The sequence below is a fragment of the Aphelocoma coerulescens genome, chromosome 5 (assembly GCF_041296385.1).
Source record: "Aphelocoma coerulescens isolate FSJ_1873_10779 chromosome 5, UR_Acoe_1.0, whole genome shotgun sequence".
NCBI classification, from domain to species: domain Eukaryota; kingdom Metazoa; phylum Chordata; class Aves; order Passeriformes; family Corvidae; genus Aphelocoma; species Aphelocoma coerulescens.
The window spans coordinates 8,882,043-9,016,757 of record NC_091019.1 but is presented as its reverse complement, the minus strand read 5'-3'; the positions used below and the strand labels follow the sequence as shown (position 1 = coordinate 9,016,757).

General features: G+C 39.3%; 2 protein-coding genes across 4 annotated transcripts; both read left to right on the top strand.

The window, feature by feature from the left end:
• Nucleotides 1-15,961: 15,961 nt before the first annotated feature.
• Nucleotides 15,962-91,195, top strand: LGR4 (leucine rich repeat containing G protein-coupled receptor 4). Of its 3 annotated transcripts, none has more exons than XM_069016492.1 (18): nt 15,962-16,549; nt 50,773-50,844; nt 64,780-64,851; nt 66,336-66,407; nt 75,659-75,874; nt 76,527-76,598; nt 78,011-78,079; nt 78,666-78,737; nt 78,824-78,895; nt 79,563-79,631; nt 80,058-80,129; nt 81,244-81,309; nt 81,942-82,013; nt 82,864-82,935; nt 83,233-83,358; nt 84,492-84,613; nt 85,169-85,243; nt 88,240-91,195. In XM_069016492.1, the coding sequence occupies exons 1-18, from the start codon at nt 16,365-16,367 to the stop codon at nt 89,514-89,516; spliced, it is 2,853 nt and encodes a 950-aa protein (XP_068872593.1). In that variant the 5' UTR covers nt 15,962-16,364; the 3' UTR covers nt 89,517-91,195. The 3 variants fall into 3 exon arrangements, with proteins under 3 accessions (XP_068872593.1, XP_068872592.1, XP_068872594.1); XM_069016491.1 differs by having other exon boundaries at nt 85,145-85,243; XM_069016493.1 differs by lacking the exon at nt 15,962-16,549 and adding an exon at nt 17,900-17,971 and having other exon boundaries at nt 85,145-85,243.
• A 6,858-nt stretch (nt 91,196-98,053) lies between these two features.
• On the top strand, nt 98,054-119,745 carry CCDC34 (coiled-coil domain containing 34). Its single transcript, XM_069016494.1, has 6 exons — nt 98,054-98,253; nt 102,013-102,145; nt 104,465-104,572; nt 117,249-117,407; nt 117,833-117,968; nt 119,266-119,745. Exons 1-6 carry the CDS (start codon nt 98,060-98,062, stop codon nt 119,478-119,480), a joined length of 945 nt encoding a protein of 314 aa, XP_068872595.1. The 5' UTR covers nt 98,054-98,059; the 3' UTR covers nt 119,481-119,745.
• The last annotated feature ends 14,970 nt before the right edge of the window (nt 119,746-134,715 follow it).

The window sequence follows — 134,715 nt, the reverse complement described above, 5'->3', positions numbered from 1 at the left end:
AGAAGTGGGCCTCAGGATAAAACTGATTGCTAGTTCTAATAATAAAAACAAACAAAGAATAAAACTGTCCTTTAAAATTAAGGTAGAATTAATTTGATGTTTTGATTTGTTACTGTTTCCTGTTGCTTTAGAGACACATCAGGTTTCGAGTGACAAAATGATGAAAAGTAAAACAAGCTCTGTATCCCTCACCTTTGTTGGCTTTTGTTGTGTGGTTCTTTGGGACTTTTGGGGGTAGGGGTGAGTAAATTGGGCATTTTATTGGTAACAAAAGGTTTAAAATAAGTCTGCACAGACACGTGCTAACAATTTCTTTCCCACTCCTCAAAAAAAAAAAAAAATCCTTGTCACACACTGAAAGGCTTAAGAAAGTGCATCTATTAATTCCAAACTGAGCAATCCTCAAATCTCTGTATGACTTTGATATCTGTTTAATTGTATCATTTGATGTATTGATAAATCTTGTCTAAAGAATGGCTTCTGTTAATACAAAAGCTGGAGTAAGATGTATATGTTCCAATATTGCTGGATGTCTGTGTTCAGTCTTTTAAAGCCTTATGTGGAAATTGTGCCCTGTGGAGAAACAGTGATATTGAAACAGTTTTTTTCTCCATCCAGAGTAAACTTCCATGCCATGTCCCCCTCCCTTCCCACACTTTTTAAAATAGAGTATTTTTATTTTCCTGTCTGGTTGATCTCATTTGGTAGTATAGAATGCAAACATGGTTTTAAGTGTTACTTAGGGTTTTGTGTGAAGTTACTGATTCTTTTTTCCATCATAACTTGTTTTAGACACTCAGACATACATTCTTTCATGTTTCTTTCTGATTTCTCCCTGGGTTTCTAGAAGATAGATCTGTAGAGGGGGGAAAATTAAAACAACCTAACACCTCTCTCCCAACCCCTTTAAAAAGTCATCTTCCTGAACAATGCACGACTGAGTCATGTAATTCCAAAAGTAATTAAAATCACCTGTACCTGGTTCTTATCTAATCATAGCTCTGCTTCTCTTCCTGAGCAGTACAGTAGCATTGTCTGAATAAAATCTAATCAGCGCTGGAGACTAGATGGCTAACAGCAGGGGAATAAGTCAATCAGGCCTTCCACCTACTTCAAGTGGCTGTAAGTAAAAGGCAAAGTCAGTAATTTATTGCATTCCTGGCATTACAGTAGCCTATAGAAGTCCTGGGTTTGAATTAGGGTTTGAAAATGCCACTGTTTACTGAGCATGTTGTACCTTCCATTCTTGTAAATGACAGTGAAATACAGTGGCCTACTTTGCCTTCCCCTGACATTACAAAAATATGGAAAATAAGGGTCAGAGCAGCCAAGCAGTGTCAGAAAGAGTAATTAAGATACACACATAAAGGACATTGAGAGCCATCTGAGGCTCAGGCATTTTTAGACTTTTTTCCTTTTTGCAGAATGCTAAATTGGATTGTTGTAGACCTGCACTGTGCACCTTAGGCATTGATCATCACGCATAATAGACATACAATGAAACTAAAGCAAGTATTAATTTTGATGAGTATTTGAGGATTTTTCTGCAAAATCCTCATGGAGGGTTTTTAGAGCAGTCCACAACCTCCCCTAATACTCTAAGAATTGGGATTTTATTGTATTTTGCAAAAACAGAACAAATAGTTTGTCTCTAGCAGGCCTCAATCTACTGCTAAATTGTAGTTTTTGTGGCTGGCATCAGAAAGATAAATGTTTCTGTAAAGTGGAAAAAAAATACAATAGAAGAAAATTAAATATGTGTTTTTGCAGTTTTCTGTGTGATTTTATTTGAGGAAATTAATTTTCTTTTTTTCTTTCAAGAAGTACAAAATTGAGCTGTCCCTCAGCATGAGCAAACAGCTTGAGATGCAAAACTCTTGGTATATTAAAATTTGTTATTTTTTTGGCAGGTGCCTGACTGTAACCTTACTAAAGCTGAGAGCCTACAGTAGCCATGTTTTTTTTCAGTCATCTCCATGATAAATATGGAGTACCTAAGAAGTTGTATTTGTCTTGCTGCTTCATGAAAGTATTACAGAATCACAGAAACAATTAGGTTCGAAAAGACTTCTGAGGTCTATGACCAAACACCACCTTCTCAACCAGACCATGGCACTGAGTGCCACATCCAGTCTTAAACACCTCCAGGCACGGTGACTCTACCATCTCTCTGGGCAGCCCATTCCAATGCTCAATCACCCCTTCTGTGAAGAAATTCTTCCTGATGTCCAACCTGAACCTCCCCATGTGCATCTTAAGACTGTGCCCTCTTGTTCTGTCACTGGTTGCCTGGGAGAAGAGACTGACACTCAGCTGGCTACAACCTCCTTTCAGGGAGTTGCCAAGAGCATTAAGGTCACCCCTGAGCCTCCTCCAGGCTAAACAACTGCAGCTCCCTCAGCCCCTCCTTGTAAATCATGCACTCCAGACCCTTCAGGAGCTTTGTTGTCCTTCTCTAGACCCGCTCCAGCACCTCCATGTTCCTGAATTAAGGGGCCCAGAACTGGACACAGGACTCGAGGTACAGGGGAAGAACCACTGTCCCGGTTCTGCTGGACACACTATTACTTGATAGACACCAAGATGCCATTGGCCTTCTTGGCCACCTGGACCCATGCTGGCTCATGTTCAGTCGCTGTTGACCAGCACCCTCAGATCCTTTTCTGCTGGGCCACTTGCCAGTCACTCTGCTCCCAGCCTGTAGCACTGCAGGGGGTTATTGTGGCCAAAGTACAGGACCCAGCACTTTGGTCTTGTTGAACCTCATGCCATTGACCTTGGCCCATTGATCCAGCCTGTCCAGGTCCCTCTGCAGGGCCTTCCTGCCCTCCAGCAGATCCACACTGACCCAACGTGGTGTCATCTGTGAGTTTGCTAATGGCAGACTCAATTCCATCACCCAGATCATCAATAAAGATATTAAACAGAACCATCCCCAACACTGATCCCTGGGGGACACCACTGGTGTCTGGCTGCCAGCTGGATGTGGCACCATTCACCACTACTCTCTGGGCCTGGCCATCCATCCAGTTCTGAACCCAGCAAAGAATGCACCTGCCCAAGCTGTGGGCTGCCAGCTTTTCCAGGAGAATCCCGTGGGAGAAGGTGTCAAAGGCTTTCCTGACATCCAGGTAGACAACATCCATGTGTACAACAGGTCTGAGCTGCTGGTGATGTTAGACTTGGATCACACTGCATTTCAATCATGTACAGCAAAAGCTTTAGATAAATGTGGGATGTTCTCAAATGACATAGTAAGAGTAATTCTAGTTAGACAAGAAGAATGCAACCAGGTAAGGAAAAAAAAAAGGATCATCATGATAAAAGATTGCAGTCACTTAAGGATTGAGATGGTTCTATCTTCTATTAAGCATTGCTAAATAGGTGTGTTGTCTTGTCCTAGGTGTCCCCCAAAGTTTTTACTTGCATTTTTATGCCCTGTAGTAATTTATCAGGTTCTGGTATGTTTTCTCCCCTCCCCAGTATCTTCCAAAGTGCCTGGTCCCCTTGGAGGGCATCAGTGCAAGAATGTGTCAGTTCTTGAATCAGCACTGTAAATATGTACTGTGTTTTACAGAACAAAAGTTGAACCTTTCTGCATTGCAAGCCAGAGAGAAATTATGGGAAATGACCTATAAGTAAGAAAAAAAGACAAGGATAAAAACCTGTCAGTGCTAAAATAGGATAAATTGGCCCCAAATTATTAGCTTATGCTTATGCTCCAAATTTTGAAGAGAGCTGGGTGTCTCAGTTTGAAAGACAGGTGTCTGCCGAGGAAGGCGGGAACCTCCCTTGGAATGGAAAATATGACCCCCTTCCTCCCAAATTACTATAACTTTGAAATTACAGGGCTTTCAGGCAAAGATATGGGAAAAGGAGTAACAGTTCTTTACTAGTGTATATATATATGTATAACAAGACAAACAAACAACACCACTGGCAGCAACAACAAACAAAACCAGAAGCCCAGTAACAACCTTCTGTTGGCTCTCAGGCCCTTTCCCCTTGGGTGCAGTTCTGCTCACAGCTGGCAGGGGCGCTGGTGGCTCCCAGCCGGGCAGGGCGGGAGCGATGATTCCCCCCACACCTGCAGGGGGCGCTGTGGCGCAAGCTCGGCCGCCTCTCTGTAAGTGGGTGATGGTGGGCAGGCTGGCGGGAGAGATAGGAAAGGGGCTTCGTCTACAAACCCACAGGGGCAGCTGGTCCCGGTGCCCCTTCAGATGGCAAAATGGTCTCTAGCAGGAACCTCAGAGCAGCAGCTGGAATGGCAGGGATGAGCAAAATCCCGGAGTGGTAAATGAGATGTATCAGAAACTCAGCAGCTGTAGCTGGAGCCTCAGGGTGTCTGGGCAGGCACCAGGTGCAGAGCTATAGTGTAGCAAAACACCCGGAGCAGTAGCAGAGACACTGTGGGGCAGGGCAGTGGCAGCCTGGCTCCAGGACACAGCAGAGAGAGGCTCCCTGGGAGGGGGAAGGGGCTCGGGGTCTTAGGGTTTCACCTGAGGCACCCCAGAAGATGGTGAAAGTCCCTTTTTTAGTGAGATAGGGTGTTAATAAGGTCCCAGTTCAGTGGCTGCTCTCACAAGCAAAGGCTCCAATGGCAGGGGAAGCAGGACTGGGCTGGGCTCTGGTGACAGCAGTGAATTCCCCCTCCAAGCAGCAGCTCGACTGTTCTTCTCCGAAGCCGACAACGAGAGAGCTATAAGCTGAGCCCAACCCCTTCCCCCAGCCCAAATCTCATGGTATCTCTGCCCCTCCAAGGCAAACCCCTCAGATAAGAGAAGTGCAGCCAGCTGCCCTCCTCCCCTGAGCGAGGCAACTTCTTTTGTTTCTCTTAAGCTTTGGTCATTATTGTTTCTTAGCCGCAGATGGGACAAAATTCAATGAGAGAAAGCAACAAAAGGAAAAATCCTAAATCCTAACACTTGGTATCTGATAGATCAACTTGATGATAAATCCTAATCAGTTAATGTGCTTCCCTTCTTCCTCCTTAGATACAAACTGGTTAAAATAAAGCTGGGATTACTCACTCCAGTAATAAGGAGTCTGCCAAAGCCTATTGAGTCAGTTGCCTTTTAATTATAAGAGCTTTTCAAAAGTACAATTTAAAGTCAGTCCTACTGAAACTATGACACCCATAGATTAGTAGTGTTTATACTCCTTCAAAATATGAATAAATATAAAAAATTTTGCTCCACTGCAGCATTTGAGAGACAAAGAACAACATAAAGTGTTAGACAGTGCTGAGGAATCATGTCCTAAAACAAAGCAAACACACTTTTGTTCATCTTTAAGGCTCCATGTACAGGAGAAATCAATTTCATGCAGTGACCTAGTGATTTCAAAAAATGTACCAAAGAAAGCTATCTGGCATATGTGCAACATGATTTAAATCAGCACATTTCATCCAGGATGTTAGTGTGCTAATTTATACTAATAGAAAACCATACTCAAAACTTAGGAGGTGTGCATCCCCATGGTCTTCATCATGATATTGAGGTAAAGAAATTCAGCCAAATTAAATTTAATAAAGAAACAGATTTTATTCTGCTGCCGAAAGATCGGTCACACAGAAAGCCACAATCGGAAAAAGGTCAGCCCCGAGCCCAGGATCAGTGCTGGGTGGACACAGATCTGACCTCTATCGCGTCAGATCCCCAAGTTCACGAATGTCGAATGTCGCTTCGGCTGGTTCCTTCCTATACAGTTCTTGGGCAGAGTCCGAATTAATTCTATTCTTCTCGCAAATAAGCAAATTCATGATGTTTTCTTGTCCCGAAGTTGGACTGCACAAAGCATTTCCTGGGTCTGATGAATTGTCCATCTTGGATGATGAATGCTCCATCTCCGATTCCTGGAACAGTTATTCTTAGTTCCTGGAATGGGATACTCCTTTAACGACTCCGAGACGTTAATCAGTTTCATCATCATCCAGATCATCGCCCAGGTGTGGTGTTAATGGCTCCAGATAAGGTCTACCTCTACCCGGAGATAGACTTTTTTGTATGCTGATTAGTTCCTGGCCATATTGTTTTCTCTGCTGCTGCCAAGGCTTGCAAAATTTTCTCTGTCCCCAGCCTGGGGTTTGGGCTTAGGCGTTTTTATTTGTACAATTAATATATGTCATACATGAAATCCCTATTTGTGCTTGGTCTTTGCATATTAAGTGCTTTAATTAATTCTGTGCTTAACATTTTTAAATTGAATGTTAAATTAACCCATCAGCCCAGGTACACTAATCAAGTTTTTATGGTCTTCCTGTGTTTACTGTATACCTTTACAAGTGTTTTAAGATGTGTTGGATGTATTTTTTTTTATGTTTTACTTGTATCTTGGTTTCAAGGCAGATTTTAAAAAAAACCCAGTTGCAACAAACAGCCCAGCCCCCATAACCATACCCCCGTAAGCTCCATGACCCTTATCTCAACTAATATCACCCCTCTGACCAGGAAGAGCCATTGGTGGACAGAGATGGTCTGTCAAGGGGAAAACACCAATCGCCTTGAACCAGGGGGGTGGGCTGTGGGCGGACTGTGGGCGGAGCAAAAGCTATAAAAGGGAGAAAAGGAGACACGCCTCTCTCAGTCTCCCTTCCTCTCCAGCTTGCTAAGGCAGTGCTGGAGAAACCTACCCCTTTCTAGAGGCTTTTAGAAATAGATTTCTTTTTGACCAGCTCAGACTGCAAGTTTTTTTTTTTTTTTCTCTACCTGAGGTTCAGAGCTGCCTTAAGCCTAAAGTTCCTGAATCCCTGCGCTCCTGGGGCATACCTCTTGAGCCACTAGGATCCCAAATTTTTATATTTTGTTAGTTTTTGCAATTTTTCAATTTTTCTGTTTTAATAAATTGTTTTAATTTCTACAAAGAGTTGTCTCATTCTTCACAATATATACATTTATGTACATAAGCATGAATTACCAATTTCATTTATAACAATATTAAAAAGAAACAATTTGTTATCACTACACTGAAAATTGGTCATCACCAAATTATTACATTATGATTGTTTCCTTAGTGGTCTTAGTGGCTCTGACTTCACTAAATTCCACACACTTCTTTGTAACTCCTTTCCTGTGAAATACTTGCTCAGCATATATAAACTGCCCCTGGTCATGATCCGATTTCGTTTTGGTTACCCTTTGATTTGTCTTAATTTTTTAAGTATTTCCCTCTAGAATGTCTGTAGAAAATCTTGATTGTTCTGTGCTTCTAATGAATATTCTATAGAAGAAAAATTATCTGCATTTTTAGCACCAATCATTCCAATTTTTTTCAAATGAGGGAGAGTTCATTAGCTCTGTCTAACTGAAAAATATGTTGAATTACTGCAAAGTGCCTACAAAGTGAAGCGATGCTCTAAACCCAGAGGCAAGTGGTCAGACAGAGGGGAGAGGTGCACAGTGTCTGCCCCATTGGGGTGTTCTGCCAAAGGCCTGCAGTTTGGGGTGGGTAGGGGTTTCCTCTCTAAGTGGGGGAAGCTCAGATTCTGACCAGGGGAGTGATGAGTCACTGTCACAGGTTGCCCAGAGAAGCTATGGCTGCCTCAACCCTGGAAGGGTTCAAGGCCAGGTTGGGTGGAGCTTGAAGAAACTGGGTCTAGTGGAAGGTGTCCCTGCCCATGGCAGGGAGTTGGAATGAGATGAGGACCCTTCCCACCCAAACCATTCTATGATCAGGCTGCTCATTGCTGCTCTGGGTTGGGTGGGTGTGGGAAGCAGGGGAAGATGCCCAAGAAACAGGTACTTGATGCTTTCTGCCTTATGCCTACTTTCACATAGTAAGACAGAGATGTTTTGTACTGTCTACTTACAGTGAAATGCCTCTAAAAGTTGCAAAATATTAACTAAAGCCTGTTCTTTTATTACAACAGCTTTCTAGCTAGAATACAAACTGACATGAATATTGGACTAAACCCTGAATTTAATTTCCAGTAATTTTATCCTAAATTGCTTTTTCATTCCTGTAGAGTCACCTATTTTCAGCTGATGACTGGGTTAGAGTGATAACATAAAATTAATTTGTTATGATGCTATTACGGTGTCCCTTTTTTTTCAAGGAAAACACATAGTACTGGAGAAACTCCAAATTAATTCTGGACGGCAGCATATCTGACACATCTAGGCTGAAAAAACCCAAACAAACAAACAAAAGAACAAAATAATAAAAATAACAACTCTCCACACACACTTTTGTGAGCTGTCCTCTTGTGATAAACGAGATAGCCCAATCAAAATTAATAAAGAAATAAAATTTATTATGTGGCTGAAATATCGGTCTCAAAAGCCAAGATCGAGAAAAGCAGTGCTGAGCCTGGGATCGCAGCTGGGTGAACATGCATAGATCTGACCTCTACTGCATCAGACCTCCCAAGTTCACACCAGCTGCCTTGTCCGGGTTATTTTTATACTATTTTTGGGGAGTGTTCAAGTCCAGTCCATTCTTCTCGTTCTTTAACATATTCATGAAGTTCTTCTTTCACAGTGCAAGGCTGGACAAAGGGTCTTCTAGATGTGATGAACTGCCCATCTTCGGTGATGAATTTGTCTGTCTTCAATTCTTGGAACCCTCTGTGAAGTTCCCAGAATGTCCAATTCCTTATCGGCTGAGATGTAGATATCAGAAGATAGTGATCAAGTCATCACAGTGCTAATGTCCTTGTGATAAGATCTAACCCCACCTGGGGTGGAATCCTCACCTATTGATTACTTCTGTGCTGAAAGAACTTCCTTTTCAACTTCCTTTACAACTCCAGTGTTGTAAAATTTTCCTCTCAGCCAGGCTGGTGGGGGGGTTTGAAACTCTGGCTCTGTATAGTTTTATTACAGTTCATTTTTATACATAACAGCATGAATTACAGACTTCATTTATAACACTCTCTTTTGTCTTTGCTCTATCCAATTTACAGAAGGTGTTGGAATAAACTGCCTGCAGTCATTCTCTTTTAGCTAGGGTACATCGCATTTCTACTTGCAGCCCAGCTCACTGCATTTCAGAGGCATCTTTTGGAATAATCAATCAAGGATATAATCACCAGACCAGACTGCAAAATAGGTTATGCGCTGGACCATCTAGGTAATGCATACACAGGAATGGTGGTAAAGACACTGTACCATTGGAAGTTAAGTATGGTTTACATAGAAAAGTAATATTTAACTATAAGCTATTTAAAAATTAATTTTCTCTCAGGTTTCCATTTAATAGTTAACTTGTATATTTTTTCCTTCACTCTCCATGTGTTGTTTCTAAACTATGGATCTTAGTGGTCTTGCTTGTCCTCATTAGTTTTTCTTGTTTTACAGAGGTATAAAGTAGATACTGAGAAAAAAATTTTCTGGGCGAACTTTTGACCCTACCAAACCAGGGGTTTTTTCCAATAATCTTTCTGAAGTTTTAAATTGTTTCTGTGTTTCTGCTATACCAAGGTTTGGATCTTTACCTTCATTTTTTTTAACAAAGTTTTGAGCTTGGCTGAGCCTTTCATTTGTCACTTATTTCCTGAAGTGACTTCCAGTTCTAGTTCAACTGAGTAAAAGTTTCAGACTTTTTTTGTGGGAAGAAGTATACTTCCATTTTAAAGATATACTAGTTTGAAAACAAACCAGTGGGAGGCACCGAGTCAGAATAACAATTTAATAGGGAAATCAAGAAGATAAAGGCAGAAAACACTGGGTTAAACTGACAGAGTCAGGATACAACCTGACACCCTGTTAGTCAGGGTGGTGGTGGCAGTCGGATAAAATGGTGGCTGGAGTCCTCCTGAAGTGATGGATGTGGTTCTGTCAAAGCAGTGATCCTGTAGAAAGGGCCTGCTCTTCCTCGGAAGGTCCAGTGGTGCCTATGTAGCTCCTTTCCCCTGGGAAACTAGTGAAAAGGGTGTCTGTGGTGTTCGGAAACTCAGATTATATCCAGGATAGAATGCTTGGTTTCTCCTTCTGGGTGGAGCATCTCACAAATGGGATGATGAGTCATGAGGCCAGGTGTTGATGGGCTCATTAACAGAAGATAGTCCGGAGGAAGGAGGCAAGGAAACACTGCCCCACCTGGTTTCAACATGAGGATGGCAATAGAATACACTGCAACCCAGGACAAAGAGAACTTGCTTTGGCAGTGCAGATATTCCAGACTGTTCTTTTTCCACACACAGCGGCTCTATGTCACATTCTCCAGCATAACTGTAATTTCCTTGTGTCGTGGTTTAACCCCAGCCAGCAACCAGCCAAACGCAGTACACCGTGTAACTGGAATTCAAGTGTTAATTGAATTTCCCAGCAGTATGGGGCTAAATAATAGCAGCAGCAACTCTTGCACGTGATGCTTCCTCACAGTAAGCTTTGGATGAATTCTTCAGGTCCATTCCTAGCCGACTGGAGTGCAAACCTTATTTTTATCACTAGACAGAGATAAAATTTAAAGCTGCTCTAAAGTGCATACATTTCTGTGTTTACATATGCATACTAAACTGGGTTTGGGCAATCCTCAGGGAGGGGAACAGCCCTTGGGGCACATCCTGCCACATTAGCATTTCTGATGGAGGATAATTTGGATGTGCAAAACCAGTAGTGATGGAAACCGGGGATGAAACAGCTCACCTTGCAGGACTAACACACTGACTGCATTTTTACCCCAATTTATAAATTAAAATCTCCATTTTTTCTGTAAAGTCTAATAAATTCTTAAAGCAAAACAAAGTTTTTATCATTACTATGATCTTTACATTCCCATTCACCTACCATCGTCTCATGGCACAGCTCAGAACTCATCAAGGAGTTCTGCTGCTCCAGTCAACCTTCACATTGTATTTATTTTTGTGTCTGGGCTTCACATCTTAATCTGCATACTCTTCCACATCAAACTCCCATTAAATCCAAGTGAATTCATGTCTCTGAAGTGGGATTTTTGTCAGAAGCGGTTATGTTGCTGGACATGTTGTGGCAGTAGAAGAAAAAATCCAATGTCCGTACTTTTGTATTTTTCCCCTGTATCTCTCAAGCTTTCCTAATGCCTTTTCACCAAATGTCTGACACAAGTTTCAAAACCATGTGCCTATACATTAGGCACTAAATCCTGAAGGTCTTATGCAGTGATAGATCAGTTTATGGTGCTTTCCGTTTTCCCTGAAGAAGAAAAGAGAATAGTTGTGTTAGTTTAACACAGCCTGGTTTTTTGTGGGGGTGGGAGAAAAGCTGCTTGAAACTTCTGTGTCCAGCAAAGAGCCAATCGCTGAAGGCTCTGACTATGGGCAGGTTAGTAGCCCAATTAGAGAAGTTGGTAACGCCTTTGTGATGACAGTATTTAAGAAAGGAAAACGGTAGGAAGTTCTCTTTCTTCTCCCGAGGGGTGCTGAAGTGGATACTGAGGCCCATCCTGCCAGGGGCCGCGCGGCCAGGGCCCTTCCCGAGGGCGGGACCACACAGCCGGGCCCCTCCCAAGGCTGGAGCCGCCCATGCGGTGCTGGTGAGGACCATGCAGCCGGGGCTGGCCATGCGGTGCTGACAGGGACCATGTGGCCAGCAGCGAGAGATATGGCAAGCAATTCCCCGATGTGGAGCCCAAACGAGATCAACCTCTCAATTGCAACTTATAGACACTGACTTTCTTCCAAGTCAAAGAAAAAGGGAAAATGAGGACACGTGAGGAGAACCAACATGCTGGCACCGAGGTCAGTGAGAAGAAGGAGAGGGAGGAGGTGCTCCAAGCACTGGAGCTGAGATTCTCCTGCGAGCCGTGGTGAGGACTATGATACAATAAACTGTTTCCCTGTAACTCATAAGTGCATGGGGGGATGCAGAGATCCATGTGCAGCCTGTGAAGACGAGTACTCACTCTGGAGCGTGTGGATGCTGAAAAGCTGTAATCTAGTGAGGAACTCGAACAGAGAGAGATGACCCTTGCTTTTAGAGATAAAAGAAGAGAGCCTTCGCTTCCAGACTAGAACAGCTCATCCGTAAAAGACTGAACCCCATGAACTAAAATGACCCACGCTAGGCAGTTGTGGGAAGACTGCTTGACCCATGGGAGGGACTCACATTGCACCAGGTTCGGGCCGGACTGCTGCTTGTGGAAGTTAAAACCACGCTAGAAAAGTTCACAGAGAACTATCTCCCCTGGGAAGGATCCCATGGCACAGCAGAAGAAACTCTTTTCCTTAAGCATACTGAAGATTTTTTTCAGAAGTGAAATACTGACCAATATCCCATGTTTTGTTTCCTTGCATGGTCAGTGGAAAGAGGGCGGGACTGGGAAAGAAAATTGTTCTGAAGGTTTGCTTTGGTTCTCATTACCCTTTTTACTTTTAATTCTGTCAATAATAAATCTTCTTTATACTGTTTAAGTTTTGAACTTGTTTTGCCTTAAAGTTTTTTTTTCAATAATCCTTAACTCATGAAAATAAAGTTTTCAATTCCCCCTCCTCTGCTCAGCTATAGCAGAGGAAAATAAGTACATGGGGTTTTTTGTGGATGCCTGGCACTTAGCCAAACCACAACAATAGTTTCTCCTCAGCTCAACCAAAATGAGCTATTTTTATCTATTTTTTTAATTGACTTGATTGTTTGACCCTCATCTTCTTCACCTGGTTTACAGCACACCTCAGGATTTTTCTCTCTTTTGCAGTTATTTTTTTTATTAAATAAGCTAATTGCTGCCTTATGCTGTATTTTGGAGGATGCTTCTTGGAATTTGTGATATTAAGGATTGCTTCAGACTAGATTTTTAAACTATGATAAATTCAAAGTCCATGGTATAATTTTTAGCTAAATAGATAATGTAGTAAAATATGGCCATATTTTTTCAGTTTAAAACATCTTAGCAGGTAGATCCTTGTTACATAAATAAGCCAGATTCACAGAAAATGTTAGGGTTTTATTTATCAAGGAAAATAAACCAAATAAATACCTGCTAATAGGTGTCTGCCCAAGAAGAAAGTGAGAGAAATGCGAGTTGCTGATGGAGAGGAGAGAACAGTGATCCATCAGTACGAGCAAGGGAGAGGCGAAGGTTGAAAAACTAAGGAAAGTATTAATTTGCCAGGATGAGTTACGGACTAACTGGAAGCAGCAAAGCAGTATTGACTGAATAAAAAGGGGAAGTGGATTGCTCCTAAGACAGGAGTTTCAAATATGGAGACTTCAGAGAGCTGCACTAAGGATAAAACATCTGAAGTAAAGCTGGTAAAAGAAACAGAAAGCTTGAAATCAGGCAAGGATTGAGAGGAAAAGCTAGACTATTCCAGTGTTTCAAAGCATGAAGAAAATAAAAGCTCTGCTATTCTGCTTTTACTAGGGATCTTTTGTCCTTTTGTCCAGAGAACTTCTGTGGGCATTATAGGGTGCCACTGCTGCTGTACAAAGTAACCTCCATGCTACTATTTGTCTTCCAAAATCCAAGCAGGCACTGAGGGCCATTTCTGCTCCCATTATCTTTGGTTAGCGAAGTGAGACTATTTGCAGAGTGAGTATAACTGCTTTGTTATTTTTCTTTGCCAGTAGTAGAAGAAAAAGGTCACTTTTTCTTATGGGGATCGGTTTGGACCTGTTTTGTTGAAGTAAGTTGAGAGAACTCCTTTAAATATTTTCCCCTTCTATTCTGGTTGCTGGTCCTCCACTGCTATCCTTGAGCACAGGCACAGAGAATGACATGAATGCATGGTGTCTTTGACCCTGACATTTCTTAGAACAATATGGCTTTGACAACAGCATTTCCCTGCCAAGATCAGCTGGGGAGGACAAAAGATAACCATATGTGTCTGTATTTATATGGCAAAGTTTTAGCATATGTTGGTAGATTCAACTTTGAGAACTTCATATGTCTCACAACAGGACAAGCACATAGCCTGTTATTAAAATGACCTTACTTTTGCACTGGTAAGTGATGATGTTAATATAAAATCAGTGCATCAGGAAACAAATTCCTAAATGCAAGAAAATAACATTTTTTGCAACTAGATAAAATAATGTTAACACATTTAGAAGGGAGTTAAAAGTTGAAAAATGATGAGGAGAAATGTAGGCGATAGAGATGGTGGTGGCTAGAGGATCTATATTTCTAGGGTCCTCACTGTGCACTGTACTTTCTTGGGCAGAGATGATTTTAAATCTTCAGGTCTCCACTATTTGCATGCCTGATTTTTAATTTTCACGAAATGACTATTTTTAAGCAAAGACTTTTGCTTTCCCCCCCCCACCTCTGTCAGCTCAAGAAAGGTGTGATTAGCACAGACCTCAGCCTGGCATGGGGTGCCCTCTGGGATGTCAGTGTTGTTACAGAGAGTCCTTGGAAGGTGAAGTGCAAGGTATGAGCTCCTCAACTTCTGACTGACCTGCACATGATCAGAGCACCAGTGCCAGGCCAGGGTTGCTATGAACACTGTCTCTTCACTGTGTGTCTGCTGGAAGCAGGCCTGCCTCATCCCTGACCTGTTTGCCTTACCATATATTTGCAGGTATTTTGAATTTTTCATATGCAATTGCAGGAACTTGAAGTAATTGTCACCAGGCCATGTGACACCCTTGCACAGTTGCTTTTACTTTGGATTAAGGGCTCAGTTTCCACTGCAAATCTACTCCTGGCTTTAGGGAAGTCGGTGGAGCTCTGTGTATACATGTTGGTGTTGTTCATCCCATTTCCCTGCTGTGGCATAGGCAGGTTGTCAGCCACTGACCACTTTTTGTGCTTCTCTGTCATTTATCCACAGAATGGACAGAAGGGTACCTGCCTGCCTTTGTAGGTCTGTAGTGGGCTCTGCGGGTGTTTGTGCAGTTTAGGTTGGGCTGCAGAGACACCTGCCTGGGTGTGACTCAGGCTCTGCTGGCAGTGCAGCTGGGCAGGCAACTCCCCAGGCAAGTTCAGAGCATCCAAATGAGACATGTAAAATAGGTGGTGTGAGTGTGTACCAGGACAAGATTCGGTGCCTTTGCAGTGCTTTCTTCAGCCAGATCTGCTGGCTCAGAACATGTTATGGGGTCTGGACCAGAGCAGGCCAACAGTGACAGGTCCCAGCTGGTTATCCAAGTGCTGCTGTGACATCCCCAGTGAGATTTGGTGATTGCGTGGAGGAGCATGGTGCATGAGTGAGCTAAGATAATGCAGCAGGCTTATTCCTGGTGGTGGCTGCAGATTAGAAGCATCCAAAAGAAAGCACTAAAAAAACACTTGGGTGATGCAGGGAACTAATGACAAGGACAGAGAGGATTTCAGTTTTATTTAGTACTCTTTTTTAAGGTGGTTAGGAGAAGAGGACCCAGATGGGCACAGGTTTGGTTGAGATGTATGAGTTGTATAAAAGCCAGGTACCACGGCAGTGTTTTGTGTGGGAAGGAAACAGTTCTTTAAAAGCAAACCGGTTTTGAGAAGAGCTTGTGCTGCAGTCTCTGCTGCTTTGGGAACAGTAGTGTGAAACGCTTTTGTGTCCCTGAGGTAGAAGGACGGCATGGCCCCCTGTCCTTGTTACCAGAGGATGGATGTGCCATGCCAGCTGTAATCCTCTAGTACCGGACCGCGAACGGGGCTGCCTTTATCTCCTCCCGCTGCATTGTTGGGGCCTTGTTGGTACCGGTGCCTGCCGGCTGCTAGGGGATGCGGGCCCAGGCACTCGCACGCCCCTGCTGCGGCAATGCTGTAGCTGGAAATGCTGTCCTGAGGTCACGGGGCACGGCGCTGCCCTCATTTACAGGCCAGCCTAGCCCCGGCCCCGCGGCTGCTCGGCTCATTCCGTCACGTTTCCGTGGGTACCGAGACGAGGGGCCTGGGGTCCCGGAGGTCCAGGCGGCGTCCGGGGAGCGGCCCCGGCGGTGCGGCGGCAGCGCGGGGAAGGAGGGGCTGCCCCGCCATCGGCCCCGCCCCTCGCGTCCGTTGGTTGCGGCCGAGCTCTGTTTTGCATATTCACCACCCCGCGCCAGCTCTGCACCAATGGAAGCGCGGGTGCGGCTGCCTCATTAGCATACGCACCTCTGCCCTGGGCGCGGAACAGCCGCGGCTGTAGGACCGAGGTCTGGGAGGGGCGGGTGCGTCGAGCGCAGCCCCGGAGCCGGGCCGCCGAGGGACCGGGGCGCACGGCCCGGGACCGCTACGGCCTGCTCCTCGCGCTGCCTGCGGGGTTGAGATGAGCGGTGGCGAGCAGCGCTGCGGTCTGTGCACGGGGGAGGCGGGCGGCGGAGGGCTGACTTCCCGCTAAGGCAGCCCCAGAGCCACGCCGGACGGAGGAGTCTCTTTATTTTGATTTTTTTTTTGTCGTTGTTGTTTTTGGTGGGTTCTTATACGTTTTCCCGGCAGCCGGCGAGGCTCGGTGCGCGGAGAGCGCCAGCGGAGAGCCGCAGGCCGGGCCGAGCCGAGCCGGGCCGGGGGGGGCTGGGCGGCCAGCGGGGTCGGCGATGCGGTGCCTTGCTCTGTTTGGCCTCGTCGCCTGGGGCCTGGGGAGCTGGGCCGGACACAGCGGCGGAGCGTCCCCCCCGCCCTGCCCGGCCCCTTGCAGCTGCGACGGCGACCGCGGCGTGGACTGCTCCGGGCGGGGGCTTGTGGCCGTGCCTCCGGGACTCAGCGCCTTCACGCACGCCCTGTGAGTCGGGGCGTGGGCCGGGCTGGGGACGGGCGGGCAGGTAGCCGCGGCGGGGAGGTACGTGCGGCGGGTACCCCCGACAATTGAGTGTGTATGTGGTTGTTGTTGCTGCGGGGGCCGCCGCGCTCCCGCGGTGGGGCTTCCGGGCCGCACGCGGGGCCCGGCCCCGCTAGGGCAGGTGAGGTTGGCAGGGCCTGAGGCGGCACCCCGGGGTTCCGGCGGATGAACGTGAGCCGGCCGACCCCGAAGGAATCGGCGTCGGAGGTTTAAAAGGCCGGGAGGAAGCTGCTCGGGTCCTGTGGCAGCGAAAGGGGAGGTCTTGTGGGGGGTTTGGTGGGGCCCGAGTCAATCCCGGTGCCGTCCTGAGCCGGGGGGGAGCTGCTGCCCTCATATATGCGTGCCTCAGCGTGATGTCCTCGCCCTGAATCGCCTTTCTCCTAGTTTTTCCTCCAGCAACCAGTTGTCAGGCTAGCCAGTTTTCTCCCAAAAGTCAAGGCATTTTCAGTCCGAAATAAGTCTGTTTAAATAAGGTGCCTTCGCTTCTACAAAATCTCTCACTATGGTAAAGCTCAGGGCAACCTTGAAAAAAACCAGCATAAGTAAACATCAAAAGTTTCTCGAGTTTTGCTTGTGAATGAAGAAAAATATAAACTCTTAAAACATTTTTATCCCATATTCTATGATAGTGTTGTAAAGTAGGCAGAAGCTGGTAGATCTTGTGTGGCGTTTTGGTAACTTTATTATTAAGATTTTAATTGAGGAATGAGCCCTGTTCTGCAGAGACATGACCGAGGAGAGATTTGCAGCTTTCAATACGGTAGCTTTGCTAATCCACAAACCTGTTAAGTTTCGCAATAAAACTTGTCAGTCTTGCCCCACTTCTCAGCGCAGATTTCACAGGGTGGAGCAAGGTCTAGTATGGGCCAGTGGTCAAGTCTGGTATTACTAAAGCTTTGCCGTGTTTACAACATATAATACAGCACACTACGGCAAATGATGGTGCATGGTTTCAGATCGGTACTGAATTGCTGTTTTGTCAGAATACAACAGTGGTGTATGCCTTCGAAAATTGCACTTATTTTCTTTCTGTTTGTTTGCCTACACTTAATATGCAAAGGGAGTCTGATTCTTAGTTACTGGATATTTTGTTTAGTGAGGAGGTTTCCAATTTCTCCTACATATTTGGATTGTTTCTTTTAGTTGTTCAAACTGGGTGGAGAAAGATTACTGGGCCTTTTTTCTTGGGTAGTATTTGATGAATGGTAGGAGTTGCAGGTCTCAGTTGTTACCTGTGTTTTTCCTTTTCCTTTTTTTTTTTTTTTTTTGTGCTTATAAGGTGTTAGTGGGACCTCACTTTGTGGTGTTTTTCCTGTGGCGGAAATGGTGGTTTCTGAGTGCCGTCATGACCCCTTGGACTTACTGGTAAACAGGCTTCTCTTTTCTCCACAGATAAAACAGGGAAGTTACCCAAATTAATAAAATGCTTGAAGCCTCTCTGGTAAAAGCTGCATTTAAGCATAAGGTTTTATGGCTACTACATTGTCTGGCTGTCTTATAAAATGGGCTGGTACATCCCTGAGTGTCTGCAACACAACATTCGTTGTCTAATGGGCACAAGTTGCCATAGCCAACACCCATGAGAGATAAGGCTGCCAAAGAGTTTCAGTTTATAAGTTTCTCCTTACTGTGCAGGTAAATTTCACACAGCCAATGTGACATGGCGAAAGTGAGAGGAGACCTGCACACACTTCAGTGTGCTTTGGAATGAGTTTTTGTAGCTTTTGATTTTATGCTCTTTAAGCTTGATTAGAAACTTTGTTGAATTTGAGAAGAATCTATTTGATTCTGTAGCAGTGGAGGACACTCTTGATCCCCATTTGTGTATACTTCCTGCTTCCTTATTTACAGAAGGAGAAAAACTTGATGACTTCTTGGTACTTCTGAGCTTAACTAGTCTCTCTTGTAGTGAGGCCACTAGAAGTTTAGGATATGTAGAAGACAGTTTTGGAGGCAGTAAAGAACTCACTTCTGACCTGCTTGAACTGGGCAATGCATAGTTTTGCCAGAGATGCTGAGTTGGTTTGTGTGGAGGAAGAAGACATGAAAATAAAATCACACCCCTACCTGACATGTTTGTCTCATGGCAAAGCACCTTAGCCATGTGAAGAGAAGAAAGCTTTTCTGTGCTCTATGTCAGGCACCTTAATGATGTCAGGAAAGCCCCTTAGCATTACTACAGGGTTTTTTTTAATTATAGCCATGGCAGCAGAGAGCCTGTAGCATAGAGGTGGCTGAAAGTGTTAGAGGTGATGTTCTGTAATACTAAAGCAAAGCTATACCTAGTTTTTTGCTTTGGCCAGGAAGGAGCAACTGAAGAAAAATTGCTCACAATTAAAGTTGGTAGTGAATGAGTTCCAAGGCAGTTGAGAATTATGGAAGGAAGTTGGTATTTAATTTTTACTAGTTCTGTTTTCCTGGAATCTTAATTTCTTTGTATTAAGTCTAATTTAGCCTAACTTCCAAGGTGCTGCCATGAATGATCAGGCAGAAGTTTCTCTTAGAGCCTTAAAGGCATATCCTTACAGAATACCTTTCACATTCCTTATTTCTGTTTACTCAGCTTTTGACTAATCTTCTGCTCATTTCTTGCTTACTGTGGTGGTTTGAAAGCAGGGAGAGAGGGGCTGGAGTGGTAGTGGGGAGTTATATGATTACCAAAGTACGTTGAGGTCTTCTGAGGGTAATTGTATCAGACCGAGCAGCTTGAAAAGATGTAGTATCTGGTCACTACTTTTGAGTCATTGGTGAACTTTGAGAGGTGGAATTTGAATAAAGGTGAGTATTTTGTCCCAACTGCAGTCATCTCAGTGAAGAGATTATTGGGAGATGTATAAGTGCTCACAAAAGAGAGGTGACAGCACTAGATCCAAACTTTTTGGGGGGATGGGATGGATGGAGAGGAACTCAGAGGGAGTTGGGATGACACGGATAATTGCTTGATACTTTCACTGTAGGCAACCGTTTGTTCTGTATAATTTAGGTAGGTGTTTATGTAACTATTAATTACCGTCTGCCTGTTTTTCTGTTTATGAGGGTTCAGTTTGCTTGGTTGCAAAATAACTGTCATCTGTACAAGTGGTGCCTGTGCTAGAATACGAAAATGGTTTTTGTTTGGGTTTTTTTCAATGCTGTATGCTCCTGATTTTTGCTATGATGTTTCACTTGCCATGTTCTAGAAAATTTCATGCCAGTGAGAGGTAATTGTAATAGGGCATACATGTGCTTGTGCTTCTCATGGATGTCAGTTTGAGAACTCAAATTCCAGTTTGGAGGGTTTAATACTTGTATGACTCTTGTAAAGGAGATTAAAAGCAAGTAATTCTAGATAATTACTTTTGGAGAGATCTTCCATGGGCCTTGCTGGTTTAGGTCTTGCCTGACAACCATGAGGAATATAGCCCCTTCTCAGTGCCTACTATTATATTTTAGGCACTTGAAATAAGAAAACAGTACAGATAGTTTTCATTCTAGTACTTCTTGTATGTATTTTCAGAGAACAGTAGGGTCCCTTGCTTTAATTTTATTTTCTTTGAGTTGTGAAAGGCACAGGGGCTTGGGAGCTCTGGCTGCCCTAGACTAGGTGATAGACCTTCAGATGAAATTGTTATCTTGATCTTTTGGGTTTTATTGCTTATTTAACCTAATAGTGCTGTCTTTCTGTGTGCTGTTATGCACTAGCTTTATAAGGTCAAGATGTGGCAGTTGAGATACTTTTTTCACTTGTTTCATACTACAGGTTGCTTCAGCAACCACAGAGAATTGGCAATCTGTATTCGGGTATACATGCTATCTGCAAGTACCTACATGCTCTCACAATTGAGTGAGATACCTTGCTCCATTTATGTATAAATGGCAAAATGATATGGTTCTGTTTGGATTGAGCAGACCTTGCCCATTTTTTTTGTCTTTTCATCTATCACTGTTATTTTTTTGTAGAATGGTGATAAAATGTAGTAGGGAGGTGTGAGGTGTCTTTTTCTCATACATCTGGTACAAAGATAGAAATCTGACCATAGCAGTATGCTAAATATCTCTAAGTACAGTAAGGACCTGGCTGAGTTTTGTTAATGCTGTCTAGTAGAGTTGTTATGGTGAAAAGTGAAGATGTCCAGATGTGACCTTGAGTCTGCAAAATGTAGTGTAACTGCAATTCTCCTGAGATAGAAAAGCCTTTTCTAATTAGAGGTTTGAAGGTTTTACAGGTAAATAATTTAGTTTTTCACTTGCCTGTGCTACATACCAGTGATGTGATGGCAAGTAATAATTCCATGCTTCTTTTAGAAAGACACGATCATGTCGTTTCAATTTGAATATTCCTATAAGTCAGCAGTAATGTTGTTACATTTATACAGGCCCATGAAATCCCATGGACAGGAGGCAACATTCAGTGATTCCAGCAACAGTCTTTCCAGCATATATTACCCAAGGATTGGAGTCTTTATCTTCATTTTAAGCTGGCCAGTTTATCTGTCAGTCTTGTAAAAAAGTAGATGCTTTTAGGTAGTATACACGAAGTGAAGCTGTTGGTGTTCCAAAGTTTTATTAAATATTTTTGCCTTTTTATGTTTTTGTTGGTATCGAATTTGGTGATTTTCTCTTTACCTTTTATCCCTCCCCCCAAAAACCCCAACACTCTGCCATAGCATGTAATTCTCAGGTATTTGGAATTTATTTTGTACACTGAGCTCATTTGTATCAGCAATGTGTAATTTCTCATTTGATGCTTACTGGCAGAGGCTTGTAAGTGTGATTTTGGGGAATAAATACTAAGATAAGTCTGCAGCATGGAAAAAAGTTGGACTTTAGTGTAAGCAAGTTTATGCTAGTAAATAGTTACCTTTTCAGTTCTTGAGAGGAATTTGGTAGTAACTGTCTACTTGAGAGGGAAAATATGGAAGCTGTAATATAAGGACTGAAAAACAAAACAAAACCAAAAAAAACTCCTCTGCAAGGATCTTTGTTTGTTTTGTATTCTACATCTAAGCCAGCAATTTTTGCAGAACACAAACTCTTATTTACCCAGAGAAAATTACTGGCCTAGATTTCCAAAGGGCTGAGCACCCATATCACATTTTAGAGAGCTGCGTGGCTCTGTGAGTATCTCTGAATGTCAGAGATCTTCCTCTCAGCTGCCCTTGCGCTTTTCCTAAAAGCTCGTTCCTAAAGATGAGCCTCTTGTTGGGAATGGGTAGGAGCTGATGTTCTGTTTATGTTCTGGGGGATTTGCCAACAGCCTGGGTTTGCCCGCTCCTTGTTTTACAAACAAACAAGGGAGTGAAATGGATGGGACTGGTTCACTTCAGCATGGCTACATGGAACTTCATTGCCAGCAGTTACTCTATTAAGGGGTGAATGTGTTTCAGGCAGCAGGTCTGTGCTGCCAAGCTGTGGTTTTGGGTCTTTTTATGGAAGAAGCAGAAGGTCAAAAATAGCTTGAGGAAGAATTAGATTTGTATGATCCTGGAAATAGGAGACAAAGGTAGGAGAAGGTACATAAGAGCAGAAGCAGCCATTCCTATTTGAAGAAACCTGTAAATTGAAACAACAGAGTTTTAAATGTTACAAGACCTTTGCTTACAGAGGTATCAACAGTATGTCACAGATTAGAGGTCCCTGGCCATCCTCTCCACCTGGTAGATTCACCATCTGCTTCAACAGTGACCTAGGATTTTGCTACAGAGAAATACTCTTCTGTAGTTTTTCATATCTACCTTTCAGGTACTGTTGCAGTTTCTGATAAGATGTTGTCAAACTTTGGTCTGAAAAGAGATTTCTGGTCATGTGATCTTGGTTCTCACTGCAGTCCCACCACTAGCTTGCCCGGCAAAATGCTGCTGAAAAAGTGGAGGTAGCCGTCGGTGTTTCCTTTGCTGGTAGGTGGGCAACTGGTTTCATTGATGCAGAATTGCATGCAGTGATGGTTGTCACAGGAGTTCACACAGAGGAGACAAAGATCTTGGTGTTACTGTATAAATACTGTCCTCTCTATAAATATGTCTAAGAGCTTTTCTTTCAGAATCAGGCCCAGATTAATTCACTTCTGTTCCAAATAAAGCTGGTATGTTGTAGCAGGTTCGGTTTGTAACCGGGCAGAAACACCAATTTTGTGTAGTGGTTTGGTCCAAAATACTCATTGCTGTTTACCTTCTGTGAGATAAGAATTAGGAGAAATGCAAAGCAGGCACCAAACTTGAAAGAATATAAAGAAATTTATTAACAGACCTAAAAGAAAAAAAAAAAATCATACCACACCTTCAGAACACTTCTCCTCCCCCCCCCCCCCCCCCCACCTTTCTCCCTTCTCCCACTGACAATGTAAAAAGACAACCCTTAAGTTGTTCAGATTGTTTACCACTTCCATAATAACCTTGTTCAGTCCATTTAGGAAGAGGAGTCTCTCTTGTCCATGCTATGAAAACATTATCACAACGAGACAGCCGCCTGGGTTGGTTCTCTGCTCGCATGTGAGTCCCTTCCCCCGACTTGCAGCTTTTCCCACAACTGCTTTTGAGCAGTCTACTCTTGAATTACTGGGGTACAATTTTAAGGTTGAGCCGTTCAGAAACAAAAGTTCTCTTTACCCATCTCTGGGAGCATTTCATCTCTAAGAACAGAGGCCCTTCTCCTTCCCTGGGAGCAAAGGGTCCTCCTCATCTTCATCTCTAGGACTATCTCTGGGAGCATCTCCAGGAACTGAGGTCTTCTCCTTTTCCCGAGAGGAGCAAAAGTCCTCATCGCTTCCATCTCTCCCTGTTCAAACTTCTCATGAAATTACAGCTGCGGCAGCATCTGCCTATCTCAGCGCAGGTGCTTTTGCTCACAAGTTGAACACTCCACCCCCCCATGCCTTCATGAAATTACAACGGGTTACTCTGATACATCATAGCTTTACAACAGAATTTCAGCTTTAAGCATCTCCTCTTTCTTTTCCCTCAGGTTTTCAACTCTTCATAGCACTAAAAGGGTTAATCTCACCTGGGCCTTGCAGCTGGAATTTTGCTTATCACTGTTGGTCACATGATCTTTTGCCAGACAGCAGGGCAGCTTCAGCTGAATCTTGGCCTCAGTGGGGAGAGGGAGAGCTGGGCCACTCTGGCTGCACATAGCAGGGCTGTGGGGGGTTCCACGGGTGGAACAGGGCCCATTGGCCCCAGGCTGGCTGTGGCCCAGCCCGGCCTGGCCTGGCCCGGCCTGCCAGCCCCTGCACGGGGCCCACAGCCACCTGTCCCAGCACCGGAAACGAGAGAGAGCTCTGCCTGGGCTTTGTCTATTCTTAAGTGTGTATCACAGAGGCGATCACAACTTTAAGTGGCTTAAAGAATTGTCCATATTCAAACTGGCCAGCTGATAGGCTCTTATCAGCTCACAGAGGAAGCTGTAAACACCCCTTTGCAAGAACATCACTTCCGGGACTATGCTTGCTAACCCATGACATATGTCCAAATTGGAAACATGTAGCAGTAGATGTAAGGGTACCTGGAATGTGTAATTAAATAACGAAAAAATGGCCTGTGATGTACCTGCAAAACAGTTGACCTTTTGCCTTTTTTTTAAACGCTAAGTTACTGTTCCTGTCTGTGAGTTTCACTGAAGTTAGAAGTGTCCAATATTTTCAAATCTAATGTCATTTTTTAAAAATACATACCTGACATAGCAGAATCCATTTTATTTTACTGTTGAATTATTTAGCTGTTACAGGATTGTGACAAGGTCTAACTTTCCACTTCCCAGAAACATACTCCTGTTGCTGAAAGAGTAAGGGAAATCTGTATTTCAGGTTCACCACGAATTTGAAGGCACAATATTTTACATCTTTTACAAAATCATAGAGAGGACTGTAATGATCTCAAAAATAACAGTTTAAAGTTGATATCTGAAAACTGCTGTTGAATTTGAATGGGTAATAGCCAACTGATGGCATTGTGCATAATGTCAGCCAATATGATAACATGTTTTAAAAAAAACAGATTTGAACAGGTGATATCAATATATATTCCCTGGTGGACTGCGGTCTGACATCTGTGAGGGATATGTTTGATTTTGGGAAATAAGAATATCGCTTCAGGAATTTTTATCAGTCTATTTTTCCTCATGTGTTTTTCATATTTGCTATTACTGAGTTAGAAGGAAGTCATATTTTTCTTTGGTGGCCTGTTTCAGTCATACAGTATGTTTTGGAGTTAGTAAAACTTCAGTTAAGCTTTGAACATTAATTTTTTTGTTAACCTACTAGAAAGTATATTATTAAATATATTTTGTTTAATTTGGTGTCTTCTCAAAGGAAGAATGGTCTCCATAGCATGGCAGAAATAAAAATTAATTCCTTAGGTTTCCTTTGTGTGTTTTTTGCATTTATATCTGATGAGTGCAATTCATTAAGGATATATGTGAAGTAATGAGTGTGTGAAAGATAAGAATATCTTCTTCACAATTGAAAAAAGTTTCTTGTGTTTCTCAAGTCATAGCATTTTTAAATGTCTTCAGATGTTTGTTGGTATAATGTCAGATAACTGTAAAACAGCTAAGATTTGTTACTTAAATTTGATGTTCAGTGTGTATCAGTATTGGTTTTTTTTGTTGACGTTCAAATCTAATATTGGTAAATACACATGTAATTAAAAATCTTCATTTTTAACTTGGTCACCTGTAGGTCATTGACTCAGTAGTTAGTGACTTTTGACAACTCAGCCTCAAGATTTTGCACAGTAAAGATATACTTGAAGTAATTTCTGAGTCAGAATTTTTTTTGTTTTGTTTTTAATCAGAATTAAAGTTTAAAATTAGGAAAGTTAACTTTTTCCTTAGGACTAGGAAAACTATTACAAAAACTAAGAACACAGTCACTTTTTTTTCAAATGTAATAAATCTTGTAGGCTTTGCATTAAAAATGAAGGAGGAGCCTTAAATCGTTATGGTCTGGAAGACAGAATTAAAGTTGCACAGAAGGTTCTGTCTCCGGGGCAGAAAAAAGGATCTTCTTTCCAAAAGAGCAAGTGCTAATTATTTACCTTGAAAAAAAACCAAACCCAAATGAAGAAAAATACAAAGTCAGGTGAAGTTGTTGAGAGAACTCTGGAGAGCACCCTCAGAAGTCAGGCCCTTGGAGAGTAGTAAACAGCCATCTTTGCAGCTCTCATTTGAGCATTTTCGTACTAAAATAAAAAGGCTTTTTTTTTTTTTTTTAAGTGATGTGCCTCCTCCATTTCTCTCTCCAGCCAATTGTGGTGAAATGCTAGATCTTGCAAGGGCTTTTTTCATCCTAAAACTTCTAAGCAGATGTGCCTGGACTTTTAAATGGTTACACGATTAGTAGTGAATCATAAATGAATGTGCAATTTCAGAGGTATGCAGGGGAGGCCTAAACCTGTTTAATTTAGCTTAATAGTGCTGCAGATACAGCTGTATATTTTATAAGGTTGCTCTCCAAAAATGTGTTTTAATTTGGGAGTTTTGCCATTACCTTCTTGACATCTGCATAGTTACAGATTATTAGCCTGACCCAGTGCCCCAGTGAGGAGAGCAGCATGGCAGTGCTTTCAATATGCGTGTCACTGATGATGGAAACATATGGAATATTTCATTCCCATCTTTGAAAGCGACGTATAGGGCTGTAAGGGCAGAGAGCTAGGGGCTTCAAACTTCATGGTTGATTGGTAAGCTAACCATAAAGTTTGCTGTGAGCAATCAAAGTGCTCTTGCTGAAGCTGTTGTACTTTGCCTGGCACTGTTTTTTGTGGTACAAGAACCCCAGATGTAGAACAATGTTGTTTTGACATTTCAGTAATGCAATGTATTGCAAAAGTACTGCAAAGACCATGCAGTACAGTTCACTGTGGTTGCATTTCATTCATCTGTATGTGATACTATGCAGTGTTTTTTCTCAACCATTTAGGCACTCTGGTGGTTGGTATGTGGTATTCAGTAGATGCAAAAGACGTGAGCGCAGATACGGGGGTCCCGCTGGGATGTACCTGGGGGTCAGTTTCTCCTGTGCCCATTGCTTCCCCTTTCAGAGCAAAAAAGGGCACCCACTGTTCCCTGCTGTTCAAACAGAACATGGCAGTGTGTTAGCTTGTAAAGTGAGAATTTGTTTTTCCTGCAGTCAAGGCTTTAGGGTTGTGTCAAGAAAGCAGGACAGTTTGCTCCTATTACAGGAGTAGAGGATGGTGCAAGCCAGGAAAGGATGTTTGGGGAAGCTTGCTGCTCCTTGACTGTCAGAAGGAGTTGGTGGTGTATAGCTTCAGTCCTTTGTTACTAGAATTTGATGTATGGGGTATCCTAACTGTCCTTTTAAAATCTTTGTCTCATGTTATTTTAAAAATAACTCTTACTTGAGAATTTCCTAGCTGTTTTCTAAATGCTGATCCAGAATAGTAGCAGATGTAGTTGGTTGATCTGGAAAAGTGAAGACACTGTGAAACCTGTGACTTCAGAGTGCAGGCCTCTCCTGGTGTGGTGGGTTGTTCTGTCTGGAAACATGCCTGGTCTTCATGTGGCAGAACTGTGGATCTGACTTTCACTTCACTCATGCATGTAAAAGCTGTGAACAAGTTGTCATCTTTTTCAGGTGCTATGATTGGAAGCCCTAGAAATATGTGGGTTTTTTTAACTAGGGGAAACCTGTCCTAGACTGGGGTACATGCCTGTAGTAGTGCTCTCAGCAGTTCTGTGAGCTGCTCCTGCAAATTAGGAGCTCTTTAACCTATGGAAAGGAGCCTTGCACTGTTTGGAAGATAGTTGCCAGACTTACACATTCTTTAAGGGAATTTTGCAAAGCCATTGTCAGCAGCAACCTACATACTTCTTGTTCATCTCCTTTATTTACAGTTTCACTCAAGTCGTTGCTCTCTTGAGGCATTAAATGCTCACTGTGCTGGGTGTTGTCTTAGGGTCTTGGTGGCCTTCATGGAATTAGCTAGGGAGAGGAAAGGAAATGATCCATTGTAAAGAGTCCTGCTCTGAGAATATAGTTACTGATGATTTGGGCCTGCACAGGCTTCTGCCTTTAGGTAATTTTTTACTGGTGTTGGTTTTAACATTTGGGTTAAAAAAAACCAATGAAAGTGGATGGGCTAATATTGACCAAACTGTTAATATTTTACAGAACTGGTGTGTCTTGCTAGGTGTAGAAAATCCATGTCTTTTGCAAGGGCAAATCTGCTGGCTCTATGTTACTATGGCTAAATGTTTACTAGAGGCATTATATCTCTTCAATATCAGGTCAACCATTTATTTAGCATTTACTTGCTCTTGCTTGTCATTTTTTTCAAAAATTTCAACTAGTTTGTTTATATGTTGTTTTTCTTTAACCTGCTTACTGCAAAGGCAAATCTCTAGTTTTCAGACCAAAACTATACAATATCTCAATGTTCAAGAGCATTATGCGGGGATTTAATTTGGTTTTGGGATTATTAGGTGGCACTTGTTTACTTCTTCAGCAGAATCCTTTGCAATTTTGCAGCAAGACCGGTTTTTCCTCCTTAAAACTCTTCAACTTTCCTGAGTAATTACGCCAGTAAAATAAGTCTATGTATTCAAAAAAGACTGGCATGAAAACAATAATATATCTGAAATCCCACTTAAGAGTAGGACTGATTGCACTGTGATTGTATCTTCACTTACACAAAATAATTGGTTTTCCCCTAATAGCATGAATGGGAGAAATTCTGACAAACATCAGATAAATATGCAAATACCCTTGGTATTTGCCTCACCAGATATATTCCCTGTGTCCTTCAGGCAAAGTGCATCACCTGGTCTGGGTTGATTGAGTGCCATCAAGAATAGAGAATAGTGGAATAATAATGTAAACATTAAAAAATATTTGTCCCTCATGCCATTTTTCATTGAACTTGCCTCAGTGAATTTGGTGCCCAGTCTGATTTATTTTACTATAAAAGGGTCAAGATTTATATTGTTGGCCACTTTGCTGTGCAAATTGACTTTCATACCAGTTTGTCCTTTGGCATTTTCAATGGGAATAGGCAGCTTCTGTTTCATCTCTGGTCTGCAAGTTCCCATCAGGAGATGCACTTTAGAGGTACTGGGGAAACTGAGGATTCTACAGTGTTTATGATGAATGTACATATTTAAAAAACCCCACTTCTTTCAAGAGATGATACATTAGTTGCATTTTGCTGTTACTGAGAAAGTAACAAGAACTATGTAGTGCCTACTTTTCCATGTGCTAAGTAAGTTTTAATTGTTGGTGCCTTTCTTGAACTATCAAATTGAAAACTAGCTTTTTAAGAGAGCAGATGAATCTCAATGTGAATCAACAGGCAAAGTGTAGAGGTAGTTTTACATATTTTCAGTATTACATTTTCAGTATTACAAGTCTTTTGCATCTCTAATTTAAAGAAAGAAAAACCATTAAGTAGTAGCACCCTGCCTTGGGATTTGAGCCCTGCTCATGTTTATGTTAAAGTGGAAGCTGCTCATTATGTATGATAGCGGTGAGTTCTGCTTAGCTCTACTGTACATAATGTAAATCTGCAGGAACTTATGGATATCTATCTTAGCAACTTAATCTGAGTGCTTTGCTAAAAGAGTTGAGCGACTTATAAAATTCTAAAGTTTGGTAAAGGAGACAGAAAGGTTCTTGCAGCAGAACAGTGCTAGCAGATGCTTCTTTTTAGGCTGACAGCAGATATCTTAACAATTCATATCTGCAAAACTATTGGGAATGACTTGAGATCTGTCAGTGTTATAGATGTTGCTTATGTCCTTTGGGAGCGCAAACATATAAGCATAGCCTTAAATGGGATTACTTCTTAACCTGTCACTATGAAATAGTTGGTCTTTGGTTTAGGTCTCCCTGAAGTGCCTAGGATGTTATAAATACAGAATATTGCTCCATATTTGCTTTGTATTTTAAAAGCAGCTAACACATAGTGTAATTTCAGAGAATATATGCAGATCACCGAAGAAGCTTCAGCAAATAATCACTGCATGTGCAGTTAAAAACACAAACAGGCCCTATTGTGCTGCTGTCTTGTCAGCAGCAGCAGTCTTGGAAAGGCTCTTTCCTCCAGGTGTACAACTCGGAAGGAGGAGATACTGTTACAGCTTTTCTTCACCAGCTTTTCAGTGTAAATGGCTTTCATTAAGTTTTCACACAATGGCCCAAGGCTTTTGGGCAAGGACTAGACTGGAAACTCATCATACTTACTGCCATATATTGCATGCGTTTAGACAAGGTGGAGTGGTGAATGAAGCACAAGAAGCATTTTAAACATTGAAAATCTTGGTCATATTTTAAGCTTTTTTAGCTGTTAAAAAGATAACATCTGTGGAGAGATTAATGAGCAATAAGTAAACTGTGTTGAATCCAGGATTGCAGAATGCAGTTTAACTGCTTTAGATTTCAGGACACTCATTTAATTACTGGGTTACTGAAAGTTTTCTCTGCTGTGGGGGAGTGTGTGTGTGTGTGTGTGTATAGGGAAAATGTGAACATTTATACAAAGAACTGTGAATGAAGTTTGGGGATATTGCCTTCATGTTGCCTAAACAATCCCACTTGATATCATCCCTGCCTTAATTTCCTTTCAAGAAGATTGTAGATAGGTCTTGCTATCACACTCAATTATTTCAGTGTTCACTTCCCCATGTGATTTAACATGCACAAGCTTAATTATTCTTTTCTGGCCTAGGGAGAGATTGCCTTCCAATAATTACCTTCACTGCCCTTTACCCTCTGCACATTAGTTTGTTTGGAGAAACATAGCTGCTTGGTAAGCAACTCCAAACAAGGCAGTGCCTGGAGCTGTCTTGGAAACATAAATGATACCTTTTACATAGCATGTTAAGCTTCAGTTTGCAGAAACTAAACTACTAGATGTACTGAATAAGCACGCTCTAAACATTTCTCCCTTAACTAAAGGTCCTATGAGTTCAGCAGGAAAGCACCAGTTTACACTGCCCTTCAATACTGTATTGGGGGAATACAGGTACAAAGGAAAAGACATTCAAATTGCCTAGTAACATCCATTAATTCGACCATTTCTTTCTACTCGCAGCTGTTTAATCATACAGTATTTAAATGTATTTATAAGATGGATGTGATGCAATGCTGCCAAACTGATTGCTCCTATGGTAGCAAAGAAATACGTATTTAATCTTGTGGAAATTTCTCAGGTTTATATCCTTCTATTTGCCTTCCATGTTGTCCTTCCTAATACATAGTATGGATGAAAGAAAAGAAAATACAAATAGTAAAGACCAGCAGGGATAAAGTGCATACATTGTTTGTTAAAACAATTTTTATTTGAATTCAGTGGTAGTTAGGAGAGCGAATTCTTGAACTGGGTGGTACAAAATTACTTCCAAAAGCTGTTTCTTTTGCAACATTTATTAATCTATATGCTGTACAGAATACAGTTTAATATGTCAGAGGGATGGTTTGCTTCACTCTACCATGTTTACTATAAATAGTCCTTATATCTAACTATTTTGTGGAAAATACAGTGTAAAGAAGCAGAAGGTTCCATTTGTCTTGAACCTTTGAATATTTAGTGTTCTTAGTAAGATGGAATAATTATTTAATTCTACTGTTAATGACACAGTAAATATTTGTAAAGTTGACTGTCTTTGTATATGTGGAAAAAATAAACTGTTTTAACTTGACAAAGCTATGTATGTTTTTAAAAATTGCCTTCTTCATTATACCCTGGTGTTTGTTCAAAAACAGACAAAAAGTGATTATGTTTTGTGTGTTTCCTCACCTTTTCCGCTAAGGAAGTCTCTTAAACCTTTACTCTGATCACCTGTCCCTCAACTAAAATTTAAAATAAATCACTGCATCTGCTTTACACTTTTCAGATTTGGTATTGAATATAAGATACATTGTTATTTATTGTGGAATCTGATACTGTAATTGCAGAGCATTATTTCATTTATTGTATTAGAAATGGTTTGCCAGTTTCAATAGAAACCTTTACACCCTGTTAACTTTCAGGGTATTAATTTTTTTTTAATGTTATCTTCATAATTTTGCTGGTGGTAAATTGGAAAAATGGGTGTGTTAATGGAAGTAAATTATTAAATTGGTAATGAGGAAACAGGGTGTCAATAGCTTAAAGGAGCTATTAGGAGCAGGTTTCAAGCTGCATGGCAAGTTCTACTGGCCTTGGTTTACTGATCCAGTAAAATTCATAGTCTTTCAAGGTAGAAGGAACCAGACTTCTTCCAAACAAGCAAAAACAAGACAAACCAGATCATTTTATTAATGGAGCTTGGGAAGGATACGTTTTATCCACCTTGTATCCATTATAGTTGTCGTAATGTGAATTTACATTGGTCAGTGGCCTTTAGGTAAGAGCCAGAGTATACTTCCTTGTCGATAGAGTAGCTATGATGATGTAAAAATATGCCTGTGTTTGTCATGTAGAGATAACCAAGTCGACCAGTGTTCATAAGCCAATTTTTTTTCTTGGAGTTCGTCTGTAAAATGCATGTTGCTGGGAAGATGCATGTACTATATCTGTCTATAAGCAAGCTAGAAATACAGACAGATTACTTGATTGCCTTCTGTGGGTCACTTGCTTTTTGATCACACGTGAGTTAGATGTGTTTGTATAAAAATTGATTCTACATACGAGATTAATCTTGACAGTCCTTAATCTCTGTTGCAGACTGTGTACCAACAGTTACGTGATATGTCTTTGTTTTTCATGTGAATACTTGAAATGTTCTGTTTGCATTAAGTAAGCTGTTTTTTTCTTGACAGTTTAGTGATGAAAAACTGCTTGACTTTAAATAGGTGTATTTAAATACTGAGAACAAATTTAAACTGAAGAGATAACTAAATCTTTTCAAGAAAATCATTAGTAATATGTACTTTTTTGACCACTTTTTTTATAATTGCAAGTGATGGCTATCAGTTCTTTTTTTGTAGAGGGTTTCTGTGAAACATTTCATATGCTTGTATACATTTTCCTTAAAAATTAGAAAATATGCTAAGTTTTTATTGGGTTTTATTGTTGGGTCAGCAATAGTAAGTATTACTAATTTTATTCATGTTAGGCCAAAATCCAGAAGTCCAGAGCTGTCCTACTAACTTTGGTTAGCACAAGTACCCAGTTTGAGATGCAATTCCTAACCAACAGTGATCTTTGTGAGTGCCTCTGATGTCTGAATAGTTTTGGGGGGGTTGTTTGGTTTCATTTTTTTTCACAGAATTGTTAGGGTTGGAGGGACCTCTGGAGATCGTCCAGCCTAACCCCCCTGCCAAGGCAGGGTCACCTGGAGCAGGTGATACAGGAATGTGTCCAGGTAGGGTTTGAATGTCTCCAGAGGGAGACTCTATTACTTCCTGGGCAGCCTGTTCCTGTGCTCTGCCATCCTCAATGTAAAAAAGTACATGTTGCACAATGGGACTTTTTGCATTTTAGTTTATCGCCGTATTTGCTTGGTTTGGTTGGGTGTTTTTGTCTGGGCTTTTGTTTGTTTGTTTGAGAGTTTTTGTTGGGGTTTTGTTGTTGATGTTGTTTGGGGGGGGGGGGGGTGTTTGTTTTTTGACAACAGCAGTTTAGACACTGAGCCATGCAATTAGTGAGAGGCAAAGCCTCAACCTCGTGTGGGCCTTGGCTTGGACAGGATGGGCTGAGTCTTGTTTTGCTTTTTTATGTTATATTACAATGGCATATTCTCATGTTATATTGCAGTTTTATCAGATATTTTAGTGGTATTTTTGTCAGCTTGATACAAATTTGGATTGTAGCTGATGCATTGGATGCACTTAGGATGAGCTTTCATGCTTAGTTTTTTAGAATGTAAATTACTTTTCTTGCTCTTTACTGCTAGAGAAGAGTTCTTCCTGAACTGCTGTGGTAAATAATCAGAGAAATTGTCAATAATGTAACAGAACTTGGGTGCAAATTCTTCCTTTATCAATGTTGCACTCTGTTAAGGTCAATGACACGAGACATTCTGATAAAGGCTTGTGAGTAGGCTTTCTGAAAATATGTGGAGTTAGGCCTTCAAGTCTTGCAGTGTTTTTTTCCTCCTTTTGTATAGTTACATCACATTTTCTTGTAGGAGGAGGAAACAGGAACACCATGTAGGAGAGGTGGTCATCATGTGTTATTTGTCACAGCCTTAATTCAGTGGTCTAAGGTACGACTAGAAAGAGATTTTGGTGTATAATACCTAAATAGGCCAGCTAATCTTTGAAAAGCAAAATCACTGACTACCATTAGATTACCGTTCTTGGAAGGGAAGTTGCTTCTTTGATTATGTGAACAGAATTACAAGCAGCTGACTCTTTGGTGTATTTTAAAAAAATTATAAAAAGGGCTATGTTGATTTGTACCCAGTTGCATTTTCATAAAATTGTAGGATGGTTTAGGTTAGAAGGGACTAAATATCACCTAGTTCCAACCCCCCTGCCATGGGCAAGGACACCTTCCACTCAGACTCCCATCCAACTTGGCCTTGAACAAGGGATGTTCCAGGGATGGGGCAACCACAACTTCTCTGGGCAACTTATTCCAGTGTGTCACCACCCTTACAGTAATGAATGTCTTCCTAATATCTAATGTAAGCCTACTGTCTTTCAGTTTGATGCTATTCCATGTTGTTCTGTCACTACATGCTCTTGTAAATAGTCTTTCTCCATTTCTTTTTTAGCTACTGGGTGGCTGCAATTAGGTCACCCCAAAGCCTTCTCTTTTCCCAGCTGAACAATCCCAGTTTTTGCCTAGACACACAGTTTTCTTTATAGCATGTGGTGCTTTTAAACTGCCTGCTGGATACATAGGTGTTGTAAAGAGGATTTTAAACTGTTCCTTTTTGCATTTGCTCAGATTGGTGTTTGTAATAAAAATGTTTTGGTCTGTTCTTCAAAATGTTCTGGGGGTTTCTGTCAATTGCAAATAGGCTATTCCAGTTTTCTTTCGGGGAGAAAGAGTTTTAGAGATTACCAGAGCCTCAGCCTGTGATTCTTTGATGTGAAAACTATCCTCTGGTAATGACTTTGGTAGTTTTTGGCTGGACTGGCTGGGCCAGTCTCCCGTGGGGAAGCTGCTCGTATTCACAGGACAATGGCATTTACAAGATAATGGAGTGTCCCGGGTTTGGTTCTGTAACTGGGCAGAAACACCAATTTCTTGTAGTGGTTTGGTCCAAAATACTCATTACTGTTTACCTTCTGTGAGATAAGAATTAGGAGAAACGCAAAGCAGGCACCAAACTTGAAAGAATATAAAGAAGTTTATTAACAGACCTAAAAGGGGGAAAAAAAAATTATACCACACCTTCAGAACTCTCCTCCTCCCCCCACCTTCCTCCCTTCTCCCACTGACAATGTAAAAAGACAACTCTTAAGTTATTCAGTCTGTTTACCACTTCCATAATAACCTTGTTCAGTCCATTTAGAAAGAGAAGTCTCTTCTTGCTCATGCTATGAAAACATTATCACAAGGAGACAGCCGCCCACTTCCAAATATTGTTCAGTCCATTTAGGAAGAGGAGTCTCTCTGCTTGCGATGTGAGTCCCTTCCCCTGACTTGCTGCTTTTCCCGCAACTGCTTTCGAGGGTCCACTCTTGAAGTTTTTTGGGGTACAATTTTAAGGTTGAGCCGTTCAGAAACAAGAACAGAAGCCCTTCTCCTTCCCTTGGAGTAAAGGGTCTTCCTCATCTTCATCATTAGGACTATCTCTGGGAGCATCTCTAGGAACTGAGGTTTTCTCCTTTCCCATTTGGAGCAAAAGTCCTCATCACTTCCATCTCTCCCTGTCCAAACTTCTCATGAAATTACAGCTGCGTCAGCATCTGCCTATCTCAGCGCAGGTGCTTTTGCTTACGAGTTGAACACTCCACCCCCCGTATCTTCATGAAATTACAACGGGATACTCTGATACATCATAGCTTCACAACAGAATTTCAGCTTTAAGCATCTCCTCTTTCTTTTCTCTCAGGTTTTCAGCTCTTCACAGCACTAAAAGGGTTAATCTCACCTGGGCCTTGCAGCTGGAATGTTGCTTAACGCAGTTGGTCACCTGACCTCTGCCGGACAGAGGTGCCGCTTTTGCTGAAATCTTGGCCGCGGGGGGGGGTGTTCTGAGCCGCTCTGGCTGCCCACAGCCCTGCTGGGGGGGGTCATCCTGGAGCCGTGGCCCGGCCTGAGTAAGCCACCTGTCCCAGCGCGGAAAGGAGAGAGAGAGAGAGAGAGCTGTGGGGGGTTTGTCTATTCTTAAGTGTGTATCACAGAGGCGGTCACAACTTTAAGTGGCTTAAAGAATTGTCCATATTCAAACTGGCCAGCTGATAGGTTCTATCAGGTCCCAGAGGAAGCTGTAAGCACCCCTTAGCAAGGACATCACTTCCGGGACTATGCTTGCTAATCTATGACATGGAGTAAGGCAGCAGCACCCTGGAGGGCTTGGACCACTGTTGAGCATGTGATGGCTTTGTTAAGTGGTAGTTGTACCTGGTACTCCCTACCTACCCCCAAGCCCTTCACCACGTGCATTGGATGCCACCCAAAAAACAGTGACCACATTAGTCTGCTGCTTTGGCTGGTTTGGAGTGCGAAGGGATTAGATGACTAGGTTTCCTCCAATCAGCCTGCATTTATGAGGATGATATTTCCATGGTGTTTTCTTAAAACTGTTTTGTTTCCTGGTTGTGGCTCAAATATTACATGTTTCTGTAGCGTTTCTGTCAAACAGAATCTGCCTACACTGCCGAAAAGCTGATGTAATCCTCAAATGTCCTGTTTAATACACAAACATCAGTAATTCATCAGTTTGGTCCCAAATAGTGGAGTACAGATTACCTTCATTATATTAAATGCAAGTAGGTATCTAATTGTAGGAGAGGCCACTTACATAGCAGGGTTTATACTTTAGCCTTCACCAGTTCTATTTTCAGACAATGCTGATGCATCATGTGCAGCCTCAGTGTTACCCGGTCCTTTCTCAGCTGTCTGCTTCAGGGTGACCAGGGATGTTTGATCAACATGCGTTGTTCCACTTGCTTTCATTTTGGGAGCTGCTGTCTTGTGATGGATTTGAGCGAACTGTTGCAGATAGGCCAGTTTTATGACTGCCTGTATTTAGTGAGGGATGTACAGCAAAGAGTGAGCATAGTAAGCTTGAACTTCTTATTAATGATGATAATATTTAAAAGGTAAAATGTAACAGTATTTCAGTTGTGAATAAGTGGAAATTGTGTGTAGTGCTTAATGTGTTTCAGAATTCCCTGTTACTTTTCTTCTGTAAATACAAGAAAACAGGCGTGTAATGCCTCATTGAAAGAAGCCTGTAGGGGTGCTTTGTGAGGGCTTAATTAAGGGCTTTGAAAGACTAAACAAAAGGAAAAAGAAAATGCTACAGGGTTATTGTTATTCCAGCCCACTGGCTCAGAGAGCTGACCGTCCATTGGTGCCTTCTATCCTTTTGGGAGCTGAATGACACTTTTGTTCATGGTTAACAGAGGTGAAAGAAGCCAATTATTGGCTGTCTTTTCCACAGGGCAGCTGCAGACGGATTTCACTGCAGGCAAATATGGACTCTTCTACCACAAGGATGGTTGTGATGACAGTTATTTTTGTGTAATTGTATGAAAGAAAACAGATCTTTTTTTTCCCTTCCAGTGACTTGTGTAGATGTTTATTGAAAACTACTGTGAATATGCTGGCAGGGAATGGGAATGTGTGAGGGATTGGATTCCCCATGCTAACTGTACTCAGCTTTTTCTGTGAGTGTGTGAATGAGTGAGGGGTTTTTGATTTATTTTTCTCCTCTTACTTTCTTTTTTACCTTGAAATTGCAATTGATTTTAGCTGTAGAGTTTTTCTAATTGGTGTGCAGTGTGCATTTAACTCTTACGGCTTGCTAGCTCAGACTGTGCTGGCTCCTTTGTAATGATAGAGGGACAACCTCTGCAGGTTAGTGGGAAGCCCTACAACAGCAAAACACATCAGCATGCCGTTAAGGACCTCAGAAAGTGTCTCTGTGCCTGAAACTTATCACCCCTTCTCCCACATCTCTATTGCTTGATCCAGTACAGTATAAAAATCTTTTCCCCAAACTCTTCCTTTCATAATTCAAAATGTATTCTATTCCCTGCAAATTTTCTTTGTTTCAGTAGTTGTAGTTTAAATGTGTAAAGAGACTCAGTTGACTAAGAACCAGGTTCACGGGCTACTGGGATTCTGGAGAAGTCTCCTCCAGTTAGGGGCAATTTTTGAGCAAGGACCAATGTCTCAGTCAGAGTTGATACATCTTTGTTATACTAGAAGATTTCTTGTCATGTTAGCTGCTCATGAAGCCTGTGAGTGGTTGAGGTGGGCTGCTTGTGGTAGCCTCTTTGCATAGTTTGCAATAATAGTATTTCCTCATCTTACGTGGCTTTCTGCTGCAGGTGAGAGGAGAGTCTGTCTTTTGCCTCAGACCTTTTGAAGTGGAAGTGTTGAGTACATTCCTCCTTCATCTACTGGTGAATGAAGTTTTTATGCTTTCATCTGGTTTCTCTTCTTCATCCAGACTGATTATTTTCCTTCATAGATTTTTTTTTTTGTGGAATGGCCTATTACCTGCAGACGGGACTGTTTCTGCCAGATTCTACTGTATTGCTAAACCATATTGCTTGAAGTTAGTTGTGGACCCCATGAGCTTAGCATGGTGCAGGCAGCATTGTCTGAGGCTCTTGAATCCTTAGAGGATGTGACTTTGAGGCACTTGTCATCTGTGGGGCAGTGTCAGTTGTAGGGCTGTGCCTCTGCCAAATTCCTGAGAACAAGAGATGTGGGCATGTGTGGGGCTGTGCCGTTGCCTGCACAATGCCAGCAGCAATTGGCAGTGATGAGGGTGACTCTCCTGGGCCTGAAGCCGGGCTTGCCTGTTGGAGGGAATGGGCAAGCAGCCTGGCTCTCAGGGAAGTAAGCAAGAAGAGTTGTGTGTTTTTTCACAAGGCAAAAAGCATACATGAATTTGGCTTCTTGAAATGAAATAATTAGCTCTGTGATAAGTCAGATTATAAGATAATTCCTGGCACTCTATATGAGAAGAAATAAAATTGGCTTTGAATAGTCCCTTGATATCCCTTGTTCAGTCCTGTACTATTGAAATAGAAGCTGAACCTGCAGCTCTTCTCTTAAGAGTGTCCTGGCAGATGTTTTGGGCAGCTTTCATTTTAATTCATGTCTAAGGTTTACTGGAAGCTAAGGTAGATGCTTAACCCATGTCTTCATTTGTATCTATGAGGGATTTGGACATGGATTTCAAATCAAAAAAAGGGAGGCGTAGCTGAAACCCTCATAACTCTACAGATCAGGAAGGCTGATGAGGCTGTTTGGATTCTCGTATTCAGCTACACTCCTTGTCAATAGGCAGCAGATTTGCCAGTTGTTGAGGTACAGTTTCCTGAGAGAAATACAAGGGTTGTGTGAACTCTGCCACATGGGAAACTTCAGGCAAACTTTAATCCTTTAAGTGTCATAAAGTAGGAATTACTCTTGTGTTAAAATGCTATGCAATAATTGATGACCAAAAGTTTTCAAAACTGAAGTTTTACATCTTATCAAAATTGGTTGTTCTTCGTCAGCTTATTTGAGATACCTTGAAAATTGCTCCATAAAAGCATGTTTGGTTCTAAAAAGGCCCTTCCAGGTGCTGCCATGACATCTGTTTTGGCACTAGGAAGTTGTACTATGTGCTTTTAGTTTTCCCACAGTATAGGTATTTTGAGTGCTTTTTGCCAAAAATAGTTTCTAGTTACATCCAAGTTGCATGTTATATGTAATTGAAAAAAATTCTTAAATGCTAAAGCTGTTGTATATAGATTTGGACTAATTGCAACATTTAGGTTTTGTCATCTGGCTTCATTGTATCAGTGACTGTATTCATACACCAATTTTGTTTTGCTGTTTTTTGTTTTCAGTCTTCTAAAAATGTAGATCTTGCCCAGACTTTTGAGGCTCTGGTTGCTTTCTAAATATTGGGTGGGGCAGACAGAAGACCAAAATAAACCAGAAAAAAATGAATAAAATTCAAAGTACTTAGAGTTACTAAAGCTGGTGTTTTTATGAAATTGGATTTCTAGCTGTTAATGTTCTCTTTTTGCAGCAGAGCAAAAACAAACAGTGAAATTGCAACAGAAGATTTTTATATTAATATGTGTGTGCAACTATATCACTGCTTTTTTAACAGTAAACAGATTTAAGGCTCTGTCTGGACAGCTCAGAAACATGGGTAGCTTTAGCCTCCTCTTTCCTCACAGAGATGCAGAAATATTATTCTCCTTTGAACCCGAGACTTGGGAACGAAAGCAACCTGTCCAAACCCACGAAATATGTCTCTGCTGGAGCAAGGCAAGGCACTGAACCTCACTTCGGCTGCATCCGGAGTTGTAACTGGGAGCTTATGGTGTGAAACATTCGTTGTTTTAAATAGTGTTGCTAGGTGGAGAGGGATGTAATGTCCTTGAAGTCCAAAGGGTGAGTGTGACTCCCGACACTCCTATTAAGGCGGTTTAAGTTTTATGGAATTGCCCTTGAAGCTGTTAAATGGAATGAAACGTGCCTTGTAGGTGTTGGTGGTTATGCAGCAGAAACCCGAGACTGGAGTGGCGGCGATGGGGGGGATGGGGAGGAAGCGGGATGAGGGTGGGACAGACGGACAGGACCCAGATCTCATTAAACTGGTTAGATTACATACTTAAGTAATGTTCCTAGTGTTACAGCAATGGTTGTTCATGGAGGTTTTTGATAAGGGAAAAGTGCTTGAGAATTTCCTCTGTAGTAATGAACGAAACTGTGGCTTGGCCATGCGTGAAGTGTTGGTGTCAGGTTTTGGAATATGTTTTAACTTAAAGCACAGGTATGTATTATACCTGGGACTGACAACTCAATAAAGAAAAATCAGTCAGAGTTGTTTAAAAAATGACATAGTTTACCTCAGTGACTGATGGTTCAATATGACTCCATGATGGTAAGGACAATTGATGCAACTGGCAATGCTACCCTTTTTTAACTTAGTTGCAGGTATAGTGTTAAACTTTATTTACTTAAAACATAACAAATACCCTTCCATAAAACTCCTTTAGGTTTTCTGTTGATGTTATTACAGGCATGAGCTACATGTGGTATTTTTTCTTAGTGTGAAGTTCCCACTGTCTTCTTCAGTACTTGTCTTTCCTACTACTGTAAGAGTCTGCTGCTCCATAGTTGTGCTGATATGGCTCTTTCCGAGGCCATACTACATAAAATACAGCTACCACCACCTGATTACAATTAAAAAAAAAAAAAAAAAATAGAGCCCAAAGCACAGAAATACACCTCCAGGGTATAGTTGGTTTTTTTTTCTTTAAGTGTGTAACCTGTTGCTGCATTCCCCTTTTCCCTACATGTGAACTATGGGTTAAAAGAAATAGAAATATTTCTGCTTTCCTTTACTGGCTTTTTCAAATAATCTCAAGTCTTGCCAAAAGTGATGGTTGTAATGCATGGTTTTAGATGCATATGTTTTGAGCTAAGATGATCTTACTTTGTATAAATTATTTTAAAAACATCTTAAGTCAGAGGGTAGCTGTGATGTAACCATGCTGAAAGCTTTCCTTCCAGGAGTTTGGGTGGTAGCAAGACATGCCAGTTGGTTACAGATAGGGATGTGGATGATCTGATTTCCCACTTGGTTTTGTCCGTGGACCTCTTCGTGGTCTTATTGGTTATTCACATTTTGTGATGAATATTCACAGTTACAGGAGGAGTATCTTGGTACAGACAGCTTGATCGGCATGCCTGTCACATGGTTTGATTTTTTTGTACTCAACTCCCTGGCATTACTGTATTCCACAGAGCTAATAATTATGAAACTGTGAATAATACATAATTTTACTCTCTGCTATAAATAATCTCTAACTGTAAATCTCTGTGTAAAAGAAATATTCCTGCACTGAAAGACATTTTGTTTCCTCCTCCAGTTTACAATAAGCCCTTCCTTTAGACTGTAATCTGCACTCAAAATGTGGCTCTTAAAAATTAACTGAAGAGGATGTTAATTTGCTCTATATTCCAGTTCCGGGGTAGGATCGCTTTCACAATAATGCAGTGGAATTTTTTTCTAGGTTAATTCCCTACCATGTGTCAACATAAGCCATTAACCGTATGTGTGATTGCTTAATGGCTGGCCTGCAGTGACTCAAATACCAGTGCAAAATAGGGCTTTGCATGCAAGTGTTGTTGTCTCTAAGATCTTGATGATGGCTTGATTGGCACATGAATAGGGTATATTAGAGCTAGTTACAGTGTCTGAAAGAAAGCTAAAACACCATGTTGGAAGAAAAAAAACCCCAACAACATGTTGATGTGACACGGGAAGGAGAAGGCAGGAGAAATAAATTAGAGATATGGTGGGAGAAAGCGGGAGATGTTACTTCTCTTGCAGGAACAGACCTGCCTGAAGTTTTGCAGGTTTTCTGTTGCTGCCAGTGAAAATGTTGTAGATACAGCTTCAGCAAAATGCTAAAAGCTTACTGAAATCTACAGGATCTATATGCTGGTTTGTTTGTTTTTTTTTTTAATTATTTATACTGAAAAAGGGCTCTGTGTGCCACTATTTTTAAAACTTCTTATAATCAAAATGCTCTTTAATAGCCAGCATCGGTGGGTAATCTGAAGTTTGATTGTTCCCATGAAAAATCAGGTTAAGTGCTTCATCCCCAAGTGAGCTGTCACTTAGTTTCCAGTTAGAGCCGCAGAAAAGTGAATGAAAACATTGCATGTAAGTTAGAGCATAATTTCTTTCTGCTGCCACAAAATGGACAGAAGCTACAAATCTAGCAAACAAGAAATTGTCAGAACAATCTTCTGTCCCGTTTTCCTGCTAAACAAACAACTTCCTTTTGTAAAGGACATGGTAGCTAGTAGCTGGACATAGAACATGGGAGCAGCATTGGTCAACTGGAGGGGCTTCAGGTTCTGTTGATGATTTTGCACAGCTTACTTCACCTATATCTGCATACCTGTTTTCCTTGCCATGCTGTTTGTTTCGTGCATTTAGGCAGCAAACTCTTCAGGTGAGGAGTGTCTCCAGCCATGTATTTGTACAGCACCAATCCATTGACGTGTTGAACAGGGCCCTTAGCTTCTCTTGCAATACAAACAATAGATGATAAGAGCTTGTGCTCATTAGTGAGATAGCATGGGTACTTAGGAAATGGCAAGTGTATTTGCTGGGTGGGAATGCAATCTGTGTCTTACTTTGCCAGTCACAGCAGATATTGACTAAGGCTTTAAATATTTGGATATTTCCTTTCTTGTAAGAGTGTTTTCCTGGAAGAATTGGAAAATGAAGCATGCTGGTAAATGAAAAAATGTCATATCTCATAGGCTTTCTGTTACTGCAGAGTGGCATGTGAGTACAGGACAGGTTTCTGTGCTCTTAGGTTTTGGAGCTCTCTGTGATCATGTCAGAGGCAGTAGAGCATGCTTAAGGTTGCTGGGGAGAGATGGAATAACAAGAAGAAAAATCTATATTAATGCAAAAATTGGTTTAAAATCTTCCCTTTTGTTATTAGCAGCTTTGCCCATGTTAAAAGGAACAGTAGATAAGTATCAGGAGGAAAAAAAATGTGTTGGGACATGGCAGTAAGGATTGGAGATAAGGGATAGTTAATACTGCAGAGTTCTAGCTGTTGACATTCCCAGTGGACCCTTCCCACTGGAAGATGGGCACTGGTAGTTGTGACTTTGTCAGAAATTGAGAGAATGTAAATTTTAAATACAACGCCAGTCTGACATTGAGATCCTATTACCATAGAAATGTTAGCTAATAGTATAGGTATTATGCTACTACCTTGCAGTAATAGATATAGATAATATATAAAAGGTAAGAAATTAATTTCTCAGTGTGTTATTTAAACTTTATTTTGAACTCAAACATCATCACAAGCTTGAACACTTTCCAGGTGTAGGTTCCTCTGTAAACATCATCTTTGCCTGGTATTTTCTTCCTGTTCATGATTTCTCGCTGTTGAGGTTGGCATGTCTACATGTAATGCATGTCATTGGATTTTAGCTGCACTGATTGGATTCATAGTGCATACATTCAAATCAGTAGTTGCGAGGTGGTGCTTCTGGAAGAGAATCGTTTGCTTCTTGTTATCAGGAAGATACAATAAAACAAAACACTACTACCAAATTTGTTTCTTTATAATTGAATTGAAATTTTCTTGCCGATCCTCGAGGCTTTCCATACTGAATAGTATTTCCATAATGAATATATTGCACATTTAATACAATTAAGATATGAGAGTATTAATGCAGACTCATTTATTCTGTCCCTTCAGTGGTTTTATCACCATCCTGGAGGAACTGGCTAAATGGGAAAGAAGATTTAAACCAGGGATGTAATTCAGTTCCTGCTCTCCCCTGAGACTGGCTGCTGAGGGGTGTGATTTGGATTACACTGGTTTTCATCATGTGAACATGTTCCTACAAGGAGTTGGGCACTGAATGTATTTCTTCAAGAATGTAGCATTGCAGTACAACTTAACATTAGTCTAACCTTGAGTTTCTCTGATTTCTTGTCTCCCCCTGCCCACTTGTTTTGGCTCCAGTGTCCCTGCTGCCACAACACCAGGAAGTTCTCTTGGTTAACACAGATATGACCTGGACAAAACTTGAATCACTGACCATTGCCATGCAGCTGTATAAGCAGTCCGTTTGTTTGTTTGTTTGTGGGGGTTTTTTTGTTCCTCTTGTTTTTCTGTGCAAAGAACTGTTGGTCTCATATGCTAAGAAGAATATATGTTGCTTTGTCTTTATCTTCACCAGTGTTAATGTAATCAGGTCATTACCCATGTTATCAATGGTCCAAATCGTAACGGATTGTTGATGGGTACTTTCTAGCATCATGTTGAGGTGCATTTGCAATATCCTGGCTTATTTAATGTAGTTTCTAAAAATATTAACAGCCTCAGCTTTTCCTAGTACTGCTGAAGCTGGATCATGGTTACTACTTGGGGAATTTTATGTAAGATTAACACCTATTACCTAATGGTTTTGTACAGGTAGGTAGGAGGGCTTTATTCAAATATAGATAGCTCTGCCTAAGTAATTTTCTAACTGTTATAATTAAATAACTCAATGGCAGAGGGCCCAGACATTGGAAAAGACTAAATGGAGCCTACAGTATTACATGCTATTATCTATCAACAAACAGGTTAAGCTTGCTCAGAGGCAGTATTTTATGGGATTTTAAAGGTGCCTTGTTGAAACATGATCTTCTTTCCTTCAACCAACACTCCCTTCTCTTTTCCTTTGTCGCTCCTTCCCTTTCTCCCTTCTTTTCTAAACTTGAGAGAGTCAAAAAGCCAAAAAGTAGATAGCTATTAATGAAGTGCTGGGAAGCACAGAGGTGTATTTTGATGTTACTTGTTTCAAACAGCCAATCTCAATTTGGGTTTGTTGAGATCTAATTTTGCTTTTCTGTAGCTAGGTATTTCATGTTTTTTTTGCTTAAGACCTTTTTTACAAAGTAGTGTGTTTTAGGTCTTATTATGTATCTGGATGCAGTTCATGAATATGGTGGGAAGGTGTGTGTGCCCCCAGTTCAGTGCAGATCCAAGTGTTGAGAGAGGAGAATGTGAGCTAGGACAGAAAGTGTAACACTGGCATCTCCTGTGAGTTTTAGAAGACATGCCAGCACACCAGAGCTGTGAGGAAAGTTTCTCTGCGTAAAATGTGCATACAGTTGGGGGAGATGCAGTTAGGAATGGTAGGTATTGTCATTAAAAAAAAAAAGACTGTTGCAGCTAAATGTCCCTCAGTTCACAGAGACTGGCATTATTTCCTTTTCAATGCCCATCAGTTATTGTAGGTCATTTGCTTTTATTCTCTGCTTATATCTTGGGCTAATTTATCTATCATTTTGTTGCCCTTTCTGTCCTACAGGAAGTCTGTACTGCCCATTTTGTGGTCCCTTTTTTGTTGTTGCAGCTTTTCTTCTCATCCAAGAATTATCATCCCACTCCTCCCTTTCCATCATCTCTAGTCATCTGTTCTTCCTAGCCAGAATCGTGCTCTGGCAATTGGTAAGAGAAATGTTCAGGATAAATCTAACAAGGGTCAGGCTCTTTTATGGTAGAGGCAGTACTATAAAGTGATAGAGAAGGCTACCTGTGCCTGCAGGAGGTACTATGACGTGCTGTGCATTGCATCTAATTCTCTTTTGTGTGATGCCACTGATGAAAGCTGTGATTGAAGCCTCTATTTAAAGATGAGAGTTTCTAGTTTTAAAACAAGAGAGAATTAGTAAGTTGCTATCCAAGAGACAAAGTATTTCTGCTCATCCTGAAGCCTGGAGATCTTTGACTTTGGTTAGTGGTAAAATCAACAATCCTTGAAGAAAAATAAAATCCAAATAACTAAAACCTCACATCAGGAACTGGAATTCTTGCAGAAGGAGTATAATAAAAAGTTTAAGTGCATTATGTTTTCTAGTTTAGTTTTCTGAAATCTCCACTGCTGGTTGATTTAAAAGTGATTAAATATCCAGCATTATGCAAGATGAGATGTGGTCCTGTGTGTTTTTTATTGTGTCCGGCAAAGCTGCTTTCCTCTTCCAAGGAAAACAGACACAACAGCTTTAAAAGGGGAAAACCCAACTGTTTCATATTCACAAGAACACAGAAATCTCCTTTGATGCGTGTTTTCAACAGAGGGAGGTTTTCATTGTTTTTACTAGTGTTGCCAGTTAGTATTTTTAATTAAAGTGTTTCTGTGTTAGGTGAAAGCAGAAAACTTTGCTAAACTCAGTTGGAAATGAATATTCAAGTAGTTGTCAGAATAACCTGAAACTTGAGCAGGCTGGAGACAGCAAATGAGTGCTGGAGTACCATGGCTTGGGTTTTCACCTGTTAAAATTAATCTCTATATTACCTGGGATGGCAAAATAACATTTACAGTTACAAACTAACTAATTTTAGTTAGTTTTATTCTTTTCTGTATTACCTTCTTGGAAGAAGGACAAAGCTTCTGACAGAGTGTAAGAAGCCTTACTTATCATTCAAAACTGCAGCCATGGCACTGTAGGAGGGAGTGCTGTTGTGTTTATTTTCTGGTGTTACATTTCTCCTACCTGAAATGGTGAAACTAATTATAAGGCTGTGATTCATGTTATCCCCTGAGATGCAGCCTCTTGCTAAAGAGGTTTCTTACTAAAGAACCTTTGGCAGTTCATGTTTTAGTTTCAATGCCAGCTTCTTGGCCATCATTTTAGTTTCAGTGCCGGCTTCTTGCCCCATCATGCCCTTCAATGTTTCCAGGAATGGGGCATCTACCACCTCTGCCTTGGTTGATGTTGGTTAGTGACTGAAGCGTTCGCCTGACTGCCTAGTATAGATAAACCTAGTTAATGGCTACCTGCTGAAAGGTGCAGGTCTACTCTGGCTTCTCCTTCTTTTTCCTGACGAATCCACAGTGTAAACCCATGGCATTACCATAATCTTATATCTCTTAGAGCTGTTGTGTCTGTTCTGCACTTTCTGGGGAAAACATCCCCAATATAAATGTGGGTCTGAATTTAATTTCAAGTCAGAGATGTAGTTTGCTGGGCTGACAGACCATGCTGGGGACTTGTTGGAAGAACAAGATACCTATAATAAGCCTTTTAGATACTGAGTTTGAACTTCAGTTTACCAATAAAATTTAGGGCAAACATGTAGATTTTTGGTGTTTTGTTTGTTGGGAGTTCTGTGTGCACGTGTTTGGCGGCAATTCCAAGGTTTGCAGGTGTTGTGCTGTTTCTAGGGGACTTATATCTCAATGTAATAACCCAATCCATAGTAGGTCTTCTAGCTTAGTCCTGCTGAAAAGGGGCTTTAGGCAACTGCTGACATGATCCTTCTGTTGTATGATAGCATCCTTCCCATGAACACTACTAGAGGCTGGGAAAGTACTATTAATATTCTTTTGTTCATTCTTAGAACATTTTTAATACATTAGCACCCTAAATGAGTTCTGGGCTTATAGACCTGAGGGCTTTTTAGTAGAGAAACAGGTGGTGTATGACAGCTTCTCATGGAGATTTTTTGACGTGTCAAGGGTCATACTAATATTTATCTTTATTAAATAGACAGCCTTCTTGATACTGCATAGACTGATCTCTTATTTTTTAAGTTTAGGAGTAGTAAAATGACTATTTATAAAATACAAACAGTAGAAACTTAGCAAGGGCTATTTTTGTTTTGGACTGGGGTTTTGGGGATTATTTGTCATTATTTTGTCATAGTATATTGTGCTCTACCATTTCTGTTGCAATTCTTCTATTAATTGTGTTATTAAGAGTATCTTCCCAAATTAACTAGGTAAACTTAATAGAGACTAGTTATTAAGTCATCTAATTTTAGTGTCATGGATGTTCCTAATATTGTTTGTAGATTCTTACTCATGAACTACTTAATATTTTATTACCAGTGTATAGTGCCTATGAACTCATTCTTTGAGGAGATTCTGTAGAGTGAAATGAAAAGAGAAAATATTTTTTTATATCTACATATAGGCAAAACTGCTTTTACATAACGTTCTTCATTAAACAAGAATTGTTTTAAGACTTGTCTGATGATCATTAAGAAACTTTCAAAGTTGGTGTTTTGATGTTCCCCAAAGTTTGCAAATCAGTGCCATAAAGATTGGCTTATTTATTTAGTAAGAATTACTATCACATGTAATGGAGGCAAATACAGAAACTTGATAAATATTTCAGCTTTTTAGCAAGGCATCATGATAAGCAGTCCCTGAAGATTCACATGATAAAGACAAGTGCAGTTTATATTTGTGTCTGGTTTTGTTGTAAATTCAGCTTCACTGAAAATAAATTTCAGTAGAACTTGAGAATATTGATGATGGTTCTCAGTCCTCGTTATAGGGTGATCTGTTTCATGCTTACATCTAAATAATCTACTTTCTAAATTAAAATTGTAGAGCCTAACACTTGAAGCTACACGGAAAAAACATTTTTAGCTAATTTCAGATCCCAGAGAAAGCCAGAATTGCTTTGAATTTGGATGTCAGCCATTCTGTGTGTCTGCATGGTTTCCATTGACTTTGTTTAGGATTGCATAGGGCACTTCTGAAATTGAGCGTTTACCACTCCGGAAATTTCAAGACCATTGCTTTCAGGTGGATGTAGTTTCCTTACCTCAGCTGTCAAAAAGAGCTACCATGTAGTACAACAAATGTGGGTGCAGCCAAAATCTTTGCCAAAGTGATGCATAAGCTTTCTGATGATATGTACTGTTGACTTATTTTTAGTACCACCATTTATTATGGTGCATATGACAATAAGGTTTTATATCACCTGGACAGTTTTTTGAGAGTTGTGATTTTCTTGCATGGGTTACTGTTTTTTAAGATTAGGATCTCCACTCTCTTCTTATTCTTCTGCCCTATTCATAAATGCTTCCTAGTTGATACTAGACGTGGATTTTCAGTCCTCTGGAAAGGAGAGGACAAGCCTGGATGTGTGAAATGTGTGTATTTATGACAATTTGAAAAATGTGCGAGAATAGAAGTTGCAGTCTCCCATGGAGTAGACAAATGGCAGTTCATGTACCTGATACACTTATTTACTTTCCTGCACAAGAAGAAAAACATCCTCCACAGCAGCCACAGCATTGCACTGTTACCAGGCTGCTGCCAAGGCACAAAGCACTGCTTAAAGCATGCAGGCTGTAGAGTCCAGGGATAAGGCATCTTGAGTTCAGCTCCTTCTGGAGCTTAGTGAAGGAGTCTTTTGTACCATAGCGGATTTTTTTTGGCTCTTATCACAGTTGGGTTTGTTTTGTATGAGCTGAACCTTATTTTGATCTCACTGCTCTTGAGTTAGGTTAGTATACTGTTAGCAGCTGCTGAGGAGTACTTTCTTAGTTTACACTGGGAAATGAGAAATGAAGTTTTTGGACTACTATTTAATAAACATTTAGTTTAGAGGAGTGGTTGCCTCTAGATTTAGTGTAAGAGTGCAGTTTTCACATTGGCAATGCCTGAGGGTCTCTGCTGCACAGGTGGTGCAGCAGATCAGTTGCCAGTTACTTGTTAATGTCATGGAGGGGCTTCAGTGGTACTTGTTGGCCATTAGTGAGGTAAAAGTAGTTTTGCTTTGTTTGCTTTCTATCTGAATTATGTAGGGAGGTGGCAGATAGACTCTAGAGAACAACATGTGGAAGACAGCAAGCAGGGAAGGCTCTACTAACAAGTGTTACTGAATTGCTCATTAACTACATACTGAAAAAACCCAAACCAGTAACCAAGTGGAAAGTAAGAACTTGGATTATGCCATGAATTGTTATGCAGTTAGATTAATTATCAAACCAAAGTGTTTTCATGCTGCTTTTACTCACATTGAGTAATAACTTGCTTTAGGACTGGATTATCTGTGATCTTTGTGTAGGTGTGAACTGAGGTGATGGCACCAAGTTTGCCACTTACTGCTGCTTTGTAAAGAAAAAAGCTGAGCAGGTCCACATACCAATCATGTAAGCACTTGCTGCCAGCTTCTCTCTGCTCATGGACTGAGAATGAAATCTGTTTGAAACTATTACCTTGAGGACTTTCATAGGTTTTGGAGAAGAAAAACAAAACAAAACAAGACTGTGGTAGAGCTAGGACATGTTTCTGTTATTCTTGCCAGTTGTTCCAGAAGCCTTATTTGCCAGAAGCTATTTATTAAGTCCTAATGCATGTATTCCTTTTTTTTAAAGACACTGTGGGATGAAAATTTGCTTGGTGGGTGGTCACAATGGTTTTTTTTTTTAACTTTTTTTCGTATGTTGTGGTTTTAGAGTCTTAATCATCTGAGTTAAAACTGTATGTAAGTTGGTAAAAATTAGTACTGGGGATAACAGTACTGTAGAGCATCTTCCATGTATGCCTTCCCTGTAGTTTCACAGTAATTATTTTTTGTTTAAAGGTGTTGGAAAACTTTATTTTGTCAACTTCCCATTTTATAGGTCTTTGCTGCAACTGGATTCTCAAATTACACTGATTTGAAAGTTTGTCATGCAAATTTCTAGAAAGAGATATTACTGTGTGATACTAGAATAGTTTTTTTTCTGTTACCATACTATATGATGAACCTTTCTTTTTCTTACGCTTTTCATAGAGTGTAAAAATCCTTATCTGGTTATTGATAAATCTGTATTTGTTCTTTTCCAGAGATATCAGCATGAATAACATCACGAGACTACCAGAAGATGCCTTCAAGAACTTTCCCTACTTGGAAGAGCTGTAAGTATTTTACACATGTTAAAAGTTCTGCTGCAACATCATATGGCTGTATAAAGTGGAAGGTGGTTGGAGAAACAGTGTTAAGTTGAGCTGCGAACAGAAAAAGCAATTATACTTAAAAATATTATCTTGTACATGTTTGGAAACCAGGACAGTAAATGCTACTTAAAAGGGACTTTTTGTGGTAATTATTTTAATCATGGCTAGAGTGATGACACATACTAATTACAGTGTTATCCAAAGATAACACAAGAGTTGTGTAATTACCATTGTTTCTGAAGGAACTACAGTATAGCTGTTGCATAAGTTCCATAAAATAGATGTTGCTTCATTTACTGAGCAGCTGGCTCCCATTGTCCTTGTAGGCTACAGATGGCAATGCTCACAAGCCCATCCTGACCTGTATCAAAATTCTGTGGTACAGGGCTTCTTTTTCTTAATTTCTCTGGCAGAATTTTTTTTTTCCTACTTTCCACCTCCCTTTTGTCCTACTCTCATTTTAGCTTTCTTTTTGTGTGTTTTAGTTAACTGATACTTGGATTTCTGAATCCTCAAGCTCATGTGCTCAGTATTTTGTTGAAGTCTTAATTAAGATGCCTTTGCAAAGCCGAAGCATGCTTTCACAGCATAGTCCTTAATTAAGTTGGGTTTTGGAGTCAGTAAACAGGGAGGCAGGTTTGACTTTCACTTACTACTATTAAGTATGGTTTTGTGACAAGTGCTTTCTGTGTGCCTTACAGTTTCCTTATCTGTGAAGAGAGGGTGAGGGTAATGGTTCAACCTTTGCAAGAGAGCTTTGAGAACTTCCAGTACTAAGCAATAGATAAGACAAAACTCCTGCAATTTGCTTTGCTTCTCTTATATTTTCAGTGACAAAGTAGGATTTCTTATATTAAAGAGCATTTAAAGTACAAATTAAGGCTGTCTCTATTTGTGACTTTGGCAAGACTAGGACTATGAATGCCGTGGTGAGAGGTTTTTCAATAAATCACCTTAGGGAAAGAACAGCTTGTTTCCATGAAGAGACCACCCTTATGAGGTAGGGAAGTGTTCTTCTAACTTTACCGATGAGGAAACAAGCAACGAATGGAAACCATTTGTAGAGGGCAAAAGGATAAATGAACCCTATAGCAAAACTGCAGATAAAGCCCCGAACCCTTTGACTCTGGTTATCTACTATAACCAGTACAGCCGCCACACCTCACTGGAGCAGAGATACTGAGAAATTGATAAGAGATGGATTACTTGCTTCTGAAGAAAGACTTGGGTTCCTGAAAGCTGCTTCCTTGCATCTCAGCCACACTGGTTGCTTTAGTGTGTTCCACCTGTCCTTAGAATTTTGATCTCTCTTATATATCCTGGTAATGTTGTAGCTACTATTACTAATGCACTTAAATAACTCCATTTTACCTGGTTCTTAGATAGTTTTGACTCAGGTCAGTACAATTGTGAAGTGCAGTTGAGCTTATTTATCTCAGATAAATTGTGTGTGATATCTTATTTAATGTTTAACAGGTTCTAGTTTATTCTCTCTGATTTTAGGTATTGCTTAAATCTGTGATATAGTCAAGACTGCTGTATGAAGAAAAATAGGTTTTCAGATGGTGCATTTGTGTAATTGACAGAATTTAAGAAAGGCTCTATGGCATGAGTAGTTACTTGGGAAAAAAAGAGGCTTAGGAAGGCTTGGTTGGCTTCAGAATATATACTAGCCAATATTCCATATATGCTTTATCATATGTGCTTCTGTATGTCTCTATGTTTTGTTAGACTAGATTTGTAACCCCGTTTTTTAATTTTAATTCTTCATAGGCATATTTCATGCCAGAAGTTGAAAAACTCAAACAATTCTGTTTTTCCAGTGTAGATGACTGTGGGAGACTTCATTTTTTTTTCCCCCAATAAGTAATTAAGCAATAAAACCTAACTGGTGGGTGTGCATATTGTGTAACTTCATAAACCTTGAGGCGTGTCAGGAGGTAAAGAGGAAAGGCAGAGCCTTTAGCTATCATCTGTTGTGCCTGTTGCATAAGAGCCATTTGCTACATTGTCCCCCTAAATTCCAGGTTTTCAGTTTGAAAAAAAAAAGTGGGCTAGCATTAAGCTCAGATTTACGTGTGAACACCAAGAAACTTTAAATCATTCTTAGCGTGCTTACCTGATGGGTTAAAGCAGCTTCTGGGGGAAAAAAAAACCAAACCACCAGTCAACTACAGATTCCCTTGTTTCAGTTCAAATGGTTCTTAAATGGGAATATAATAAAGCAGTTTCTAACAAAAGCAGCTTTCTTCCTTAACAGAAATGACCAGCACCAGATATGACACATTTCTGCTTTGTTCTCCCTGTTCCTTTTTCTCTATGGGATAGGGTACAAAAATATTTCATTCTTTATTTTTCCTGGTTATGAACAGGAGCAACTGAACTCTCGTACTTCCTACTGTACAACCACAATTTTTCCTTTCTGTGATTGTCAGAGTTTCTTCCTGGCTTTTATTTATAGTTGAACAGATCCAAATTCTGACTGCCAGGCACTAGCAAAGTCGCTTTTTCAGCATGCAAACCTGGGAGTTAGTCTCCATGCCAAAGAAAAATAAATTAAAGAAAAGACTTAAAGTGGTGTTGGAATCTGTGCTAGAAGTGACTTTTCATTGAGAAGTTCTCCCAAGAATTGTGTTTAAAGCAAATGAAAATACCACAAACTAATGGGAAGGCAGTAAGTACCCACACCAGTGTGGACTCTAGGAGGTCTCCATCAAGGAGACAGCCCCAGACACCTTTGCCTTCGTACCATGCCTTAGCCCTGCCATTGTCAAATGCTGTGTTCAATTAGCCCTTGGCAGAGTTTGCTAATTAATGTTGCAAAATAGTGTCATAGAATTTAATTGAATGGAAATGGGAGGCAATTAGAATGTATTATTTTGGCAACTGAGTTCCATGTATGTAGAGGCTGAGATTAAACACTGCAGTAGGAGCCACTTAAAATGCAGGTTGTCATTTCTTCAATGAAATTAATTATTTGGTAGTCTGGAGAGACTTCAGAGGATCGTTTTCCGAATCCTAAAATGAACACTAGTGAAAGAAGCAGAGTACCAGACTTGGAACAGCTGTCTGCTTGATTCAAAAGTGCCTTCTGCGTCACCAAGAGGAAGCAAATCGGGTGCTTCAAATATGCATCCAAGGCTGTTTTTAGATGTTCTGGGTTATCCGAGACACCCATGCCAGACTGACAGGTCTGACACAGATGGGAAACCAATGGCTGCTGTGAATGGCACTTGATGCCAGGTGGAAGAGAACATCTGAAATGGCACTAAATGGCCATGTTTAGGCAGCTGACACCCCAGCAAAGTATCAAATTTGCAGGAATAATCTGGGATTTTGTAACTTTGAGATAGTGTCCTATTGGACTATTATTTACAGGTACTAGCAAAGGGATTTTAACTCGTCTGTGGGCAGAATCTGCCCATTGGGTTGAGTGCTCCATGTACCCTCATTCACAGCCTTGTCATGCATGTCACTACATAGCACACTTACCATATGTCTGCAGGATTCTAGCACTATTTATAAATGTTGTAAAAATTCTCCATGTCTGTGTAACTGATACCCATCTGGAAGTAATTTGCAAACTATTGAAATGGCAATGGTCAGAGTCAGGGAGAAGCAGACCACCAAGAGTTTTGCCTTAGCAGTTAATGATGTGTATTCTTCAGAAAATGCTAACATAAATATGCTGCAGCCCTGAACGTGATATGGAAACTAAAAATTCTTGAAGAACTTGGCCACGGTTTTCTAACCACACCTCAAAGTATTTATAGAAAGCTAGAAGAGGAAAATAAAACTAGATAATGCAGTGTTTTTAGAAAGTAGAAACCATTTTCCAGTGTGAATTTTTAACTAGAATATCCAGGTTGTGTTATGTTTTGATGGCCTTTTAAAAGCTGGCAGTCCCTTCTAATATTCAGAGTTACCTAAAGTAGTTTGAAGAATTTTATACTCTATTTGTGAATGATCTGCTAGATTAATTAAAAAGGCAGCCTCTTATTGAGGAAGGAAAAATCAAAATTATTTTTATTCTTGGCCAGTTTTTCAGTCTGTCTTCAGAAACTTGAGCTACTCCAATAAAGCAGAAGTATTTTTGACTTAATGACCTTTTAAGCTTGTTTTGATTTCCATTCAACCCTTTAGAATGTTGTCAGCTTATTTGCCCTGCACTCATGGGCAAGATTTAGTTTGTAAGCTTTTAGCTGTCTGGCTGCTGGTCCATGTGAGAAGCAGAGGACTGCAGTCTGTTCCATGTCTGTAGGTTACTTGTGACAGAAGGATGTGATTGTACAAAGGGGAGCACAGGTAATTTCCCAACCAGTCAGCCTTGGGGTGGGGCCCTGAGCTTCTCCAACAACGGTTAGGGAGGGTGCTCTCTACTCTTCATCTGGTGGGTATAAAAACTATATCACACCCAGTAATACTGCAAGGAAAAAAATCCTTCCTGAAAGCACCAACAGACATGAGTGCTTGATTAATTTCTAGATGTGTACTGATACCAAGATCTGTTGTGTTTTTGTTTTTTGCTCATACATGGTATGAAATAGTCTCTCTCCTGTGACACTACCTTCAGATTTTTTTTATCAGGCAAGGGCAAAACTTTCTTACAGATTTTATTTAATGGCTGGTTGAAAATGGTTGGGGAAATAAAGTAGTAAAAGGAAGACTTAGATCAAGAAAAGTTTTCTCTTTTCTGAAACACAATGCTAATCTGTTCTTTGAGAGATGAATAAACAGTGAACAAGAGACCACACACATGCAACTAATTTTTGCAAGAAAAGAAATAGTGCAACTGAGTATTTGCTTGACTATTTCATTATATCCATGTTGATTACAAGTCTTAAGAGGTCTTGCTTAAATGTCTCCTCATCTTCCCTCCTCGGCCAGAGTCTCTGATCATGGCTTTTAATTGATAAAGTATATTTTAGGAACATAAGGAATAATTAAAATGTATACTGGCAGTGAAAATGAGGTGGGTTTTTGTCATAAGGTTGTAATCAGGAAGTATCTGCAAGGGAAATGTCTAGTTATTTTCCCTCTTGACTGCAGCTGAAGATGACTACCTGGCTGAAATGCCACAGCTGCTTGTTTTTATAGTATCTGTTTTGGTGTGTAATTTAGATGGTACCCTTCCTTCTAATTTCTCCGTCAGCACCAAGTTGTATTATCCTTGGGCAGGGAGGGAGAGTATCATGTCTTTTTTATTACTTGAGTTTTATGAATCAGACGTCTTGGAGTTATGCCAAGGTTGGGCTGTTAGTTTAGGATGCTGTGTCTTTCCTCACCTGGCTGTAGAACACTTGATGGAAAGACTTGCTTTGTCCTTCAGTGCTAAGCCTTTTAAAAGCAGTATTTTCAAAGTGGTGTGTGAATGTTGATAAGATGGTGCAATTCTTTTCTCTTTCATATATGTGAGAAGTCCCAAGGTTTATAGTTAGAAGCTGGAGCTGAAGGATTTGTTTTGAGTAGAGAAGGTAAGGATGAATCTTCATGTTGTCCTGATGCCTTGTGTTAGCTCACATGTGATAACTAAAACTGTGGTTAAACATCCTCTTGTAAAACAGGCTGGCACAATTGGAGACATTACTGCCCCGTCTCTGTCCATTCAGCCCCACCGGCAGAGTCTGAGGAACAGGCAGAGATCTTTCTTCAGCTGCTTTTTTTACAAAGGCAGCCAGTGTAGATACTGGCCGTTGGTCTTTCAAAAATAGCCATATGGACGTTGGGTTGGAAGCCAACGAGTGGCCTTCATCGATCTACCAGCTCCAAGTATTTGAACAGCTGGAGGAGGTGATTTCCTCAGTTGCTCCAGCCTGAATTCCAAGAGGTAAAGATTTAATGAAAAAATGTAAGGTGTAGGTTTCTTGTGTGATAGCAAGTTAAAAGCCTAACAACTTGACCAGCCAGCTCACACTAGGAATGCTTGCTGCCTTGTGTGCACCGGAGCTTTAGAAAGTGTCAGCATGTCATAACTTGCACCTTCAAATTCTAGTCAAGACAAACCTTTAGGCAAAGACTCCCAAGCAGAATTAACCACAGTCAGCTAAGATATTTTTAAACATCACTTACTTGGTCTGCATTAAATGCTAAATCATGTTTAAAAACATGTTGGCCAACCTGTGTTTAATTAGTGTTTTCTTATCTCTGTGAGTCCTAAATCAATTTGATTCTGGATGAGTTTCAATCATGCTGATACAAGAATAATATTTCTGTAGCTTAGAAGGTTCTTGCTGTGCTTGAGTTGCATGTTTTTTCCTATTTGTGGGGATAGATGCTAGTAGGTTGAGTAAATTCCATTGTTTTTTAGACGATGAGGAAGTTTCTTTCTTTCCAGTTTCTGTTTCTACATGTTAATTTCCAAAGTTGGCATGGTTGTGTATAAGGACCCCAAAACTGGTTATTCTGCTGCAAGTACTTTAGAGAACAACAAAACTTTTTCCTGTCATTTTTTTTGAGTTTCAGTGTTCTGTTCACATGCACACACACAGAAGCTGGCTTAGCTAAATGGCCTGAAGGCTGAACTTTGCAGTGTTACACTTCAAGACCAGTCTTACAAACCTTATTTATTATGCTGACTCAGTTGCCAGGTTGGGGCTGTCTGAAGGTATAAACCAGATAAGAAGCTTCTGGATGCTGAGCAGTAGCTTGAGAAGCTCCAAGTACAGTTCTCCAAATGGTGCTTGTACCATGCAGTCCTCCTCCTCCTTTCGGTTTCAGAAATTGGAGTATGGAACAAAAGATGTATGTGTGTGAGTGATCAGGTAGCCAATTCGAGGCTGGAGTCTCAAGAGTCATCACATGAGCTCTACAAAAACCTTAGACAAAAAAGGAGAAAAAATTAATCCTGTATGCCAAAGATAAATGCCTTATCCTCTGAGGAAGTAATTGAGTATATTCTGTCATCATAGTTTCATGATATGATGCTGTATGTTACCATAAGAAGACATGGTGATGTCATTCTTTTACTTCTTTTCCTCCCCTCTGCTTGGATATTTGTACTTTGTAGTTTTGTGTTAGTACAGAGATACTCTTGCCTAATTAGCCTTGGTAGATGTCCTGGTATAGAAATAGTAACCAGACTCTGGTAAAGTTCTCTTTCCTGCCTGTCTTATATAAAAGTAAAATTCTAGATTATTCTGTTAAAATATTTGCTTTTATTTCAGCTGGAAGAAAGTTAACAGCCAACCTAAACTGAATCAAAGAATCATACTGAAAATTACCTCCATTTCTCTAAGGTCATTAATTGTGAAGATGTCTGCAGAACCTGGGTCTTGCATTTACCCAGTATGTATCTGAAGTGGTTAGAAAACCAGTAACAGAAGTTTAATTGCCAAATACATGTAGACTTAATCCACTTCCCCGTTTTGCAGTGTCACTTCCTAGATGCACAGTCATTCAAAGATCCCATGCCTGGATAGCCAATAAATGCCAGGACAAGAGACAAGGCTGTATGAACAGACCAAAGCAACCTACAGGATTTACTATATCAGCAGCAGTTTTTTCACCTCTCATATCTGACCATTAACATATTTCATGATCTTGGAAACCTTCTGAGCATCCTAATAGCACTATCTGCTAAAAGCACAAGTCTGTAGTTAATTGATTTGTTGATTGGAACCAAACTCAGTGGCTTTCATCTCTGTGTCTCTGCTGTACAAACTAGGTAAGTAAAATGCATTATTACCTGAGTGTTGAGATAGCTATCAAGGGAAAGGTCTATCTGGCCTGTGGTAAAGCAAAGGAAAGTTACTACAAACATAGTACAAGATGTGCAAAGGCAAGCAGGGAGAAGGGAATGTATTTTATAAAATATATTCTGCATTTTGCTTTGGAGGTGAGAGGAATCAAAATTGTTTTCTGCAACAACTCAGCATTTCTGCTGTAGACTAGGTTTTAACCAGATTCCAAGACACCATGATATTGTTGCTTATGTTTATGACATATATGTCCATGCTAAAAAATTTATCCAAACTTCTGAGCTTTTTGCTGCAGAATACTAGTTGAGATTACAAAGGCTGCTTGTTTCAACAACTCATAGTGTATAAAAATTGTTTTATGTTATATTGTGTCTTTCAGTGCATGTCTTGCAGCCTGTGGGTTCTACTTAAAGGAGGTCTTGCTCTAATACAGATATTGCTTGAAAATGAAAGGATAGAGCATATTTTGCATGGTTGTGAATGCTTGCTTTCCTGAAAATCCATAGTAATTTATTTTCCTGTTAAAAAAATGTTCTTTGATAGTCCATAAAAAGCATTATCATAGAGTGTATTTTGTCTGTGGTGGATGGTGGTGACTCTTACTGATAATCTAACTATAGAACTTATGAATGCGCTTTAGACTTTTTAATCAGTCAGTTTAGTTTACTTAGATACTTTAGCTTTTTAGACCCAAATTGCATTTTTGAAAACAAGCAATTATCTTAAAGTTCGGTATAACTTTGAGAAAGCTGTAAATGCTGGAAAGGGAAAGTTCATGACAAGAAATGGAGTTGGTGCAGTTTCAGTGTTGGTTGTAGTTACAGTCCTCTTTTTTCAGTTATGATGTGTCTTGGTGTACATCCTCACAATTTTATAAATAATCGTTGAGGTTATATGTATAATACTGAAACTACTGCAAGAAAAGGAGGAGACAAATGCATTTTCCATTAGCAGCAGCAGAATAAAGTATCCATTTAGTTTTGTTAAATTGGTGTGGAGGAATTTGGAGTAACCTGTAGGCAATAGATTGGCTTCCCAGCAGTTCGGCAGGCTGCAGCTGAAAAAAGTCCCAAAAGGTCTGTTTGCTACTCATAGATAAGCAAAGCCAAGTTTAGTCTGGGTACACAGCTTTCATTTACCAGCTCCTCCTTTTCTGCAGTTGCCCATCTTGGGTAGGAGCTGTCTGCAGAGGCGTGTGCCCTGACCAGGCAGGGCATCCACCCTGGCACAAGGGATGTAGCGAAACCCTGTATTTTCCTGCAAATGACTGTACCTCTCCTGTAGAGTTCCGAACCTTGATTAATAAATTGTAGCACATAAATATGCATGATCTGTTAAGAAAAACAGAACTCTGTTCCAAAGTGACTGCTATTTTGGCACAGATGGAAACTGAAGCTCTTTATTAGGTTTGAGGAAACACTTGCTGGGCATCATGGATTAAGTTATCTCTGAGGCATTTTCAAAGATTACTTCTGTTGTGGGAGAACTTAAAGTAAAATTCAAGTTTGTGTTTGGGAAACACAGAGAACCCAGAAAAGTGGAAGTTAGGGACAGGCATGTAAAGATAGTAGAATACTTCAATGTAAGACAGCACAAAAAGTAGAGTTTGCAAAACTACAGGTGGAGAAGTAGTGAAATGTTTTCCAGTGGGATGAAAATAGGTATGTAAAAGTTGGATAGCTATAAGAAATTGTTGGCTGGGCAGAGGGACAGTGATGGATATGGAAGGTTCAGGCTTGACTAAACCTTGAAATACTTGAGTCTTGGGTCTTAAGACAAAGCAGCTAATGTAGAAATAAAAATAATAAATCGGGTGTTTTATTATGACATCAGGATTTCAGCCTGTGTCACTATTTGAATTTTATCTGTGAAGAAAGCAGCCATTATATTTTTATCAAAGACAAGATAGACAAAAGGTTAGAAGCATCCCAGAATACCACCAAGAGGAAAAGAAAAACCAACCCAAAATCCACAGCAAAAGCATTTTCTGTATGAGCATAAGACCTTCAGATGGACAGAAGGAGATTAAACTCTTTGCTCAAGTATCCTGAGTTTAACTACCGTCTGGGATGCAAGACGAAGAGAGAGGTTTCCAGGAAGTTTTATTGCATCCTGTCATAATAAGAGTGATGGTTTTAATTGTTACAGGCAAAAATGTATCCTTGGGACACCCTCCCTGATTTTTGGAGTGACACCAGTGATTAACTTGGCTCGGTTACCATGCAGCTGGGTTGCCAGATGCATAATTGCAAAAGTTTTAATTTCCCAAAAGAGAGGAAAACAGTATTAGCTGCAGTTTCAGTGCAAGAAACTAGGCTTGCTGTGTACTCTGGGAATGAGACACCATGAAAGGCTAGTCTTCAGCCACATTGTATCCTGGTGTCTGTGATAACAGTAAGGTGTCCTCCACATCTGGAGATTATTTACTGTGTCACTTAAAATAATGATTAAAGGGTATTGCTCACATCTGTATGACAAGCTAGCAGAAGTATTTTGTTCTCTGTGTGTCCTACTCTGTTTCCTGCTGTGCTGAAATTGATTCTGTAATTTGAATTTGTCCAAATTTACCATTAAAGCACTCAATTTTTATTTTTCAAGTAAGTATAGAAGACTACAACATTCAATGCTAAGAAATTACAAGACTGCCCACCTAGAAGAAAGATACATACTGTAGCCATACAGTACAACCATGACTCCACTGCAGAAACCTCCAAGGTTTAGCTCAGATGCACTTATTCCAGATACCTGCAGTCCTTGGCAGAGTCTCCAAACAAGGGGAGTCAAGATTGAGTTAGCAGAAAAACTCATGGTGTCTCAGTGTGATACACATTTTCATCCCACTTCAGATGATGCCTGCTGCTGTGTCTGTGCCTTGAGAAGTAAGAGATAGCAAATAAAGTTTTTTTGTGGCCTTATAGCATGGCAGGACTCTTTACAATTGTCTGTTTAATTAAGTTTTTACTGTCTTTGTGGGTGAATCTATTTTGCAGCCTGCTGCCTTTTGGAGAAAGAGCTCTAATTAATGGTGATGTACCTTGGCTCAGTGGCAACAGATGGACTTTCTCACCAGGTCTCTGTAATCATTTCCACTCAGAATGAAGGGATGGATGGGTACTCCCTTGACAGTGTAAATACAGGGCTGCCTCAGGTGCTGCTTTGTGGCAATTTGAAGTTGTCCCACCATAGAGCCGAATTTTCCAGGGCTGCTCTCAAGCAGGATAGTGACTCTTGCTGTAAGGAGATGAAAGTTTTGTCCTTTCTGTTGTGCTATCATTTTGGCCTTGGTAAAGCTGTGATTTCCCTTTTACCGTGTGCATGAGAGAGAAAGAAACAGATACTTTTAAAATATTTAATAATAAATATTTTTAAGACTTGCTGTAAGAAGGTAGTGTGGAAAACCTGACTGGATGATTTCAATGACATCTTAATATAGAATGCTGTACGTGTGCTATACTGTATGCTATTAATTTTTCAATTCTCTCTTTAAAATGAGCCTGGTTATGTAAAGAGAAACGTTTCCATCCTTCCAGCTGCTGCATGCTGCTGCAGAGGGAAGCATGTTGAGAGGAGTGTGTGATATACTGAACTTTGCCTGCTTGAGAGCTGCAGTGGGAACCTCCTCATGAGTGGCTCCCCAAGGCTAGGATGTGAATGATAAATATATATTTGGCAAACTGATTAGTAAAGCCTTTGTGCACTTCCTGGAACACTGCCAGATGGTGCAGAAATGGAAATGTATTTGATTGCAAGGGTTGGGTTTTTTCTGTTGGTTGGTTGCAAAAAGGCTGAAGAAGCAGGAGTTGCCTAGAGGAGGGCAAAGTCCTACTGTTTGAAGTCACACAAGTCTTGCTCTGGCTCAGCTGTGATTTGTTTCCAGTGCTCTTTAAGTTGTTGTTAGTGACATTCACGTTGGGGGAGACTATGCAACTGTATTTAGTTTAGCTTTTTTAAAGCTAAAGTAATCTCCAGCCTCTTAGGGAGAGGGAGCAGATGCCTGACAAGCCACACACACACCAGATTAATGGGGAACCTTGGCTGAGCTGCAGCCAGAGCTGCCTGACACATTTACCAGGGCTGCCACTCCTTGAATTGTGTAATATGTAATCATAGTAGTGTTTGTATGCAAAATGATTCGGTGCTACAACTTTGGTTAAATTTTGTTTGATTTAAGGATTTGTATTATACTGTTTCAAACACATTTTAACATAAACGGGTTTTGCAGATTACTGGCTCTCTGCTGTAGAGACTCAGCATGTTTCATCAGTACTTCTTTCTGTTTACAGTGAACTTCTTAGGAAATTGTTACAAAGCAAGACATGAATTATTGCAAACCTCCCTCCACATCCCCCCAGATAAAGTTGATTTAGACAGCTACAGACAACAAAATGAATTTTAGGAGAATGTTTAGTTTGAAAAATTTGAATTTAGTTTGAAAGATTTGAAAAATCGTGTCCCTGAAATTCTGAGGTTGCTTGCAGACAGGAGATTTCAAGAATAAGCTTACACAGATTATTTTTATTTTTCTTCTAGTTTCAGAGCTGTTTGATTATACACAAACGATGCAGACAAACTTTTCTCAGCAGTCAGCAGATATGGGAGTTTTTTTAAGCATGCTTGTAGTGATGTCAGAGCCATAGCAATTGGGGGGTGTGTGAACATACCAGGACTAAAAACCAACCTCTGCCTTAACAAGCAAGAGTAACACAGTTTTCTAAGAACAAGTAGTATCTTTTGCTGTCATCTTCTTGTTCATGAAAGTGTGCTTGTCCTCTTCTCCCTTGGTTTATAAATATAGCCATCTGCATTTGAGAAATGGGTTTAATAAAGGTAACTAGCATCCTCTCTATCAGGCAGTGTTTTATTAAGTCACTAATTCTGTTGCAAGCAGATTTATGTAAGCATTAAATGTAGTTAGAGAAGAAGATAAAAATGTAATAACATTGCTATGTTCTGGCAAGCTGATACTTTAGATGTTGCTCTTGTTATTTCCTTTGTTTGCCTCTTTGAAATAATATTTTCCCTTTACTGTGTCTGGCTTGCTTCACAGTGCCCTGTAACAGCAGAGGTGGGTTTCGATATTATGTAACCTTTGTTAAAGCACATTGATTGTTTTTTAATTATTACCACTTACTGGATTATACATAGTATTTCCATGGATGATTTCATTGCACAACCTTGTCCAACATTGCTTTTGCTTAGCTTGGATATGAAACCAAGTCTGAAAGCAAATACTGTGGCTAAAATTTCAGCATCTTTTGTGAGTTATGGATTACCAGGTGTTTTGCATTATTGTCTTTACCCTTGATAAAATACAGCTATTAGCAGCTCAACCAAGGCTGGACTGCACAGGATCTGCTGGTCAGGGGAGAGGTAAAACGTTAAAGAAAAAAAAAGAGTGGGGAAAGGGGGAATGTGCTGTTCGGAAGCAGCTGTTTTGACTGCTGTTTCTGCTTTCCTGCTTTGTATTCTGCAGCATCTCCTGTCTTTATTACTTTTAATATCATGGTGATTTTCATAATTTACTTTCTGTAAATGTCTAGCAGTCCAAATTTAACCAACCACATTTTGAGAGTGAGTGTGTATGGCTGTTCTATTTCTCTCTGCCCCAAAAGAATTTCCTTTCCTGAAAAGTTCCTGCAAATAGCTGACCAAAAAATGAAATATTACCAATATTATGTCTTGGTCATATCAGCAAGTGTCCTGTCAACTGTCAGCACTGAGTGAACATACCACTTGCTTGTGAATATTGTTTTCATATGTGGGATTCCCATAGAGACTTCTGCTGCTTTGCTGTAGCATCTAGCTATTTTTATTTTAACTTCATACTTGCTTTAGAAACTGCTGTATAGGTTAAAAATATGTGGGTACCAGAGCATGTGTTTCAGTGGAGCAATGCTGAAAGCCAGAGGATTGTGTTGGTAAGTGCACTCTCAAACCTAATACCATAAGAAGGTTCTTTATCATTCTAGGGTATGTTTTTTCTAGCACATTTGCAGAAGAGGCTGAGTAATGCATTCTCATTGTTATAAATGTACAATAAGTAAAATAACTGCAAACTTGAAAGATTGTGAATGTAGCATAATTGAATGCAAAATGCATAATTGCTTGCAAAATTCCATATAGGAGTGATTTTCCTAGTTAGGTGGTTGTAGAAGTACTGTATTTTGTGACTGAAATTATTATTGCAATTTTTTTCCAGGCGACTGGCTGGCAATGACCTTAGTTTTATCCATCCAAAGGCCTTGTCCGGTTTGAAAGAACTCAAAGTTCTGTAAGTAATTGGGTTTTAGAGCTTCATAGCTGGTTGTATGCTTTCTTAGTGCACACCAGACTGTTTACTGGTAGGCTGGAGGGAATTTTTTTTGCCCTCTGTCCTCCTAAAGTATAGCTCTCTTACTTATTTTCTTTTTTTTTTTTCCTTACAAAACCTGTTGGATATGGTTAAGATGACAGTGATGAACTTGACTAAACTATAATTATTGCATTTTATTAGAACACTTACTTGTTTCTGAAGTGTATCTTATAGCAGAAGAATCAGAGGAAAAATCCTAAAAAGGACATGTAAGCTTTTGTTTTTCTCCACCCCTTCCAGCATACTGTCAGGTGCCCTGACGTTATCAGGTAGTACTAGTGCTTAGAGATTTAATACACTGAATTATTCCCTACTGGTGATAGAAAAAGTTGCTATAGTTTGATGCTTCTCTAAGTGAAAATGGCTTACTATTAAAAAAATCTTTTATTTTTCTTTCTGAGATAAGAATTTTTTTGGCAATTATTTTTCCATAGCTAAGGATAAAAAAAGCTTCCTTGTTGTTTGGGGTTATAAAATCCTCTATTCAAAAACTGTAGCATTTCTGATGATGTAAATATTTCCAAATGCCAGCAGGGTAATAGGTAGTTAATTAAAGACATACTTTAAAAAAATAGCAGACCTTGAGGTTTTAAAGAGAAAAACAGAGGCATTATAAACAGGGTGCAGATTAGGGAACTGCCCATCTGCAGGACTATTTAATACGATATTTTGTAAATTGAATGCAAAATGTCAAAGCTCTTGAAGGCATATGCATTGCAATACTCAGCACCAGAGGCACCTGAAATTCCAGCAGTTCTTGGGAAAATTTGAGACTTGGGTCTTAATTAACAGTTAACTTTCTTGTCTACTTGAATTTTTACCCTAGTATGCACCAAAACCATATAAGGTTATTTACATTCTCTTTATGAAAGAACTCAATGACCTACATTGTCCTATAAGAGAATTTTGAAGAAACTGACAACAGTATAGCTTAATTCAGCTTGCCCAAATGTGCTTTTGATGTGAGCACACCTTGTAAATTAGATTGTTAATGCACTGTGTATTGATGTGATTTTAGGAAACATTAGAGGTTTGTGTGTTTTCTAGCATGTATAAGATAATTCCACAAGAAAACAGAAAAAATCATCTCTTGTAGCAAATTTGTCCTAGTGTTACATTGTTTAACCTCTTCATCGAGTTCCCAAGAAAATCTCAGCATATTGTGTCAGAGATTGTTCTCTGCGAATTAATGCTGTTAAGGAATGAGTTGTAAATAAAACTGAAATAGACCATTTTCTTGTTTCATTGTTGCCTTTGGGTATCTGGTCTTGATAATTCTACATGCTTTTACGTACACTAGAAATCTGGGAAACCATAACAGGACTATGGGCTTTTCTGTTACCTCTACCACTGATAAAGGTGATCGTCAAATTCTACTTTATTAACACCGTGGATTTTTACAGAACCCTACAGAACAATCAGCTGAAGACCGTACCTAATGAGGCCATCAGAGGATTAAGTGGCTTGCAGTCCTTGTAAGTTTCCTTACTTTGCTTTTGATTTTTGATTGTTCTCCAAGATCCACTTTCAGTCACTCTGTACCCCTTCGCTTCATTCTATAGAGTTATGAAGTACAATAACATATGTGTAATATTGTACCTGGAGTTTCTGAAAGTGCAATTGCAACTGAAACAAAGTTTCACAATTAAAATTCATAAGGAATTTTATTTGTCGTCTTTGCTGGAGTGACCCAAATGCAAGCTCTTTCAAAACTCAAACAGCAGGTACTAGATTGCTGTATGAATGCAGTGGTGTGTAGTTAAACTGTAATTCCTCTTTCACATCCTGAGGTATTTAAGCAATTCTGAAATGTTGTGCAAAAATGAATGATGCCCAGGTCTTTTGTATCCAGAGGAGGAAAAGGGGTTTCTGTGAAGAAGTATTACTTGAGACCTGCATGGTACTGGTTTTACAGGAAGATGTTGAAATCTCACACACAGTTATGAATACCTCAGCCATTATTGCTAGTTGCACACTAGGTATTTCATATGTGTTTATACTGTCTCATGGCTTACTATGTTTTATAAAGCATCTTAATCAGACCTTAATAAATACAGCTCTCAAGGTGGTAGATGCCTATCACTGTGGGGAGGAGGAGGAGGTGGGAAGGGCTGCAAAATTTTTCCGCCTTCCCACTTACCTCCAGAGAGAGAGAGGATAAATTATCTATTCTCTCTGTGCCAAAATTCAGGTTTCTGGCCCAAGATGCTGTTTCTTTCGGTGTTGTATCAGATTATGGATTTTTGGAAAAAAATTAGTTTTGCAAAATAGATTTGCAAACTACTGCACAGCTTTTGCAAAGGTGCTTTTCTGCATTTCCTAAGCTTGGATCTTGGCCCTACTTCTCATAGCTGCTTGGATTTTCCAGTAAGCAGTGAATTTAATTTAGTCCATGTTTCACTCTTTTTTTAGCGTGTGTGTAGAAAAGAAAATACCTTGGTCTTGGTGCAAATACTATGCATTGTAATAAAAGCCCTTCAAATTGCATGGTATGAATAAACCTTTAGTAATTATTTAAAACAAACCAAAAACTTCTTCCTGGCTTCCAGCATTTCTTTGATGCCAAAAAGAGAAACTGCTTTAGTAAAAATGTTTGTCTACAAATCATCTATTTCATTTTCAGTGAACATTCTTTTTTCTCTACATATTGACAGTAATGTTTGTTCTCTAATTAAAGTTTAAAATAGTAAATCTCCAGTTGCTGGAGATGATAATTTGATGGTAGTTTTACATGCAAAAGGGAAGGAACAAAATTTAAGGGAAAAATAATGAATGTATAAATTAAGCCATCATCCGTCTTTTTTTTTAATTTCATATTTTTTTAATATATTTTTGGAAAGACGATTATGTTAGAGCCATTTTTAAAAAAGCAAACATTTTAGTTTTGAAAAAAATAGTAGGATGATTATGTTAGATTGTATAATGTAATAATTGAACCACTTGACTAAAACATCCTTACAATTAAAATATAATACTAACAATTTAAAACATGGTGAGATTTCCCTTTCTAGGAGCTTCGTTGTTCAAGAGCAAATGATAAACTGTATCAAGTTTAGGATGGTGAAAAAGGAGGAAATTAGGTTAGTAAGTAGTAGCAACCTGCTTGTTACTTCTTTTTCTGTGGAAAACCAAGCCGTGATTTCTAGATAATTGTTGGAAATATGGTGGGCAAAGCCAGTCTGGAAGTCACTGGTATCAGAATCACAGACAATTCTGAGTTGAAAGGATCATTGAATCCAGTTCTCAAGTGAATGGTCCACATAGGGATTGAACTCATGACCTTGGTGTTATTTAACCAACTGAGCTAATCTGAAGCTCAGGAAGATTTTATCATGGGCTTTTTTTCCATCCACTGATGTGAATCAGCCTTTGGTTTTTCCCTCTCTGTTCCTGAGAATGATATCTGTCTGCATTGCAAGACCACTGTAATTTGTTAGAATGGGCAGGAATTTGAGAATAAATTGGGTTTTGAGACAAGTGTAGTGAGAAATGTAAAGCATTTTTTCTGTGCAGTTTGTTTACTACACCAGAATGCATTTCTGTGACTTCAATGAATTTCAGGAAAACTTTGTTAGCATTACTCATTCATAATTACACTGATTATGCATGTCCTCTAGTAATGCAGATAGCACCTTTTGGCAAAGGAATATAAGAGGGATCCTCTGAATTTTGCGTCTCAACTTGGAAACTTAAGTATCAGCATCCTGCTTTATTGTATTAAAAAAACATAAAAAGTGATTTATTCCCCTCCCTAAGAAATTTGTGTGGATTCAAAACTCCCAAGTTGCTGTGAGCTTCTTTTAAAACAAATTACTCATTGCAGAATATGTTAGAAAATCTGCTTCTACTCTTTTATATAATCTCCAACCCAAACCTGCAAGTTTAAACATTACTGAACTGACCCTCTTTTGGCAATTTCCCAGTTTGCTCTGAAGTATGGTGCAGGGGCATTTTTTTTTTTGGTGAAGGCACAAATTACTTCCTCATAAAACTTTACAGTATATTGATAATAATTTCATTTGAAACTCCTTTACAACTGCTTTTTTTTCTTAATGTGCTCCAGTGTTTAGCTTCATAGGAAGACAGTTGCCACAATGTGGTCTGTATTAACAAGCTGAGTAAACATACCTCAGTGGAAATAAAGAAGTTGGTTATAGGAGCTTCATGATCTGTAGTGTTTATATTACAGCTGGTGAGTAGCCAGCCTGGTTCAGAATACTAAATGGCAACTCTTTATTTTCTGTTTGCACAGAATATTTTTCCCAGCTCTGGCCTCCAAAAGAGAGTTATAATAGGGTTCTTTATATGGAGGTGAAGTTTAGTAAAATTAAGGAGTTTTACTGAGTGGAAGCTTGCTATGTAGCACCCCAGAAAAGTTTATCTGGCAGGATGTATGCTCACATTGCAAGATGCTGTGATAGGTGGGACTGTGGAACGGCTCTGCCAAGGGAGAAGCCACTGTTTGTCCAGCTTGTGCCCGCCTTATTTGGTAGCAGAAAACCCTGACAAAGAGCTTCACAAATGTAAACAATAGTCCTGATGCGTTTCGACTAATGCAAAGCATCAACAACATGTTTTCGTTATTACAAGGCCGTGAAGTGGTGTACTTTGTATTTTAGATCTGGAAATGGTGTTGGTGAGGTTTATGGGCAATCCAAGGGTCATACAGACAACCAGAGGCAGAGTAGCACAGCAGTGTGCTGCTCAGCAACATGTGCGAAGCTGCTCCCTGGGAGCAACTGGGAAGCCATTAAAGAAAGTCACTCCTTTAAATGCTTTGGTGTATTTGACTGTGATGACTTATTTTGGTAACACTGTTTATTCTGAGCTTTGACTCAGAATCTGGGGATTGGTAAAATGGGTCTGTAAACTACGGCAATTTTTAAGGTTGCTCTGATTGACCACAGAAACCCAGCTATGTAAGAATTTTAAGTCATAGCACAGAATAGTCTAGTACAATCCCCAGTGTATGACAAATATTGGAATTACACTATTTAAACAAAGACTTCCAGGTGCTTTACAAAGGAAAACTTTATTTCACTTGAATTAAAAACCCAAAAACCTAGTTGCCACTGTGCACTTGCCATCAAATCCAGGAGTCTTTTGAAAGGCTGTCAATGTCTGCTAATGTATTGCGTATGATTTATTATAATTGTAGTTCTACTGTCCCAGCACATGTGCACACATGTCCACATGCAGGGAATATTAGAGCATTCTGCAGCAACAGTTCAAAGCGCTGCATCTTAGCTCTTCTGCCAGATTACCAAATTGTGGGATTTGGGATCATGCCAGTGTGATACTCAGCTGTGATAGCTCCTGACTTTCTTGTGTGGGTGTTCACCTGGGCTGCAGGGGTGTCTTCATGCATGTGGTCAGCAGTCATTTTCTGCAGTACCTAATGGCAGTTCTGGCTCCCTGAACAGCCCAGTCTGCTCACAGCAGGATCATAACCAGTTTTTCAGTCGCTTTCCTATCTTAGGAGGCTGGAGCAGGCTTGAGGCAGGATAAGGCAGGAGGCATGAATGTGCTGAACTGGGATGGGATAATATTTTCTGGGAGGGGGAATCATCTTGGCCCAGGCAGGAAAGACTACGGTCCTAATGTAGAACTGAAAGTAATGAGAGCAGACTCATGCTGTGCAGGGTAAAAATGTATGGTAAAAGCATGGGGACAGAGAATAGTGGCATATTTCCATCAGAACACATTTAAAATATGTGCTGTAGCACGTATCAGCTACAGTCTTGCATTTCTAGCTTTTTTGTATTTTAGGAAGGATTCCTTATACACATCAAGTTAATATCTGTACTTTTTTAAAAAAATCAAATCTAGAAGCATTCTGCTGGTAATGAAACTGCCCAGTTTTAAGCCATAGTTCATGTTGGTGACGGTTTCAGTAACGTAAACCATAAATGCAAAATGTGTCAGAAGGGAAGATCCCTGAATTTGGAGAGAACAATGCAAACATAATCTTCTATAAAAAAATACAGTTCTGTTCTATTTCTGCTATTTTCTTCTTGAAGAGTGCCTTAGAGCTCCCATTGATAATTTTGTTATTCTGCATTATAGAGTTTGGACGATACTGTAGGGACAATAGCATCTGGGAGGCCATGGAAGGTGTTCATCAACAGCAATGACTAGATGAAGTTAAGAAGCTTTAAATGGTTTTATATGTAGTATGCACCCCTAACCGTGGTAGGTGTCTTTTTAGCTAAGCAACTTTTAATGGCTTGTCTTCAGAGATTTTCTAGTTTCCTGCTTTGCTGTTGTTAAGGGGCTAAAGGGGATTAGCCCTCAGATTTAGTCTGTGTTAAAATATGGGATTAGTCAGAATGGGAATGGAAGAAATTGATGTATTTTCTCTTATACAATACAGACTTAAATACACTGAATATGTTTTTCTTCCATGAATGTTTAGAGTTAAGAATGTATAAGAGCTCTTCTGGGCATATCTGATTGTGCTGAAGAATCTTTAAACATACTGCTTTGTATACTTCAGATACTTGCTGAATGACGAGTTGTATTTTTCTATGCCATCTTTACCTTTAGAAACTGTTCTGGTTTTCTTGAAAGTGAGGTATGGTTTCTTGTGAACTTCAGGAATTTCTGGGACTATTGTAGCTTTTTAAAAATTTTTTTGAACTGTCTGGGCCTCCTTAAGGAATTGCTAAGTTTAAATACAATCAGGGAATTATTTAGAAAATGAATGATCAAAAATTTAAATGCAATGATGAAAGTTAAACAGCTTATAGGCAAAATTAGCTGAATCCTCTGTGGGTAATTTGCAGCAAACTGTGACCTCTGACTGGTACCATCTTGAACATTTAGATGGAAGAAACAGATGTGCTGGCACATCAGTACTGGTGATTGAAATAGCTTTGGCATGTATCATTAGCTTCTGAGGGCTGCTGTAAATTTGTCTTTGAATAAAGCAAATCCTTATATTGATGTTCTCAACATATAATGCACAGAGAGCCACTGCTTGTACTGGTACAGTGAGCAAACTCTGAGAGTGTTTTAAAGTACCTCTGTTAACATGGGTTATTGCCTCCCATTGTAGCAGGATTTCCAAGGTTCCAGGCTTATCGGTACTCAACTTCAAGATGTAAAAATCTACTCCACTGTTATTGGAGTGATTTCTTTGTGGTTTTTGAAGGAGCACTTTAAAGAGCAAAGTTCTTTAATGATTGCCATTGAGCAGAAGTGGTTTAACACAAGAGCTGGGAGTGATTTGCCTTTTATTAACATCGGCAGTAAACTCCTGCTGTACAAGGCTGTTAATTAGGCTATTAGTACAAGGCTGTTAAAATTTCTCAGTCACTGAAGCCTGGAAGACTGCCTGTGGTCACAGATGAGAGCTAGTGAGGCTGGGAGGCTGGTCCTGGAGGTCTCTCAGATGTTACCTGTTGGGGATGCAGGCTGTAGGGCAGTTACCCTGAGTAGTGAGTGTGTACATTTGTACGTAAAATTTCATTTATATGTGTGTGTTAGACTTTGAACTTCTATTCATTTGAACTGAGGTAGGCGTTCTTTTTAGTTCTGGTTTCCTTAAAGCAAAGTCAATTGTCTGCAGACCTTGCTATGTTCCTGTTTTAAAAATATATCAAATACTGATGTAAGAGCTGCTGGATGTTTAGGTTTCTATCATCCTCCTGCTCTTTTCTTCTTCTGGAGTTGGTGCTTGTGTGAGGAGGAAACCTGAGAAGTAATAAAAGTGAAGATGACAGCTCAACAAGTGAACTCTTAATTTTTAGACTAAAATGTAAAGGTCTCTCACAAACCAGTGCCTATAAGAAAGCTGGAATTGGAGTAGCTTCTGAAAGATTAAGGTACATGCTGCAAGCTCTAATTTGAAGAATATACTCTTATCTTTAACAATATAATGGAAAACACAGTCTTTTTACAAAGTCCAGTCCAAGCAAAGAATATTGCTTGTTCTTTATTAGTTATTGGAGCTAGGGAATATTCCCTTATCTACCTTAAAGAAAAGTTGTTGTCCTTAATTGTTAATATTTTGTGAAGGTTGTCAAGTATTTTAGGTTTGCTTTTCAGTTGTTTCACTAAGTGCTTTTTTATGTGCATTTCACACTAAATAGGAGTGTTTCATTTGTGTTTTGTGCATTCAGTATCATGTGTATAAGCTTGAACTGTTTGAAAGAGGAAAAAAAAATAACCATGGTATATTAAGCTCTTGGGAGAAATGAAGGAACACAAAAAATTGTGCATGAGGCAAAAATGGCCAAATAACTAAAAATATCTCTTTCACTTTCCAAACCTCCTTGCTCAATGTCAGTGGTGGGTGATGTTGTTCTTTCCCCCCTCATCTTTCCTGCTGTGGACTGGAGAAAATGAACACAGCAGATTGGATGGCTGTGGACAGTCATCAGTTTAAAGTACGGTTACGGTTACTTGGGTACTTGATCCACCCGTTCTGGGAGACAGAGGTCTTGACAAAGCAAACTAAAAATTCAGGGTCTGACATCATCTCCATGACCATCTTTATTCTCCCTGGCTGAGTTCAACTCCCTCATTGTGTGCATCCATCCCTCCTATGTTCACCTCCTTCTTTAAGTATGGGAGAGGAGGAGCAGGACATGCGTCTTTTTTGTGTGCTTTTGTTTACAAAGTCTCCTAGAATAAATGGAATTTAGGAAGGCGCCAGTGGAAGTACAAATGGACTAGATGAGTAGGCACAATGATTGAGGCCTGTCTCTTGAGTATGCTGGTTCTGTTTTAAAAACCCAAACCAACCCCTTCCCCCCCAAAAAAACCCTCAGAAAAAAAGAGGGTGGGAGGAGAAGGGAGAAATTAGAAGACTCAGATATGTTTATTACATTGGGAAATAATTCTTTGATCTTCAGGGAGCTGTGTAAATTTAGGAGAGAAGACAGGTAATTTCTAGTTGCCTTTTTTTCTGAAGTAGAGCCTCAGGCTTTCTTCCTCTCTCCCCCCTGCCTCTTTGTTTTCCTCCTTTATTATCATCAGACTTTAGTTTCTCTGCAATGTTCTAGTCTCAGTGCAGCCTAAGAGCATTCAAATAGAATATCATACACACCTGTCAGACCACGGGCAAATGAAAAGAGAATGCCAGTATATGAACCATAGGAATTACCTCTTTGATATAATGACACCTCAGTCATCTTAGGAGAGAACTTTGGCTGCAGACAATTTTGTAAGTTCCCACTTGTAATAGTATATTTGTTGCTTAATTTGATGTATATTTGGACTTTTTATAACATGGAAACTCAACCGATGACTTTTTTCATAATAATTTGAAGTATGCAAACCGCATGCATCACAACAACAAACCTCTGTTTTAAGGAAAAAGATAAACAGTGTTAAATTTGTGATCAGGCTTGTCTTCTGCATTAATTTTTGGTCAGGGTTGTCTTCTCCCTTGGAATTCTGCATGTCCTTTAAGTGTTGGGATCCAGATCTGTTGTGACTGGGGACAAATGCAGTGAAGTCACTTGGTCCACGCTGCCTGCCCAGAGAAGAACAGGATGAATGGCTGGAGGATATTACTTCTGAAACTAACCCAGCTAGACTTCCAAGAGCATATCTGATCATGGCTTTAGAAACCAGGGAGTGCTAACGTAATTCCAGAGCTGTGCTGATTTGTATCTTAATGAGCATCCATGTTAATGGAGGAGGGTATATGTATCTTGTCTCCCTGCATGGCAGCAGCACCATGCACCATGGCTGGTACAGGAGTAATTTCAAATCAGTTGTGCAAGGTGCTTTCTTTTGTGTTTGCAGTGAAGTCACCATGGTTCAGCTGTATGTTGACCTAGAGAAGACAGCCTTTAGGTCAGAGAACAGTCAAATATTGCCCAGTGCTCTCTGCCCTATGCCTTCTCAGATCCATTAAAGTCCATTTTTTTAATTTCATGGACTATCACTGCTTTATGGATGTTTTGCTTCTTCCCAGGATATTGAATAACCTAGATATGTCCCCTTGTCCCGTCTTGGTTACTGCAAAAATTAACCCTGTCGTGGCTGGAACCAGGACAGTTACTATATCTGATTTTGCAATTGGTATTCATTTAAGGAAGAAGTATGATGGCAAATCCAGTGCTGACATGCTATTTTGCATTTCGTTGTGGAGAATGTTAGAAAAGATCAGGTGCAAGAGAGCAATCAGTTTTAGTTGAGATGTTTTATTTGTTGGGATAATTCATAACTCTGACTTTGTTACTTTGTTCGCGAACAGTTTTTAATAATCTTATTCTCCAAAGTAGTTGCTTAGTTACTGTATAGCAGTACCACAAAACAAAGCATACAACAGTATACGATGCTATCAACAAGGTAGATGTAGGGATAATCTGTTCAAATGAGTAAATGCCTCTGCAATCTTAGATATGCTGTCAAGCTGCTGTTTTAAAGATATGTTGCAGTGTTAGAAGCTAGGGATTTTGTTGGGAGATGCCTTACAGAGTTATCAATTCATTTTGGTTAGGTGATTATAAGTATATCAATTTGTTAAAATATTTTATTAAAAATATTTGAGAAGTTTATTATGGAACTTTATTTTAAGAGCTCTTCATTTGCCTTGAAAGAGTTTTCATGCATCTTTCAATAAAACTTCAAACTTTGCAGTATTGAATTATTTCAGTGAAAGATATATAAGCTTAAAAAAAGTATTCACGAGTAGTAGGACTTCAACTGGTATTTTTGCTGATCTGTAGTCTGTGAGTTTGTTACATTAATTCTTTCTGTTTTAATATAGGCGTTTAGATGCTAACCATATTACTGCCATACCAGAAGACAGTTTTGAGGGTCTTGTGCAGCTGCGTCACCTTTGGTTGGATGACAACAGTTTGACGGAAGTTCCCATCTATCCGCTCAGCAATCTTCCTTCTCTGCAAGCCTTAACACTGGCTCTCAACAAAATAACACACATTCCTGATTATGCATTTACAAACCTTTCAAGTCTTGTTGTTCTGTGAGTATTAGTATTTCATAGGTGACTTTGCTTTTCTCCTCAGTAACAGTTTTGATTAATCTAGGGTGGCATTGAAAATGGTTTTTTTGCTATGTTTTAGCTCAGTTGACTAGTAACAGCCTCTACTGCCAACATGACATGATACCATGTATATTAGAGAACCCACTGAAGGTTTGCTGAAGACTTTCTCCTAAACAAAAAATCACATGGGCTATGGGTAGTGAGATTTGATTTCTGACATCTCCTTATATAATGAATATTTCAAAACAATGGTTGTCAGAGAAAGCTTTCGGAGATACTAAAAGAAGAAAAATTTCTGTGTTTTATCTGAAACCTGTTTCTTTGTAGTCTTAAAAATCTCCAAGGAATAGTGTCAAAAATTAGTTTGATTTCTGTGTTTAAATAATATTTTTATCCCATTTCTGAATAGTGATTAAAGATTTAAAATAGGTTGTCTTGACTGCAGGCAATCTATTATGTTTCCGTATGAGGGTGAAATACTCCGTCAGGATGTGAAAGATATTCTTCTGTGTAATCCACCCCATGCAATGTTTTTTTTCCTACACTACTTAACTCTCTTGATTTCATAGAAATATCTGTTGATTTGTTAACTTGTATTAAATCATTCACTTGTTTTGGTTTTGCTTTTCAGACATCTTCATAATAATAAAATAAAAACTATAGGAAAGCACTGTTTTAATGGATTAGACAACCTTGAAACCTTGTAAGTATGTTTCTTAAAATAATTAGTAGTCAGTGTTTGTCTCATTCTCAGCTTAATCAAGGTTGCCATACTGGCATGAGGAAAGTTTTGCAAATCAGGTGTATGTGCACTGTGCAACACATGCCACTGACACTTTGATCCAGCTCAGGTTTCAGAACTGAAGGCTGGTATCAGTGCACTGCTCCACCAAAAACTAATTAACTACGTTGAGAAGCAGGTACATATTAGCCTGGGTGAAATGTCATGCTGGATGATGTGGCTCTAATGTTCCTGTTCCTGGTCTAGCTGGTGTATCTTTGCGTAGCACTCTGCTGAGTCAGGTGGCTAGATCACAAGTGTTTGAGTGGCCCCATGAGTGATAAGGGACAAATACTTGTTGCTCAGATTTCCTGTAGGGCTAAACATAAATAGGATACATTGCCAAAGCTGTTGTGTGACAATAGGAGGTTTCCGAGAGGGCCTCAGAGAGCTGTTGCTCCAGTGCTCCTTGTCCTTAAACTCCAGAGTGCCTCACTGGCAAGTAATGGCTTTCAGCTGCTTGGGTTACATTTCCCATTTCCCTTCAGCTCAATCAGTGACTGTCTAATAAGCAGTATCTCCCTCAGGAATGCATTTTTTTTTATGCTTTGGAGAATGCTAAATAAGTGAAACTAATGAAGGAGGGCAAGGGCAAGCCAGTGACAACCTCTTAACATGAGGAGCTTGGGTGAATTCAGAAATGCTGCTTACTTCATCTTGTCATCCTCTTACAACTTCAATTAAGTAATGAGGTGCTGTGTAAATAGATACAGCTGATGTAAGACTCTGAAAATATTTTTTGCCCTTCATAAGGAAACCCTTTTGCAGAGGTCCTGGCATAACTGCTCGAATAGTGACAAGTTAACTGAGAATTCAACAGATCCCCATCACTGATGTGTCATGAGGTTTCTCTGTGCTTCTAATCACTATTTATAATTGGTTTTGCTGCAAGGTCTGCTTTTACATAGTGGCTTATTTACTGTTTGTTTTATAAAACCTGGACAAAATGTATTTTTAGTAAGGTGATAATGAAGAGTAGTCATTTGTATCTACTTTTTAAAAAATCTTTGAAATCATAGTTCATTTCTGTGTAAATTCTGTTGAAGAAAAACTGTGAGGTATTGAAAAATACTGAGCTTTGCTGTAAGGAAATACTATTTGACTTAATATTAATAATCCTCTGGGTAATATTAAATATCTTACCTAAGTTACTAGCTGGTTATAAAGCATGTAAAACATCAGAAGACTAAATCTAAGTTGGAGTTATTCTATGGCCTAGTTAAAGGTGTTCAGAGAATGTTTTTCTTTCATTGGACTGTCTTAAACCAAAATTATTTTGACAATTCATGGCTACTGTTAAAAATTTTGTAATATTCTTGCTTTGGTTCTTCTAGGGATTTAAATTATAATAACATGGTAGAGTTCCCTGAAGCCATAAAAGCACTTCCAAGTCTAAAGGAGTTGTGAGTATTACTTATTCTCCCTTTTTACCAGCTTTCTTTCTTCCTTTCCATAAATAAAAAGGGGGAAAAAATCCTGGATTTAAGAATGCTTGTCTCATTATGCAGGAGCCTAAATCAGGTTAAGTTATGTTAAGTGAAGCTATAATTAAAAGAAAATATAATCATCATCTAGAGAGGGCATGTGTTGAAAATTATTTTGGAGTTACATAAGCAGGCAATTTATTCAGGAGAATCATTAGCATAGATCTTAATCATGAGATGGTTTTGGCCTCCAGTAGCAGATTAAGGACTCATTGATCATACATACTTTCCTTGTCCCCTCCTTAAGAGATGAGTAAGAAAAATGAAAGTACAGCATCATGCTTGGTCAAAATAATTTCTTTCAAATGAAATATTTTCAGTTTAGTTGATGTGCAGTAGACAGAAGTCATATCTTTGAAGTTATTCCTACAGTTCGACTTAGTCCTATTGCAATCCTGGTTATGGCAGGATTGGGAACTGCATAGATGTGAAGAAAATGACTACTGATTGAATTTGCTGGCAGTATAGTTTTAAATGTTGGGTTTTTCTTTGCTAATATCTTTAGGGGATTTCACAGTAACTACATTTCCATGATTCCTGATGGTGCATTTGCAGGAAACCCCCTTCTAAGAACAATGTAAGTAATTTTCATCCATCTATTTTCAGCCTTTAGCAGACAGTGACTCTAAGAACAACCACTGAAATGTGTTTTTCATTTCCCAGACATTTGTATGATAATCCTTTGTCTTTCGTGGGGAACTCAGCATTTCAGAATCTGTCAGATCTGCATTCCCTGTAAGTACCTTCTTGACAATACTGTACAATAAATGGGTATGAAACATTGTGGCTAAAACTCAAAATAAATAAATTCTCTGACTCCCTCTTATGTTAGAGGGGTTTTTTTGCAGTAAGTTTTAATAAATTTTATTATTGTTGGGAATATCTAGTTTCTTAAGAAGCTCTATTAAATATGCTCTACAACTTTTTTTTTAATTACCTTTCATAAGATTCATAACCCCAGGCCAGATGCTCAGATTCTTAGTTAAACAATCTGCAATATGTTGTTGGTGTTTTTTTAGCAGGGATGGTACATGGTGAGAATGTTTTGCATGTTAGTGCATGTATGCTCTTAAAAGATACCACTTCTGGGGCTGATGAATAAGCAGAATGAAGTGAGACTTTGAACTACAAACTTACACTTTTTGTATGTGTATCGATAGCACTCTTTTCAGTTTGATGAATTCCAATTGTTTGCTCATGGAGGAGTAATTTATTAAGCAAATGTGTAGCGTAAGAAGCAGTGAAAAGATTGTCTTTCACACATTATTCAAGTGTAAAATTTAAGAGCAGTAAGAATGTTAGAATGTCTCTTTGGTGTAAATATCTACCTGATAATGAGACTGAATGTCACAATTCAATTTCATAATAATTCACAGCTAATTTTCATGGTGATTTTTTTTAGCGTCATTCGGGGTGCCAGCATGGTGCAGTGGTTTCCTAATTTGACAGGAACCATAAATCTGGAGAGCTTGTAAGTGTCTTCTGCAGAAATAAATTCTTGCGTTTGCCTCTTGTGAAGTAATTGAAATATGATTCATGGATCTGGAGAGCAACTGCATATATGTTCTCTCCCTGTCAATAAATATAATGATACAGTTTTCATTTCTGTCAATAAATGTAATGATACAGTTTTCCTCACTGTGATACCTGGGAGCCACTGTGGTTTTTTTTTTAGTGGGGGAACCTGAGAAAAGCCTATGAAAAGGCCATTGATATTAAACCCCTCTCCCAGAACTGAAAAACAGAAAAATTGTCTTCCAAAAAAACAACAAAAGATTTGGTGGGTGAATCTAGCACCCCAATAGCATTCTGCTCTTATCTATCCTTGTTATGCCATCTGTCATAAACAACACAAGCATTTATATGTGTGGGTTTGTTGGGTTTTTTTTCCCCACAGAACTCTTACAGGGACCAAGATAAACAGTATTCCTGTTAATTTATGCCAAGAGCAAAAGGCGCTTCGAACTTTGTAAGTATACATTATGTGCCTCTCTTCATACATCAGAATGTTTGGAAAGAAACTTAAATCTAATTTAAAGCAAAAGTATTGCTTTGAATTTTTAATCCTAGTAGTTCTACCAAAGTTGGAAATCTAGATTGTTTAAATCAAGATTTTTGGCAGATTTGATGTAATGCATTACATTCCTAAACAAAGTCCTCTTTATAGGGATATGCTATATTTTTTTTCATCTGTTATGAGAGATATGTAAGGTGGTGCTGCAGAGACCAATCTTCAAATTCGTTCTGCCACCATTCTTTCTTAATACAACCATAGTCATGTACATTCAGAGGTTAACGAAGAGTTTAGATATAGTGCTTTGACTTTTTGTGTTCAGGAACAGAGGAGGGAGCATCAGGAACCAAAAGAAATGGAGATGAGAATTAGGAAGAAGATAGCAATACAAAGGCTAGAAAAAGCAAGTGAGGATGTGTTAAAATTAATGCAAAAAACCCCAACCTGGTAACTGAAACCGTTAGGAGGATAGGGACAAACCATGTTTGCAAAGGATACATGCAGGAAAATGTGAAACAAAAGCAAATCCTGAAAAAGGGAGGAGAAAAAATACGTTCTGTTTGATAGAAGAAAAACAGGGGAGAAAGAATGATGAGGTGGGATTTATTTTCAAACAGCCATTTACCTTTCAAATAGAGATTTTTTTTAAGATTGTTTGCTTGTTTCTAGTCTTTCTTTGCTGTATTGTTTCGCAGAACATTCTGAGCTTTCCTAGCTTTGCTTAAGCAGTTACCAGCACACTAAATGAAAATTGGCACCAAATTTGTGCATTACATACAATTTATCCAGTTTGTTCTAAAAAAGTAGGTTATGAATAAACTTTTTAGATTATAATTCTCAGAATTCAGGGACCTTTTACTGTATGTTTTTAGGGTATGTGTATACCAAGATGTAGAGTTCATACTTGTGATCCCATCTGTGATTTTCTCTAAACTACCCTTAGTTTTTCAGCAGAATGGTACTAAGAGGATGATTTTTCTGTCAATCTGTTTAATAGTTACAAGTTATGAGATGTTTCAAGTAGAAAGGAGTTGATCTAAGCACCCTTCTTCCACTTTCTGTTTTGAAGGGACTTGTCTTATAACAATATAAAGGACCTCCCAAGTTTTAAGGGCTGCCACACCTTGGAAGAAATGTAAGTAGGAATAAGTGTTGTTTATTTTTATAAACTCCATAGTATTCTGAGTCTACATCTCTAGAGACTTTTTTGCTTAATGTTTGATCCTAAGTTTCAAAAATTAAGGACAAAGAGAGATAATATGATCTCATATGATAAGTGTGCTGGACAGAGAATTCAACCACTCGTGCTTTCCTTAATTAGCTAATGCTTAATTATTCCTGTGGCACAAAAGAAATGAAAGATATAGCTTAATCCTGCATTTCATAGTAGTTGCTATGCACATAAATGGAATGGTTAGAACATGCCTCAAGACTCCCTGAAGAATGGAGTAGAGTTGTTTTAAATTTCAGTATGACTCTTCAACATGCCCAAAGTGTTATTTTTAGCTTGCAGGTAATTCAGTCTACATTTAATAGTCTCTTCTAAATTAAATGAGTTGTGAATTGGGATTGGGCAGAGGTGCCATGAATGTGCTTCATGATTGTATTAACATAGCTGATGCAAAATACTTGGCAGTCTGCCTACAAGGGGAAATGAGTAAAATCTTGTCATTGATAAGGCTTAAGCCATGTATTAGCAGACACCAAGCTATCCCTTCATTTGAAACCAGCTAATAAAGGCTCTGTTTCTGCTTCTTCCCTTTGCAGTTCCTTACAGCATAATCAAATTCATGAAATTGCAGAGGACACCTTTCAAGGACTATCCTCCCTTCGTGTCCTGTAAGTGCATATATAGCTGCATGCTGAGTAAAACAAGATCATGTTTTTGATTCCCATGTAAACTGATGTCAGGATTTGGTGTTACAAATTTGATTGATTGCAAAAGGCCAGCAGCCAGTTTCAGCCCTGTTCCTTCTATTCTCCATTTTATTTTTCTAGCCTATAAAGATACTTTGATAAATAGGAAGTCTGAAAACTGAGATTTTTTCAGTGGTCCATTGTAACTATATTATTTCATGATACAGTATTTGTTGGAGAAATCCTATATGTTTTCCTCAGGAGGAGCAGCTAAGTAAACAAAATTATCCTCTCCCCTTACAACTCAAGCTATATTAAATTACTCAGAAAAACAATCCAGAAATTGACAGGTATTTTAAGAATGTTATAATAAGTCATGGTGGTCCAGCAGAAGCTGGAACTGGATTTGAAATCCAACAAAGCAGATGCTCTTCTACTTGTTCTTTTGTTGTCTTCCCCTATCTCTGCCAACACATCCTGCTACGGATGTAATTGTCACCAAAGTGGTCATCCTGGCACCTTCATGCTGGGAATAGGTGATGCTAGAGCCAGGCTCTGCCTTGGGAGCACAGGTTATGCTGGTAGCATCAGAAAGGGAAAGGGAGCAGGAATGGGAGATGGATTCTACTTCAGCAATGAGTTGAAGCAGGATACAGCTGCCTTACCAAGGAATTTGGCCGCTATTGCACCTGGCTGAATGGGAAGAGAGGGGATATGTTCTGCTTTTCTGGTAAAGGCATGATATATTTGTCACCTTAGCTTTTTTTCTCAGTACAGTGGCTGTTACATTTGGTGAAACTGCCAAATTAATCTCCTGTGGCATTCATTGCAGGGACCTCAGTAGAAATCAGATCCATCAGATCCATAAGGGAGCTTTCATCACTGTTGAAGCGCTTCTTAACCTGTAAGTAGGCTGTTCTGTGTAGTCACCTCCTCTCTCTGTCATTAAACTGTTGAGATAATAAATATTTTTAGCTTAAAAGTGATGTGTTCATAATTTGTTTAATATCTGTGAATCAGGAAGGCTCTTGCTAGCTGAATATATGCAAGGCACACTTCTTTAGAGTGCCTGCTGCACTGACAGGCATTTCCAGACCACAGCCTCATATGAGAGTTAAAGTCTTTCCCTGCTTTAATGAAATGCGTGCCAGAGGATCTTCTAACTTACTTTTTAACATGGTCTTAATTATTCACATTCCAGAGACCTAAGTTTCAATGAGCTCACTTCAGTTCCAGTTGAAGGATTGAATGGACTGAACCAGCTTAAACTCACAGGCAATTCTGAGTTGAAAGAAGCCCTGGCAGCAAAGAACTTTGCAAAGCTCCGGTATGTTGGTAAATAACACCACAGAGTGCTTGCAGTACAAGCAATGTGATAATAAATGAAGCCAGTGTAGGTAGTACTCATGACAAATAATCAGGCCCTTTGCTGAGTCCTGTATAATCTCAGTGTTGATCTATATAAAGGGCATCTGACTGTTCTGGTATAGAAGCCATTTGCAGATAATTTTTTTGGGATCTCTTACACTTTTCCTCCACCACTTCTCAGGCAAGATATCATCCAACTTGAGAGTACTGCTTTGGGTGGATTTCCATTTGTTACTGAACTGAGCACGTCTGTCTTTCACAATGTGGAAAACAGGAGCAGACAGGCAGGTGTCTGATTACATAATCACCATGCTTTATATATATACTCTTGGAGGCAAATGATAAGAATAAAAATAATCATTCAAATGGAAACCTGTAATTGATGTTTGTGGGAGATGGGTCAGACAGTGATGAACTGTCTTCCATTTTACAAAGATTTTTCTGCACTTTAAGAAGAAGCAGTCTGATATTCCTCCTAAATATAGAGAATTCAGGATAGTTGATATTGTAGTCTTGAGTGAAAAAAATTAGATTCTGGTCTACTATTACCTCATTGTTTATGTGGTTTTTTTAGAACTCTGTGTGAACATGTACTTCTTCTCTGCCAGAATAATAGTATGTACCATTTCTGCCAAACACGCAAAAAATAAAAATCTTATTTTGGTATCACAGAATGAAGAGTGAGAAGGAAAGATGTAGCACAAGGTTTTGGTCATCTGGGAATTAACTTTCTTACAAAACTGTTACTCTTTAATTAGCTTACTTAATTAGTTTTCAGTTAAATTTCTACAGCAATGCCACAAACCCTGATCAGAATTTGGTTTGTATACGGAGTAGAAAGTATAGTAGAGAACTAAATATCATATCATCTTTGTGCTTCTCACTTGTATACATCACCTGTCCTTTATCTCAGGGCAAGAGTTCATTAGAAATGGTTATACCTGATCCAATTTTAAATAGTTTTTATCAGTGACAGTGAGAAAAAGACTTGAGTTTAGCACTGAAGTGTGCTACTTAAGTATTTTTAATAGGTGGTAATCTTAACTTTGGTTACAAAGTTTAATGGTCTTCCTTGTTCTGCCTGTATTTCAGGTCACTCTCTGTGCCATATGCTTATCAGTGCTGTGCATTTTGGGGTTGTGATTCTTATCTAAACTCTAATGCTGAAGATTCCAGTCACCAAGATCAAGGTGCCTTGATGGATCATGAGAAGGGTAAATGTTTCATCATACTCAACCAGCAGTATTGTTTTGTACCAGACTAGAAAACAGTGTATGTTGCCTTTGAATAAGGGAATGAAAAATGTAAGTCTTTATAGGGATACAAAAGCAGTCTCTGAAAGTCCATAGCAATTCCTTACAAATCAGCAGTGCAGTGTTCCTTCTAAATATGTGAAAGATATGTTGGACACTGTAAGACTTGCCTGTCTGAAAAAAAAAGTAATTAAAAAAAAGTTCAAACTGCAAGTATTGCTTCTGTCGTGGTTTTACTGTTCTCAGTGTTTCAACCTGTCTATTCAGACAGGACTTGTCTTTCCACTGTCTACTTCAGGCTCCATAGATCTTTCCCCAGTGATCAAAGATGTTGCTTTGTTACAAAGCCTTGTGAGCAGCAATTTCTGCACTGACCATCTGACCTTATGTGGCAAACCAGAACAACTTCACTTGTCAAAAGGTTCAGGTGTTGGTGAGCTACTTCCATCCTAGGCAGCTTCACTGCCATTTCACTTATTTTTCTTCCTACAGTTGACATGTTTTTCACTTCTACAGCTGATGCAGATACTCCAAGAAACGTGAAAAATGATGAATTGGGACAGACTATTACTCACTGTACACCAGCAACAGGTAAATCTTAAAATGTGCTTTAGCCACACTGAACTTCATGTGTGGTGTTATGCAAAGAGTTGAGTGCAGAATTACATCTTTCATTCCTGGTAGTCATTCTGTACACAGAAGATTAAATTCTACAATGCTTTGGGCACAACTTGATTTGATGTCAGTGTTGTTTTGGATGAGCAATCACAAAGACTTGACTTAGCTTTAGACACATAGCACTTTACTGGAGAACTGTGCTAGGAAAAATACAGAAATTTCTTTCCAAAGGCAGAATAATCATGACTGTAATGCCAATATTTGGAGTCTGCTGTGTTTAATGCACTGCCCCCTAATTCTGCTTTATTTTTGCCAAGGAGATGTCTGTGGAGCAGACTGTATGAATGTTCATCTGTTTCAGTGAGAGTTCAGTAATAGCTTAACTCAAACTGCTGTCTATCATTGGTGGTTTTAATCAAGCTTGATATCTTTCCAGGAGAGAGGATAAAGAACATTCACATGATCTGTTCCCCAGCCCTACTATAGCCACATTAACTGTGAGCAGAGGGCTATTACAAGTACCTGGAGTAGGCAGTAGCATTTTAAACTGCTAAAGACACTTGTGGAGTGGTTAGTCTTATTGGCATACCAGATTTATTCCAATTCAGGCTTGAACAGTCCAGGAGTGTTAAAAGTCTTTGATCTTGCAATGAATATTTCCATTCTAGGCAGCTTTGTTTATGCCCTTCTGCTTCTCTTACTCAAACTGCAAATTTCTGTACACCATTCCATTCAGTTCCTAAAGGACTTGCTGTGGTGCCTCTTACTTTCTTGCCTTTGCCACAGACAGAGGATTCCTTCCATACATCTTGTACCCTTTTGTCTGCATAAACAGGAACATATAGATGGGGGGAACAGTATGCTTCCAATGAAGTTACTTCTGGATGAGCAGGAGTTTTCCAAGTCTTATTTCTTTCTCTTTTCCTAACTACTATTTTACGTTACAAAAATCTGTTTCTCTTTTGAGCTAGCTCTGGCTTTAATATCCAGAATATCACAAGGATTTCTTGATCATAGCCAAAAAAACCCTGTAGTCAGAACATCAAATATATTATTAGTGTAATTGTACATCATCTGAAAGTTAATTTGTTAATGGTGCTTATTTGCTTTTGATCTCCTGTTTACAGAATGAGAATTGAGATGGTGTGTTACATGGGTTTAACTTGTAAAGTCTTTAGCTCTTTCTTTTTGTCCATGCCAGAAATGCTGTAGTAGAAGAGAAAAAAGAAAGAGCTTGTTCTACAAGTCCACAATTTGCCTTGTTTTTCACCAGTCCCTCTCATACTAACAAGTCTCTATGCCATGCTGCTATCTAGTCATAAGATACTCCACCTGTCATGCAAGTTCTGAATCATTGCTCAGCTGTAGATCCACTTGCACTTTTCCTAAAGAATGGATTGCTGAACAGTGGTGCTCAAGTAGCTCAAGTTCACTGAAACATCCTTCTGAGCATGAATTTTTGCCCCCTCCTAGCATGGGCTGGGAATATCAGTAAGAGAGGAGGGTAACTTTTAACTCAAAAGGACAGCTAGACTTTGGGAGAAACACAGACAGGAAAGGGTGGTGGCTTTTATTTGTCTAAAGTACAGCTACTGGAAAAATGGCTTCAAATTGATTTTTGGAAGCAGAGAATTGACATTTTAAAATTTTGTAAGTAGGAAGTTGTTTTTATTTTTAAGTAGATCGGCTTAGCAGGTATAGTGTCATATGAATGTATGGTAAAATTAATTATTCTGTCATTGATGTTTTACTTGGGAATACCTGCTGAAAAGGGGTTTTACTCCTGATTTTCTGATAATCCAGTGGGCTCCATTATTTTGTGCCCAGACATGAAGCTTGATCACTTAAACAACCAAAAAAAATATTTTTTTTGTCAGTTCATTAATTTCTGGAAGTTGCTTTAGGCCTTCGGAGATTTTTGCACTGACATTTAATCATTCTTGGCAGTTCTGTTCCTGCTCATGGTAGGGATGGATTGTCCTTACCTTTCCCCTGCCTAAAGGAAAGGCATGTGCTGCACAGAGCCAGGGTCACAAGCTGAATCCAGCTGAGAAGCTCCAGCCTTTGCAGCTTGGCACTTTTCTTCAGCTCCCTGAGTGGTCCCCAACTGCAGGGAGGGATCCTAAGCTATTGTGCTTTGGACAATTAGCAGTGCCTAATGAGGATATAGGAGAGGTTAAATTCTTCTAATTGTTGCTTAAAATCAGTAGGATTTCCCTATGGAATAAATAGCAATTAGGAGGATTAGAAGGGTAAGCAATAGTAGTGACCTTTTTTCATTGTCTTGCCTCCTATTATTTTGCTTGTTGGACATTTTTATTATGTAAGCTGTTTCAAGTGGCAGAAGAAGAAGAAAAATACCATTTTCTCATATAACTTTTCAAGCTCACAGTGCCTTTCAGTGGCGAGGCTGGGGGACAAGGCTTGTGGTAAATTCCTGTCCCTATTAAAGCTGATTAAATTGAATTTGTCTGCTGTTCTACACATTTCCTTGTGACCAAAAGTTACTCCAGAAGGCATGTTTGTGAATAATTTTTTGAGAGAATATGTTCCTTCTAATAAATTCTTTTCCCTTACAAGGGGATTGTGAACATTTACTTTTATATTTTTTGTCAACCTTTTTTATGAAGTATGAAATCTACATAAAAAGAAAAAAGTATTTAGGTGGCACTAATAAAAGCTATTTTGAATAGCTAAAAGGTAATTAAGTTTGTTTAGCTAGCTTGTTTATACAAAATGTTCTCAAGTGACCATTTACTGTAGTAATTATTATTTCAGGCATAATTAATTAGTAAATAGCTTCAACAGAATAGTTTACTTTCAGCTTCCCTATTTAGCAGTTTAGCTGTGTATTCTATTTATGAATTAATGAGGAGTATGCTTTTAAGACCTTTTCAAAATCTTGCTTATTAAGGCAGAATTTTTTCCTAAATTGGTTGTCCTTCTGTTTGTTTTTTGTTTTCTTCTAGGTGCTTTTAAGCCTTGTGAATATTTATTGGGCAGCTGGATGATTCGGCTTACTGTCTGGTTTATTTTTTTGGTTGCTTTGTTCTTCAACCTGCTTGTCATGTTAACAATATTTGCCTCCTGTACTACATTGCCATCTTCCAAACTGTTTATAAGCCTGATTTCTATATCTAACTTATTTATGGGAGTCTATACTGGTATTTTAACTTTCTTGGATGCTGTATCTTGGGGGAGATTTGCTGAATTTGGCATATGGTGGGAGACTGGCAGTGGTTGCAGAATTGCTGGGTTTCTTGCAGTTTTTTCGTCAGAAAGTGCCATTTTTTTCCTGATGTTGGCAGCTGTTGAACGGAGCTTCTCTGCAAAGGAGTTTATTAAAAAGGGGAAAAGCAATCACCAAAAACAATTTCAAATTGCGGCATTTCTTGCTTTCCTGTGTGCTCTGGTAGCAGGATGCTTACCACTTTTTTATAAAGCAGAGTACTCAGCGTCACCCCTTTGCTTGCCCTTCCCCACTGGAGAAACACCTTTGTTAAGTTTCACAGTAACTTTAGTGCTCCTGAATTCATTAGCATTTTTGCTAATGGCTGTTATCTACACTAAACTCTATTGCAACTTGGAAAAAGAGGATCTCTCCGAAAACTCCCAGTCCAGCACAATTAAGCATGTTGCTTGGCTAATCTTCACAAACTGCATCTTTTTCTGTCCTGTTGCATTTTTCTCATTTGCACCGTTGATCACTGCAATTTCTATCAGCCCTGAAATCATGAAGTCTGTTACTTTGATATTTTTCCCGTTGCCTGCTTGCCTGAATCCAGTCCTGTATGTATTCTTCAACCCAAAGTTCAAGGAAGACTGGAAGTTGCTCAGGCGCCATCTGACCAGGAAGAATGGAGCAATAGCAATTGCTGTCAATGCTCAAGGGGGCTGCGTGACGCAGGATTTTTACTACGACTGTGGCGTTTACACCCACTTGCAGGGTAACATTGCTCTGTGTGAATGTTGTGAATCACTCCTTTTATCCAAGCCCATGCCCTGTAAACATTTAATAAAATCCCACAGCTGCCCTGCACTGGCAGTGGTGCCTTGCCAAAGGCCAGATGGCTACTGGTCGGACTGTGGCACCCAGTCAGCCCACTCTGACTATGCAGACGAGGACGACTCCTTTGTGTCAGACAGCTCGGACCAAGTGCAGGCCTGTGGCCGTGCATGTTTCTACCAAAGCAGAGGGTTCCCTTTGGTTCGTTATGCCTACAACATACCAAGAATTAAAGACTGAAAAGGCTTTCTGCCATCAGCTGTTCCAATAAAGTGGTATAATGCTTCACAGACTGTTGCCTGTTTTGACCTTTCAAGCAGGAAGCACTTTTCTAATCATTATTTAGTGTCATTTGTAAAGAAGGGAAGTGGGCAGTAATTTCTTGAGCCATACTTTTTTTTAAAAATTAAATCAATCAATTGCCCTGACTGTAAATAATTGGTAAACCAAAATTGTTACCCAATATTTTTACTCTTTTCACACAATAGTGGTTTCTCATATACAGTTTTACATGCTAATGCTGTTTCCACATCATACTGCAGTTGTACTTTGCTTCTGCTGGTGGTAAGTTCTGTTGATTTTTTTTTTTTCCCCCCCATGAAAGCACAATATAAAGGACAGCTGCTTAATATTATAGAAATTATTTTTAAATGTGACTTTTCTATAATTAAGAAAAAAGATCTATTGCTAGCTTTGTATAGTATATTCAGCATTGAATCTCAGGATGCATTTTATTGCAGGGCCAAAAAAGGGATTAATTCTCCCGTATGTAACTGTGACAGCAATATCGGAATACTGTGTTTGTTTTGTATTTTAGCCAATATTCAATTTAAAAAAAAAAGTTTGTTGCAGTAAAGTACTTGTAATCCACAATATTCTGCACATTTATCGAAGTAAGAATATTAACAGCTGTCAAGATTAATAGGGTTGAACACATTTTTCCAGTGATGACTCATTACTTCAGGTGAACCACAGCAAATTTCTTCAGTATTATGCAGTCAAGTCATACCATTGGAAGGAATGTCAATGTAGCAGTGCTGTCACTGTACACAGCTCATTTCTTTGCAATAAGACTGGCTGATACTCTGCAGCCTGTTGAATGTTACAGCACTCCAGGAATACCTATGCATAGACTGAGGTTTTAGGAAATAGAGGCAAAATGCAAGGCAATTTGGCAGTAAAAAAGAAAGCGTTTTTCCAATTACTTTACTGACAGTGAAGTACACTGTGCAAAGTCACTGATTTTTCACATAAATCAGTGCAATCTTTTTAAACCATTAAAGTTCTGAGACCCAAATGATTCAAGTACAACCAGTGATCCAGTTTTTATATTTAGTTTGAAATATGATCAATACAAAGTTATTAATGCATGATTAAGTAATTATGTAAGGGTTTTGGGCAATACTAGATCAAGAGTAAATCCACTGCTATCCCAGTTACTCTGGAGAAATTCTTGTTGAGATCTAAAGCTAGATTGCTGGTTTGAGAATTAAACTGTATATACTGTTCATACAATGAATTTTTATCTTTGTATTTTAAGTTATTTGATAGAACCCATGATGGGAAATGTGGCTTCAGTTCATTTTGTTAATTAAAGCTACCTCCTAAACAATAGTGGCTGCCAGTAGCAGAATGTTTAAAATGTGGTTTATGTACTTTTTTCATTGTAAATAGATGTGGTTGTATATTGTCACTATAATAAAAACAGGATCCTTGTATATCAAAATTATGTACTTTGTACAAAGTATGGGAAGAATATTTACTGTATGCTGTTAATTTTGTAAGCCAAAATATTCAAGTGTAAAAAGGGAAGAAAACCATCCCAGAGTTGTTAATTCTTATATTTACACTCATGAATATTACATCTGCAATTAGCATGGAATGTTACACTGAAAGCAAATAAAGGGTACATGAATACCTATGGTCATTTATCTCTGTTTTTCAAAAGTTAAAGCTGAAAATGGTGCACATGTAGAATTATTGAGCATAAATTATGTCTCATCTACTGTTGGCTACATGTTCATTCAAGAAAGAACTGCCAGAAAAGCAAGAAAGTTGCCAGTTTACAAGTCGATTATATGATGTCAGAATAATGCTGACTCTTGGCATGCAAAAGGTTAAAAACCTTAAGCAAAGTGTTTGCCCTCTTATAAAGCAATCTCTTGATTAAAGGTGTTATATATTGTGTTTGAGTTGAAATTTTAGTACATTTTGAATAACCATGCAGATTATAATTTTCATATTGATACTTTATGTTGGGAGTTGTGGGGTTTTTTTAAGCCATCATTGTCTAAGAGTCACAGCTTGTCCCATATTCTCTCTGTTGGCTGACCTGTCAAAGGTAATAAGAATGCTTCTCAAAAATAACTGTAAATGTCAGCTGCCATTTATAATCAGTAGGGAAGGAAATCCAACCATGAAGCTTCCAGAAAGCCTGTTGTATTTTCAATGTTCTCGAGTACGGATTTATTTCTTCTGTTTTACAAGTGAGTCTTCAGTGCTGTCGGATGTGATCCATTTGAAGTTCTAGTATTTCACTGTATATCAGTATGCTTTTGGAGTTCAGTTGTACTAGCAATTAACTCTTTAATACAGTCAGCCCAGTGTCTTCCAGCACACACTGGTTCTGTCTGCTGCTGGTAGAGGGGAAAGAATATGAGCAGCAGCTACTGAAACCAGCCTATTAAGAAGCAGTGCTGCAAAACCTGCCTCTCTCAACATGACCATGTGTGTGACACCCATGGGCAATCACATAAGGAGAATCCAGACATCCAGTTGCCAGGTACTTAATGCCAGCTTTCATTGTGTCTTTGCTGGTCAAGCTGATCTCAGGCCAGGGCACAGTGGAATGTTCAGATGTTCACATCCAGTGAGCATTTGCTCCCACTCCAAAAGCAATGTCAAATACATGGGGACAACTTGCTTTAAAGCTGTTTTGTGTTAGCAGCATGCGGGATTTTTGTTACCTATGTACCAGTGGCTTTCTGAGCTGTCACCTCAGCAGTCTCTTCAGCCAGGTAAAGCTTCCTATTTTCAGTTTCCAGTCTGAAACAAGTGAAACCACAAGTTATATCCTGGGGTGCCCACAGAAAATAAATCCTGCAATTTTCTAGAGTCTAAAACTAGCTGAAACTGTTCTTACAGTTGCAATGTCCCATATCTTGCCTCTAGCCCTCTCCACAACTGTCATACTGAGCTCCAGTGCTGGATTTAGCAGTCAAAAAGGCTTTACTGTTGACTTTAAAAGAAAAACATACGGCAAGGAGAGCGTTTTGTTGTTGTTTTTCTCCCTTATCTTCTGCTGTTGTGAGGAAGCACCTTTTTGCGGGGAGATGGTCACAAAATTGCCAAAGGTATTCCCTATCTTTCCCCCATTAAGAGTAATTTCTTACAGATGGCTATTAGTCTGCTCTGTGGCAATATGCTGGGGAGAGCTCTTCATTTGAAATTGAGCCTTTTCATTCTCTTATAAAAATAATGCATCTGCTTAGCAACTTTTTAATCTAGATGCCTTTTGCCTTTTTTCATTTCTTTGCAGTAGAATTTCCCATTTATTTATAAATTCACTCAGAAATTCCCAACTTACACAAAGATACTTCAGTAATTCTTTTAATTTTGATTACTGTTTTTAAGCCTTCAGTTTCAATTTACAGGGTAATATTTTTAATTAAAAGCACAATACAGAGTTTGTTTCATATGTACTCTCAATAATTTCTAATTACGTAAATGCTTTTGATCTTTTACTGTTGGTGTAAGTTTATTTTTTTAGCAGGAGGTTTTTTCAGTATTACCTTTCACATATTGTACTGTAGAGTCTGATTTAGCACTAGATTTCAGTTGAAGATGATTCAATAAATAAGGAAATGAAATCTGAAATGGGATAATATATCACAATTTGCTGTTTTCTGTACTGTTGTATACTGTAAGAACTTGGAGGGTGAATGGACATATTTTATATGTTGCACATATGGCACTACACCAATATAAAACAATATTGTTTAGGTTTTACATAAAATACTAGTTAGTGGTCACTGTAGTGTTTGCTATAGGGAGCTCATTTTGATTTGAGGGTAACAAAATGTTGTCTCACTGGTTTCCAGTAACAAAAGCATAACCTGTGTCCTGAAAATTCCAGCCCAAAAATGAGCAAATAAATCTGTTACGAACTGATGCCTTAAAGGAGAGAAAGACTTTATGCAGAACTATACACTAGCTAATGAAGTGAGAAGTTTTGCTGTTCAAAAGCAGGAGGGCTGTGATCTCCAACTAACATAAAACAGCTGGGCTGAGTGGGAATCCTGCTAGCAATTCACAAAGATGTGATTTTAAAATATATACATTACATAGAGTTCTTCCACATTTCCCCAGACAAGAGAAATTCTCATCTCAAGGCCCTGTCCCTTTAAAGCAGATGGCTCCACATCTGCAGTCAGCAGAATCTGGGCTGGGACTAGTAGTGTATACGGTATTCTGCAACGATGAGAATACATCATACCATGAAGGAAAGTGAAGCAATCCTCTCAGGTTTCACAGCCTCTAATCAAGCAGAACTACACATTCAGGTACAAAAATAGCCAGAAGACAAGTATAGGCAGTGTTTGTTGAGCTCTGACATGGAGTGTGAGCCAAGTAGCTTTCTCCCTTACTCCTATGCCTGACACACTATTTTTCCTCATGCTGGAAAATCTGAAGACTTAAGAAGACTTAAAAAAACTTGAATTCAACTATATTTGGTTCAAATTTTCTACTTTTTTCAAGGTTGCAAGTAAAATAGTCTTTTCTTCAAGCTTAAAGCATGTCTAAGCCTCTGTTTCTGCCTAAATTTAGTAATTTTTTTTTCCATAGGATTATTTCTATGTTTCTGTGTTCCTTAATGTCTGTTGGGGAATTTAACATGACATCTGCAAGCAATCTACTCTGATTCTTTTCATTAAATCTGGCTCGTATTCATCAAGTTGAACTGAGAAGTTTCCTTCTGCTGGCTCTTGTGTTTTCAGAGACTGAGTTCATCAGATTACAGTTGAATTTCTAAAACTGAACTATTTCATAAACAAGAGTTGGCAAATCAAGGTGCTTAGTGATTCAGAGTAGTTTGTGCCTAGAATTTAGATCTTTTCTATGTCTGCTACCTATGAAATTGTTTACTTGATATTTTATATATAAAATGTTTTTTCAAATAGTGTGGGTGGAATTTAGGGAATACTTGTGAGAAATTTGTCAGGAGCATTTGGTTGTTCAGACACACTGATTGGCATGACCAAACAGACAAAAAGTATAGGTCATCGTGCTATTTTTACTTAATTTTACTGCTGTTGCTAGATAGCTCTTAAGTGCTTATTCTATATTCTATGACAGTGAGCTAGCACTGAAAGACTGAATGTAGTTTCTGTAGTTTCTTTAGTGATAAATTGGGATGATTTTTCACACTGGTATCAACCATATGGGTGTGTATATATATTTATTCACTACATTCAGTTTGCAGCATTTGTTTGCAGCAACTTCTGTGCTTCATTGTGGCGGTTTGATTTTGCCTATGGGTTTTAGCAGTGTTGCCATGTAATTCTTGCCAGGGCAGCTGCTTCTGGCATTCAGTTCACAGAATTAAGGTTTTGCCATCCTTGCAACATGCCATTTATCTGTTTGTTAGTCCTTCTGTGGCCATTGTGGTCGTTGTGTACCTGAACCTGCAGGATTGTTGTTTCAATGCTTTTTTACAAAATTACATTATTTGGGCTCATACCTTTCCCGTGTTAACTAGGGCACAGTGGCTGTGGAGCCAGCTTGACAAGTTGAGCAGAATGGTAAGAGGAATAATAACAATATTATTTTATGTTTTCACATCTCTTCAAAGTTGGAATGCTTCTGCCATTCCAGCAACAATGCTTTAATTTCCCAAAGGGTGAACTGGCTTTTGCCACCCTCTCTACAGGCAGTCTTGATGCATAAACTCTACTAGCTTGTCCCAATGCTAAGGTTTGTTAGTATAAGCTATTTGCCCGATATCTGCTCCTGAATCCTGAGAAATTCTCATATTCTTTATAATAGGATAGGGAGAGAATAGACAAGCTCAAATGTTTGTGTGTTTGGCAAGATTGCTGCTACCGCGCCTTGAGACATCCATTTCATAGTTTCTGGCCATCCAAGATGATGTAGGCCTCCGTTAGAAGTGAGAGATGCCCAGTGGAGTGAGCTCCAGAATTCGTCAATTTACTGAGACAACATGGGGCTTTTCATATTTTCTGTTCATTTATGACTATTGCCAGTGTTCACTATGAGATGGCCTTTAAGGTCAGGGAAGGTTTTCAAGCCTTCCTAAGATATTTTGAAATTACTTTGGTCTGCAGCCTGTTAAAATACTTGAAGTTTTCCTGCTTGCCATGAGATGCGGCTTTGCTCACAGTGCTTGTGTAGCCATGGAGTGAAAAACTTCTATGCTGCTTTTATGTCTTAGCTGCATGCAGCACACATACAAAAGCTCCTGTAAAACCATAGGTTGTGTTGAGCAAAGCTGAGGCACTGGCTTCTGTAACTTGTATCCTAAGAATTCACACCAATTTGAAATTTTCTCTTGTTTTAACCTTACTTGGCATGAAATTTAGATTCTAGTGATATTCTGTTGTCTCCAATACTTGAATCATCAACTTAAATTATTTCAACAGGTGTAATTTGCTTGCTAGATAATGTGCCTAGTCATACTTGATTCTTTATTTTATGATAATCAGCTCAACAATCTACCACAAGGGGCTGGAGTTATTTTAGCATCATGAGCATCAATTTGGTGCATAGTGATGCAGTCAATCTTCTGGGGATGCTTAGATTAGAGATGTATTCAGGCCTTTTTTTGTCTTTTTCAGCTTGCTGGAAAACAGTTCTCTATGGTCATCTGGTGATCAGTGATGCAATAACATTTGTTTTTTTCTTACAGGAACCATAATGTTATTTCTCCAACCTGTCAAAACTGCAGTTCCTTGTGAAATGGTAAGCCAAATGCAGAAGCTCCACCACTGAAAGGAGGAAATCCCAAATCCCTTACACCTCACCTCTGCCTCTCCCTCTCAGTTTGTGTCTGTGTATTCTTGTTGCTTGCCTGGTTTTGGCCTCAGCAGCTGTCTGACACATCCCTGAGCTTTAGCTTGCTCAGACCACAGGTTGTTTGGCCAAATATTTTTCTACCACTTTAGTAAGCGTGCAAAAGTTCTACCACTTTTGTGTGTCAGTGAAGGGTTCAGTGAGCAAGAGGGAGGGAGAAGTATGTGCTCCTGAGAGATAGGAGAGATACAGCCTGTCTGGCAGAGAAATTACAGATTTGGGTGCCTGTCAGTCTGCAGCGCAAGCACCAAACATCCCATCTTAAAATTTTCAAATATGATCATTTTAGGCATCTTTTAGGACTGTTAATGATGGCATTGAGATGTCTCCCACCTCATGGCACTCATTTTTGGTGGTATCTAGGTGCACATAATGGTTATATAGATTTTATGACCTTTTTGTATCACTGAGCTACTGAAACTCAATTTTTATGGCAAGTCAATTGCCTCAGATGTCACAATTGACTTTCTTGATTTAGACAAAGCATTTTTAATACTGTTTCTTATTTTTCAACTTGCCTGTCCAATTAAAAATATATTTCTTGTTAAACCCACTGAAGAATCTTGGCAAGATCAATTAATATAGCAGCCAAATTTACAATAGTTTTAAAACTTCTATATCTCATCTTCATGTTTATATCTTAATGTAATTCTTCTGCTTAGTCAGCCCCAGCAAAATGACTCAAAGTTTTATAAAAATTTACCAACTGTTGATCAGTAGTTACCTTGGTTGATGAAATTTGAAGGTAACAAAAAGCTTCGGTAATTCAAATGTGTGTTGCTTATCCTACTTAAGATTTGGCTAAAAAGGGGGAGTCAGGGTGGCCCAGCATAACCAGTGAGGAGTGACTGTGTTCTTGGGATTTGGAACCCAAATAGAAGACTGACAAAGAATGTAGTGGAGAACAAGTACAGGAATACACACACACACACACACACACACACACATATATATATATAATGTGACCTGTTTATTACAGATAGTTGTAGACTCAGTGGAGAATTAACTGATAGAGAAGGCAAAGGACACCGTTTGCCTAGCAGAGGTGTATGCAAATCAGGTCTTTAGAACTTTGAATCAGAAACAAGATAGTAATTGTGAGGACTGAAATGGGATTTTGCAATTTACGGCAAGTATGGGTTACAAATTTTGACTTGGCTGTTCGAAAATGTTAAGATGCCTTCTTCTGATGTATTGGGTTGTCACCTGCAGATGAGGTTATTGGTTCCTGCTTATTGAACTGGTACGTGTGCAAAAATGTTAAGTAAGAAAGAACAACTGTGAGGAGTTCCTATAGATTAGCATACGCGTGTCAGTGATCACCCTTGAGAAGCTGAGGGCCAGGCAGGCAGTCCCGGACCTGCTGCCTCTCCCGGGCCGAGGTGCCTCCGTCAGATCCCATGTGCTGGGAGGAGTCGACTCACTGGTCAAAAGCGTATCAGTGGCCGCCGGTTCTGACCCCGTCTTGTCCCGGTGTCTCTTCCCAGGCACTGCCTCGGCCCTGGCCGCACCGGACGGAGCAGGGCTGGGCGGGCACCCGACGCCTCGGGGTAGGGCGGAAGTGCGGGGGGGAGGGGCCAGGCGGCAGGGACGCGAGGGTGGGCGGCCGTAGGAGACCCGGTTGCTGGGGCCGCGGGGGCCGTTGGGAGCTCGGGCTGGACCGCCCCTGCCGGTAACCGCCGGTGGGTTCCGCCATGAGCGGTGGCGCCTGGCGCTACTGCAGCACCAGGAACAGGACAGGGGCCACCGTCCTCAGCTCGCCGCCCGCTGAGGGCGAGGACCCCCTCAGCCCCTCCAGAGGCTCCCCGCTCTCCCTTGCGTCTCGCTCCAGCTCCCCGGGCTGTGAGGAGGAGCGGGTGGCGGCCTCCCGGAGCCTGGCAGGCGATAGGTAACCCCTGCGGCAGGGACCGGGCTCGAGCAGGGAGCTCGGGGCTGCCCTTTGGTGACCAGCCGGGCCCCTGCACTCGTTTCCCTCCGCTGGAGACCTTGGGGACAGAAGATTATTTTAATAAATATAGGCTTCTTTGCATAGATAAGTGCATTAAGCACTTTGTTCCTTTTTTTTGTTTGTTTGTTTTGTTTTTGGGGGTTTTTTGTGTGTGTCTTGGAAAGTCTTCTCAGTGAACAGCTGAGTATTTTTATGGGCTCATGAATTGTTTATAGGCAGTTGGCCTGAGCTACAGTCATTCCTGCCTTAATTTAAAAGTGGTTGCAGACTAAAGGGCTGTTTTTTGTAGTGTATATAGCTGGGTCCAGAGTCAGCTTTGTATGCATGCATTGCACAGCTCCTGCTCCTGTGGCTTACATCTTGTTCCATTTTAATTATATGCAAACATAATATGCCTTCTTTTTACTTGGGATCTCACTGGCTTGATAGGAGAATAAATAACTCTTATTCTTCCCTTTAAAACAGAAGGGGGAAAAGCAGGGAGTGCCTATCCTATTCTGGAAGACCACTTTTTGATGGAAACTTCCCAGACTTACGCATTAACTGGTGGTGAATGTAACTAGCAAGGTTGAACTGAGCTAAAAGTGACAGTGGGGTAAAGAAAGGACAGCAGAGCTTTACAGGGGTGCAGGTTTCCAGCATGGTTTTCAAATTTCCATGGAGAGCAGTGAAGGAATACGGATCACACTGAATTTTACTTAAAAGCATTTCTTGAAAAAGGTGCTAAAAATCCAGGGAAAGAGTGTTCAAGTGTAGTCAGAAGCTTCAGAGTGAAGAGATCAGCCAGTTCGTGATCCCTTTCAGTTTTTCTGTTACCTCTCCATATACTTCTTCCCAATAAGCAATTTTGTTCATGCACCTTAAATTTCTGTTGCAATTTGTTCAAGCTACAACTTGTCTTTGCAGCTTGAGAGGCTATTTGAAACAGCTCCCAACTCTTGGGCCTGTTGCTGCAGTATTCTCTGGCAGCAGTAAGATGCAGCTGAAGACAACCTCTTTTAGGGCCTGAGTTGGCAGAGTCTTATTAAACTGTGGGGAAAATACATGCTTCGCTAATGAAGACACTGCTTCTGAGTAATGCTGCTGCCATGTTGTACTAAGTGCCTACCAAGTGTTCATATAGCAGCTTCTGTGTATAGCTGCCAAGATCTCAGAAGTATAATAATAAAAACCACTTCTTATATAGATCCCTACATATGCATAGACTCTGAATCTTTTTGTTGTTGTTCTTGTCCTCTTAAAACTACACAAAAATTAACTGGAGGCAGATACATTGGGAAATGCAATATTTGCAAAAGAGAAAGGGTGAAAACAAGGCCTTGTGAAATGGGGTTAGGCATTTTCATACTTTCTTTGTGGATCAGTGTTATGTTTGATGGTGTGACGTCAGTGCATATATGGCAAATGATAATCACTGTTTTCTATTAATCAGACTTCAGGTCCAATGCCAGATGTGTCCACTTTGATTTAAGATACTTAGTTAGAAATAAATATGCACTTGAGAATGGGGTATCTTAAGAAGTCTTACCATAATTATTTTGAAGAAGTTCGTAACTGTGAACAAGCTAGAATTTCAGAAAACGGTCCTGTGAAATTCAAGGTCTGTGTGGTTCAAAATACATGGTTGGTGTGCCAGGGAGAGTGTGACTGGTGGCTGCAATGCACACCAAGAAAGGCTGGGTTCTGGTGCAATTGGAGAGCTTTGGACACAGTATTGGAGAAGTATTTCTCCTAACAGGCCTTAATACTGAGTTTGTGTTTTCCTCTGTTTAAGCTTCATTTTCTGTTATTTCTTACTCATCTACAGTAAGTTTTTAATCTATTACTGTGAATAACTTTTTTGAGAAGTTGACAGCTTAAATTTCATGAGTACTGATACCAGAAAAGACATAGTAAATATTATTTTTCTTGGTTTATTCATTCTCCTAGTACTTTTTCTAAGGTCGGTTTAATTTGTCAGCCATGTTCCAGTACTAGGTGCCATAATGCAAATCATGCAAAGCAAAGGAATGTATTGAGGAAGTATCCCTGCCCAAAATGTCAAGTCTGTGCAAAGTTACAGGGTTTTTCCCTGAATGTGAATGTATAGTACTTTTATCCTTTAATAAACTTTCAGAGACTTATTTCCTTACAAAATGTGTTACTAAGCATTCTTAAGTGGCATCTGTTATTATATGTATGTGTTTAAAAGCTGTCTCTGTTAAATTTTTGGTCTTTATTAATCCTGTAGCATAAAAGCCCTAGGGTGCAGCAGAATGTGTTGGACTATGCTGGGCTTGTGAGTGTTTGATCTGTGCTGCTTCTGTCCTTGCATTGTCTTGTGTGTCAGGGTGTCCCTGTCAGTTCTGTTATTCTGCATCTCTGTGGCAGCACACTTTAGAAGTGGGTTTGTCCAGGGAAATAGACCTGTTCCAGGTAGGTTTCAGTGTAAATGAGTTCCCCTGTCTTGGTCCTGCTAGCACAAACATATATGGGTAAAATAACAGAGAAAAGTAAGACAAAACTCCCTAGCACTGGTGTTGTCCCCAAATGCTTTCTACCACAGACGTGTATTCTAAAGATGAGTGGGACAAAAAATGTTTTGCAATAGAGTATCAGAGTATTGCTGTGTCCTGTGAATATGTTGTACTTTTATATTGATAAAGCCCAGATATCTTCTATTTAAAAGATTGATTTCTTGAGCATTAGAATAATATGCTTGTTGGATGCTTCTTCTGTAGCTTAGATTCAGCAAACAGTATTCCTCGCTGTAGTGAAGTATGTATGTAGGTAGGTATTTCCAGAGTCTGTACATCCATATGAAATACTAACGTGAAGTCTAGTTTCACTGCTTTGTTATCAAGAAAAAATTCTGTGGCAGATAGAAGAAATCTTTTAAAGAAATCTCTTGGCATGTTTTCAAACTTTGCTGACTTGGATCCTAATATGTTGTGTTACTTATGAAATAATACATGTATAGAAAATTATAAAAGATATTTCTGACCGGGGGTAGGATTGCTGCATTAGTAAAGAAGTTATGAGTGACTTATGTAAGATATCCTATTAAATGTCTAATACAACCTTGTATAATACCAATAAGTATTGTATACTAGCTGTATTTCTTAAGCACATTTCCTGTGAAAACGTTTTAAGGTGGAAAACTTTACTGGATTGAATGGATGCATTAGTAATGAATGGATTTTTAATGCTGAGGTTGCTTGATACCATGAATCCACTTGTATACGACTTGAATGAAGAAAATACATTCTAGCATTTGCTTTGCTTTTGCTAAAGACCACTTGATTCATGGAGCTTCTTGTGACTAAGGATAGGATGTTAATGTTAAATCTCTGTTTTTCCTTGGCTTCCATATGTGAGAAGGAAAGTGACACTTTGCTGTTACGGGTAACCTTTTTGTTTAGTTCCTAAAAGGTATTATTTTTGTTTAATTCCTAAAAGGTAATGTTTGGATCTGTTCCACAGTTTAGAATCACTAATAAGCTAGAATTTAGTAAGTAAAATGTAGAATGTAAGGGGGATGGTCAGAGGTGCATTATAAATGCCATTTATACATTAGGGAGATTACTAAGCAAGTAGAAAAATTATGTCATTGTTGTCACATTATGCCATAAAAGAAAAGTACTTTCTCAAGACAGTAACACTGCTTAACTTTTCAATCAAATACATTATAGATAATATTGTTTCTTGTTTTTAATTCAGGAAGGCTGAACGCTCTGAAATAGCAGGTGGGAGAAAAGTGTCACCTTTGAAAGATAACCTTTCGCCATGGGAAGAATGGTTCATTGGCAAAGAGAAGGAACTGCGTGCCCGCTTACAAGCTAGAGCTGCAGAGGTGATTACATCCAATTGGCTTGATTCTAAGTCTAATAAAAGATAGCAAACACAGCATTTTCTTTTCCTTTGTTTGTAGAAACACAAGTAGTTTTTTTCCCTTTTTTTTTAGTGTCTTAGGCCTCCAAAGTGTTCGTGTTTGTCATTGCTGGCGTGATTCTGCTGTGTGCATTCTCTTTTGCTAAATGTTATGCTTCATTGAACTGGTGCTGTATAATATTTTGTTTATCCAACTGTCAGGTAATGGTTCAATTTTAGAAGATTAAAACATTTATATAATTATTACCTTGATTTTCATCATGGGTACGTACGCCTGCATGTAGAAGAAAATGGGGTGTGTACTGATTGTAAGTATGCCAAGCTACTTGGTTAGTTTTGAGGCACAGTGGTGTTACTCACTTAGCATGTAATTTTACAACTGTTTGGTGTCCTTTCCCAGGATGGGGATCCCTGTTACAGCATTTTTTCCCCTTCAGTCTGTCTTTTGCCCCCTTGCAGATGAACAGTTCTTGAGAACCAGGGCTGGGACACAATTAAGTGAGAGCATTCTATCTTTTCTTGATTATTCTGTTTGTAGTTGCAGTTTATTAAATGATACTGTTGTTGAAAATCAAACGGGAAGTATTGGGTAGTGATTAGAACAATCACATCAAAATTAGGTAATTTCTCACTTTAGTTATTGATTAACTATTTGACCTTGAATGTTTTCCTAGGCTTTCTGTGATTATCTGTACAGTGAATATAGCATACAGCTGTTTTATGTGGGCTACCTCATGTTGTTTATAAAACATGTACCACTGGAAGGTTCAGGAACAGTATTTTAAAGGTCAGCAGTATACTAAAGTAGTTTGTTAAACTTAAGGAATATACTTTGATCCATTAATATCAACCAAACGTTTCATGACTTCCCATTTATATTCTGGATTGGTAATGTAAATGTAAGCTAGCAGATGTCTCTCAACTAAGTATTAAGAACAGTCATAGGACAAGCATTACTTAATGCCAGTAGAAAATAGTCATATAGGTAAATATTTCTAGTTTGTAAGATTTTGAAAACATTAGACGTCAAACTGCAGCAAGGCAAAGTGAAAAGCTTATATTTGGGGGAAAAATATAATCAACACTTCTGTAAGATGCCAGAAAATAATGAAATATGTGATATTTATATAAAAAATTATTGCTATGTTTGCATATTAAAAGTATTCTAAACTGATATCCTGAGAAACACCTGGGAAGTCCCAGATAGATCTTTTGGTGACATTAGCACCAAGTCGGCCCTGAATGTCAAAAATGTGGATAAACATTTGGAGTGGAATTAGGTTGGGTCTTCTAAGGTACTTACAGTGCCATCCGCTTTTACAGAAACCAGGATACCTGCAGTACAGGTGTCTTGGAACTCAAAGGAGACATTATTTGCTGTAACTTTGCCTCAATACAGCAACAACTGTACTTTCAAACTATGTCTGTATTGTGGGTGTTTGAGCTCTCTGTAAGCTTCTCTTGATGTCCTTCTAAACTGAAATTCCATGTCATAAGAAAAGGGTGTTCTCTCTGAAACTGACTGCAGTTCAGGGACCATAAAATCAGTTTCATGGAAATAATTCCATCTGTCCTGTGTTTGAAGGTATGAATTTTCATTAAAAATTAGGACTTTTTGTTAATGTTACAGTCGGAGAAGCTAGACATCTCAAATTGTCTCCTTCGTTATGTTTTTTCTTTATTAACTTTACTGGAGAGATACAAGTGATTGCATATATACTGTATATCATATAAAGATACTTTGGAATTTCTTCTCTCATCTTCAAAATAAAACTTCTGTTTCAAAGTTTGCTAGAATCTACAATAATTTTGGCTTTAGTAAGTTTTGGGTTAAGCCCTAAAGTTCTAGTAGTTCTGGTTCTAAAAATCACAGGTTAATAATACTTCACTTAGCTTTTGATACCTTCCACAGTGCAGAGAAGTACACAATGTAAATTTTAAATATTGTAGGAAAGTACTGCTGCAAATTAAGGTTCTGCTGACTAAAAAGGCATTTCAATAAACTGAGGAGTGATTTGGTACATTTAGTTGTTTCCAAAATCTAATTAAAATATGTATTTCCTGTTAATATCCTAAAAATTATAAATTTTCATTGGTTGTATTTCATAGTATTTCTCTGTTGACTGTCGTTAATCTTCTCCAAAATCTTAGTGAAGGAAAAATACCAAAATCTAATGCTTACATTGTTTTAACTGCAGCACTATTGCCATAATACTACTTTTACAGTACTGCCTGTAAATGGTCACCACGGATTTGAGATGTATACTTTTTCTTTAATTAGGAAATGAATATACAGCTTGAGAAAATGAAGCAATATCAAGAATGTGAAAGAAGAAAAAGGATAGCTGAAGAGAAACACAAGGAATGGGTTCAGAAAAAAAGAGAAGAGGTAAATACTGCTTTGGCTGGAAATATTCATGCCATGCTTGAGTAGGCCTATGTAAAATTTACTCAGTCTGTTTGGACTTCCATGGTTTTAGTTTGCTGAGTAAATGGCTGCTTTAATTGAAAATTATAAAAACATGCCAAAACAGCTAAACATTTTTTTAAGACTGATTTTTTTTTCTGTGAGATACAAAGGGATTTGTTTTCTTAGTAGTCAGATAACTGACAATTGGTGTACATCTTGTGCAGTAGCTTTCTGCTGATTATAGCTGGGGTTTTGGTCTTTAATGTACCCAGACTTCCCAGGTTCAGTGCCCAAACATTTTGGGTTAAGTGTACATCCTGTCTGTGTGCAATGTCTTGTACACTAAGTAGAGCCAGAAGAAGGATTTAGTTAAATATCACCATGAACAGGCAAAGAGTATGGTAAGGTTTAGAGATAATTGAGGTATGGGGCCAGATTGAAGAAATTCCCAGTAGACCACAATTAGTAATTGGGAATTCCTTCACTCAATAATTAATTTCTGGGTGGGATCAAAAGATTTTTAAGTTCTCTTGAGGGGGATGCCTGAGTCCAAGGTCAGAAACAGACAGAATCCTGATCTCAATGGATCTCTGTACAGCTGTGTCACACCAAGTGAGCATATGCACTTGATGGCAGATTTGGGAATGCTTGGGAGACCAGGGCATGTTGAGCCTCTGGTAGTGCATGGGTGTATGTGTTCATTGTCTTATCGTCTGTAGCAATACCAGTTGTTTACTGTTCTATGCTTCTGTTTCTGAATAAAATCAGATGAAAATTCACTAAAAATATCCCAATAGCACTAGCTGTGTTGGATGGGCAGACCTAATACATTTGTTTTCATTATTTCAGAACTCCTTCAGATTCAGCCTAGAACCACTAGAATAACATATGTTTGGATCTAACCTAATTAATCTTAGTCTTAATGCTGGTTGGATAATTGGTATAAACAGCAGAACCTATCCTCCTCGGTTAATTTATTATGATTTATATTACTAATTAAATTACATAGCAAAAAGTAGATTTATTATTCAGCATATACAATGCCATTTTCCTCTTCCAAAATGAAATTTAAATGAAAATTAAATTCTAGGTGTCTGTAACTATTCATTGGCTTGAAAGAGTTGATCTGCCTCTTAAAATACTTCCAGTTCAAAACCAGAAGTTTTCCTTCTGTGTCCTCCTCGCTACCCCTACCCCCTCCTTCAACTTCTGTAAATTTCTACTTATTCAGATTTTCCTTGGAACTTTGTGGATTTACTGGTTAACAGCTTCTATTCTGTTTTCAGTGGGAATAGGAGGTCTTTTTTTATGGTAATCACACCAGCCCAGAGGACAGGCAAAAAAACATACTTGTGTCTGGACTTTATCATATTATGTTTTGGAAGCATAATGTCATCCTTAGAACATGTCCCAAGTGTTTAGAAAAGTAAGCTGATTTTAATTGAAATCAGATGATTCATTGGCTAGTCTTTCCTATAAACCACACTCAAATCAAGGACAAACTGAATTTAAAAGCTTATCTGTCCAGAGGATATTTGTGCTGCATAGACTGTACCATTTCAAGTTTCCACAAGATTATTTGTGGAACTGGATACAGACTGAAGAATAAATATGTTGATTCAGTGACTAAGATGTTTAAAATTGCATCAAGATTTCAGCTGTAGTTAAGGTTAGAGTCATGAGCACTGACAGTTGATATAATTTTCTAGGGGATTGTGTATATATCTCCTATTTAGAAAACATTTCCTCATAGAAATATCAAAAGGTGCTTCTTGAGGCAAAACTTGCTGTATACTTTACTCAAATTTCCATTAAGCACTCACCTTTTTCAAGTTCAGTTATTGATTCTGAGCCCTGTGTGTAGAGTGCAGAAAATGCTTTATTTACCAAGAGGCAGTACTTTCAGGGATCTTATCTCTGTAATCTCCAAAAGTCTGTATCCTTTTCCATTGCTCAGTACTGTAGTGATGAAAAAGTAAGGCACACTTGAGCATACATGAAACTTTTTCCTTCATCTTGAGCATCCGGCAGGAGACACTGCTGGAAGAGTCTTTATACTGTGAATGTGAGAGACATTTATGTCAGAAGTAAAATTGTTTGTGTTTGCATAAAAGCATTCTGGTTTTCCGTATGGCAAGCCAGTGCTCTTGTATAGCAATTTTAGTTGTGATGCTCTAACTGTTAAATAGGGTCCTTTAGGGTGGGGTTAGGAAGCAAAGCTTGAACACTGTTTGTGTGTTCACTATTGGTTTTTTTATTATTTAATATAGATTAAAAATTATATGTTGTTACAGTTTTCTTTCATTTTACATAAACTATTTTTAAAAATAAAGGAATCCTAGCTATTTAGTATTCTTTATGTAAATAGCTTTTGTGGTTCTTAAAGGTTGTAAGTGAACTAGAAGTAGTATTTTGAAATAATGAGCCATCAAAGAAGATTCTAAGCCATGAAATAATGTTTATACAAATATTCGTTTATGGCAAAATTTTGCAGCTCACTAGGAATTAAAAGCTTAATAAAATCAATTGTTAGGCACTTTCCTGGACCTGACAATGCCTGTACAATTTTCAGTAAGGTACTGGATCTCTCCTGGACAAAAATAGTCTTACTTTCTCTCCCTCTTAAAGTTGAGTAATTTGTGGGCAAACAGTGGGCAACAGTCTGTTGACTTTTTAGCAAGTCATAGGAGTATCAATTGAAATATTTTAACTCTAAAATAACTCTAAGCATGCTTTTGATTCCAGAAGAAAAATGAACATAACATGATTTTTTATGTAACTAGAACTGCTATTTCTGAGTTACTGTTAGAGTTATTGATAAAAATGAGGTTGTTATGGTTATAAATGCTGAGCAAGTAAATTTGGTGTTCAGTGTCCTGTTTTCATTATTAAAGTAGCCTTGGTTTAAGTGTTATGCAGAACTGAAGATAGATCAGCAAAGTCATTAGAATCTGTCTTCACTCTCTGGTATTTGCTTGATTACTTATTGCTGGTTTTAGGCTCCAGGTTGGTAAGGCGCTTACAGATGAACTGCAGAGTTTGAAACAAAAGGAATTGACATCCTTGATTGCCATATTATCATTGAACTACATCTTGAATAGGTATTCAAGATTGAAAACTAATTTGTATTTCATTTCTTCAGATTAGAATTAATGCTTGTGAAATCCTATTTTCTCTCTGTCTGTTCATTATTGCACTGTGGGTTCTTTTCTTTTTTGGAGGGGGAGCAGCCAAGAAAGGAGCCATTCTTAGAATGAAGTTTTTTATTGAAAATAAAACCAAGAAGTAAAGAATGGCTAGAATTTTATCATTAAAAAGAAGAAGCCTTTGAAGCCTGTAATCTCCTGTGACTCCATGTAGATTCTGAACAAATGAGTTAACTTCAGTCATTGTTCTCCACCACCGAGTAAGTTTAACACAAAATAAGCAACCAACACCTTCAATACAGTCCTCTAAACTGTGTCTTGGAATTATTTGAATCGGGGTACCTACTTGTGGGATACATTTTGAAAAGCTTCTCTCCGTAGCGGCATCTGTATGACTTGTGGCTTGTCAAATATGGTCTTGTTTAACAAATAGAAGTTTTGTTACTCTTTGGCTTAGCTGGTTGTAGATGATAAGTAGACTGTTTACAGACTTGGGTAAATTACAGTTTAAGGAGGAAGATAAAAATTACTGCTATTTATCTTCAAAATATTTGGGAATCACATTTCTGGTTCCTTCCAAAGATTTTTCTCTCTCATCTAAATTCTGTTCAATTAATATGTGATGACAAAACTCTGGCTGGATAAAAAACATGCAGTAAAATAATATGATAGTTAAGGTCATAGATGTTCAGAGTTGATCACTCATTCATACTTTCTTTTGTAGTGTTTCCTTTGAAGACCACAACTCTTGAGAACTTGTTCAGTATGGTTCAATTCCAAGTTCCTTCACAGTGTGACCAGGCACTGGTCCTACTGAGTGATAACTTCCTGTGTTCTAATCAGTGGAAGTTCCTGGAGCTTCTCTTCTGATTTGGAAAATATGTAAGCTGCTCTCTGAAGCCAGTTGGATTTATTTTTTCCCTTATTTTCCCTTGAACTAATTGATTCAAGATACATGTAGCCTTCTTCCAGGAAGAAAACCCTACCCTTACAACCTCATCTCCCAAAAATGAGGTGCAGTATGGAGAACTCTTTGGTAGTGTTCTTTTACTGTTAATTATTTAAAGAACTGAGGATGGTTTTGACTATTGCTCTTTATGTAGTCTCACATGAAGTGTTCTTATGTTCATGTAAACAGGAGCCCAGCCCTGCCTTTACAGTTGTAGGCATAATTTGGGTTTAAGACTTGCCTATCTATTAGAGTAGTAGTAGAGAATGCAGTGTTTACAAGACCTTATCTGCAGAACCTGAGGTATATAAGACTTACCTCCTAATATTTTGCCATAGCATAGGAATCTCGCTTTTGGCAGTAGCCAAGGTTTTTTCTTTTCCTGTTTTATGTGAACTTCTGATCCTATAATGTGAAGTCTCTTTCATTCCTATCATCAGCTGTGGACACTTTGGTAAGGTACTTGTAATTGTGGAATTACTGATTAAATCAAAGTACTGGTTTCAAATCAAAGGATGAAAAGCTTTTGAGAAATGCATTGTGAATGCATAAACTGTGAAGAGCCTGTAAACTGCCATGACTGTTTAATTCTTTAACATTGTCATAACAGTCAGAACCTCTTATGAATTATTGCTGAATAAAATATTAGGATTAAAGGTCAGGCTTGATGACAACAGCTTTTTGATTACATATTAAAAAATCAACTCTACCTTCTACAATCTAATATGGTATCTTCATATTTAATCCACCTTTACTGACTCTGCAAAGCTGCTTCATTTTTACAATGCCAATAGAATATGAACTTAGAAATATCTAGAGTATTCAATTCATATATATACATGTGTATATATATAAATATTTACATTATATGTTGTTGTGGGTTAGCCCCAATAGGCAGTTGAGACCCCACATAGCCCCTCATTTGCTCCCACCAGCTTTTATTGCTGAGCAGTATGGTCTGGGCTATCCCTTAGGTTGGTTGGTGTCAGCTGTTCTTGCTGTGCCCCCTCCCACCTCCCTGTGCATCCCCTGACTATGCACTGGTGGGATGGGATGAGAAGCAGAAAAGACCTTGAAGCTTTGTAAGCATTGATAAGTGATAACTTATGTTATCAACAAACACTGTTTTGTTCACAAATCCAAACAAAGCACAACAGGAGCTGCTATGAAGAAAATTAAGTCCATCCAAAACAAAACCCACTACATGTGTTATGTGTATCTTTGCAACAGTAAGAGAAATCCCCAAAGAGGAATGCTTGCATCCCAAAATAACTAATTCTGAAACTCATTTTATTAACATCCTTGTATTTAGTCTTTGCATGTAATTCTTTATGCTGTAATAATGTGATACCTAGCAAAGTTGTAAAAGCACAAGTAGTGAAGTTACAATTTTCCATTGAAAAAAACAATTATTCTAATACCCATCTACATTCGACTGTAGCATTTCTAATACTTTCTGCATTGTTGAATAGAGAATAAGGCAACACTTCTTTTTCTTAAAAGTAAATATGACCAAGCAGGCATTAAGAATAGAATTTGGATTTTCAACATTTTTATTGTTCTTTTCTTTTCAATAAGACCCCTTTACTTACTGAAAAATATAATTTTAATGGAAACTAGGTTCAGGATGGAAAAGTTCTGTTTGAATGCTTTTTCACTGAAAATTTTGTTCTTACAATTTACTGTGCTGTTGGCTGATAGTCTTTATGAGAAGCAAAAAGCAGTAAGAAGTATATGAAAGCCTAGAACCAGCACACTGTATAGTAATGAGTGACTGTTCTTGGAGCAGACTTCCTGTAGTGGTTTAGTCCAAAATACTCATTACTGTTTATTTTCTGTGAGATAAGAATTAGGACAAACGCAAAGCAGGCACCAAACTTGAAAGAATATAAAGAAGTTTATTAACAGACCTAAAAGAGGGGGAAAAAAAATTATACCACACCTTCAGAACTCTCCTCCTCCCCCCCACCTTCCTCCCTTCTCCCGCTGACAATGTAAAAAGACAACCCTTAAGATGTTCAGTCTGTTTACCACTTCCATAATAACCTTGTTCAGTCCATTTAAAAGAGAAGTCTCTTCTTGCTCATGCTATGAAAACATTATCACAAGGAGACAGCCACCCACTTCCAAATATTGTTCAGCCCATTTAGGAAGAGGAGTCTCTCTGCTTGCGATGTGAGTCCCTTCCCCTGACTTGCAGCTTTTCCCGCAACTGCTTTCGAGGGTCCACTCTTGAAGTTTTTTGGGGTACAATTTTAAGGTTGAGCCGTTCAGAAACAAGAACAGAAGCCCTTCTCCTTCCCTTGGAGTAAAGGGTCTTCCTCATCTTCATCATTAGGACTGTCTCTGGGAGCATCTCTAGGAACTGAGGTTTTCTCCTTTCCCATTTGGAGCAAAAGTCCTCATCACTTCCATCTCTCCCTGTCCAAACCTCTCATGAAATTACAGCTGCGTCAGCATCTGCCTATCTCAGCGCAGGTGCTTTTGCTCACAAGTTGAACACTCCACCCCCCGTATCTTCATGAAATTACAACGGGATACTCTGATACATCATAGCTTCACAACAGAATTTCAGCTTTAAGCATCTCCTCTTTCCCTTCCCTCAGGTTTTCAGGTCTTCACAGCAATGAAAGGGTTAATCTCACCTGGGCCTTGCAGCTGGAATTTTGCTTATCGCAGTGGAGAAGGGGGAGAGCCGAGCTGCTCCAGCTGCCCACACAAAGGTGGGGGGATTCCACGGATGGAACAGGGCCCATCGGCTCCAGGATGGCCACTGCACGGGCCCACAGCCCCCTGTCCCAGCGCCGGAAACGAGAGAGAGCTTGGGGGGGCAGTTTGTCTATTCTTAAGTGTGTATCACAGAGGCGGTCACAATTTTAAGTGGCTTAAAGAATTGTCCATATTCAAACTGGCCAGCTGATAGGTTCTATCAGGTCCCAGAGGAAGCTGTAAGCACCCCTTAGCAAGGACATCCCTTCCGGGACTATGCTTGCTAACCTATGACACTTCCCTTTTTGGTGTGCTGTGTAATTCCTCCCAGTAGAGACACCTAGATGCCAACTCTTACGCCAAAGGCTTTTTGTTTAATGTGTACTTTATCTCAACATGGTTAATACAGAGCACAGATTGTTCGACAGCTCAAGCATGACTTTCAAGTTCAAAAGCTATGCTTGCTCATACTGTCTTTCTTTCATCCAATGAGTTATTTTGTGAGGAGTGGTACCACTTCCACAGAAGGGGTGGAGAATCCTGTCATCCCAGCCTGCAGCCTGGGGACATGTTAGTTGGAATCTCCTCAGGCAGAAATATAATGAAATCCAGATCTACCCTGTCCTAGGTTAATGTTCTTGCAGCTGAACTGTTGTTGAGTTGCTAATGTAGAGCCTGGTGTACTATGGTGTTTGCTGACAGTTTAGACTTGAAAGAGATGCTAAGATGTCTACTTTTTTCAAGACTGAACCCTTTCAAGAAATGTGTTTGTGAGGGAAGCTTCTAGTAGACATGATTTCCAATCATGAGAACCAACTGCATTTAAGAATGAAAATTTTCTGTTTACATACCTAAGTCTGTCTTTACATATCTAAATTGTTTTTGTGGGTCTGGGCTTAATTTCTGATGGATTTTTTTTTTCATATTATGGGTCTTTTACTCTCTGAACCTGGAAAGTCTTTACACAATTTTTTTCTGTGATGTCATGCATGATCAATGCCATGGTTATAATTTTAGGTTGTACCTGAATCTTAATTACCTTTTGATTTCTGTAAGTAGAATGAACTATTTTTTCATAGTGAGTGTTAGAATAAGTTTTAGACAGAGTTTTGGAAGAGGAATTCAGGGTGACAGGTGAATATGAGTGTTCATGTATTTCAGCAGCATTCGTGGAGTCCACATTCTTCTGAAAATCCCAATAGTGTTCCAGGGACCAAGTACACTAAAACTTTATGTTTGTCACATACATTGAGTCCCTGTATGAAATGAACACAGTTTGGGAGAAAGATCCAGTAATTCTCCAGTTCCCAGACTGCAGTGGGGTCTGCACTGACTTTGTGTGAACTTCAGCAGTAAATTGATATAAACTTGCCTGTCAGGAGACATCTGCTGCTCAGACCTCTGTTGACCTCCTTTCTAGCCTCTTGTTTTCACATGGAAATTCTAGAGAGATTAAAGAAGTACTCCTGTGGCCTAGGCTTGGTCACTGATTTGGGTTATAGGGCAAAATTGAAAAGATAATTACAATTGTCTGAATGACCCAGATTTCCAAGACTGCTAAAAGTGTTTGATGTTCAGGATTTTTATGAGGATAAACGAGTAAATTTGGATGTGTGTTCTGATGTTGGCAATGTGGGCTTTTCCTATATTTTGCCATCAGTCAGCATTAAATGATGCTAGAATATGCTAGCTAAGATGTTAGCAAACCGCTGTGAAGTAGAACCCTTATCTGTGAATACAAAAATGTTGTCACATTCTGTGGACCATAAGATGGAAAGGATTGCTGTGAGAAGTAAAAATATCTTAAAAATATCAATCACATCATTAGTTTCTGGAAATACTTCTACTCGGTGACAGTCTGCATAGAAAATGCAAAACAGAAAACACCCCTGCACTTTGTGCATTCCAGCCTCTCATTTAGTCATTGATGTGAAAATACAGAAATATATATTTTAGTAGTTTTCTTTGAGTTGGATATAGTGCCTATGTTTCAAAAGCAATTAGGGTTTTTTTTTCTGCATGAAAAATTATTTAATATTTCTACCTTCTGTCAGGAAGAAAGTGGGATGCTTCAAATTTTAAAATCCTTTGACCGTTCACCACATACATGTAGGTCTGATTTTTCTTGAAAAGTTAGTAATTAATACTGACTCAGTAAGACACGTGCTGTGAACTGAGTCACTATTCACTGCTTTGTGGGACAGATGGATTTGTGTTGGCTGGGGGATTTCCAGGTATTGACCTAGCCCAGACTTCATTAGGTTCTGAGACTTGATAGAATCCCAGCACAGAGTGGTGAACCTTCAGGGTAGATTTGTAACCTTTCGCCTTAGTTATATGCTTGGGCAGGGTGGCAGGAGAACAAGCCTTTCTTGCAATGAGTAATTGGATGTTTTACAATCAATACCTTAATTTATGTAATACCTGCAACCATATTTTAGTGTATGTAAATTTACTAGTGGTTTAGTGAATAGATTGTGACTGTTTCGAACACAAGATCAAAGAGAATTTTTAAAACCCAATCTAAACAACACCAAGCATAAACAAATAGTTTCTTCCCTCATATGTACATGGAAGGGAAAGTAAGAGAAGAAATGAATAACATGTACTTTAATATACATGTTCATAGCATTTTTGATAGACTTTTATAGTGAGGATGGGGAAAAAGCGGGAAGGTCAGGGTGATAGAAGCTTGATAGAAGCTTGACATGAAACAAGTTACTAAAGTAGCTGGGAATGTGGTGTACACTAACTTTATGAAGGAAAAGCTGTTCTCATTGTGAGAGAAGGAGGAAGCATTTCTGATTTGTCTCCAGAAAAATTTCTAGGCTGCTGTAAAGTCTGTAATTCTGCAGGGAGTCGTCTTACAGATGTGTCACTGGAAGTAAAACTTAGCAATAGTCATGGCTTTCATGATAGTGTGTATGGCATGTTAGTGTTTACATAGGACCTAATTTAACTTTGAGTCAGCCTAGATAGTAGCTAAACTTATCTAAGTATTGTCATTTAAGATACATAATTTAAGAAGCTTCCCTGCCTTTCTTTTGTAGTATTTAGAAAGATTTTTAGTCTATTTTCTGCTTATAATGATTTTTCATTATGGAACAACTCCATAGGTATGGAAGTAGCCCAGTTTTTCAGTTTTCTCCTATATTTATTTTAATGTCTTTTATACAATAAGACCCTTAGCTAAAGACTGTAGTTTTGGAAGATCATTAGTTTTGTAACTTACTTTCATGTACGTCGGAGGTAAGTCAGCAAACAACAAAATGTGTGAAATCTTTGTAAGCCACCTTCTCCCATAGTTTAACTCACTGATTTAACATATATCTCACATCTACATTAATGATTTTTATGTGTTTCAAAGTTGTTGGTGTATTTGGGGAGTATTTGGTAATGAAGAGACAGAGAAACAGCTCTGAATAAAAGAGATTGAGATGAATTTTAGATGAAGGAGGAAAAGCTTAGACAATTGGTTATTTGCCTTTTTCAGGAAGGTGATATTTAAATACTTTGCCAAAAATACATTATTTTTTCTTTTCAACATTTTTAAATATGGAAGCATTTGTTTCATGTTAAGAAAGATCTTGTTCCCATTCTTTATTAGCATAAAAACATTTCAGAATCTTAACTTTTTTTAGTTCCCAGAATGAAATGTAGTTTTTCATTGGTCTTGGTTGTAAATAGTTTTATCACATGTACAGGCCTCAGTGTTGTGAAGTCATATTAATAAGACCAATTGTTTTATAATTCTGTGTAGTTTTACATTCCAGATATGCATTGAAATTGGAGTGTATTCATATTTGACCATTTTCCCTATACTACAAAACAGATTAAGCTGATGTTTGCTAGAATGTATTAAAAGTGAAATGGAAAAAAACCCACCAAACAACAAAAAACCAAGGAGAAAATAGAGCTAATAGCTAGTTGCAATTGTTTTGTGAAATTGTGTGCATTTTGTAAACAAAGAAGTATTTATTGTCAAGTAAGAATATTTGACAAGAGTATACCAGAGCAGTACTACTGAAAGTATCTTTATGATTTTAGGTGAAGAAACATCCACCTTGGAGACTATGGTAGACAGACCTAATAAAGCATAGCTTGTAAAAGGAGGCAGGTGGGGTGTGGTGGGTGGAAATCTCGCAGTGCATAGTATAGCTGCTGATGTTAAAATTGTAGTAATGCTTCTGGTATTGGCAAACAGAACAGGACCCACTAACTCAAGCGGTTCTGTAAACTGGCTTCTTTCCTGGCAGAAATGAGGTAAGTGTGTTGCAGAGCAGTATAAGCTGAAGTTTTTACTCTCTGTGTGCTGTTTTATTGGATTGGTGGTAGTTTTGGTATGGGGGACAAGCACTGAACCAACAGGTATCCTGTTTAGACCAGACTGAAGGAATTGTGCTGGTCCCCAGCTCCAGTATTATGGCTTCTGCTTCATTATGCATAATTGGATTTTCCAGAAGTACAGTAAACCTGGCAAAAGGTGGGGGAGGGACACATGGGGAGAGCTCTAGTTTTCTGCCTTTTTGTTCTTTTAATGGGAAAAATGGTGATATATAATGGTAAAATGGAATGGGAGCGTATTTCTGGTTTTCTTGAGAATGTGTTTTTCCTGTATTTCATTTATTTATTATACTTTGCAGCTGTAGTTCTAGGCATTTGACATCCATACTGACAACTGTAATAATTCTGAGTCAGTATAAGTTTCTGCTAAACTACATATCTCCTTTGTTCAAGAGGAGTGTGCAGGGAAGTGTGTAAGTAGAATATTTCTTAAAAGAAAAACAATGTATTTTTTCAGCAGCTCTTTTCTGTTAAGAGGAAACTGGTCTTAAGTGTTGTGCCTCTCCTCCAAGTCATGTGCACAGCTTGTCTGGTAGATTTTTGCTTCCACATGTGTATTCAGTTACTTCAGAGCTAAGTGAGTTAAGCAGAAATATCGAATCAGTAGCTTCCAGACACTTCATAATGGTTACAAGGAACAGAAGTGAGAGCTATTGTTACTCTTCAAATAAAAATACCTCCCTCTCTAGATGAAGAAAAGGCCAGTGGATACATGGTTGTTTGCTTAGAGAAAGATCTTCAGAACATTGTTATTGGATACACACACTCTGAAAAGATGCAGAAGTGAATGACACCTCTGGTGTATTCTGTCTTCCAAATCATATGGGCAGCAGTTTCACTTCACACTCAGGTTACCATTTTGCCTGCCCTAGAATGTACTTTCTCATTTTCCCTTTCATAATTTGAACAGGAGAGATGTGTGGATTGATTTATTGAAGTATTCCCTCTGTCAATAAGCTAAAGATTATAAAAAGAGAATACCACAAAACATGAACTGGATTTTTATGTGAACTTTTTATTTTCCTGTTAATTTCTGCTTAAGTGTGTTGAACAATCTGCATATCTCAGTGACTCTTAGAATGGGGCAGTTTACCTGACTTCCATTTGGAACTATAGTTTGTTCTAGATTCACCAACAAGCTAACACACCATTGTTGAGAACTGCAACCATGTATTTCATTCCCAGAAATATTGAGAAGTGTCTGAAGTGTTTAAAAAAAATCTCAGAATAAATAAAACAGAGTAGTAAATGTAGTAGTATGAGGAGACCTGAAAGTAAAATTTTTATCATCTTTTTTGACAAGTTTGTATGTCTAAAACTATCTTACCTAGAATCTAGCGATGGACAGGTTCTGACTTCAAAGAGCTTACAATATCACATATATTTTCAGGTTTATGATAATTTTCTTTGTGATTGTGTAATAAAATTAACTGTATTCCTCAAAAGAATCGCTCCTTGAAATACACTGAAAAATTTCTATTCTGTTTTTTTGATATGTTTTGCATAGGAAAGAAGAGAAAGGAAACGAAAGCTGAGCAAAGAAATGGCGGAAAAAGCCACAAGGGAACTAGAAAAAATGCAGTTACAAGAAAAGGCTGACGTAAAGTATAAGGAATGGTTAAAGAAGAAGAGAGCTGAGGAAGCAGAAAAGAAGAAAAAGGAGAAGGTATTAACAAACTGATCATTTATTTGGATGGAGTTACTTAATCTGTAACTTACATTGAATATATTGATGTCAAATGGCAGTGTTGTATAGGAAAAAACCTTTCAAGAGTTGCAATGTTAGTGCATTAGAGACACTGTGGTATGGTCAGCAAAGTGAGATGCACGTTAATGCATTTTTCTTAATAGCCTTTGAGTTTTTCTCAGGGAAACACTGGAGTAACATGGAATTTGGGGTTTTTAAATTTTTTTTTCAGACTTAAACCAAAAAATGCATCTTTTCCATTATTAGGAAAAGGTGCTCGTATTTTAAGACATATTTGAAATATATTCAGCAGTCTGGAAATCCGCAAAAAATTATTTATTATTTTTTGTATATTGTACAGGGCTTTGTCCAGGAGTACCTTAATTTTTTTTTATTATTTCTAGGAAAAAGAAGAAGAACGGGAGGCTGAGCTACAGGAGAAGAGAACAAGATCGGAGAAGATCTTTAAGGAATGGCTGCAAAATGCTAGAAATAAACCACAACCTGCTTTAAATGGTTTCCCACATGGGAAGTCTACAGGTTTGTATGTCTAGTACACAAATATGCAGTGACTTTGCTTTGTGGTTCCTTCCTTCTAATATTTTAATATAAAACGAAGGCTGTTTAGGATATTCATCTTGTATCTAATTTTGGCACATAGTAATGACTACTTATACTATGGTATGTCAGAGAAACAGATTCTGAGACCTTTTGTGTATTTTTCTTAGCCTTTTTTGTTATTTGGGAAGAAAATTGTATTATTTGAGATAATTATGTGGTGTACCAAATTAGATTTTATCTGATTTTTCTCACCAGGCATAGGAATCACTATTTCCTGTGAAGCAAATTAGTTATGTCATCATCCTTGTAAAGTTAGTTTTCATGTTACAGAAGGTGTGCACCACCTTAGAGCACCTGAATCCCCCTTAGAAAAGAGGTGGGGTTTTGAGACACAAGAACAATTAAAAGCTGACAGAAGTCCTGTCTGAAAAAGGAGACGGGGCATCAATCTGTATACTGAGCTAAAATTTCCTTTCTGTTTTGCTTTTCATCTGCATGGTACCTCCTTGGCTTCTGTAATCCTATTCCTTTTTTTGTTTGAAAGGGAAGCGTGGAAGAGAATGCTGTTCATAGTGTGGTGTTTCACAAGTCTTACTTTATTTTTATATTTTTTGTCATCCTACATAGTACAAAAGCAGAAAATCAGCAAGAAATGGTATTGCATTACACGTTATTTTTCTATGCAACTAAAATAATTGCTTCCATTTCACTTTGCAACAGAAATAGTTTTGGGACCAAAATTCTGGTCTCTGAGTGTTTAAGAAACATGTACAAAGCAGGTGAACAATCATTACTCTTTTGCTTATATTTATTTGTAAATAGTGATATACCTTGCCTTCATGTTTTGGTTGGACCTTTGTTACATACTGCCAGCTGCAATCATTTACTGAAATGATTTTTGAAAAATACTTCTCTACTCACTTGTGTCATTCAGTAGAATGTATTACAAACTTTGAAGTGTATCCATCATGTGGTTAGGTAAAACAAAGTAGCCAATTTGTAGACATTTACAGTTATTAAGAACACAAAGGACTGAGCATTCAACCTGGTTATTATTTAAGCAGAGGTGAAGAATATGCCAGTTACTGGTTTAAAAAGAAAAGGTGGAATATTTATTATCTCGAATCACCTAAATTATGTGATGTGCGTGTGCTGTCTTTCTCTGAAGACACTGTTGTGTAGTAATTAGTCTAGATGATTGTTATAACTGCTTTCATTGGAAAGATTGTAGCGTAAATATTCCTTTTTAGTTATGTGTATTTTCTAAATGTTTTAGGGAGCGCTGATAGAAATTTGTATCCGGCTCCAGCATATTGTAACCCCATTCCTTGGAAACCAGTACGTGTGCCTCCCCCAAAGGAAGACAGTTTTCTTACCTTGAAGAAGAGTAAGAGACCTGTATCTTGTCAGCCTTGTGCATCTTTACCAATGGTGATTTCGAAGCCCAAGAGCAACCCTTGTATTGGATCCCTGTGCAGAAAGAAGTCATAGTTCAGGAAAAGTATTCTTACAATCTTGAGCAAACTGGGCCATAACTGTGAAGTTCTATGTAGTTACATGTCCAAAGCAGATTGCTTTGTGCCTACTTCTTTTTTTTCCATTTTTGTGAGCAGGCTTTGTGTTTACCACTAATTGCCCAATCTGGCTTTTTATGTTTTTTCTGTATTGCATTTTAGTTTAAAAAAAAGGCAAAGATAAATTGTAATGGGACTGTACCTCAATACCAATAAAATGCACAGGATTGTTTCTTCCTTTCCTCTCTTGTTGTTGAAGGAGTTCATTTCTATATGTAATTATTCTTTTGGGCACCAGTATTACTAGGATATTTTAAAGACGCTACTTGTAACAGATTCTAAAACAATTCTTGGCTTAATGTGGCAGGAATTCAAGGCCTGCACCAGTTCCAGGGTTATCATGTCATTGGGATTGCAGACATATAGTGGGATAGCTTCTATTGCTGGAGTACTGCAGTGAATGGATGTAGGCTCTTTGCTGGACCTGATACATACAAACCAGGGAGAACTGGTCAGGGATGTGAAGTTTGGAGCCAGTAATGACATACATGAGTCTGTGGGATTTGGTAGGGTGCACCTGAGAATGCTGAGGAAGTGGCAAAGATCATTCATTGTAAGGATACTCTCAATTACCGTTGAGAGGTCTGGTGATGAGGGGAGGTTCCTGAGAACTAGAAGAAAGTGAGTGTCAACCCAGTCTTCAAGAAGGGTGTATATGTAGAACTACAGGCCAGTAGTCAGCCTCACCTCAGTCACGTAGAAAGATGATGAATGTGGCAAGTGCAGCCAGCAGCCTCCTGGGCTGCATGAGGAAGAGCGTTACCCAACAAAGGGAAGCAGTCCATCCCTTGTACCATAACTGTTTGAGACCACATTTGGAGTGCTATGCCCATTCCTGGGCATGCCAGTAAAAGACTGACATTGGTGTTCTGGAGCAAGCTCAGTGAAGGGCCACAAAGATGATTAAAGGTTTGGAGCATCTGACAGACAGAAGCTGAGAGAGCTGTGACTGTTCAGCATGAAGGAGAGAAAGTTCAGTAATGTCTGAACAATGTCTGTAAATACCTTATGAATGGAGAGAGAGAGAGCAGACCCTTCTCAGTAGTGCCCAGTGAGAGAAGAGGCAGTGAATGCAAATTAAAATACAGTCATCAAATGCCGGAACAAATTGCCCAGAGATGTTGTGGAGTTTCCATTCTTGGAGATACTCAAAACTTGACTGGACATAGTCCTGAGAAACCTTCTCCAGTTGGCTCTCTTTTGAACAAGGGGGTCGGACTAGATGATTTCCAGAAGTCCATTCCAGTCTCAGCATTCTGTTATTAATGGTGAAAAGGAAAAAGTAGAAAGAAAGAAGACTTATTTTTCCTGTTATAGTTTTATCACTTTGAGAAATACCTTGCTATATCTTAAAAGTTAACAGTATTAAAAATAATAATAATAAAGTATGTTACAAAATATTAAAAAAAAAATAAAGCATGTTATAAAATTTACATGGTAAAATAACACACTAAGTCACATTCTGGTATGTAAGTGTTCTTTTGATTCTACTTCTTGTCTTAATAGTATATTTTAATTTCTTCAGAGCAAGTTGTGAAAAATACTAAAACTATCTCATGTCAAGTTTATACTTAATACATTACTTGTACCATTACTTTGAGTGAATCAGTTTACACAATATACCTGTGTCTGTTCTTTTTAGATGGTGGCAAATGCTAACAAGACTGCAACACCTTACAGTAGTGCTAATAGATTATTTGGTTTGTGTTTGCTTTTAGACTTTCACAAAACCTTAATTTTACTGTATGCATGTAGGAGAAGTCTGGAGTCTATAAAATACATGGAGCGTCAAACTGTGCTGCTGTTAAGTAGAAGCATACAGAAGTCTGCACATTATCTTCAGGATGTAGAACTCTGTGTCCATCTTTTTCTATAAGGACCTCTGCAATAGATGGGTATGAAACTAGTGGATTAATAGATTAGTTGTTAATCTCTCCATCCCTTCTTGCCATGTGGAAATGTCTGATCAGACTCAGAAGTTTCAGAACTGTGTAAGCTATGAGAAGCTTGTGAGTGTTTAGATGAAGGGACAGTATTTTACTGTAATGCAAATGATTAATTTTAGATTAGCTTACAGAGATTTCTTGGGACTGATTTAATTGAAGAGTCATATACTATTTTAGTGTTTTCTCTAAGTTTCACTGAAGTAGCATGTGGCCAGCAGTAAGGTGTGTTGGCATAATTACCTGAGTGTATACTTACGGCTTTGTATTTCTTTTAGCATTTATTTGCTTGTTGTGAAATAAAATGAACTTACAACCCCTAAAATAGAAGCTTTAAGATGAGGCCCATATTGTAGCTTATCCATAGCATTGTTAACGCTTTACCGTGCCATAAATCGAGTCTCTCCTGATGGGAGAGAATTTGCTGAAAGTCCTTGCAAGGAGTTTAAAAGATAAAGCGAGACATCTTCTGTAGTTTCAATGCTTCTAGATAGTTGTTAATTAAGTCTTATCAGAGGAACTGAGCCACTAGCGTGACCCAGGTACGGCATAGAAGGAGGAAAAGTAGAAGTGAGAGCAATTATCAAAATTTACACAGCCTTTTAAAGATATTTTAACCAATAGTTACTAAAAACGTACATTATTTTCACTTTCTTACCAATTATTCAGTAACATGTCTAGGAACTGCGGAATTTTCTATCCAATCAATCCAAACTACTTTTACTGTATAATATGGAGTAGTAGAAGAAGGAGAAGAAGGTCTAGAGAACAACAACAATCCTTCATTTTGATATTTTTTACTCTTATCTATTTACTATAAAGAGAAGCCTAAAACCTCTAAAATTTTCACCCTGTGACAATTTTACATAGTAGTCTATAACCTAATTCACACCACTGTATTTTCTAGTTGTTGTCTGACTGTTGTAATTTTTTCCAAGGTTTAAAGCTATACCAGTGTTGTCCAGGGGGGTAAAAACCCTTAAAAACAGGCAGAGAAATATTCTCGGCACTCTGGGTTCCTACAATTGTAAAGACAGTTCTGTCTTAACTAAATTACAAAAAAATCTGGCATGATAGCCGCTGAATGCACATATTGGCCCAAATTCAATCCACATAATGATTTGGCTAAAGAAGAGAAATAATGTTTGGATTTTTTCCAGCAAGATATCAACTACACAATAAAATGGTCTGGCCTTATAGCATAATTTTGGACTGTGTGCTGCAGAAGGCTATAATTTTATGCTGTTGCAGCAAATAATTTACACCATTTTTTCTCAGATGTTAGAAGATAAAATCTTGACACTTTGTTTTAGCTTAAACAGCATTCTGTATTCTGTTATTAAGGTCTCTTCTGGATTTCTCTGCTTACAAAATTTCACAGTGGATCAAGTTACAGAGTCTCAAGTTACTCACTGGAACCAATACAAGATATTGCATCTTGATGCCTGTGCTAAAATAACATGAGACTTAAACTCAGATTTTTTTCATCCCCATGCTTTTGCAGAACTTCTGGTTGTAAGAATTCATAGACCACTTCAAAATAATGACTGTTGCATCCTTTTAGGGTTTACAACTTTTCCACTTCTCTATGTGTTGATCATAAATAGAATGCCATGCTCAACCTCACTGTGAATGATTACATCTCCTGGGTTTACATCTTCTGGGTTTGAAAGTCTCTGTGTAGGTACTCCATAAAAAAGCATGACTTTGCAGTAACTGATAGGAGATCTTCATGCAGTTGTTTCAGGGTTGAAAGTCTACAAGCAGTAAAGTGGATCAAAAGTCCTAAAGAGCATATCATTAGTAAGAGGTCACTATGATTGTAGAGAGACTTGCATTCGTCGGAAGTAGTCTGGTTAATGTAGCACAATGCAACTCCACTGTTGGAAGTTTTGTTACTGGTTCTGGAGTGGAGCCAAGGCTTCACCTGAACTCAGTAACCAATAACAGCAGATTCTAATCATGCCCTTGCCAGTGTAATGTTTAGTTGTAAAATTAATTCCTTAATTTATGCTTTAGAAAGTCAGATGAAAGAGCAGTCAGAAGTTCTGATATGACTTTCACTGGGATATTTTTGTGAGTAAATATGAAAGACTTCATCCTTTATTGCTGTGGTCAAAAGTGAGTGTTCCATAGTGCTGTTCCCTGGGCAACATCAGGAGCTATGTTTAAATTCAATACCAAAAAGGAAATCTGATCACCCTGATCTGGTAAAGCATATGAATACTTGGTTAACTTGAAATGTGTTACGGAAATCATTGATAAAGAAGGGCCAAAGCAGTCATGCTATCTGGGATTTGAGGCCTCTGACCTAAAGCTTGTTCAGTTACCAAAGTCTCCATTTCATATGTAAGGTGATGTCCTTGTTTTTATATGTGTAACTTATTTTAAAATGGCATATTAGACAATTATCTAAAATTGTATTTAAGTGAGGCAAATTTTTGGAAAATGTGAAGGTTTTTCCCTAATTATATGGACTTAAATATTTGGTTGGTCCAGCTTACTGACCAAAACAGGAATTGCAAGTATTTAATTCAGAGACAAATATGAATTCACAGAAAATTTCAGGATCATTTGGAAAGTGATGTACTTGAAGCTCTGAAAACCTTTTGAACTATGCTGTGGCCAGATGCAAGGGTGCATTCAATTATGTTTCAGTTATGCTGACGATAATCATATTGTTACAAAGGACTCAGACTTTGGTTTCTTTTATTGGAGTTGCTACTGAAATTATTTCAGTATTACTAGCACTAAACAATGGAAAGTACCTTAACCCAGCTTGACAAATATGAAAATAAGTGCTTCTGTGTATAGGTCCTGTGGAAGATGGGTATTTGACTTTTACAGGTAATTTATTTAAACAGCGCAAGGTTGTGTGTTTTGGGATTAAGGCAACAAACAAGTTGTTAAGAAGTCATCCAGCAATGCCAGGATGTTAATAGATGCTAGAATGTTTTCTCTATAACTTGAGTCTGACTAAAACAACAAAAACCCCTACAGATTTTATTATACAATACCACCATATGTGGTTGTACAGGTATGAAATCGATAATATGTAGATCCTTCTTGGTAAAATTTTGATCAGGGAAAACTCTTCAATTTCCTCTTTACATTAGCACATCCTTCTTTATGTATCGGTTCCTGAAAGCTATGTAGAATATCAGTACCCATCAGAAAAGCAAGGTGACTGTGGTATGCCTGAGTTTGAAGAGCCCTTCAATGATAATGGTATAAATATACATCAGCCTTCCCTAACAAAATTGTGATGAAGTTGTAGAGGATGGGTCCGAGGAATTCCTGTGTTGTTCTTGCTAAAGCACTAGTTTAAAGGGCTAATACCAATGGTTTGATTTCCACTGGTCAGAAGTGATTTCTCTCTTTGTTAGGATATCTGTTCCAGGTTAAGCATAGCTCACAGTGCACTGAGCTAGGCAATGGCAGATATATAGGACATGTCTGTTGGGTCTGGCTGAGCTTGAGTTCATTTCCACATAGCAGTCCTCACAGTGCTGTGCTTTGCATTGTTAGCTAGCAAGGTGTTGATAACAAAATTGCAAAAACAATTTCCATACCTGATGTAACTGCCAGTATGCAGGAAACAAAGTTGAAAGGTGGATGGATGGCAGGTAAGTCTGCAGCTGTGACTGGGCAGAATATGGTACCTCTGCTGCATTATTTATTTCACATGATATCAAAATTTATGCAGTCTTGAACTGGGACAGGTGAGTTATTGTGCCCATCCAGCACTTTTTCCTATGCCACCCTATGCACAGTTTGTTAGAGGTGTCCCAAGCCAAGTGTGAGTGACAACAGCTTGAAGTTCCCTTATCAGTGGAATCTTGACAGTGATATTTATTAAGTTAAATGCCAAAGCTGCTGCACTGATACAGGGTTGAACATTAAAGGTTTTCGCTGGCACTTGTTTGTAATGTTCCAGCCCATTGCAGCTGACATAAGCTTTATGAAACTTCCTTGTATGTACTTCAAAATCAAATGGCTTTCAGACTTTAGTTTTGTTTCATATCCACATTGTTTTACCTCTCAGCAAGGAAAATGGGAGGGTAAAACTACCAGCATTCTTGGTGTAGGGAAAGTGGATAATAGAATCCCAATGAATTTAGCAAAGAATGTATTTTCATACTGGTTTAATCAGGTAGTAATACAAAATGTTACAGAAAATGTAATTTTAAGAAACTCTAGGATTTAGGTGCTGCTGATGGTTTTTTCTCATTTTCTCTTTTTTTTTTGTTAACTTGGTTTTTAGGCTGATGTTATTATTGAATTATTTGTATAGTCCATGCTTAAATGCTGACCAGGGAACTACTTTTGCTTCCACGTTAAGCTGAACAGCTTTAAAAATTGAAAATATTTTGTGTAATCTCCTGAACATAGTGGATGTGCTGATCATGTTTCATGAGATTCCAATACAAACAAATCTTGGAAAAAAATTTCCACATTTTTTTGTTATTTCAGGTGGTCTGGGTGCATTGCTCATGCATAAAATCGTTAGGGTTCTTCTAAGGCTGCTTCAGAGGTGTAAGATTTCAGGATTAAAATGCATAAACAGGAGTAAGGACAATAAGCTTCAACTTTATGCCTTTTAAAATTATTGAAAAGTGTCATTGCCACTTACCTTTAAGCCTTCGAGACTTTTAAAGCATAATCTTCTTGTAAAGCAGTTCAAATGCTTGGTACAGTCTCTTAAAATGTTAATCTACTTCATTCCTAGTTAAATTAGACCACTGATTTGTTGTTCATTTACTGTCCTTGTCAATAAATTTACAGAATTTGACCTCTCTCAGACATTCCTCTTGAAACGGTTGTGGTTTTTCTAAAATAGCTTACAGGTAATAATAATTCCAGAGGCAGTAGCCTAGAAAATAAGATATGTGAGTTTCAGTATCTGATCCACGAACTTTTACTTATATATGCAAAATAAAATACTTTCAGCAGAAGGATTAAACAGCTCAAGGTAATAAATTCTCTCACCTGAGTACCCATGGGAGAAATGAATGAAAATAACAAATTGACTATTGAGAAATAGTGTTCTGATTTTTTTTCCAGGAGGTCTGTAAAAAATCTTTTAATCATATTTATGATTTAAAAAACTGTTTTACGTTAAATGCTGAGTGAACAGTATTTTAGTCATTTCTCTCTATGGGCAGTTTTAGGCTGGGTTTGGATACAGTTTGAATGATATTTCAAGGGAAAGGACTGAGGTGGGAAAATGTACTTCCTCTACTGAAGCTAAAACCCTAATTATTTTTACAATTGTGTCCCTTAGTATCTGAGTTAAGATATTGCTGCACACAGCTGGTTGGCAGGATATGAATGTGTGGATGGTAACTCATATTTGTGCAATGCAACTTGTGTTTCCCTGTATGCTCAACAGAGAGGCTAACTAGGAAGAGAAACATTTAATTGGCATTTTGACTATATCTGTAATACAAGTATTGCAGTACTGTGCTGTTTCCTTTTAATTTTGCATGTATTCAATTCTAAATTTTGTGTAAGTCCTATACAAGAAGAATTTGCAATCTAGACTTTCTAGACCAAATCACTGGTAAGCAAAAGACACACCTCATGAAATAATGATACAATCTACAAAGGGTGTCTGGGGGATTGGTTTGTTTTATCCTTTCTGCTAATACTATGAAGCATTTCCATTCTGTTTTATCTTGGGACTTTTTTATGAGCAGAAACATATTTGAAACTGTATTTTTATTTGCATAAAGATTTCATACATACTTCTCTCATAGTCTTAATATATATGTGTGTTTTTAAATATATGAAAAACATTTGGCTAAGTTTTAGTATTGCTTAAGTTTCTTAACACAAAAGGGAAGTAAATTGAATAATCATGAGCTTTTGAATCATGTTCTCAAAAAAGAATTCTTGTCTAGCTATGTATACTTTGTAGAACTACACAGTATGCTCTTTAATTAACATTAAGACAATATATAATGGGTAAAAATGCTGCCTTGTAATGAAATCAAAGAACTTGATTTAAAATTCACAAGTATATATCTGAATCTTTGCTTCATCAAGGACATGTTAAGTAACTTCTCTCTGCCAAAGTTATAACATGTCTGAAAGGTACTAGCTTTCATAAATTAGCGCTTTTGATTGCCAGGTGAAAAGCACATATAGGAAACTGGGTGTAGGAGGCTGGGTTACACTGCATAGCTGAGTGATAAGGGAGACTTTCAATTGTCTGGCTTTTTGGTAATGGCTGTCATGTAAAGGAGTACTTTAACTACACCAGTGATCTATAAAAGGCACTGTCTCAAGCTCATGCAATTAAATATTATCTAGAAACCAGATCAGGACATGTTTTCCATGACTTTGTTTTAATTTTGTTTCTTACGTTGCTGCCGTGTTGTTGTTGTTGATTATGATTAAAGGCATGCTCTGCTAAGCAACTAAATCCACTTTGGAAATGTGAACTTTTAAAAATAACATAGTAATAACTTACTGGCAGAGCATAAACCAAGTTCAAACGATGTCTGGAACTAACTTTAAAAGCCAGAAGTGATTGTCCTTTCAAAAACAAAACCCCCAAAAAACCTTGGCAGTAAAGTAAATTATAACTAATTATAATATGTAGAGGAATTCCTTGTGGAACAGGGGCATAGGATACCCCAGGAGAGCTTGGGCATCCCAGGGCTGTTGCAGAAGTACCCCTGATGGGCCCTCAGGCTGAAGATGAGCTTGCAAGGCACCTGCTAGCCAGCAGCCTTGAACAGCCTTTGGAAAAGGTATACACTGGCCAGCTCCCCCACTGCATAGAGGCTTTCTCATGGGAAAGGGGCGTGAACTTTGAAAAAGTATAACTTGGTGAAGGTAAACGATAAAATGGGAGCACGATGCTCAAATCGTATCGGTGTTCGTGTTGTGACTCCAGCTGGCTCTCCTGCACCTGGGACTCCCCCCCACTAAGCCTGGCGTCCAAACAGGGACCTGAGTGAGTTTTGCTACATGAAGGTTCGCTTAAATGCGGTAAGACTCTGAATTTCACCGTATCGGTGTGGCAGAGCCAGGGGAACCAGAGCGGGTGGCCCCAAAGCCAAGTAAAGCCGGGGGCTAAACCTCAAAGCCGAGTGGCCGGAGACCGTATTTTTGCGTGGCTAAGCGAGTACCCGCAGCAAAGAAGCTATGGATTACAAGGCAGGAACTCAGCTCCGAGCTAGCATCCTCTCTACGAGAGGCGAGATTGTGAAAGACCGAGATGTGAATGTCCTCGTTACGTGGGCCCGGGAACAGGGGTGTGTGAAATACACTTTGCTTTTGTTCTCAGTCGAAGCATGGGGGGACGTTGGAAACGAATTGTGGCTGTCCACGATTGAGGGAGGAAAGGAAGCTAAAGAAGCTAAAGCTCTCAGCTTAACCTGGAGGGCAGCAACTGGCACTCTTGCAGAAATGAAAGCAGAGAGGACAGTGTCCGTGGCTACCATAGAGGCTTTAGAGAGTGGCAGCTCTGGGTTTAGCGGCTCTGGGAAGGGAACAGACGGGGGTCTTACGGAGCAGCGTGACAGAGACCAGGGCGGAGTCCAGGGTAGCACGGTTCTTAGGGCTGGCCACAAGAAAACCGATTAAAGGCACAGCAGCACCCGTCCGCTCGCTGCGGGAGTTGCTGGACTCGGCGGGGAAGGAAGTTACCCCTCTGACGTCTGAGGGAGAAGTGGCTGCGAAGGCGGAAGCAGAGCTGCCCGACTCAGGGGGCGGGGCACAGGCAGGCCAAGGAGAAACAGGCGGTCCTAGCTTCCGGCCAAAAGCGGCGGTGCAAACGAGCGGTCCTAAAGCCCGGCCGAAAGCAGCAGAGCGTAACCCCCCTCTGCCAGACAGCGGAGCAACATCCGGCAGCGAAGTGGCTTCTGCAGTTTTGTCGCCTGCAGAGCCAGAGCCAGCCAGGGCTGCCAAGGGTCAGCCCCTAGAGGAGGAGAACCACCGAGAAATGATGCAAGAAGTAGTCCAAAAGCTTGCTAAATTATCTACATGGCAAGATGTGCTAGAGTCCAAAGCTTGTGATGTTACACCATCAGCACCGTGGCGTCCTGTGACCCCACCAGTCAAGTTAGCACGCAGAGCTCCTACGTTCCCGTCAGGAGAATCAGGCACAGTGCCTACAGCTCCTCCCTTCCCACAAGGGGAGGTGCAGCCGTCGTTTCCATCAGCCCTGACGGAGAGGACTGACCCATTGCGGAGGAGATGGAATGGAGTTATCCGTGATGCAATCATTGAGGGTGATTGGCAAGCAGTGGATGCCCTCGCCTGCCCTGTACAGATACAAGGGGACACTGTAAAGTGGGAACCCCATGACTGGAAGATCTTGCAGCAAGCCAAGCAAACGGTCACCACGCATGGCTTGCGGTCTGAAGCTACACGAAGCATTCTGCAGTTCATCTTTACAGCAGATGTCCTGTGTCCAAATGACTGCATCAGCATCGCACAGTTGTTATTAACCCCTTCACAGTTCCTGCTCTGGGAGCAAACATGGAAGCGGCTAGCACAAGAAGAAGCTAGCAAACACCAAGGTGACACACAAGACCCACTGTATGCACTCCAAGCTGACATGCTAACTGGGAGCGGGGCTTATGGAGCGACGGTGACACAGCTGACCATGCCTGTAGTCATTCATCAGTTGTCACAGACTCTTGGTCCCAAAGCCCTGTTGTCAGTACCTGAAAAGAAAAAGTCTCCCCTGTATGCAAGCAGTCCGACAAGGGCTGTCAGAGCCATATGGTCAGTTCATCAACCGTTTGTCAGCAGCCTTAAAGGATGCAACTGAGCTCTCTGAAGAGCTCCAAGAGCAAATATTCCGAACACTTGCCTTTGAAAATGCTAATAGGCAAACTAAGACAATTCTTGCTACACTGCCCCAAGGAGCAGGTGTAGCTCATATGTGCTACCCATGCAGAACAGTCATCTCAAACAGCTGCTTTTACTGCAACACTGCAGAATGTCCTGCAACAACAGGGACAAGTCATTGCCACAGCACTGACCAGAGGTGTTCCCAGCAAGTGGTGCCGTGCTACGCATACAGGACCCCGAAGCAAGAAGGCACAGTCAGCATCGGCTCCTGAGGAAAGTGACGCCACTACCATAACAGCTGGAACTCTGGGAGCTCCGTCCCGAGAAGCCTTGGGAGAGGCTGCAGACATGGCTGAGTGAGGGAGCTGAGGACTTGCCAGATCCACCACTCTCTGTAGCAGGAGAAATAGCGAGACCCTGGGGCAAATGTAACAGCTGCCCTAGGTGGTTGCTAGTGACTTGTGGTGGGTGTCGGGGAACCCTTTCCAAAGGCAAAACTAAGGAGAATTGCATAAATTTTTGGGTATAGCATCAGATACAGAGGTAGAGTAAGAAATTGTTTTTTGACTGTCTTGAGACAGGAGCATTAACGGACATTTTCAATCAGCTGTCCGCTCATTTAGATTGAGTGAAAGCAGTTAATTTGGCTAGCATCTATGTTTTTACCTGGTGCTTCAGCAGCCAGGGCTCACTCATACTATTTTGCATAAACTTGCTTGCTGGGCGAGGGAGAAGTTAAACATAACTTCGCAGATGCTTGACGAGCTAAGTGCAGATGTTACTAGTGTTAGACATACAGTATTACAAAATCGAGCTGCCATTGATTTTTCTACTACTAGATCACGGCCATGGCTGTGAAGAGTTCCAGGGTATGTACTGTATGAATCTTTCTGACCACTCTGTCTCAATTCACAAGCACCTCTCTGACCTCCAGAGGGGCCTACACAACCTTCGAGAGACAGACGACCCTATTAGAGATTGGCTTAAGGGTCTGGGTATCACCGGATGGCTGCGTACCTTGTTAGTAGAAGGCTGCCAATTGCTATTTGTAGTTATATTAGGCTTAAGAATACTTGGGTGTATTTTTTCTTGCCTTAAAGCGGGGCTGCAAAAAATCATCGACCAGACCTGGGTTGCCCAAAAAGAAAATGGGGGATATGTAGAGGAATTCCTTGTGGAATGGGGGCATAGGATACCCCAGGAGAGCTTGGGCATCCCAGGGCTGTTGCAGAAGTACCCCTGATGGGCCCTCAGGCTGAAGATGAGCTTGCAAGGCACCTGCTAGCCAGCAGCCTTGAACAGCCTTGGGAAAAGGTATACACTGGCCAGCTCCCCTGCTGCATAGAGGCTTTCTCATGGGAAAGGGGCGTGAACTTTGAAAAAGTATAACTTGGTGAAGGTAAACAATAAAATGGGAGCACGATGCTCAAATCGTATCGGTGTTCGTGTTGTGACTCCAGCTGGCTCTCCTGCACCCAGGACTCCCCCCCCCCCCCCGCTAAAATAATATGTGTGTGCAATACCACACAAATAAATACTACGTACAGAGAAGTTATTACTTAGTTAAAGTTTTCCTCTCTACTCCCAGTTATAAAAGATAACTTTTAGATTACTTTTCTGCACTTTAATTCCACCCCAGATTCCCTCAGTAGTTTTTTAGGATAATCAAAAACAACAACCACAAGACAAAAAAGCAAAAGCAGCTCAACCAACCCAATATGAAATCTTGACTCACTGCTGCTTGAGGCATAGTTTGTAATCCAGCTTTCTGGATAAACGAGTTCTCCTTGTTGCTGGAGAAGGGAGGGTAGGAATGAAAGTCTGTGTCATGCATTTCAAATGTAGCTTGATTTGTAACATCAAGCACTGGTTGCAGTGTTGTGTGCTTTCAAGAGTGGTTTTAAAGGCTGTTTTTTTCTCAGGTGATCAGTGATGTGTCAAAGTTTGTGGAGTTTTGAGAAATTGCTCAGCAGTTTAAATCTGATAAGCCTTTCCTAAAATTTCTCTCAAGTAATTGGAGGCAAAGGAAAAATAAAAGTTACTTGAGTTCACTTTCATCTCATCTAACTTCAGACCTCTACCTTGTAAACTACTCCCACTATGTTCTTTTATATCTATGAGTACATATTGGCATGCTCAGGGTGCAGCAATGGTCTGTGAGAAAGGCAGATTAAACTATAGAAGTGTGTGTTTTTTTCCATGGTGTGTAACTACTCTTTTGGAGGGCATCAACTGTATAGGGGTCTGCTACTTCATCAGACCTACCTGTCCTACCTGCGCCTTTTCAGCCCACAGCTTTTGTAGCATGAGCTGTGTCTTGAGATAAATTATGTCTATTATTAGTCACTGTTACAGCTTTATTCCAAGTCTTGTGTTTGGTATTTTTTCATTACAATCCTGGATCAAATCCCACTTTCATTAAAAACAAACAAAATCTGAAGAAGCTGTGAAAATTGAGAAAGTTTATTGTTGTGATTTGTAAAGTAATGTTCCAACAATTTACTGAGAATCAACTCAGGCACGTTCTGCTTTTTGGTGAGCAACACTACTGGCCAATCAAAACTAAATTTCTATTTGTTTGGGTTCCAGTTCCTCCCAGACATAAATTGCCCCTGTCTGTCATATTTCAGCTGTTAGTATCTCATAGCTAACTAATTCACAGTCAGATGGAGAAAACTGAGAAGCAGGTCTTAGAAGTTAAAAAGACAGATTTTGTCTATATGGTAGGTTTTGGGTAGGAGAGAAGAGTCACTAGGAGCATGAGTATCCTCAGTCCTTGAGGAGTTTCCAGTATCACTTAAGTAGGACCAAAAGGTATCACAAATCAGTAGATAGTACGGGTTGTGCATCTGGTCCCTAGCATCATTGCCTGTTGCAACAAAAGTAGCATAACAAAGAAAAGCAAAAATTAATACTCCTAAAATTTTACTCTGTAAAACTAAAACTCCCTGTAAATGGTCTGGAAGATGATTTCTGTGAAGAAACCTGTATGAAGCTTCTGATGCTTCCGCAGCTGAGACAATTATGAGGTAGGTAGTTGATGATATGCATAAATTTTCAGTGTACAGTGTAGTAATGATATTGCAGTATTAGAAATTGTGGTATGTGAAAAACCAGAATTCTCTAAATTAAATCTAATTAACGTAATTTAAAAATATATTCTTTCATTACAGTGAAATATCCAGTATATAACCCTTGATTTTGTGTTCACTATCACTAGGCCTGTGATTCACTAATCCTTCTAGCTTACCTAACTCTCCATTTTCTCCTGCTTGACAGAAGTTGTGCAAACACCTTTTAAAATACAGACATGTTGCAGCTAGTGAAATGTTTAGAAATTTCTGAGAAATTCTGGTTGAAGAGCCTCTGGCTGGATTGTGATACAAGAGATTTGTAAAAAAGTAACTTGATACGTAAAAATAACTAATGATGGTATCCTAATCAATGTGAGGAAGAAACTCTTAGAAGACTGAAGTCAGTCTGAACTCAAGATTTATGTGCCGCGGTGCCGCACCAGCTAGCACGCTGTCCCAGGCACCGGGCAATCTTCTGCCTGCTCCGAACAGGGGTGGACAGAGCCGACTGCTGCGTGGGAGGGCCGGCGAAGCACCTGCTCGGGTTCGCCTTGCCCACCGATGGCAAAGGTGCAAGAAGGAGGTAGGAAAGAGGAGGAGGGACTTCCTTGTGGGGGAAGGTGTTGCCCACCGACCACAAACACAAACCAACAGAGAGTCAGTTTATGCGGTGCTTTATTCAGGGCCCGGGGACCTGGGGACTAGTGTCCCAAATCAGGCTTCCCAAAGGCCTATCGTTTCACTCAGCTCTTTATACAGTTTCAAACATTGGCACACATACAAGATTTAATCTTCAAAGTAAAACATACATCACAAGGATTAACAATTGATAATCATACCCTACGCCATATCTCTCTATGGTTGTCTAGTCTTAGATAATGCTCAACGAGCTCCTACCACTGAAATCCCCCTTGCATGCAACATATATCAACCCAGAACAATTTACTTTTAGACAGGTTCACCGTGCCCAGCTAATTCACTAACGGGTTCACCATGCCCAGCTAATTCACTAACGGGTTCACCATGCCCAGCTAATTCACTATTCCTAACCTCCCCACCCAGTACATTCTATTCCTGTTTCCCCAGAGAACTATTTCTACACCTGAGGCCTTACAGCCTAGCAGAGCCTTAGCCTTACTACTTTTAAAATCCAATATCCTATCCTTTTTGTAACAAGTCCCCCCTTTTGAGCATCCTTCGAGCTTCTTCTGGGTTCGCAAGGATGCTCAATAATTCATGTCGCTGTTTCGCGATAAGCAGGAGGTGGAACGGCTGGTTCTGCCAGGACTTCTCTTCGCATTATCGCCTTCATTATTCGCCGAGT

What these genes read in the sequence shown, in the direction of transcription:
- LGR4 (XM_069016491.1), top strand. Translation starts at nt 16,365, where the DNA reads ATGCGGTGCCTTGCTCTGTTTGGCCTCGTCGCCTGGGGCCTGGGGAGC. An exon ending in CAAAAGGCGCTTCGAACTTT is followed by an intron (nt 80,130 to 81,243) that starts GTAAGTATACAT and finishes TCTGTTTTGAAG; the next exon opens with GGACTTGTCTTATAACAATA. An exon ending in TGCCACACCTTGGAAGAAAT is followed by an intron (nt 81,310 to 81,941) that starts GTAAGTAGGAAT and finishes TTCCCTTTGCAG; the next exon opens with TTCCTTACAGCATAATCAAA.
- CCDC34 (XM_069016494.1), top strand. Translation starts at nt 98,060, where the DNA reads ATGAGCGGTGGCGCCTGGCGCTACTGCAGCACCAGGAACAGGACAGGG. An exon ending in CGGAGCCTGGCAGGCGATAG is followed by an intron (nt 98,254 to 102,012) that starts GTAACCCCTGCG and finishes TTTTTAATTCAG; the next exon opens with GAAGGCTGAACGCTCTGAAA. An exon ending in CCCACATGGGAAGTCTACAG is followed by an intron (nt 117,969 to 119,265) that starts GTTTGTATGTCT and finishes TAAATGTTTTAG; the next exon opens with GGAGCGCTGATAGAAATTTG.